A 144,179-nucleotide genomic window follows, 5' to 3' on the forward strand; every position below is an offset into this window, starting at 1 on the left:
TCTGGTCAACTGTAAATTTCCTTTAAAAGACCATGACAAAAACATGATAATTGAGCAAAGATAAATTCATTAAATTTATGAGAGAGAGATTTCTACTTTGAGATGTGCCAATAATGTCGCTAGAGGGGAAATTTAAGGTAAGAAATTTACAGGATTTGGGGACAAGACTTTGAGTAGTTTAATGCAAGTTTTTCAAGGTGGGGAACAAGTTAGATACGGGAAAGTGTGCAAGATAGTAGTCTAAGACCTGGTGGAAAAGATGAGTCCAATATCCTAAGTTTTGATGAGAGACTATTATCCTAAAAGGACAGCTCTTTTCCCGAATGAGCAAGCTGTGCTTGAATAAATAATTTGGTTGACAAAAATTTCCTACAACAGTGACATTATTTACTGGTTATCAGTCTGCTGTTTCAATGTAAGAATTTCCTGCAGTAAATTGCTGCTATGTTGACCGGTGGTCATTGTTTTCAGTCTCCATCCACGGTGGATGCTTGAGTAGCCTTAATCCAAAACTGTTTCTCTGCGAACTTCAGCTGTCCTTTCATTCACGATGATTTGTCCAATTCTCAGAGATTTCCAATTTTCTGAATCAAATTTCCCACAATATATTAGATGTCTCTTTTTGATAAACTCGGGAAAACAAATTTGGTTCTCTGGACTAGTGACCCATAAATTTTGTACAAACAGTGGACTGGGTTTTTTTAATGGTTCATAATTTGTTTCTTTGTGATATTGTAGTTATTATGAAAAGAGAGACTTCTAGGACACGTATACACATATGTGTGTGCATTTCTAGTTTATACTGAAGTGGTGCATTTTAAAATTTACTCAGTGGAGAAACTATCCACAACCCCAAAATATAAAATTTTATAACTGAATGTTTGATTTGTTTGAAATAACTTGTGTTGAAAGAAGAAAGAAAGAAAGAAAGAAAGAAAGAAAGAAAGAAAGAAAGAAAGAAAGAAAGAAAGAAAGAAAGAAAGAAAGAAAGAAAGAAAGAAAGAGAGAGAGAAAGAGAGAAAGAGAGAAAGAGAGAAAGAGAGAAAGAGAGAAAGAGAGAAAGAGAGGAAGGAAGGAAGGAAGGAAGGAAGGAAGGAAGGAAGGAAGGAAGGAAGGAAGGAAGGAAGGAAGGAAGGAAGGAAAGGAAGGAAAGGAAGGAAAGGAAGGAAGGAAGGAAGGAAGGAAGGAAGGAAGGAAGGAAGGAAGAAAGAAAGAAAGAAAGAAAGAAAGAAAGAAAGAAAGAAAGAGAAAGAAACAAAGAAAGAGAAAGAAACAAAGAAACAGAAAGAAAGAAAGAAGGAGGGAGGGAGGAAGGAAGGAAGGGAGAGGAGGAAAGGAAGGAAGGGAGAGGAGGGAAGGAAGGAAGGAAGGAAGAAAGATGCTTTTGGCTTTCACATGAGAAAGTCCATGTGCTTTTCAGATCCCAATAAGGGTTAGAGAAATAATATACACTTATGTGGCTTCTGATATACTGCTTCAGAAAAAAATGACCAAATATGTCTTCCCCTTCAATTCAAGTAATTTTCCTTTTGGATGTATGCCATTAAAAAAAAAAAAAGGTGAGTTAAAACAGAACATAGTCGAAGTCAGCATATGATGCAAGCTACCGATTTGGAAGGCATTGAGTGAAATCTAATTTTAAAATGTAAAAATAAAAGCAGGAGCCAAGGAAAGAAAGTCGTTTTCACTTCTCTATATGCCCAGCAAGTTCATGACTGTGACTTTATTGAATACTTAGTGTATCAAGCTGGCTATTTACCATAGAATATTTTGAGAGCAGCTTCAGCATCCAAAGTTACAAAGCATCCAGTAAGTATAATGTTGAGAAGGCTTGGATGCTTTGCTGAAGTTAAAGCAAAGATGTACCATGAATAGCCTTCACCCTGACTAACCAGTTCTGAAACTTCAAACCAAACATCTAATATTTAATTATAGACCTCTGACTTGTTTGTAACATATAGATAAATTAATATTCTTATAGATTTAAAAAATAAGATACTTTGGACTGGAAAAACTTTGGGAAGTCTTCTCAGATTAAAATTACTTCCATGAAATAAGCCCTTTGTTTTAGATTATCTTGGCATGTATGTATTTGGGCTAAAGCCTCTATAATATACTTACTGATGAATTATCTTAAAGTTATTTTCCGATCATTTCACACACAAATATTATCTTTCTCTAGTTAGGCTGAAACAGTTTCAAGAGATAGAATCATGTCTTCTGTTGCCCGTTTTTCCTCTACACTGAGCATTGTATGCCTATTTTTATGTCATTCCTAAAGGACCAACCTTTCCCTTAAAATCCTTAGAAAGTGAATTCATAGACTGAACTTCTATACTTTTTGAGGAACTTCTAAATTCCTCACAGCCTTACAGTTATAGAGCAATGTTAGGCATTCCCACCATAGAAAAATTATAGCAAGACAACATTGGAAATGCTGGTCTGTGAGCATGTGTCAGTGTCTACCAAAATTCCATGCAACCTGGAAAATGGAAAAAAGGAAAAAGGAAAGAGTAGTAAACTTCCATGCCTCTAAGGTATGAAACAGAAGGGGCTCTGCTTTATTCTAAGATTATGTTCATTAAGTGCTGATTTGAGCAGCTACTGTCTGTTCTGACTGGTCAATTAGCATCAGCACAATTAGTACAGTGTTTTGAATATAACCCAGGGAATGAATTATATTTTATGTACCAAAAGTTCTTTCTCCTAGGAAATGGTGGAAATATTAGAGTTTATTTTCTATTATTTTTTCTTTAATACAGTCTTAAGACAAAAAAATCCCATTAACAACCCTATGTTAGTCCTCTCTCTTCTGATGTACGAAAATAATTTTATAGACCAATAAAATCCCAAAACCTGGAAGCCATATGGAACTCCTTATTTTGCCTCCATAAGACCTTTTCTTTTTAGAACTAGTATGCTTATTTCCCTGCTTCTAAAATGTATCACATAATTCAGTCTTTGTGCTTGCATCCAGTGTCCTAAAAACTGAAGGGAAACACATTTTTGCAGAATCCTAAATGACTAGAATTTGACATAAGACTCATGCCATAGAACAAGATAAATATAAGCCCAGCTACAAAAAAATAAATCTTATGCCTGAAACTTCACACTTTATGCATATTATTTGCACACTACTTTAAAAGAGATATCAAATATTCAAAATAGTGAGAGATGTTGAAGTGTATGTTAATTTCTGCCTTCAGATATTCATGAGCATGGCTATGCTGGGATATATTTTATCAGGGAATATAAATTTTAGAGTCATGAATTCTTAACATTATCTAGCCTAACCCCATCAGATTTAGCCGTGATGCTTATATTTACTTCTCATTGCTACTATGGGAAGCACCGTGTTCTAAAAGAGCTGCCTAAAATTGAACCTGAGTCTTCATCCGTCAGCAATGTCTTGATCTCCAGTTTATCTTCATAGCTACACAGAGCGCATAGTTCTTTTTCACAAATATAAAAGCATTTAAAATATCTAGAATATTAGCAGGTTTTATTAACAGTGGTTCTTTTTGAAAATCCTCCACCAAGAATTGCAAGCTCCCCGTCCAAACGTTCTTTCTTTCGTTGTTTCCTAACCCCTCACAGTGTGGAATATACCCTTTTGGAGTTGTTTAAATTGTCTATTTTCCTGCAAAATTCCAAACCACAGACCTGCTTATTCTTCAGCTACCTATTTCTGAAAAGTAAGACTGGATCTTCTTGTTTTCTTGTCCCTTTTACTAACCCAACTACCTGTGACACATAAGACCTCTGCTAACTACCAGGAGGTAGGGGAGCTCACTCACAGGATGCTTCAAACCCTTTAGTTTTGTTTCTTTGAGTTTGCTTTTGTTTTATTTTATTTTATTTTATCCCAGCTTTATTGAGATCTATTTGACATATCATATTGTGTAAGTTTAAAGTGTACAACACATGTTGACTTGATATATTTACATAAATCCTTTAGTTTTCTCTTTTTTCCTTCAGTTATAGGTCTCCATCTTCTCCTACACCTACTGGGATATCACTCATTTTTAGATACCATGATATCTGGGAGGGAAAAGTTACAGTCATCCCTTGGTATTGTCGATGGAAAAAAAAATGCACAAAACGAGACTTGTCAGTTCAGTTTTACTTGGAGTAAAATGAAGACTATAGCCTGGGAGATAGCATCTCAGATAGTGAAGTGGGATACGTGCATTCAAGCACACATTTCTGCAGAAGGCTGATGCTAGTCTCATGGTTACTGCTAGTCACGAGAAGCAGATGTCTCCATTAATGATGTTAGTGCTTTTCTAGATATGAGGAGGTACAAGAATTTGGGCTCATAAAATCTTCTCCTGAAAATATCTAACTATCTGAAGGTCTGTTCTGACAGTTTTTTCCAGAACACAGGGAGTCTCATTCCTGATCTCCACCCTGAACTCTTTTCAGGGTGTATAGAAGGTCAGTGGCTACAGTGGTTAGTGATTTAATTCTTACAGAGGCAGATGGCAAATGCCAATTTTTAGTTGGCAGTATCTGCAGGGGATTGTTTCCAGGAACTCCCATAAGTACCAAAATCCACAGAGCTCAGGTCCCTTATATAAAATAGCATGTATCTGCACATAACCTATGCACATTCTCCAGTATACTTTAAATCACCTCTAGATTACTTATAATATCTAATATAATGTAAATAATAGGTAAACAGTCGTAAATATAAGGTAATGCTAGGTAAACAGTTGCCAGCCAGCACATGGCAACTTTATGTTTTGCTTTTTCCAACTTTCTGGAAATTTTTTCCAATATTTTTTATCCACAGTTGGTTGAAGTTGCAGATGCAAAACTTGCAGATACAGAAGGCCAACTGTGTGCTATCCTAACTAGAGAATTTGAATCTGAAGGCATGTCTTCAACAGAAGGTCTGTTCATTTGTTGACCTTATCCTTATTTCTTTACACCTTGCTTAAATAGATGGTATTAGTAGGGAAAGATGATCTGTAGATCATGGAGACATTTTCACTGACTTGCTTCTCCTTTGTCCCACTTGTGGAAATGCTCTTCATTTTGAAACCTCAGATTCTTAATATTAGTGTGACGGTTAATTTTACATGTCATCTGGACTAAGATATGGAAGCTGTTTATCCAATACCAGTCTAGATATTGCTCTGAAGGTAATTTTTAGATGCAATTAACATTTTCATCAGTAGACTCTGAGTGAAGCTTATTACTCTCCATAATGGGGTGAGCCTCATCCAATCAGTTGAAAGCCTTAAAATCAAAGACTGAGGTTTCCTGAAGAAAAAGGAATTGTTCTCAAGATCATAACATAGAAACTCTGCCTCAATTTCTAGCCAGGTAGAGAGATTAGACATGGGTATCATAAACATAGGCATAGATGTAGATATAGATATAAATACAGATATAGCTAGATACTTGGTTCTGTTTCTTTGGAGAACTTTGACAAATACAGCATGTATGCATTTTGATATCTATGCATGTACAAAGAATAGATTATTGATCAATCGATTGATAGATAGATTGATGATAGACAGAGCCTGCTGTAACGATTTGCATGGTAGAGCATTAAAAATATACAAGAAAGTATGGACCCAAAAGCACACACAATCCCTCTCCTTTCCAAGTTTCTCAACCTTTCATTTCCCTTTCCTAGATTTGCTATTATTACCAGTTGCCTATAGATCTTTTCAGAGATGGTTTCCAGATGTATAATCATGTACATGCTCTCATTTCCATATAGTAATATTCTAGGCAGTATTTTTTTACATCTTGTTTTTTCCTCTTTCATGAAGATGTTCCATGTGAGTACATATACAATGATCTCATTCGTTTTCATGATTTATTACCATAATTTTAACTGTTTCCTATTGAAAGCACAAGGAAATATATTCAATATCTTGTACTAATTTATGGTGAAAAAGAATACAAATACAAAAATGAATGTATATATGTTCATGTATGACTGAAGCATTGTGCTGTACACCAGAAATTCACACAACGTTGTAAACTAACTATACTTCAATGAAAATATATATATACAAAAAAAATACATTTAGAATGTTTCTAAACCATTGCTATATGAAAAAAAGGTGAAATCACATAATTCTAAATCCTTCCTATTTTTTTTAAGTGAAAGTAACAGTTTGTCTTCACAATATAATCCTAGCTGTTTAATGTCTGGATCAAAAATCTATGCCCTCTTATTATCATTTGTGCAATAATGCAGTGTTGACATTTATATAACAAGCATTTCTTATATGATTAATACATCCTGGTATCATTCTGATATTTAAAAGAGATTTATTACCATTTGATATTGGTGGTCCTGTATCAGTATGGAATATTTTTTGTGTTGGTTAAACAAATAGTTTGGAAATTCATAATCCCTTATATTGTCATAATTTCCAACTTGCTATTAATGGAGTAAAAAATGAAGAAAACCTTTAAAACAATAAGTGAACCATTTGGGAATGGACTATTAATGTTACCCATGAGAGGTTATTGGAAGGAAGATCGCACAAATAACCGTACTATTGTAAAGCTAAGGGACGTGCTTAGAGACTCCTACCAAGAGATAACTTGTGGATGCATCAGGAAGATGAAAATCTCAGTCTTAGTGAAAGTATTTTGAACTGTTAGACAAAGCAAATTTATATCAAAAAATGATTTTAAAAAACATAGCTTTAAAAAAATAGATTCCTTTTGTGTTTTGATTTCCATAAAATATTTAATGGAGGAGATAGACAGGTGTCTGATTTTTGTTTGTTTCAGCACTAACCATTCTCCCACATCTCTTCTCCTGTCTTCTCTTGGTAACCAGAGCTTCTGTCAATTCTTCTGCCTTTAAGAAGTTTCTTTTATTTTGTGAAGTTGTAGTGAGAGAGATCACTGTATTTGTACTGACAGGGACTATACTTCATGGCAATTTCACTTTATACGTTGTGCATTCATCCAAGATGAAATGCTGGTAGTAGTTATCAGACATTTTAGCCAACAGAATAGAACCATGAGGTGATGAAAGGTCAGAAAAGCCATGTTCCTTTGTGGATTTCTTCCTCAGTCTTTCCCTTTAATCCTCCAACAGCCCAGTTCATTTTATTTCCTAAATATCTCTCAATCCACCTGCTTCTTTTATGTCCACTCCCTTCCATACTCAGCCTGGCAGTTATCATCTCTCCTTCTCCTCACTAACTGATCTCCTTAAGTCCATACCTGCCTCCCTTCTTCTTAAAATCCTCTGGTGACACCCTTATGCCCTCAGAATAAAGACTAAACCCCTAAGTGTGATCTACAAGACTGAAAAACCTGGCCACTGACTGAGTCCTCAGCCTCGTGTGGAACTATTCTCTCTCTCCATTCTTCCAAACTTCAGGACTTTTTTTTTTTTTTTTAGCCCCTCCTGCTAGTAGAGCTTGTCAGCAAAAATGGTTAAGTAAAGACTTCCCAAAATGTTCCTTCACCATAAGGAAATAAAACTCATAAAGATTTTCAGAATTAACTTTTTCAAAGTTCTAGAAATTAACAAGATACTACAATAATCTGGGGACCATTTATTCAAGAACCATAATGAAATCCTGGCAAGAGCAACAAGCACTATGGTGATGTAGTTTGCCCTGATTGTACCCCCCACTCTCCAGCTCTGAGGTGATCTTTGGTGAAAATCTGTAGCCTGGCAGCCACTGGAGATGGCAGAGCAGGTGTGTAGCTCCTTCAAGGTCTCATTCCAGAGAGTTATTAGTAACCTGTCTGGTTGTTCCTTGGAGGAACCTCATTGCACGGCTGTCTTTATTTAACCTGACTCTGAGCTCCCAGTGTGAAAAGCCTTTGCCCCAGGGCATTGTTTTTTTTTTTTTTTTTGATTACAGATCTTTTCTTCTGTCTCATTTAAGAGACAACTCTATAAAGAAATAATGATAAATCTGTGTTGGTGGGCATGCAGTGTACAATAATGTATTGACAACAACAGCACAAAGGAAGGGAGAGGGAAGCAAGTTTCATAAGAGTTAAGTTTTTATATATAATTGAAATTAAGTTGATATTAATTATAACTAACTGCTGTAAGTTAAGATATTAACTGGACTGCCCAGAGCAACTAAGAAAATAATTATATATATATAAACACTTACTGCTTAGTGACAGATAATCCAGTTAAAAACAGGCAAATCATTTGAATAGATGTTTGTCTAAAAATTATACACACATGACTAATAAATACATGAAAATATTAACATTATTCATCATTAAGGAAATGCAAATCAAAACAATGACTTAACACTTCACACTGACTAGAAAGGCTATAATAAAAAGATCAATAAATGTTCTAAAGTATATGAAGAAATTGGAACAGTCATACATTGTTAATGGAAAGTTAAAGTGGTATAGTACACTGGAAAAAAGTTTAGCAGTTACTCAAAAATATAAGTATAGGGTTTCCATGTGACCCAATAACCCCATTCTTAGTTATATACCCCCGAAAATCGAAAACATATGTTCACACAAAAATCTGTACACAAATGTCCATAGCAGCATGATTTATAAGGACTGAAAAATGGAAATAATCCAAACGTCCATCACTTGATGAAAAGGATAAACAAAATGTGATAATTCCATACAGTAAAATATTATTTAGATTCATAAAATATTATTTATATTCATAAAAAATGAAGTATTGAAACACACATGCTACAACATGGACAAACTTTGAAAACTTTATGGCAAGTAAAAGAAGTCAGACTTACAGTCTCCATATTGTGTGATTCCATTTATAAGAAATACCCAGCAGAAGCAAATCCATTAAAACAACACAGATTAGAGGATAGGGAGTGACTGGTGATGAATATAGAGAGGGCTTGTTTCTTTAAGGGGGGATAAAGATGTTCTGGAGTTAGTGTGACAGTTGCATCATTTTCTGAGTATACTAAAACCCACTGGTTGTACACTTCGGAGGGTAAACTTTACTATAGCTCAATTAAAATTAATTTTAAAAGCACAGAGTATACTTCAGCTTCGCAGCACTTGACAGAGTTGTACTTTTATCTTTGATTTGTAACCATTTGAAAATATCTTTTCTCTTACTAGACTATAAGTTTCCTGAAAGCAGAAAGCTGGTCTGTTTTGTATTAGTCTTTTATACCCAATGTGTCACACAATGCTAAATAAATAATAGTTTTGTTAATAAATATAATTGTTCATAGTAAATAAAGCTGATATGGCCCCAAATGATGTCTGACAAATGGACCAAGGGCAAGAGGACTCTATGTTCAAGCTATTACCTATAAGAATACCTTATAGCTATAAGATTTGCTTATGCCAGTCACGTTGTAGAATGTCTTTCCATCTCTCCTCCTAATGTCAGCCTATTGACTAAGAATCAGCAATTCTCTTTTACATATAAGAGATATATTATTTAAAATCATTTCACTTGATCAAATAGAATTAAGACACAATCACAGACTTCTGAATTGGATATTATTTTCAAGAAGAAAAAAGCGAACTACGGAGTCTGAGAGTTTCTAGTAAATAATACTAATAAATATAGAGTGAATATAATAAATACAAAGGAAGCAAAATTTTATCAGGTATTTTGTATTTGGAATATTAAAATTTCTACAAATAAAAAGATGTTGCTATAACAATCAAATTACAATGTCCTGTTTAACTTTTAATAAGCATTTACTGGGTGAAAAACCTGTGCTATTTGTATTTTTAGAAAAAGCAAATGTAACATGCACATTGGCATTATTTTGTAAACTGGAAACTTATCTGTTAGTATAATTTAGGAGATCCTGATAAAATCTGAAATATTATACAAGGAGATACTTTTTTAAAATTGAAAGAGTCATCAAAAGAAAGTGGAAATATGAATCTGCCCACCACCAGGTTATGGACCAGGGGAAACTAGAGTAAAAAGGAGAAAAGAATGTCAAAAAAAGAACCAAGGCTTCTTTCTTCCCCTGAGGCTGCCTCCTTTCCTCTCTCTGCAGATTCTAGGACTATTCTGCATGCACAAATTGAGCTTCAAGAAAAGCAAAAGAACCCAAGACAGGAAAACATAGTCTAGGCACAGGAATGTGTCTGCTCCTGCAAGAGAGAGGGCTCTTACTGGTCTCCCAGAGGTCTCCATCACAAGTTTCTAGGTATTGAAAGACACCTCAAACACGGAGTTGATGCTAATTAGGACATTTCTTACATTCGCAGCTATCAAAGTAAAGGACACTCAAAAGATACAGCATTTTTCTCCACTGATGAACTTTCAGGCAATCCCAGGATAAGGGCTCATCCCTACCCTCCAATAGGTGAAGGCTAATGTAGACCCTCCCCAGAGGAACTGATGAAAGAAGATTCTGGGTTCTTGATGTTAAGAGCAGTGAGGGACTGGATTGTCAAGCCTCACGGCTTTTCTGACTTTTTAAAAATAAGTTTAAACAAAGAAGTTCAAAGAGCAATATAGCAACAATAGTGAGATGAAAAAACTATTTGACATCATTGAAAATACGCTTTTCCAGTTTCATGCAGCGAGCATCCACTTTTGTTATGATGCTTGTAGTCTGCTTTCCATAACTTTGTCAAACTTGTGCTGGAGGAAAACCATGCTTCCCAGTTCTGCATGGTCTTTTTTTTTTTTTTTTTTTTTTTTTGGCTAACTATTTTTTTTTTAACATTTTTTTATTGAGTTATAGTCATTTTACAATGTTGTGTCAAATTCCGGTGTAGAGCACAATTTTTCAGTTATACACATGCTAAAACGTTGGGAAATTCATAAACAGGTCATTTTTAGCAGTGGAAGCACACAGTTTACAGATAATAAAGAACAAGACATTCCGTGCACCCTCAGAGGCTTTGCAATCTAATAGTGACCCTAGAATAGATGCATCAAAAACTAGGCACTGACATCACTAGGAACAAGCCATGTTGGTGGAATATATCCTTAATATGATGTAATGAGAAAGGCACTTCATCTCTGTGGTCTCCCCCTGAAAAACCTGAAACCCTGGTTTGAAAACATCAGACAAATTCCAGCAGAGGGACATCCTACAAACTACCTGAGGAAGACTCTTTCAAATTGCCAAGGCCGTCAGAAACAAGAAAAGTCCGAGAAACTTTTACAGCCACGAGGAGCCTAAAGAAACCTGACAACTAAATGCCATGTGGCTTCCTGGATAGAATCCTGGAACAGAAAGGGTACATTAAGTAAAAACTAAGGTAATAAAGCATGGACTTTAGTTAATAATAATGTATTAATGTCAGTTCATTACTTCAAATGTACCATCCTAACATAAGATGTTAACAACAAGGGAAACTGGGCACAAGCTATACGGGAACTCAGTACTGTCATTAAAACTTTTCTGTAAATGTAAAACCAGTCTAAAATAAAGTTATAAACATAAGACAAAGGAACACATAAATTCCTTAAGAAAAAAAATCAAACCCATAAATCTATGTGAAGCTTTCATTCTAGGCTTGTATTAACCAGTTATTAGCTGGAGTTACTGTTACTTGAGATTCATCTTTTAAATTGGCTCTTTTTTTAGTTCTTTTCAAAGAACCACCGTACTGTCCTCTACAGTGGCTGCACCAATTTACATCCCCACCAACAGTGTATGAGGGTTATTTTTTCTCCACACCCTCCCCAGCACATAATGTTTGTAGACTTTTAAATGATGGTCATTCTGACTGGTGTGAGGTGATATCTCACTGTAGTTTTGATTTGCATTACTCTAACAATTAGTGATGTTGAGCATCTTTTCATGTGCTTGTTGACATCTGGATGCCTTCTGTGGAGAGATGGAGATGTCTCTTTAGGTCTTCTGCTTATTTTCTGATTGGGTTGCTTTTTTTGATATTAAGGTGTACGAGCTGTTTGTGTATTTTAGAAATTAATCTCTTGTCAGTCACATCATTTGCAAATATTTTCTCTCATTCTGTAAGTTGTCTTTTGGTTTTGTTGATGGTATCCTGAGCTATGCAAAAGCTTTTAGATTTAATTAGATCCCATTAGTTTATCTTTGCTGTAATTTCCATTACTCCTAGAGCTGGTTCAAAAAATATATTGCTGTGATTTATGTCCAAGAGTGTTCTGCCTATATTTTCCTGTAGGAGTTTTATAGTATCTGGTCTTACATTTAGGTCTTTAGTGCATTTTGAGTTTATTTTTATATATGGTGTTAGCGAATGTTCTAATTTCATTCTTTTACATGCAGCTGTCCAGTTTTCCCAGCACTACTTGTTGAAGAGACTGTCTTTTCTCCATTGTATATTCTTGCCTCCTTTGTCATAGATTAATTGATCATACATGCATGGGTTTATTTCTGGACTTTCTATCTTGTTCCATTGAACCATGTATCTACTCTGTGATCCAGCAATCCTACTCCTGGGCATATGTCCAGAGAAAAATATAATTCAAAAAGATATATGTACCCCAATGTTCACAGCAGCACTATTTACAATAGCCAAGACATGAAAACAACCCAAATGTCCATTAACAGATGACTTAATAAAGAAGATGTGGTATATACATACAATGGGATACTACTCAACCATAAAAAAGAGTAAAAATTATGACATTTGCAACAACATGGATGGAACTGGAGATTGTTGTTCTAAGTGAAGTAAGCCAGAAAGAGAAAGAAAAATACCATATGAGATCACTTATATGTGAAATCTAAAAACAAAGACACAAATGAACTCATCTACAAAACAGAAACAGACTCAGAGACATAGAGAATAAGTTTGTAATTACCAGGGGTTAAAGAGGATGGGAAGGGATAAAGTGGGTATTTGAAAATTGCACCTCTTGAGGAGTGATGGAAATGTTAACTATCTTGATTATGGTTGTGGTTTCATGGGTGTATACATCTATCAAAATTCATCACAATAATGGTGTTAAAAACAAAGAAACAAACAAACAAACTCTATTAACAAGCCCATTTCTTGTGAGACATATGGCATTCTCTCCAGATTTCTCAACATTTCCAGGCAGCTTAAGTGCATAGTCATTTCTAGCTGCAAGAATCTTCTTATAATGAATTACTGATCTTATTTTGTTTTCTCTCCTGTGACTATTTTTTTTTTCATTCTGCTAAGAATTTGAATATCCCTCTTACACACACATACCACTAAAAGCTGAAAGTCATAGATCTTCCTCCAACCCCACAAGTTCAACAGCTACTGGAGAGTGAGGTTTGGATAAAAATAGATTGGTTTGTGTTTGTTTAAATTCTTTCAATAGAGAAACCCCTGAGTAAATGCCCATGGCACTATATTCACAATGTTTACATATAGGTAAGCAACCCTGAAGGTACACAGAAGATCTCTTTGTGCTATCTGCATATTGAAGGTCATCAAAGCTTTATGTCAGTAAATCAGTATAACTTCAATGTCAACTTTACTTTCAAAGATCTTTAAATTGACATGAGGACCAGATAAGCATGGACACGGTCCCTTTTCTATAACACACCACCACCACCACCACCAAAACAACAACAACAACAACAATATGCAATTAAACAGGATCCTGGCAGGAGAGGAGTCCCCTCAAAAGTGTTTAATAGAAAAGATTTTAATAAAGAGACTATTTAGTTTTGAGAACCAAAAATGGAGACAACAGTAGTCAGGGGCTGGGAAAAGAAGAAAGCCAATGCCACCCTAGGCCTGAAGGGGCCAGGCAAGGAAGCAGTGATATCAGATCTAGCTGCTGTCAGTGACATCAGGGCTTTCCAGAATCCTGCGCAGAATAGGGATGGAGGAGAAGAAGCACCCTGCTCCCTCTTTTCTCCTATCAACCACTTTTCTACAAGTGCCTCCCACTGGCCAAGTCAAAATGGAAACCACAAAAATAGACTCTACATGAATCTGGGCCACAGAGCAGGAGGACAGGAGCAGAGAATGGAAAAGAACTTGACCTCACTGTAAACTACACCAAAAGCACTGGGATGCATAAATTTCGTTGAAAATTGCCAGCCTCTCTCCTTAAGACTGTATCTCATGTCTCTGCATCCATCCATCCATCCAATGTATTACATCATTATTGGGAAAATTTAGTTTTCCATTCTCTGCTTGCCACCAAGCTTCCAGTCTTTCTGTATCACCAGAAACTGGTTATTGAATATTTCTATGATGGGCCATTTTCCAGATTCTCTTCTTCTACAGTAAAGAAATAGCTGTAATTTAGAAATTTCTATCTTTCTTGCTGTACTTCAGACTCAGGGAAAAGAGTAATAAAATGGGAAATAACATACTAACATACATACATACATACATACATAAAATAGGAAATGATTATTATGCCACTCATTCCCATCCCTTCGAAGGTATAGGTGGCTGTGGATTTTAGTTCTAAATATTTGTTCCTGCATTATACTGTCTTATGGAGAAATGGAATAGAAATATGAGGAGGCAGATATCTGTGCAGATGTTCTCTAAAATTAACAATTGATGAGCCATTTTTTGGTGTTTTTAATTAAAAAAACAGATTAATGAAAAGTGAACATCCACTATACAGAATTGTCGACAAACTGAATGAGCAAAGCTTCCTGGCCCTCCCATCAAAAAGTACTTACTACTTGGTGTCCCTGTTTCAACTGAGAAAGTTCTAAAGAATGGTAGCAAGTCACATGTTATGATGTGCTTACTAGCTCCTTTTTTTCTTTACAGGAGTACTAGTTTGGGCAATGCTAACTGCTAGAACAAAGTGGAGTTTATTTCTCACTTACATAATGGTAACTGGCCCATGGATAAAATCCTTTACATGGAGAATCAGGGACCTAGAGTCTTTCCTTTTTGTGGCTATGCTATCTTTTAGGGCCTTTCTGTCTTGTGCATCTAGGTAATGGAATGAAAAATAGATCCTTTGTGATTGGAAGTGTACCTTCTTCCTAGAAGAGTTGGCATGAAAATGGTGCATATCACTTCCATGCACATTCCATTGGCTGGAACTCCATCATATGATCACATCTCACGTGAGAGATCTGGAAATGGCTGGCTTTGTGCCCAAGTAGAGGAAATAAATTTTTGTGAATAGATCTACCACTTGAGAGTCATGAGAATGAATATTTAAATATTTAACAATGTCTAAACAACCGTTTAAATTTTTGATGTTTAAAGTCAATATTGCAATGCTAACTATTACAAGATAGAGTAAGCCTTCATCTATGCATGTTAATTTAAAATCTCTATGTTTAATTAGTATAGACACTAATAATAATGTGTCTTTAAATTTTAGGGAAGCAATGGGGCAAAATATCCATATGTTACTTTACCATTTAAATCCCACAAAGAAAAGGTAGGCTATGAAGGAGTATCTACAGTTACTATAATAAGTAGAATAAAACATAAAGAAGAATACTGTTACTTCTATCCATCCAGATAGAATAGGTTATTCTCTAAGTGCCTCAGAAAACTTGAATAAAATTTTCCCTTATCAATAATGAAATATCTTCAACTGCTTAATTAGGAATAAACACGTTTCTGCTAAGGAAAAGATTGAGATTGCCAAGTGCTCTAACATTCAAGATTAGTAACTAATTAGTTCTTTTTCACACTTGCCCTGCTTCTTGTTTAAGTAAGAATCATCTGCAAGCCAACACAAAATTTAATTAAGTTCTGAGTTTTCTTTTCAGTCGTTTAATCAATTTCTACACTGATTTTCTAGGTTAGGCATTTCACTATTTGGTGATGATAGATGTCTTATTAACAAGACAACCAAAGACTTATTGTCTAGTATTGTTAATGAAATTTTACTGTGTGCTCATTCAGTCCACAACACAGTCCTACAGAATAGGTGTTATTACCCGTATTTTACAGTAAGAATATTTAGACTCAGAGAGAAGGTTATCCTGAGCAACTTGTTCAAGGTCTTACAGTTTGTAACCATACAGTTGGGACCTGAACCCATGTCCCTGGTCCGTCCCTACAATACTTATGACTACAGTTGCATTCCATCTGAAAAGGGCCATTCCTGAAAATTTAGTGGACAATAAGACAGTTTTCCCATGTTTAGTTTACCTTGTCTAATTTTTAGTGTGTATTTCTTATTGTGATGTTCAGAAATTATGTTCATTATATATGTAGTCTCATTTTCCATTTCTAATAGTTCTGTATGTTTTCCTAGCAGGGAAGCATTGGTTTTTTGGGGGTTTTTTTTCGGTTTTTTGGTTTTTTTCTTCAAAGTGGAGTGAGTGGTTGCTGACCCCTTTAATAATGAGTAAACAGTGCCATCTTCTGTCTGTGTGCTCATCAGCAGTTGATATAAAGCCTTGAAAGACTAGGTTAATGTAGATTAGTGACAGGAAGCAAGGAATGTGGAGAATTTACAATCGTGGCAATATGTACTACGTCTTTGAACACTTTCAAAGAGGCTAATTGGAAAGTCCTCCTAGGGCTGATTCACGTTAAAACCAGTTCTGTGTGATTAATTGTCTGAAACTTTGAATATCCATTCAAACAATGGCAAGAGGTTGTAATGATTTAAGGTTAACAAAGTCAATGAAATAAAATAAGCAATTCTCTTATTTATTTTACCATTTGTTTACAGATTCCCCTTTAGAGAAACATGCCTTGACCATGACAAGTGTCTTTTGTCTAAAAAGGAAAAAAAAAAAAAAGAAAGAAATGAAATACTGTGTTAAATCCTTCAGATTAAATATCAGAAATATTTTTCTCTCTGCATGTGAAGCATAGCAATCAAAGCTGAGGCATGTGGAACAATTTATATAAATGTGAAAATCTTATAGGGTTGAATATTCAGTCAAGAAAACATTTTTTTTTGCAAATTTATGTTATTTTGGAAAATACATATTTAACTTCAACATACTTTCTAATCATCCCACAAAAGAAAAAGAAAAAAGAAAAAACACAGTTAATAAGTTCTTATCAAGACTTAACATAAGTTCATTTAAATATTGCCTCTCACAATGCTTACCTTTTAAGTATCTAGACAAGGCTTAAGCATTGTAAGTAGTAGTCACCTTCAGAAACATTTATGATGCTAATCATATGAACTGCCCACATCACAACTGTTCTTCTGAGGAATTTGAAGAGATGGTGGGACCCCTAAGGAGATGTCGCTAATACTGTTGAAGTCCTCTTAGTCAGGGAGCTCCAGATAGTGGCAGGTCAACAGCATGAATGAAAGGCAGCTTGAATCCATGTCTCCGAGAAGTGTGGCTTTTGTGAGAATGCTGCTCCCTACAACCATTTTCCATATTTCAGAGACAAAGCAGGGACAGCTGCCATGTGTGGATAAAACACAATGTGTAATTGGAAAGTTTTCTGCATTGCACCAGGGAAAAGAACTGCTTGATTTTTGGCAAATAATTACTACCCATTTCTTTGTGTTCATCTGTTTTTGTCAACCTTTTACTAAAAGGATATGAAGTGAGTTTTCTTATGATATATTAGGCTAATTTTCTCTCTAGCAAAATTTGCTCCGAAGAATCTCCAAATCCCCCAAACACATTTCAATTCATTTTTATTTGTATTTTTTTGTGATGTTTGGAGAGTCTTCAGTCCAGGATAGAGATGGTTGGACTTGGGCTTTTGTGGAATTAATGAAACAACTTAATAACAAGTCTCCAAGAAGGCTGAGTATCTGAAGGTTGAAAGATATGGGAAAAACCCTTCCATCCATCTCTGAGTGTTCTGTGAGAGGATCCTTAACCTATTACTAGTGTCCTTTAATATCCCATTCTATTTCATGTTAGCCAGAGTTATCATGCTTTGATTTTATAATATTAAACATATTTTAGAAAATCACGAATTCTATATTGATTTCTCAGTCGACACAAGGAACTTACCTGCCTGGCATCTCTGTTTCTAGAGATTTACAGATGCCAATATTGCATTATTTCAGTTTGCAGGTCAGTCATTATGTAATACCATGGGCATGATGTGTTGGCATCTGAAGGGATTACACTGACCTGAAATTGCATATACATATTCATTTCCCATTTTGCAAAACTATAATTCTCTTTACAATTATTTTTCTTTTAGATGAAGTCATTCTCTAAGTACACATCATGCAAAGCATTATGGGAATCTTAACTTCATTGCCTCTCTCTGGTTGAGGTGAGCACACATCTGCTGCGGAAGAATAAAGGCAAGGACTGCATTGCTGCCAGTGGTCCAGATCTCCTCCCCCAGAGCCCAGGAGAAGGAAATGCTGCCATTTGATCATCACTCCCAGGCTGTGATGCTGAGAGATGGAAGAAACCAAGGGGACATGTGACAACATGATTGATTAATTACACCAACTTCAGCGTAAGCCACTGAGAGAAACATTAGGCTCTCAAACACACAGCAACCTTTCTACACATAAGTCAAGTTTTCTCTCTCATGAGCTCGTCTCATTCATGACATTGGTCTGTTCCAGCCACTGCTCAGGGCTTTCTCCAAATGGCAGCTCATTTATCCCTATGGCATTCCCTCTGCCTACTGTTTATTCTGTTTACATTTATTTTTCTCATTTAATCACCTTAAGGCGAGGACCCCGCTTCCAGAGAAACCAGGGGTGGTGTTGGCACAGTTCCAGCCTTTGCTGATGTTATAGCTTTATTACTTTCATTTCCCTTCTCTTCTTAACTCCACTTTCTTCTGTGGTCAAAAGAATGAGAATGAAAATTTTCCATAATTCTGTTTGTATTTTCTACTCTCTCTCTCTCTCTCTCTCTCTCAATCTCTCTGTTTTTCTTTTCTCCCACCCCCTTGCTCCATCGCTTTCTCCTCATTACATCAGTAGCTGATATACCTTTTCCTGAGTTTTCTAATTAACTAACCTCATTTCATTTCTAAGCAACCTCGCTGACCTTCCCTCTTCCTACAAAATACATTCAACCCCCAAACACATATAGTCTATTTAAATGTTGGCTCTATCAGCTCTAGGGTTATGGACTTTTTAAACTTCTAAAATAGTCCTTCTCATTGAAATCTGAGAAAAGTGCAAGATAATCATATAAACACAAAGGAAGTATCACTAACATCTAATGAGAAACAGATGAATAGACAAATGTGTCAAAAAAGATGTGACATGGTGAATCATAAGAGTATGAAATCCACAATTAAATAGTTATAATTTTCTGTACATAGTTTTGAAACCTTCTTACATATCTTTACATTGTTCTTAATTATCTCACTTTGACTATGTATTTAAGGACAAAGTTCTCTTACCTTTGAGCTGTCTTAAACTCTCTATCTCAGGGCAGTGACTCGTCTCAATCTATTCACAGTTTTCTGAGTGAGATGATGCCAGTTCTATTTACTGATTGCTTGCATACGCTAAAAGCTCTATTAGATAATAATATATACATGTAATCCTTTCAACAGCCTGTGAAGTATTAAGAAATTTCTTTATGAATAAACGAAGAGATAACTCCAATTTATAAAAGTCTAAGCAGAGAGGTCAAGCTACTTCCCCACTTTCTTGAGAAGAGAACGTGGCATGTTTGAGATTCAAGGCCATGTATATTAGCCTGACTTGCTTCATGTTCTTTATGTACCTTAATTTAATTTGAGGAAAACATGTTATCTTTTTCAATAACCATTTTCTTTAAACTCTTGCCTTTTTTTCAAAAACTAATCTAAAGGCACTTGCAGTCTTTCTACAGAAATCAGTAGTTTATATTTTCCGTTAATCCCTGCATTGACTAGGGTTTTAAAAATAATGAATTCAGAATTTATTTGGATCACATAGTCCTGATACAAATGCTGGCAGAAGAAATCGAGTGGCTCACAGAAAACATAATAATAGCCAGGTTTAACATTCACCTGTCTTTTTCCTGATTTATCATAAAATCCAATTAACTTGCTGTCTATAAATTGAATTATTATCTCATGTGTTTTTATAGCTAAGTTATTTATGTATGGATTAATTTGGTAAGGCTGCCATGACATAATACCACATTCTATGTGACTTAAATAACACAAATTTATTTTCTCCCAGTTCTGGAGGCTGAAAGTCCAAAATAAAGGTGCTGGCAGTTCTGGTTTCTCCTGAGGAAACTTCTTGGCTTTCAGATGGCTGCCTTCCTGCTGCATCTCTCTCCACACATGCCCCTAGTGTCTCTTTGTGTGTCTGAATCTCCTCTTTTTCTAAAGGCAACAGTCAGATTGGATTTGGGTCCATTCATGTGATCTCATGTAATACCAATTACCTGTTTTAAGATTCCACTTCAAATACAGTCACATCTGGAGGTAGTGGAATATGAATTGTGTAGGCACACAATTCGGCTCCTATCTACTGATATAATTGGATAATTATACCATAGAATGTTGAATTTCTATTTGTATAAAAAGAGATGTCACTGGAGTACTTGAAACAGTTCAAAGAAGGAGATAAATTTGATTTGTATCTTAAAAAGTTTGTCAAGTTTGGAGTAGACAACAGAAGATGAGTTATCTTCTCGTGTCAGGGAATATTTCAAGCACATGGTAACACAAATGGAATATGAGAGACATTGTTACTACGGCAATGAACAAAAGTGTGCAGAAGCCAGAAAGCTGGTATTAGGGATGGCAGGAAAGAGTCACTGGCAATTACATATGCATCAAATGATAAACTTAATATGTTTGGTGTCTTAGTCAAGGAGAAATGACCATTGGATTTAGCAAAAAATGTTAGCGGAATTTGGTATATGGGAAAAATATGCCCAAATGATAAAGAAAATATTTGTAAGAACTGAGAATAACCACTTCAAAAGAAAATAATGAAAGTGAAGAAAGTTGAACAATAGCAATGGCAGCAAAACCCAAAATCTATTAAGAAGGCATTACCATTAGCTCCTTAGAATACTTAAGAATTTGATGTTCAGTGAGGTGTAGGGAAGGGTGGCAGAGACAGCCTTCTAGTACAGAGTGCCAGACTTCACACCTGTTAGAATGGCTGTTATCACAAAGGCAGGAAATAACACGGGTTGGCCAGGAGGGGAGAAAAAGGGACCTTCATTAATTGGTGGGAATGTAAATTGACTCAGCCACTATGGAAAACAAAATGAAGATTCCTCAAAAAATTAAAAATAGAAATAGCATATGATCCAAAAATCCTACTTCTGGGTATTTATCCAAAGAAAATAAAAACACTAATTCAAAAGGATATATGCACCCTCGTGTTCACTGCAACATTAATTACAATAGCCAAGACATGGAAACAAAGAGTCCATCAACGGATAAAAAGATAAAGAATATATAGTACATTTATATAAAATGGAATACAATTCTGCCATAAAAAATGAAATCTCGCCATTTTTGACAACATGGATAGACCTTGAGGGTATTATGCTAAGTGAGATAAGTCAATCAGAGAAAGACAAATATCATATGATTTCACCTATACATGGACTCTAAAAAAACAAAACAAACAAAACTCGTAGGTCCAAAGAAAAGTTTGGTGGTTACCAGAGGGGAGGGGAGTGGGGGAGGTGGGCAAAATGGGTGTAGGGGGTCAGGAGGTACAGGCTTCCAGTTATAAAATAAATAAATATGTCATGGGGATGTAATGTACAGCATGGTGACTATAGTCAATAACGTTATTGTGCATATTTGAAAGTTGCTAAGAGAGTACATCTTAAAAGTTTTCATCATAAGAAAAAATATTTGTAACTTTTTATGGTGACAGATGATAACTAGATTTATAGTGGTGATCACTTAACAGTGTATACAAATATTGATCATTATGTTGCACACCTGAAACTAATATATATTATATGTCAATTACACCTCAATTAAAACAAAAAGAAAAAGAAAGGTACAATTTTTAAAAAGAGTTTCAGATATTTGTGATATAAAGCCTTTAGGTGGATGTGGGCAGGACACCAGAAATACCTCTATGGTCCTGAATTAGATCATTGACCTTCCACTCTCCTGCTCCCTGTATTTCTCTCCAACTCCAGCTCTTTTCTTTTGAGCTTATTTCTGTATTTAGGGAAAGGAAGCTCATTCATTCAGGGGTCCATCTCTAAGATATCATTGCTCTAATTTAAAGATTCCCAGCCAGTGGGAGATCCATGCTTGGTGGTGGGAGTGGGGAGAGCCTCCAATCATATAAGAAAATCCTCACATATATTTTCACACCAATCATCATTGTAGAATAAATAATTCACCTCAAGATTAAAAAAAAAGAAGAAGTTGATATTAAAAAGCAGAGTCAAGGCTCTTTCAGGGCTATGATGTTTCTTTAGATAAAATTTTCAAAAATTCGTGAAAGGTTCACAAGTCCAGAAAGAAGATGGCACTACTTCAACAGTCTTAAAATTAATATTTAAATGTATGTGTACAATTTAAATAGACTACAAAGGAGAACTGGTTTTATATTTGGAATATTGTTAAGAATTCTTTAAATAGCAAAATTTTTCAGGGAGTTTTTAGCTTTAAAATGTGAGATTAAAAACATTGCCTGATTTTTAAAAATCTGACAGTTCCCCTATAAAGATGTTTTTAGAAAAGATTTAGTGTCATAGTACAGACATGATGGACAGGGAGGATATTTTGCTATTTGGGGAAAAGAATGTGGGGTATGCTACTTCATATTTGGGGGTTTCTTTAAATTCAAGAGAAAATGTGGCAAATACAGAAGTTTTCCCCACTAACTGAGAAAGAAAATCACATTTTTTTTTTTTTTTTTTTTACAATTTTAAGTGGAACAAATCCCATCTGGGTGACAGGAATATATCTGATATTAGCAAAGAGCAATTAGAATAGTGAAAGCACTTCACAAATAGGGATACAGAAAGATGGACACTTCCTTGCAAGATTCAAAGGAGTGTGAGTTACAGAAATGAGAACTGAAAAATTGTCAGTTTCACAGGGATTTGAGCAGTTTTTTATGACTCTGAGAAAGTGTATTAAAGTTTTATGTTATAGAATTCAGGAAGCAGTTTGTTAACTCAGAGGCTCAATTGGCTATAGCTGCAGCCTTAGAAAATTTTCCCTATGGCAGTGGCAGATAAAAGAGATGCCGGCGGCCAGAAACTATGTTATAGCACAGTGAAGAGTTTATGAGCATCTAAATAGAGAATCTGGACGGAGCCAGTGGAGTGGAAGAGATGGATATGCTTGCCCTGATAAAGAAGTGTGAGAGTTACGAACGACACTCCACAATGTGGGCCAGGGAAGTGCTGGAGACAACTTTGCAATTTCTAACAGAGATGGCTAAGCACGTAATGAGGCTGTTAATTTAGGAAAGTAGGAAAGAAACAAATAAAGGGCAAGTCCGATTGCAGGACTGAGGAGAAGAGAGAGAGAGAACGTAACAAGAGTAAGAATTTGCACATCCTAGCTCAAATCCAGATGAGGCCTGTGCTCAGCACTTTCTACATCTTTTTTTTTATTTTCTGATCTTGTTGACATGGCTTATTCAATAACTCTCATCTCTATACCCAGTCTCTTGCTTCTCATTTCCAGGGAGTGAAATGTAAGGACAAAAATACACTTTTAGGTGAGGAACTGACTGTCAAATTAAATAAACGAATTTGGCTTTTGTTTTCCCTGGTGAAAAATATAAATGGAATCGTTTTGAGTATTTATTCATGATTTTGCCTTTTTCCTGCAATACTGACAGTAAGAAAGGAAAAAATACGAGGAAAATTGAAAGGACCCAGGGTATTAGTATCCTGTGGAAATAAAAATAAAACTTGGATGTTTTTCCCTACCCACCAGAAGGTTTTTATGTCGCAGGTGGATGATGGCCTGAGTGGCTTTACTATTTAATGTCATTTTAGAAGAAAAAAGGGATGAGTGACTTTAAACTGGGGTAGTCACATAAGAGGAGCTACTTAAAAAGAGAGATTTGATTATGTAAAATGAATTTTTAAAAAAGTGTTCTTCCTCCTAACAAGCTTTTTGTGCAAGTATGTCCCACTTTCTTTGGGGACTGCCTGAAATCAAACAGTGGTTTCTTGGGAACAATGAGGATTTTATTTCTCAACCAGGATCCCCTTTAAGGCTGCCTTGAGCTTTGCCTGAGGCTGTTAGGCAGAGACCTTCAGCAGAGAAGACCTGCAAAGCAAGCATGAAGTGCCCCAGTGGAATCTGCAGAAATGATTAACTTATTTAAAATATCCCTGAAAAGGAAATTTCCAGAATCTTAGAAGAGAAAAACTATCTAGCTGAAAGTAGCCTTTAATTAACTGCAAATCTCCATGATATCCTTGCTCTGAAGCAGAGTCGAAAGGGGTCATTGGAGCAGCAGGGATATTTGGCTGAACATAGCAGCCTCCTCAGAGGATGAGTTTGCCCTCCTGGCGGGGTCCTTTGTGTGGGGCCGAGGAGTCATTTTTAAAATTCCCATGGGGATGTTTTTCTCACTCACTGAGAAGAGACATTATTAGAGCCACAGAAACTGATTTTATACTGTTTATGTGGAGTCAACTCTGTTCAACAATATCCATTTGATACCCTGTGAATTGTGACTTGATGAAGCTTCTGGGGTCTTCACTTTACATGTGCAGCAATATTTTGAGCAGAGAAAAGAGAGAAAATTGGACCAGTCATCTTGCCCCATTAGGTAGTATTCAGTAGCCCCTAAAGCTGATTAACTCCCTGTCAAACTCTACTGGGAGAAAGGACTAAACTTGCCTGCATCAAAAAGGAAACACACAGAATCTGACAGATGGGATAAACAAGTTGAGTGAGACGGTAGAAAATGATTGCATTTTTCTCTACTAAAAACAATACTGGTGAATTGGCTGGTCTTGGTATGAAAACGATCATTTTTCTTCCATCTTTATTCCAGTCAGTAACCACCCTATCAACCAAAAGGCCCAGAGTTTTTGTTACAAACTTTGGTGACACCTTGACCTTCAGCTCCTCCTACTGAGATGCACAACAGTTTTTGTTTAAAAAAAATTGACTTTCTCATGATGAAAGAAAAGTGGGAAAAAAATTGCTTTTCTCACCTGAAGGAATATCAGCATAACTGTCAAGGCTTTTGTCTTATATGTGAAACTTACCACTCCATTCTGGTCAATCAGGTGTAAAAGGCTGAAAATTGTATGGCCAAGTCCTTTTAATTTATGAAAAGAATAACATTCCTTTCTTTTTGAAATGACACTTTTCCCTATGAACTAAATTTAAAATAGTATCCTTTTTTAAATTTCTACATTTATTATTCTTGCTTTTTCCTTGATTTAAAAAACTCCTATATATTGTTAAACAGTATAATATGCATATCTTTAGTAATTAAAGGACTTTGAAATACTGACATCAGAGTAGAAGTAACTTCTGCACATATGAGAGGTGTCAACAACTGTAAAGCTTGAAACAGAATATAGCTCAAGATTTTATACTGAACATTGTATTTATTGAGGTTTAGACTTTCTAAAGTAACTTGTAATGGATTAGACTTTAGTTATTAGGTATGAAAAATAGAAAAAGTCTCTGCTTACCGTTGAACTTTAAGACTAGAGAATAAAATTGTGAAATAAATGGCTTTGAGTTATAATAAATGACTGACTCCAGATTTCCAATTCAACTAAACAAGGAACTTTATCTTAAATCCTGTTAAAATATTGAGTTGGCACTTACTCCATGAAGTTCTAGTTGTGTGTTCCCACTTCAAACAAACAAACACACAAAAGTCTTTTTTAACCCTTGATCCCCCTCCCCCACCCAGCTAGCATCCTATTTCTGTAATGAATCGGGGTTCTTGGCAGAGTTTTTTTGTGTCTCTTCTTCCTGATTTTGCATTCACTCCTCAAATCATGTGAAATTGATTTCTAGTTATTCCACATCATCAAAATTGCTGCTGATGAAATTCCAATGTTTTCCATGATGTTCATTCCAATGGGGCCATTCCAGTCCTCATCCTTCTTGATCTTCAGCAGCATTTGACGAAGTTAATCCTCCTTAGGGGAAAAAAAACTCTTTCATTTTTAATTCTATAAGAAAATACCTTCTGGTTTTGCTCCTACCATTCAAAGTTTTTAACAGCCCCTATAGGAATTTGCATGTTGCTTCTATCACATCTCCGGATTCACTCTGCATCCAATATTATTCTTGCTCACTATGGTTCAGTCAAACTTGCTTCTTTCTTTTCTGGAATTCACTAAGCTCTTTCCCAACTTAGGTTATTCATAGATATATATACTAGCCTCAAAGGCACTTCACGGCACTTTCCATGTGACTAGTTCTTTATCATCTTTGAAGTTCAACTTGAATGACAGGAAAGGAAGATCTTTCCTTAATTCCAATCCAAAATTAAGTTCCATCCAATTATTACATCTACTCATAGATCTTCTTGTTATCACAGAGAAATAGAGTTTTATTCATTCCTGAATCCCTAGCACCTATCCTATTACACAGTATACTCAGGAAATATTTATTGCACAAATTAATTACAGATGGTCTCTACTTCCAAGGAGTTTTGAATCCAATAATGGATGTAGACAATAAAATACAGAATTAAAATTGATCATACTAGATGCTTTGTCAGGAAATATATAAGATTCTTTCTGACTCACACTTAGAATAAAATCCAAAGTGAAGTCTAGAAAATGAATATGAATCAGTTAAGCAAGAAGGGGTAAGTAGAAATAGTGTTTCAGGTAGATGCAAATAAATGTACAAATGGTGAATAAGGGAGCATGTAAATAACATGATCAAGCCTTGGGAGCATCACTGTTCTATGCGTAATAAAGGCTGTCACCAAAGACCGTTTATCTTTAACATTATCAGTTGTGCGGCACCATCAAGTCTTGTTTCTGTGGAGAAACACTCAGAATAGAGTAAGCAACAACCAAATATGCTTACACCTGCCCTTTTATGTCTGTGACTAAGAGAAAAATACTATAGATTTTTTCTTATAGAGTGCTTAAACATGATTTACTCACACAGTGATCAAATTATAAACACATGATGCTTCAAAACTCATTTGGAAGTCAGTTTGGATATACCCACATAAACTGCCAATAATCATATTTGACTTTGCCTAAGTACGTTTTAAATAATTTGATAAATTATTATGAATATCATATATTCAATGCAAACTGTATTAGACACAGGGTTTGGTGTAATACATTAATTATCCTATTTATGCGAACCACAAAACAGAGTGGTAGTTAATACCATCATTCCTACTTTAAGGGGCATAAGAAAGAACTTGATTAATGTGTTTAAAAACACAGAAATTATAAAAATCAGAGCCAAGATTTAGACTTGCAGTTGTCTCATTCTAAGTCTCCTAATCTCAACCACTATCTCATGGTGACCGCCATGACTCCTTTGCATACATGTATCCCAAAATCTCAATATCTGACACCAAAAATACATCAACCACTGCCCTGCAAGCAAGAGTAAGGTGTCCAGTGGTTTTGGTCATGAATTCTGGGCAGGAAGAAAGAAAGAAGGAAAAGTTAGATTCTTTGGAAATCCAGTAAACTTTGATTACCTCTATCTACTTAAAATAATTATTCTCAAGTAAATTATTCTCAGAGCCTAGGGCAAGTAGCATTAGCATCACCTAAACCCTTGTTCAAAATGTAAATTCTCAGGCTTCATCTCAGACATACAGAATCAGAAACTCTAAGAGTGCTTCAGCCAGCCCTCCGGGGGATTTAGAGGCAGACAACCATTTGAGAATGACATCTTTAGATCACTGATCTCTCAGGTCTACTAAATCGTTAAGCACAGGGCCATGACCTTCACAAGTGGGCACAGTGAGAGATTAGTAGAAATAATATTCCCTTAGACCCTCCCTTTTCATGTTTACAGGGTATCAGGAAACTAAGTATTTACAAATTGTACAGGAAGCATCATTAAAGCAGATGGTTTTTATTCATAGTTCCAAATGTCCACTATTCCCACTAGCAATCCACACTGCCAGAACTATGACTCCACTTACAGACACATGAGCATTTAGGGTGAGGAGGTTGGGGAGGGACAAGTGTAGGGCAGTAGAAATATGAAGCATGACTGCAGTGCCTCCAGGAAATTAGAAAGAGACGGTGAGGGCAGGGAAAGCCAGAACAGACAATAAGCACAAAAAAACCTGAAATTAACACTAAAATTCCTGAGTTCTAACCTCAGCACAACTATTTATCTGTGTCATTAGGAGCAATTCATTGAACTAAAGGCCTGTATGTGTAAACTGTAAAAAATACTTATATCTATCTATCTTGAAGTATTATTGTGAGAATCCAATGAGGTAATGACTACAATATAAAACTATATAAAGTTCTATGTCCATCACATTGATTTAACATAAAATATCATTACCCATATTCTACACTTATTATTGGCAACAAAAATTGCTTCCGAGTAATCCTGTCACTTTAATTAACAATAGAGTTGTTTGGATTATTTACTTCTTATGGATTTAACAGAAATTTTTTCTGCTGTAAGTGGCACAAGCCCAACTCAAATCAGCTCATACATGGTGATGTTATTGGTGCAGATTATTAAGAGGTTCAGGAAGGATCCTTGTTTCAGGTGCGAGATGAGCTGGCTCTCATCCTGTTGCTCAGTTCAAGTTGTCTCTGCTTCTGTTTTTATGTTTTCATACATCTCTGCTTCAGATAAGCTCTTCTCACAACCAGGAAAGATGACATCCCCAAATCCTCTAATTCTACCCTCCCACCTAGTGATCTAAAATGAAGATAGATAGCATTTTCCACAATTCCCAGTGGAAAAATGCAGAGGGAGATTTTCACTGGCCTGGCTAAGCTGTTATGCCCATTTGTTAAGCAATCGTTCACTCGTGGAGATGCAGAGTTATACTGGATGAGCCTGGATCTCTTTCCAATCCTGTTGCAGGGGAGAACAAGATCAAGATCTGGAGATTGACATCCCAACAGGCCCACAAGTGAGAAGTATCCCAAAGATCCAGACAAAAAGGAATGAAGAATTCAGTCTCTGCCGTTGACTATGCTTTAGTTGGAATTGCTGAAAATAACCAAATGCCAAAGTATGAAACTAACATTAATAGAATCGGAAACGGGATATGGGAAATTTAAATTGAGTAGAGCAAATGTTGGTTGATTTTGGCAGTCAGGCACTTCTATTTTTGCTATGAAGCACTGGACATCCAGAAGCACAAGGAAGAAAGAAATTGAAAAGCGGTTCTGAAAGATAACAAGAAAGAGGTAAATGCTGCCTGTATAAAGTACCGTCTCCAAATTTGGCAACAAGTGATATGTGCTTATGGCTTTCCTGAAATGGTTTGATGGTTTATAAGCTACAAAATCCAGCTTTTCTTAATTCCATCTAATGTTTCCAACCCCACAGTCCTACCTCTCCAGGACAACGCTAGCATATTCCTCAGCATATTCGAATCCTACATTGAGAAGATAAAAAAGCAGTGAAGGAAAATAAAGATCTGTATGTGAGATGACCCCAAATCTTACATTCTGCTGGATTGAAAGAATCGATACTGTTAAAAAGGTCACACTGCCCAAGGCAATCTACAGATTTAATGCAATCCCTATCAAATTACCCAGGACATATTTCACAGAACTAGAACAAATAATAATAAAATGTATATGGAACCACAAAAGACCTAGAATTGCCAAAACATTACTGAAGAAAAAGAAAGAGGCTGGAGGAATAACTCTTCCAGACTTCAGACAATACTATAGAGCTACAATAATCAAGAAAGCATGGTACTGGTACAAAAACAGACATATGGACCAACAGAACAGAATAGAGAGCCCAGAAATGAACCCACAAACTTTTGGTCAACTAATCTTCGGCAAAGGAGGCAAGAATACACAATGGAATAAAGACAGTCTCTTCAGCAAATGGTGTTGGGAAAACTGGACAGCAGCATGTAAAGCAATAAAGCTAGAACACTCCCTTACACCATACGCAAAAATAAACTCAAAATGGGTCAAAGACTTAAACATAAGACAAGATACAATAAACCTCCTAGAAGAAAACTTAGGCAAAACATTATCTCACATACATCTCAAAAATGTTCTCTTAGAGCAGTCTGTTTTCTAAACATTTTCTAAATATTATTTAACAGTTCTTTTTAAGAGATCTTTCAAACAGAATTAAACTTTTAAAAGGTCAATTTTTGTGGTACTTTCTTGGAGCATGTAAGATAAAATTAATGAGAGAACTTCAAAAAGACAGACCCCTCAATTTTTTTTTTCCTAAAGCATGTGGTAGGTAGAACTGAATTTCTCTTAAAAAATGGTTATATTTTGTTTCTTCATTGACAATTTAGTGTAGTGATTATTTCTATCAGGTTGAATGTGGATGTAACTCCAGAGAAGTTGGAGTGATAAAAGCTAGGAATTGCTATAAATGTTAAAGTATATTTTGCTCCTTACAGTACATTCATTTCTCTCTTCAGGGAACTAACCGCTTGTTTCCTTGCATTCTCAAAATGTGGTCATTTAAAACAATTATAATAATTTTGTGAGCATATTCTTCCTCATGTACTCATTAACTTAGCTGGAATTAAAATTTTAATAGATACCACTATGACCAGAGTCACACATTTTACATGTAAGTAATTAAAAGTTAGAACAAAAATAGTACACCTATTTACCACTTCATTTGCTGATTAATTAGTAGCATTTGGAATCAGGTCAGCCTACAGAACAAAGGCATACTAACTAAATTTAAAGAAAGGCTTCAGAATTTGAATTTTTCCTAGCCTCCAGGATTTGTTTCTTTGTTTTTGAAGTAGTGCTTAATGTTCAGGAAATATTCTAATTATCATTCATTACAGTTTCAATAAACAGAAGAAAAACATACTTAAAATTGTTTTAGTGGGGTTAATTTTGAATGAATTAATAAACTAAGGAATTAATAAATATATAAATTGTAATGAGTAATGAATACATAAAATAAATTCTTCCTGAAAACAAATTTTCAGACATTGACTGTGGAACTACCCATGCTTTCGTTCCCAAATGGCAAGTCATTTGGTCCTTTTCTTCCAGGCTTTTTTCCTCTCTCATCTGTGGGCCAGCTGCCATCTTTCTTAAAGAAGACTACTCATCTGTCTCTGTAATATCCCTTAGGTGACACCAGCATTTGGTAGATTGTCTTATGTGTGAATGATAAGGCATGCCCTCAAATTCTAGAAGCATCTGATTAAGAAAAGTGCTTAACCTTTCAGTGTTTACTTTAAACTCACTGAGCCAATGACTGTCCTGAGCAAGCTAACTGATCTCTGTAGTGGCTGATGAAATCAACAGGGCAGAGACCAACTCTTGATTGTCCTTACAGTAGCATATCAAAAATATAAATAATCTAAAGGGTGAATAAGATCAAATATGCTATCATGTCCAGAGCTATGTCTTCATTTTTCATTCTTCCCTGGCCAATAGACTATACAGATTGATTTAAGTTTAGTGGATCAAATGGTTTTGACCAATAGTGGTGCCAATTAATGGGTACAAGATATGTTAGGATTTATTTAATATTTATATCATCTTTATGTGATTAAATTAGAGTCAATAAAAGATAAATGGTAACAATTTTCAAGTATACACTATAACAGGGATATGCAATTGCAATATTCTTTATAATTCTTTCTAATATACAGTTAACAACACTTATCTTCCATAGTACACAAAATAAGTATCTTAGAAATATGTTGACTTTCATAATGAAGCTACACTGATATTCAATACTAGTGTGGATAATCTACAAACTAAAATATCTAAGTATACAAGTTAACTATATGTATAGATTGCTCAGGAAGATTACACTCCATGTGACCTTAGAGATAATCACCTCAATCACAGGAACAATGTGCTTGCATGGTTCATTTACTACCACACCTTTAAGTTGGGTTTATTAATACAAATTTTACTTGGGATAAAATTGGAATTCAGAAGTATTAAATAACTTGTCAGGACACATGGATAAAGTTTCACTGATTTAAACACAGGTCTGTTTTGTAGGAACTCTTATCTCATAAGACTCTACCATGTGCCACACAATTTCTTATAGGCATTCATTTCATAAAGGCCTCACTGGCATTATTAACAACAGTCTACAACACTGACTTGTTTCCTTGTGAAGATGGCTTTGGTGGACATAACTTTCTGGCCACACTACTGCAGTTTAAAGTAAGAACCTAGTTCTTCTCAAGCACGGGTAGAGTGTAGCTTCTGAATTCTTCTGTGTGGCAACTTAGCTGATACCAAAGAATGGTTCTGAACTCTACTTTATTATTTTTCTACATTTTCATAGCCAAGTATACATTTGGCAAATCCCTAAAAGGTTTTACTCTTGCTGCAAGGCAAACATTTTCCTCTTTCTAACATGAATTTTCATTACCTACTTCCAATGGACTGGAAGATTTAGAAATAAAATACTGTCCGACCCTTTGAGATAGAAAATTGAGTTAAATTTCCCCTACACAGTACCTGCTCTCTAGGGACTGCATAATTGTTCACATCTCTAAAATCTTGTTGCTGATATATACGAGTGGAAAAGAAGCCAATTCAGGAAGGAGATGGGTCAAGATGTGCAAAGGGTAAATTCCATTAAAATGGATTTACAATTCAATTATACAAGATTCAAGGTACTAGGCAAATTATTGGGGTTCTTCATAATTATTTCATTAGAGTGGAATTTCACTGAATTGAAGAAAAGGAGTTATTAGCTAGATCTTGAAAAAAGTTAAAGATCACTGTTCTAACATGATTTGACTTGTTTATAAAGCATTTCCTAAAGCCAGTTTCATCTGTCATAGCTTGTTGCAAGAAGTTTCATTTTAGCTTTTCAAGAAATGCCGAACTGCTAAATAACAAAGGGGAGCTTCATGTGTATAATTCTGCTGAGCAGAGACTGCATGTGTTTTTATTTGCAGATTCGTGAATAATAGCATTTTCTGAAAAATTACAACTCAACAAATTACTCATAACATCAAAATGTTACTTTAGTAAATAAAACACAAAGCAGTACTCAAATTATGTGTTATTCAGAACTTTCAGCTAAAAAATAGTTTTTATTTATTAGCATTTTTTCTAAAATGTATCTAAGAATTCAATTGAGAAGTGGGTAAAACTGAAAAAAGGAAAATATGAAAACAAGATTTGGATGTTACAAAGCATGCTTCACATTTACAGCTCAAGTTTGCTTTCTTCACTTAAATGACTAGTCCTCCAGTTCAGCAAAAATCAAAGGTATAGAAAAGTAGTTGAGGAAGGACTGGTAAATCCTTGAAGAAGCGATGTAGATATGTCTCTTGAGGATTTTCATCACATTATATATGGAAATACTTGACTACTAGTTGGAGCTGCGGCATAATTCTGAAATGAAGCCTTATGAGTCAACAGGAGCCTAGAGAAGGGAATCTGAAACTCTACATTCTGTTAACAGTTGAACTTTCACTCATTATGTAATTTTTTGAATGTTATTTTTTTTTTATCATTTCTTTTATTTCTTTTCTTTCATTCCTTCCACAAAGAAGAATTAGCTCTTTCTCTTCTGGTTCTTTCAGTGAAGTTAAGATCAATTCTTTCTGAACATTTATTCATTCATTCAAAGATTTTTTTTTTTAATTAAGTACCAGACCTTCTTCTGGCACTGATGACAGAACAGTGAACAAGAAAGTCAGGTCCTGTTCCCCTGGAGCTTGGCATGGAAGCCGGAAAGCAAATAATAACTTGAGTTTTAAAAATTTAATTAGATGAATGTGATAGGGATTGAAAATACATAAGAGACTTTGCTAATATGGACTCGAACCAGGAGTCATTTTGAGTTCAGTGTTAGGTAAGGTCTCCTTGGGGAAATTATATTAACTCTAATGCGTGCATTTTATAAATGATCCAAAAATATTATAGATGCAGAAAATGGCCAGTGTAAAGATCTAAGGAGGCTGGGATTGTAATACTGAATAAAAGAAAGAATTCCAATGTGGTTATAGCAGAAGGACTTGACCCCCAGTGCCCCATCTCTAGAATCAGTCATTTCTCCGAGGAGCCCTATTTCGTTTTACTGGAGTATGGAATTAGAAACCAAGATCTAGACACTGAGTGTGTTCTTTACTATGGAGATGTCATGCTTGTAGGTTCTTTCCACAAACAAAGCTAGAAAACATACGTACGTATACTAACTCATGCATACATACTTATCTATAATTATTTATGTATCTTCCCATTTATAGCTATACTAAGCTAAACCTCAATGCGTACTGATGTTTCTGACTCTAAGCCAGTACCACATGGTTTATTCTAGCCTCTTGCCCTTGCTAATCTGTAATCTCTCTTTCCAACAGTGAGAAACCTGTCATCCCCCACCTGCCATACATTTATTTATTGTTCAATCCTGGAATTCATGTACATCTGTTTCAGAATTATTAACCTGTACTTCTGTGAGAAACAGTTTTACCAACCAGTGGAGTGTTTACATACAAATCCTTTTGTCTTTAATCCTGTAATTTCCAGCCCAAATATCATGTTCCAGTGTTACTTAGGTCAGCTCCTTTACCCCTCGCCACTTTAGTGAAGATGTGTCACTCATTTGCAATATAGTTAATTATTTTAACATAGTCTACATTCCTTCCCAGTATCCCCTGATATTCTGGTTGATTCTATTTTTAATTTGCTTGCCTTAGATTTAATTTTTCTGGTGTGAAGGTCTCTAGTTTTTAGACATGCAAAATGTCAGGTATCCACTACTAGGGTACCAAACAGACTCTCTCCATCATCCCAAAATTCTCCTCTGTTTCCTCTAGTCAAGCATTACCCTCTCCCCTCGCCAAGGTTCTTGGCTTAAGCAACTGAATAAATTATAATATTATCTTTGAAATAGGGAAGGCTATGGCTTTATTCAGTTTAGAGTTATTGAGTCTGAGAGACCTTATGATATTTAGGGTCAAGAAGTTTTTTTGTACTCTGCTCCTGCCGTGATCAGTTTACTCTGAATTTCTGTAGATGTGCCCTGGATGTTTCCAAAGATATGATGTGGAAGAAGAAAATCACTGAGAGAAGGTACAAAAGTGAAGTGAAATGCACTGTATTTCTTTTCTCAGTTCAGAGAATACACTAAAACCTAGAAACAGCTATATTCAATGTCTGTAGAAAGGTAGTTGAAGACATGTATGTGTAATAAACTAAAAATATATATTGTATAACACAGGGGAATATAGCCATTATTTTGTAATAACTTTTAATGGAGCTTAATCTATAAAATATTGAATCACTATGTTATAAATCTGAAACTATATGATATTGTAAATTAACTATACTTCAATAAAAAAAATTTTAAAGAGAAATAATTTTAAAACTTACTAGTTTTGGAATCATAAGCCAAAGTCTAAACCAAGTCTGTGCAGTCTTAATTATGATTCATCATCTCTGAGTCAGTGTCTTTACCTACAAAGGACGCATCATCTTAGGCTTATCTCAATAAGCTTGTTAGGAGGATTAAAAGATAGACAAGTTTGGAATACATTTAAAAATTTTTTAAATAAGTTATATCTTTCATTATTAGTGTTTTTAAGAAATAGAAATGCAAATGTCATAGTCACTTTCAAACATCATGGTAATTTTTTTTTCAGCAAGGAAATCATATAGAGAACAATATATATTAAAAATATATATGATGTTTCAAACTTATTCTTAGAGAAAAAAAAATCTATAGCAGTTCCCAACTGAATTCTCTTGGAAGCAGTGATTTTTAAAAATTCTATCTTTTGGAAAGAAGAAAACAGCTTCAACAGTATACTTCACTAATTCTCAATTTTCTCATAAGCAACTCAGATCTTAGGATTAACGTGAACTATAAAGAAAAAGAAAATACAAATGATCTGTCTTCAAACTTTTCAAGGAAAACCATAACCCTTGATTTAATCTTCAAATTCTAACTCTTAGTATTGTTAGTATTAAGCAATACGAAAAACAACTCATGTGCTATGTGCCTAAGACTTAAATATTAATTTTGTTCACTGTCTGGCAAAGATAGAGTCAGACAGACATGCTGCATGTAGTAGTGGTGGCTGTGACTTTGTGTGAGATCAGGCCAGAGTCCAATAGTTGTTCCATGACTCTCCCTGGCACACTATGGAGTGAAGTGGTAGCAGTAACACCTTGGTAGTAGCCCAACAATAGAAAAATGATGGTCCTGCTTGAAGGCACATTTTAGATGTCATTTCACATAGAACGCACATACACTAGAGAGTGGGGAAAAACTTAGAGGGGTTTCTAGCTAAAATCTAATGAATTAGTTAGCAATCTTCCTCTTCGAATGAAAATCTCTAAATATAATTTTAGGTCACATTGTGCAAAATGTACATGGAAAATCAAAAGTGCATATGGAACAGATGCTTGAAAATGTTATTTTTTTTCCTCCAGCAGAATCTGAAAATGGAAGTCGTTATTGGAGCAATAGGCATAGTTCTTACAGTGATCAGCATGAAAATTAGTGAATGATTATTAGAAATAATCAAAGTTTGTATAAGACTGTTTCATTTTACATCTATGAAAAATAAGTACTTTTTTCTTAATCTTTCAGCTTCACACTGTGGGCTGCTAAAAGATAAATAATCTCAGAAAGTGCTATATAAACAAGTTAACAGTAAAAGTGCTTCTAAATATAAAGGGGGAAATTGTGGCAGTAAGATAATGGCGGGAGTGTGATACACTTGCCAAATTCTAAAGCAGCATCCTGATCTAAATTTAGGAGGCTGGCGGTGGATCAAATGCTGGATGGGGAGTTAAGAAAACTATCACTCTAGTCATGCATGTGTGCCAGGGTTGTGCTGGCAAGAGAAACCTGCATGCTTAACGATCATAAAGAGAAAAAGGGAGAAGAGTGTGCTGACCATTTGTCCTAATTAAACGTAATATGCTGCAAACAAGTAAACCCAAGGACATGTTTTTTCTCATTCCCAGTAATTATTGCATGACAAGGATGATCTTGGGGGACACTCTGTTATCCCCTATGGATGGAATATTTACCTCTCCTTCTCTGTAGACCAGGATGCTATAGATAGAATGTTTATGTCTCCCCAAACGTTATCTGGTAAATCCTAACACCCAAGGTGATGGTCTTAGGAAGTGTAGCCTTAGGGAAGTGATTAGCTCATGAGTGGTGCTCTTATAAATAGGATGAATGTCCTTATAAAAGATACTCCCAGAGAACTCCCTTGATCCTTCTTCCATGAGGGCACAGCAAAAGGATGGCCCTCTATAAACCAGGGAGCAGTCTCTCATCAAAGAACAAATCTGCCAGCACCTTGACCTTGACTTCCAGCGACTTCCAGTGCCTTGAAATTGGACTTCCAGCGTCCAGTACTGTGAAAAATAAATATCTGTTGTTTATCAGCCACGTAGTCTATGGTATTTTGCTACAGTAGTTTGAAGGACTGAGACATGGACTTTCCATCTGGTTAGCTTCCTTGGATACAGACCCAGGAGGACATTGTGTCATCAGTCCTGACACTGGGATGGGCTAGGATGGCGTGTCTCTGCATGACTCCAGTACTTGACCATGGCACACTGGAGAATGACTGTGATAGCCTGATACATTTCCTCCCATATTTATTCATTCATTCCCTGGAATTATTGAAAACCCCTAAATAAACTGTAAAAACCTTTACATATTACACATATGCTTATGGTTCTTAGAAATGTACATTAAATATACTTTGGTAGAAGAACTCGTATCAGGGCGTTCTGGCTGTTCCTTCAAAGCAGCTGTTTTGTAAGGCACAAGATAAGTACCCAGATTTTGTAACGTAAGAAAATAGACCAGAGATAGACCCAAGTGCATGCCTGAACTAACCATTTCACAAAAAAAGCACTTCATTTAGGAAATGAGTAACAGATAATTCAAGAAGCAGTGGTAGGACTCTTGGTTAACTCTCAACATTACTGTTGTTCAGAAAGAGTTATGGAGTCAGACTCTGTACAGTGTGCATCCTAATTTTGCAACCTACTTGCTCAGTGACTTTTGGAAGATTGTTTAAACTTGTTCTGCTTCAGTTAATTTATCTTTAAAATGAAGATAATACTACCAGCTGAGAAATTTTGAGAATTTAATGATACCATCTGTACACACTGCTTAGAAAAGCACTTGACCATAGTAAATGTCCAGAAAATGTTAAATATCATAATTATTAGAAATACTAGATCACTCCCTCACTAGAAAAATTTGTGCTAAATATAAAAGATTTTAAAACAAAAATTTTATCTTAGAGTGAGGAAGGTCTCTCTAAGGATAATTGAACAGCTGGTAACATAGAAAAAAGTTATTTTTAACTAAAGATATTTTCTTAGGGTTCTTGATATTATTACAAAAATAACATATATAAAGCTTTTAGTGGATTGTGTGAAATAGGTTAGAATCCTGTAAATGTTAGCTTTAAATGTAATTTTGGGAACTGAGAGAGACGATGAGAAACAAAGGCAATAAAAAGAAAAACAAATTAAAACCCAAGTGGTATCTTTGATAACTCATTAATGATAGTGTATCATATAAAGAATTATGAATAAGAAGGCACATATGAGGTTCTAGAATTAGAGACAAAATATACCAGTGTATAGAATATGGTCCCAAATTATAAATTTATATTTCTATGTGTAAATGTAAGTGTGTTTGTGTGTTCTTACAAGATGGAGAACACCACAGAATATATGGAGAATATTATTAAGGATTTTCTCAAAATGATAGAATGATGGGTACTATTAATGAATTCTTCCCTAATTTACAGTCTCTCTAATTTCCCACTGTATTTATTAATCATACAACCAGATAACATTTCTTGTTATAAAAAAGCAGATCACTCTGAAAACGATGACAAAATATAATCCAGTCAAGGAAAATTGTTAAGGCATTTTCTGAGATTCAAATAAACTTGTCACTGATCAGGAGCAATGCTCCAGATCTTGCCTTGCTCACAAGCTAACAAGTCAGCCTGTCACAGCATCATAGGTACAAAGAGACATGAGGTTTCTGGGTCAGAGTGAAAACAGTTGATTACACACTGCTATAGCAAGGGCCAGAGTGACATGGCGCACTGGTTTCCTGAGTTCCTATTCTTACAGGACAACACAATGGGGGTCTGGTGTTTCCTGCCCACTCACTGGGATGACTCACAGGAGAAGGACACTGATGTTAGTAAGCCTCTGATCTTATACCAGTGCTGCTGGTAAACTGACCCAACTTCCTCCCCAGAGAGAGAGAAAGACATTGCCTTTGTTACGCTGGAACTTAAATCTGCTCCAGGGAGGAGAACGTCTCCCCCTTTTCAAGGCTACTTGCTTATCCAAGCATTCTGAAAAGAAGTGAGACCCATAGAAACTTGAGATATCAAAGAACTGTCTTCCAATAAAACCATATCTCTAATTTACAAAGACATATTAAAGTGGGTCTATTTGAAGATGCAAATTCACTAAAGCATTTCATATATGGAAACTGCTATCTTGGAAGTCTGGCCATACAATGTGTGTTAATATGGACTCAGATATATGGTATTGAATTTCTGTTTAGCTCTTTTTTGACCTACTTTTCCCCTAATTTATCTGTTTATAAGAAACCCCCCAAAATGTTTCATGGTAATCAGGGTTTCAGCTCACAACTTTAGTATAATTGAAAAACTCAAATGAACGTTACGGAGTTCTTTTAAAGTAAAAGAAAAATACAGTAGAAGGCTGTTTGTGGGAATTCACGTAGACTACAAAGATAGAGCTGTTGGCCAACTTTATTCCAGACTCTGAATGTACTTATCAGTCTTCTTTACTTTATTGTCCACAGGCAGTTCATAAAGCTGAAGCGAGATGAAATAGTAAAGACAACAACATCATTGATACTCAAGTGCACAAGGTCAAACGTAACAAGGAGATCAGTTAATAAAAGTTGTGCTGTGATGTGTTGAGTGCAAAAGACTGGCTTTTGTTTTGTTTCATTGTTCACCAAAGATGAGATTTGTTTTTGTCACTCTTCATTTCAAAAATGCACACCGTAAGATAATTTTAGGTGAAAAATGATATGGATAAGAAACGTAACTATTTCTTTAACTTTTTACCTGTGACTTTTCACTCATTTAAATATACAAATTGGCTTGACCCTGCCCACCGGAAGTCAAGGAATTGCACCTTCATTTATAATCTATAGACACAAGAGTTGCCTGTGTTTTTTGTTTGTTTGCTTGTTTCCCTGATGCTGCAGGGATTAATAGATTTATTGTGGAATGTAAGCCATGGTGAAGCTAAGAAGTCAATTCACTAAGGGGGAGGTCTGAGCTTGTTTATGTGCACAAACAGGCTTCCTTATACAGGCAGATAGAGGGAGAAAAATGGTTACAGTAACTTTAGCAAAAGAACTGAGTGTCACACTAGCCAGAAGTTGATTTCAAAGGAATACAGACAGAACAGCCCAAAACTCCAGGGTCTCAGGTGGGCAGCATTTGTTCAAGCACCTGGAAGACCAGAAAACCAACTGTGGGATATCAGCCTCTCCTGGAAGCCAAGAAAGCAGAAGGGAACTGGCATTGACTTTTGAATGAAGATGACTCCTAATGTCTCCAGGAACCATGAGCCCTGTTGGTAGATACTTAAGAGTGGGTTTTTGGCAGGATTCTCACGTCCCACATTATACTCTTTTTATTTGTTTCCTGTAACCTCAATTTGAGAGCACATGCAAATGGTGACTATTAACCTCAGGTACCTAGAGAATACTGAAGGAAGACATTGTTTAGCAGAGCTTTGCCTCTACTTTCCAAGTCTTACTGGTGGAGAGCTGTCTCCTTCACCCACGTGTCTGCCATTAGGTGTTTCAGTTCAGGTACTTCTGACACGGAGCCAGCTCTAACCTCCACTGCATCTACTCTAAAATCTTCACACTTAACTTTCCAGGATGCACATTTTCTTAAATAAACCAGTCTCCTCTCAGTTTCTTCAATTCAGTCAAAACTGTGTGTTCCACTTTCCCCATATATTTTTGCTTGTTAGTGTATTTCTTGAGCAGTTTTCATATTCTTTCCTTTCTGTGAAATGTTTAAAAAAAAATACTTGGAACCACCAAATTGTAAAGGTGTATATTTTCACCTGACAGTTATACCACAATTAGGCTGTCCAGTTATGTTGGGAAAAGTGAATGGATAGTTTGTATGTGTTTTTAGAATTAATCATGGAGAAGAGTTGCTTTTTTTTTTTTTTAAGCAGTTAGTCCTTGACAACTAGTTTGATACCATCACTTATTCTGGGTGACCTGTTTCACCAGCAGGCCTGTTACTCTCCATGACTAACTGTGTAAGTGCTGATAATGGAATAAATTGCTTTTCTGCATTAAAAAAAAAATGGAGCCAGCTCTGGGTAAAATTGCAAAGACAATATTTATCTTTGGTGATCTCTCTATTTGGTGCTGAGAAGTCCCTTACACTCTGCTCTTTTTCATTATTAAAACCCATTTTGAAGAGTGCCTGCCTTTAATTGTATTCCCTTTTCAGTCACCTTCAAATAGAGTCACCAAATAACCTCAACTTCCAGTAACCTGTACAGTTGACAATAATCACTTCTGCTAGAATTAATTGCACCTAAAATAATAATTTTTCAAAAGCTCTGCTTTTTCCACTATGTGAAAATTATGGAGAATTCTTAGAGAATAGAAGTTATTTTGAGAAGTAATATTATGTATTTCAATGTCCCTGAAATCAATCATCACAAGTGCTATCTTGTTCCACCAAGAAATTAGTCCAGTGTCTTAGTGGATAAGGATCTTTCTAATTTTTTATGTTATAATATTCCTAGAAAAGAGTAGATTTTACAAACATCTGTTAATAATAATGATCATTAGATCATTCATTGACTCATCTAAGGATTCATTATCTATTACCCATGAATCCTTATACAAAACATCATAATAAACTTATTGTGTATAAGTATTTAGCTATAAAATTAGACAGAAATTGAATCACAATTAAATTAAATTAAAATTAGAGTACATCAAGAAATGTCAAATACAATGGCATATTTATTAATTTGACTGTGAAAAAATCCAAAGTAATTTTCCTTCTACCTATCTGCACAAATGGAGCACTTCATTTTTAGAAACGTCTTTACATCTATTTGAATCTGTGTGGTTGAACTTGTCAGTAACTAGTGCACTTTTATAAGTTTATTTCAAGATAGTAGTTGTTGATTTTTTAATTGTTTTTGTTGTCACTTTTAATCCTGAGGTGATTAAACATTTCACAATCTTATTTTTATTTCATCTAGTTTAGTTGCTTCAAAATTAAAGTGTACAGAGTCTAAAAATTCATGATACAACATATGAAAAAATCAGAGAATCCACAGATGTCATCAATAGGCAAGTAGTCACAGACAACTGTGACAAGGATTTTAACATTTACACAACCCCTCAAAATGTATCAGCAGAGTTTGTGTAAGAATCTCAAGGTCTTGTCACTAATCTTTTTTCTGCAGAAAAGGAGTAAATATTCAAGATTGTAGTTTTTTACTTACTTGTACTATTATAGCAACATGAGCCTTTTTAGTCTTTGTTCTCTAAACTAAAAAGAACATTCATTACATGTCCATGGCACACTAAATTACAAATTTTAATTAAAAATGACTCGTGTATAATATAGTTTTTAAAATATGTATACAGATATTTATCCAAATATATTTATATAGATTTTAAAAAAGTAAGATGAAGACTGCAAAAAAAAAAGAACATTCATTACATACACACACGCACACACACCCACACACACCCACACACAAACACACACACAATCGGGATAGGGGAGAGTTAAGCAAAGAAGATGGAGAGGAAGAACGTGGACGTACTTACTGAGTACTAACAATACTTCTGTCTTTTGTCAGATGTTTCATTCACTCCTTAAAATTGTAGCTGTCAAGTAGATACTACTATCCATATGTAACAGATGAGATGCCTGAGGGCCAGACGTAAAACTTAACACAGTCAGAGTACAGTCTCAGATTATCTGACTCCAGGAAACAACCAATTAAAGCCTGTTCTGGGAAGATATTTTCTGCTTGGGCTTCAGTTTTTCATTTTTCCCATAAATCTAAAATTAACAGGGCTAGGGTCTTGCAATTCCATTGACTCAAATCCAACTTTTTATTTGTAGCCAATTCATAGACATCCTTCCAAGTTGTTTATGTGACACATTCTCTCCATCTCTCTCTATCGGTCTTTTGCTCTCTACCTTTCTGTTTTCATACTGTCTTTGAAAATTATGTCACCACCAGGGGAATAGTGTACCAATTTATTTTGGTTAAGCGGTTACTACTTAAATACACAAATACTGCACACACACACACATTCAAAATATCATTTAAATGCTTGCTTCAGCAGCACATATACTAAAATTGGAAAGATACAGAGAAGAATAGCTTGACACTTGTGCAAGGATGACATGCAAATTGGTGAAGTGTTCCATATTTAAATAAATATAACGTATATTATTTAAGTCTGTCCTCTCCCTTCCATTCTGTGGTAAGTATATTGCAAAAATGGCCCAAATCCTTCCCCCTTTCCCTGGATCGTTTTTTGTTTTCACTTGTTTTTTGGTGCCCTGTATTTCTGACTCTGAGCTTGACATTTGCACTGTCCGCTGCCCCATTAGTAGATGTGACTCAAATAGACAATTGTGAAAAGAGCTTGTGCTTTTCCACTTTGCTCTTGTCCCTCTGACACTGGCGTGAGAAATGCCAAGACAAGCTTGCTAGAGGAGGAGAGGTTTATGACGCTCAGTCAAGTTGCTTTAGTCATTTCAGGATGGCCATCCCAGATCAGCATCAGCCACATGGCCATGAGACATGTTAGTGATCCCAGCCGAGGTCAAGGGAGCTGAAGAACAACCAGGCCAGCCAACTAACTTACAAAAATAAACCCTTAGTCTGGGTGCTTTTGAGGTTTTATGACAGTTTATGTCAATAATCTATACACTCTCCTCCTACCATGCCTAAATATAGAATCCTTTATATTTATCTAGGCCATATTTGAATTAATATGATAACTAATCTTTCATCAAACATTCCTCATCTAATTCACCCTTCCCAATATTGGAGTTTCACCTTTTCTTTTACATGATAGATAATAAGATGTCCTTGATCAAAACCTCTGATCATCATCTGTTGCCTGTCAAATCAATTTAAATTCCCTACCCTGGCATTTAAAGCCCCCTAATATCAGCTCACCGATGCCAGGATTTGTGGCATTTTCTCTACTTAGAATGCCCTCTCTTCTGTATCACCATGTCTACAAATATTCCGTATTTGTAGAATTGTCATCAGAGAGCAAGTTCTTGTCTCGTCACAAAAAGAATGCAGAAATGAGACACAAAGGTCAAGAGAGCAAAGCAAGGATTTGTTAAGGGGTAGATAGCATCTCTCAAGGGACGCTCAGGAAGACCCAGGTGGGTCACTCTCCCGAGTTTCTTTGTCATCCTGGTTATATGGGTATAAAAATGAATGGGCAGAATATTCACTGGCAGGGAGGGGTTTGGGGTCCTCTTTCCGGTCCTCTTCACCCCAGCTCCACCTTTCTGGGGGGAAGGAGGGATTTTTTGTCCTTATTTAGTCTTGACCGGGCCTCAGATATCTCATAAGTAAAATGCAGAAGATGTTAGTACGTGCTCATAATGTTGTGGTCAATAAGTTAAATATCCATCATTATTTAGAACTGTATCTGCCACTGACCATCATTATATAGATGTTATCTATTATTTGTGTTGTTTCTGTGCTGATTTTGGTATAGTTTTATTTTTCTATTTATCATGTACATTTTTCATGTGATTTAGTATTACACAAAATAACTTGCTAAGTAAAAGTTACTAAATATTCCCTTTTATGTCGATGTATTTAGTTTGTTCATCCACTTACTCATTTTAATCTAAGTTTCTCAGTGGCAGCTTGGAATCACTCAACTGTAAACAAGTCCATATGAAGTGGAAATAAAAACAGAACGCTCACCCTGATTCAAAGACCTGACTGAAAATGTTCATCGCTCTCTCTGAAGACTGCACCGAAGGATGTACTTTTTCCTTCCCACATCATCTTCAAATTGTTAATTATGTAACTAAAAGTCTTCCTGGGAACTTTCTGTGAATATAAGAGGAACTGTAGAAGAGGCTTTATCCTTTTCTCACTAAGAATACGCTTCCCAGAAGGAAAAAATTGCATCCAAATAGAGGTTATATTTTAGCTCCCTCTTTTATAACCTCTGCACGTGTCAAGGGAACTATACAACAGAGGCAGTCACTTCTCTACTACCAAGAGCAGTGATTAAAGTATAAATTGCATGAAGTTCACAAGTCATCAGAGACTTTTATGAATGATAGGGATTGATGCTGTATTTTTCATTGGGTAACCTATAGCATAGGAATAAAAAGCGTATCTATTTCCCAGGCTGAAACTTGAGCAAAATTACAGTAAAATGATTTTAGATTACTTCTAAGACAATTCTAAGAATATTTGCACATACTTTTTGGTTGTGTTGCATATATTTTCCCAGAAGTTAATTTTCTTTCTATCAGAAAAATACAATTAAATAAAATTACCTTCTCATAAACCTCCTATTTCCCATCACCTTTCCAAATTAACTAACTCCTCCTGGGCACCTAGCTATTGAATATCTCCTATAATGGAGAATAATTTAGTTGAGGCTTGTTCTTCCAGAAATTTAAATGCAATGATATCTAATAGCCATAAAATAGATGTTCAGTCTTTTTATCATTTCCAAAAAGTTTTGTGGATATGTGTATTTTTCTTTTTTCTTTAAAAACATTTTTTATCCAACAAAGTGCACAGATTCTAAGCTTTCAGCTCAGTGCATTTGCTAAGACCTAGCACATTTTGGCACTGCAGAAAGTTTCCTTGTGTCTCTTTGAGTGTCTGAGACCCATCCATGTGGTTTCATGTCTCAGTAACCTGTTGCCTTTTGTGCTGAGTGGTGCTACATTATGTGGGTTTACCACGATGTGTTTATCATGGTCTCCTGTTACAGGCATTTGATTTGTTTCCAGATTTAGACTAATACGGCTTATAGTTATTGATTATCAATGATTAATTTGTAGTGATATGTGTATGAATATGTATGTGTGTGCACTTATTTTCCTGTATGAATAGTTCTTTTTGTATCCCACCCTAAAATGTTTGCTTATCCCCATGGTCACAAATATATTCTCTTAGTTTTCTTTTACAAATTATATAACTCTAGCAATTATGCTTAGGTCTATGATCTAGGTTGAAATAAATTGTGCTTATAGAATGAATTAGAAGTTGAAAAATAATGTTTTTTTTTTCCTATATGAATATCCAGTTAATTCATTACCATTAAATTTGGTGCTGACAAAAATGTTTTAATGTCTATACAAGCTTAAAGACTTTTGGGCTTGATGGTCCTCAATTAAGTAGGTTAGTTTTCAAAATAAGTTTTCATATCTTTGGAATGGTATCATATTCCATTTATTTTTTGACAAGCTTTACTTAAAGGTAAATAATATTTAGTTGTAACGGACTGAATTGTCTTTACCAAATTCATATATTGAAGTCCTTATTCCCAGTAGCTCAGAATATGATTTTCCTTGAAAGTAGAACCTTTAAAGATGTAGCTATGTTAAAATTAAGCCCTATGAATATGGTTGGTGTCCTTAGACGAAGAGAGAGAAACACCCGCAATGTTTGTGCAGAGAGAAGAGGCCACGCGAGGACACAGCAAGAAGACAGCCATCTGTGAGCCAAGGAGAGAGGCTTCAGGAGAAACCTCATCTGCTGACAACTTGATCTTGAATGTCTAGTCTTCAGAATTATGACACAGTAAGTTTCAGTTGTTTAAGCCGGCTGATGTGTGGTATTTTTTTTAAGGCAGCCCTCATAAACTAATACAAGGTGTTAGCCAGAAGCAAATCCTCTGAATATAGGGAATAATGATCTGAGAACAATCCCTGAGGAAAACTTGTTCTTTAGACTCAAGTTCCAATGTTTGCTTCTTTTGATTGTTCATAGCACAGTTTGTGTCCAAGAATGGCTGAGATGGCTAAATTAACATTTTTTGGTGTAAGACACAATAATCAAGGCCCCACCATATTCCTCTTCTGCCCACCCACTGTGTCCTGGTCTTGTCCCCTGTCTCTCCACAGCAGACACTTAAACCCAGACATTCTGAACATTTGTATTAGGAAGTTCAACTCTCAAAAGAATATTCTCCAGAGGATTTCTGCCAATTGGCTGACTTAGGTTAGAAAAATTTTTCTATCAGTATAACTTCCTAAATTTTTCTCCTCATTCATGATAGAATAAAGGAATAAGGAGATAACAGACCAGCTCAGAATTTCTGACAACTTCAGCCTCTCTCTTCTTTCAAAGGAAAGAAAAAGTTAACTCTTTCTCCCTTCAGCATTCTTGGCATGGCAGATGCTAATGAAAGTGAAACAAAAATAGCAGAGCATTGTAAGAAATGTCAGTTTGAATTCTGTTCATGTCAAGTTAAATAATAAAAATTACCATTTCCCTGGTGAATATAAACCACGGGGGGTGGGGGACGGTGCTAGAGTCACTCAAGATCCTTTCCCTTATGGTGTCATTATCCTCAGTAATTTAATATATTCCATTAATAAAAAAAGCCTAAGAATGAAGTTAAAGCTTCAATTTAATCCTCGACTATTGAATTTTTTTGTATATTTTACTTTAACATAAAATATCCTATTTAGGGGAAATAGTATTTCCAAGGCTTCTGAAGACATCCTGAACATCAAGAAGCTCTTGAAAAGCTAATTTGGGATGAAATAGATATAAACAAAGATAGGTAAAGTGTCAATTTAATTAGACATCAATTTACAAATTAAGAGCTATGGAAAACTCAGAAGTGGTGTACAATTAAGTTTATTATTTAATATTTATTACTGAACGTTTTTCTGTGAGGTAGATCTGTAGTAGTCAGACTTTTAGCCAGATCAACTTACAAAAACATTTTGCATTGTTTGATGATGTCTCCTCTTTTATTTGTTTAATAAGTTTTCACTCCAAACCTCATCAAAAAAATACTACAGAATAGTGCTATTTTAACATTATGATTTCAGGTAAAAGCACACGTATCAGTTTACTCAACACAAAGGTTTTTATTCAGAGAATGTTTTCTGAAACAAACTTGAATTGTACAGTTGTTTAGATGAGTCCAAAACCCTTTTTGTTTTGTGTATTTCTATAAAAAAGAGAGAGATAAAGAGACAGTACATACTATGACTTTGGTCTATTGTGTACATTTGTGTTTTCCACAATTTTCCAAGGCTTCAGTGTTAAGCCTTTATTTTGTCCTAACGATGTTTTCCTGTGGTGAAGTTCTATTTTAAAATGCATTTGAATGCAAAATAACCATAAGTCCTCCAAGAGATTAAACAATGTTGCAAAGAATATAGCACAGAAAGAAGTTTGAAATAAATATATTAATTTTCCTACTTTTTATTGTATTTAGTTTCAAATTATTTATAACTTGTGTAAACTCATTTTGTTTGACATATACTTCTGTTTGTGAAAATTGTTTATATATTTGGATTAAGTTGATGTGCATCATGGGTTTTTTTCCATTGAAATTAAAGAAAAAAAAATTTTTCTCATTTAATGTTTTTTCATTTAGGGGTAGGGTCTTCAAGAATGAATTATACTGGGATTTCAAAATTGTAGAATAGATAAACAAGATTACACTGTATAGCACAGGGAAATATACACAAAATGTTATGATAACTCACAGAGAAAAAAATGTGGCAATGAGTGTGTATATGTCCATGAATGACTGAAAAATTGTGCTGAACACTGGAATTTGACACAACATTGTAAAATGATTATAAATCAATAAAAAATGTTAAAAAAAAAAAGAATGAATTAAAAGTCACTAAGAAGAAATACTGGTATTTAGTGATTCTACTTTTTAAATATCTCATACATGAGGAGAGAGGAACTCAAAACTATCTTTACTAAATAGAAGAAGCCAAAACAGTGGTATGAATATAAAATCTATGTGCTACTACATTTTCTCTGAATTGCCATAGGTGGGTGGGGCTGGAGGCATTATCTGTTTTCTAATGAAGTGGAATTCACTATCTGAACATAGAAATCCATTGTGAAATGATACCTGCATCAAATTGAAAAGCTCCAAGGCTGTGTTTCATTGCTCTACCTATTGTCTTGAGATCTCAGTAATAGACTCTTAGGGGTTTGGATTTCCCAGAATTCTTGATTGTGACAAAGTAGCACAAATAAAAACTCCCACTCAGCAAAGATGTAACTCAATCTTCTTTGCTTCTTTAGTAGTCTTCATGAATATTGTACATCTCAATTTTTAAGCTTTCACGTAACATATCAGAGTAACTGCTTTTATAAACTTTGGTTAGTGCAAAGACTCCATAGCATATTATCTTGTCCAAAGGAGCAAGTAACAGAAGTTTATGTAAAATGCTTTCTGTTACAGAAACTTAGCTTTAAGCATCCAGCTTTGTCAATTCCATAAGGGAAAGCTCTCCAACATGGTACACATTCAACTTCTTTATTTGATACTAATCTTCAACATAACAGTATTGCTGGTTTATACTAATTTCCTATTTAAGGAAGACTTTAGTTACTTCTTTGCATAGTGTGAGAGTTTACTCTTGAAAAAGAATTCCACAAATGTCACTCAGGCAAATTTCAATTTTAGAAGCCTGACAAAATATTATCACAGATTCGTACAGTAACAAATTAAATTTTCTATTGATTCTTCAAAAGCAATTAAAATAATATCCAATATTCTTCATATTTTATATACTATATAAATATATATTTATGTAAATATACATATTACATGTACTATATATTATATGTTATAGTAACCATAATTTTACTATATATAATAAAAACAAATTTACATAAATAAATTTGAGTATTTACATATTATTGTAGAAGTGAATTAAAAAAAAATACAATTCCAGATGATATTTGAATTCTACTTTTGATAAAATGATGGGAAAGCTAATATTAATTATCCTTCCTATATTTAGGACACAAAATTATCTTAAACAGAACAAGTGTTTATTTAATCCTCCCTTTTGAAACTGGAAGAAGAAAAGACCAATATTCTGATGACTTTAACAAATGTGATAAGCAATGGTGTCTAGTTTGAAGGTCACTCCTTTCATTTAATGTTTATGTCCTCAGGTCTTGTTTGTCTTACCAACAAAAGATTTTTTTCAGATTGGTGGATTTAACATCTTTATAATAACAAATATCTGGTCTTCTAGTTGACTACTTATCTATATACCTATTACATATGCACTGATTCACTCAGTTTTATTATGTAAATATTAGGATAGAAAGAGAAAATAAAAATATGCCAAAGAAAATATATCAACATATGCCTAAGTAGTTACATTAATTGAGCATTAAATTTAGTTTGGGGGCATCCTGACACGATGAAACTGGAAACATGATAAATTATCCAATTGTCATGATCTGATAAAAACCAATATATCAATTCTTCAAATGAGGTCATTTTTTTCCTTGGTGCTAAATCACCCAGTCAATTTAATGGACAATATAATATTAAATAGAATCCTTAAGTCATATTATGATGGCTTATTGAAGGGATCTATCAATGTGGAATTGAGGTCATATCAAAATGGGTTTGTTGCTAATAAATTACCCCACCGTGGGACAAAAGAGTAGTTCTTTGGTTTAAGAAACTTTATTTTGAATATATACATACGTGTGTGTGTGTGTGTGTGTGTGTGTATCTGAATTACTATGCTGTGCACCAAAAATTAATACATTGTAAAGCGACTAAACTTCAGTTTAAAAAAACCTGTTTTGCAAGCGATTATTTAAATAAAAGTAAATACATTCAGTTTTAGAAATAAAACTGGACATTTATATATAAATAAGCTTCTTCAAGGTTCAGTGAAATATATTTACAATGACATCCGCACTTTGATGTTTCATTTTTTTGTTTGCTTCTGAGGAAATTTGCAGTCTGTAATCTGTATATAACGCAATTCAACAAACATTTATGAAGCAATACATACATTTTCCAGTTACTTTGCTAGGGCCTGAGAAGCACAAGAAATCAGACACTGCTCATTTTTCGCAGTTATGAAGCTTGTGTTGGGTTGCCCTAGGTATTGACACACTGACAGTAAATGTGTCTCTGCCAAAAGCATATTTCAGTACTAAACTCACTGTGGCAGTATATTAATACAGTGGAAATTTTTAAGCATCTTTCTTTTTGCAAAGAAATCTGTAGACACCGTCTAGTAAATGCTGCTGTAGTGTATGATTCTAGTTATTTTAATTTCATTTCCAAGTAGGAAGTATAGTCACGAAAATGCAAGTTTGACTTTCCAAATGTGCCGTTTACTGAGACTTCACTTAGCTCTCCTCATTCCTGCATGATTAAAATATGCCTAAGATCTATCTGAGTGCACATTTCTAAACTCAAGTCAAACTTTCATCAATATTTTCCCAGTGTTCAGGTGCAGAGCTAGATATATCTGTCATTTCTCTGTCTCAAGAATTACTTGGCTGTTTCCGTGTATCAGCAACAGTCATCCTTAATCCCCCAAAGATAACATTGGGAAGAATGAAATAAATCGGAGACTCTAATCACTCTTTGTGAGAGTCAGGAGATCAGCTTTGATAGTGGATTATTGGATGCCACATGTTCTCATCAGAACATCACAGATTGGATTTAGCACAAAAATATATTTTTCTGATCTGTAAACAGCACCAGCTGAATCCATATTTCTTATGAATGTCCTACCACAGCACTGTGTCTTCTCTTCATCATGCAGCCAGTTGATTCTAATTCCCTTTCAGCACAAGTTCCAAGAATTTACATTTGTCACTTGGAGCTGAGCATCCTGAATCTTTACCACCATTCTGGGCACTCAGAACTCAGTTGCATTGCTGCATTTCCTAACTTAGATGCGAATAAAGTCTCTTCAAGGGGTTTTAAGCTATTTGGCTTCAGTCAACCTAGAGGTACTGCTATCAACCATATTTTGAGAGCTTACCTTAAGCCTCAGATTGGCAGCTTGAACACATAAGTTCGTTGGAGGTAATAATCTCAGTCTTTAGGGTTGGATTTTGACAACATTCCACCATTATAGCTCGGTGTAAGCAAAATGGAATTGATTAGGATTACCCATCTGTCAAACTTCATGTGTTTTTGGTGGGCTAAGGAAGAACTGCCTTCCCCCAAAATATTAACTGACCGATGTCTAGAAATGAAAATTCCACTTAGTGTTATCATGTTAGTATAATCATGCCAACTCAAATTCAAACATATCCAAATGTCAGCTGTATCAGGCCATTTAACCAGCCACATATCTGAGAAAAGTGGCTTCCATCATCTCAATGTAAATTTTAAAAAAAGTTCATTCATCTACTCACTCACTAATTCGAAAAATATTAAGCATATTAAGAAAAGTGAGTTTAAGAGGCAACTTGAAAGATGAGTTAATATGTCTTCAGTCAGAATGATGTTAGAATTGCAACCACAGAAGTTTCAGTGTTTCATCTCAAAGCCAGATACTATGCTAGTGGTCTGCTATGTGTTTAAGGATGAATCAAGCGTACTCACTATTCTCTAGAATTTCCTCCAGCACCAAAAAGGACAGGTCTCTGAAGGATAACAGTGGTGGAATAACTCCTACAACAAAAATGTGAATAAGAGGTTAATGGCGTGCACAAGAAAAAGAACTTCTGCCTTGATAGGACATGGAATATTCTTAGAAGAACTCTCACATCAACTGTCATTCATTTATTTAAAAATATATTTTCTCGGTGTATTTTTGTGTCATGCACTTTCATTTTCTTTTCTAACCTTCTTTAAAGAATGAACCTTATTTTTCTCCAGAGGAAAAGAAAAGTTATTTCCTGCAGCTCTTTGGGTAATAGTCTCTTTAATCCCTTATATCCAACCAAACACTTCCTACAGCCAAATTATGTTGAGATATAATCTCAATGCTCTAATAACCAGGAAAGGAGATGAGGACAGATCCTTGGAATGAGACATACATGTTCCTACAACAGAAGCACTCTAGAGTGGAGGGAGTGTGCTAACCCTTAATAGGGAGGGGTGGGCTACATCCACATGAACGGATGGAAACAAACTCAAAGTTGCGATATATCGCCCCTGCTAGTGCATTCCTCTCCACTGATATACCAATCCTGTTCACTGTGAGAGATTTTAACAACACTATTGTTCCCTTGTATCAGAGTCATCTGTCATCATCTAACACTAACAATGGACCTTAGATGTGAGCTAGCAAATGATTAAGCTCCTGAATTCTGCCCCTCATTTCTCTGACCATTCCTGGCACCCACAATTGCAGGTTGGGGTCCCAGGAAGCAGAATCTGAAAAGATGAACATGCAGGAACCTTATCACAGTGTGCTAGGCAACTTAGAAAAGAAAGAAAATGAGGCAGGATTGGACAGAAGGAGAAGCTGAGCTGTGATGTAGCCCACACAGAACCCTAGCCAAGCCCATGAGGAGCTCTGAAGCGATGATGACCCTTCAGCACTGCCTTCATTGTAGTTAGAGGGCTGGGTTTAATATTCCTGCATCTGTCATCACTGAATGCAGGTTATCTCTAGGAAGCGGGTGTGGCCTTGGGCAAAGCAGCTGACTCTGGGATGGGGCATTTTCTAGACAGGGCTTGTCCTCTAACAGTAGTTAGCTAGAACCTCCTGAGATGCTGAGGGACTAAGTCTTTTAGTCCTGAAGGGGAGTCTAGGTGGCACATCACAAAATCCGCTTTGGAAATTTTAGAGGCAGTACTAACCTCTAGCGCATGTGGCCACTTTTAATAAGATAGAGAATAATAGCATGCCAAAAGCTATAGATGTATGAACCTCAAGCAGTGCACACAGGTCCCTGTGGTATCCAGGGGACTCAGATTAACAGAATCCTCTAGATAAGGACCACAGGCACTCTACAAGGGAGGGTGGGTCTGTAAAGAGCTAGGATCATTACAAGAATTGCTCAGCATTAGCCCAGAAAATACCAATGCAATGGCTTCTACACTAACTACATAGAACTAGGTCAAACTTCAAAAGTTAAAGGTGCAGTCCTCCACTAGACTGCCCTTACTTCAGACCCCAGCCACAAACCTGAGAGTTCTCCAGGCCACCTTCACTTCTGACCAAATGGCTACATTGAGGGTTTTCTCTATCCTCTTGGGTTTGATAATTGCTACAATGATTCACAGAGCTCAGGAAAGTGTTATACTATTTATTACAGTTTTATTACAGCAGAGAGGATTCAAAATAGAGCCAGTCAAACACAAGACACATAGTCAAGGTCTCAAAGGACCTCAAACTCAAAGCTTCCAGTGTCCTCTCCTTGTAGAATTAGGAGATGTCACCCTCCCAGCACATGGGTATGTTATGACATGCAATATAGCATGTTGCCAACCAAGGATGCTCTTCTGAGTTTAGGTGTCCAAATTTTTTATTGGGGCTTCATTATGTAGGCATGACTGATTGTATCATTGCCCATGCAACTGAACTCAATTTCCAGCACCCTTTCCTTCCCCACAGGTTGAGTTGATACCACATGGCTCAAAGCCAGAACCCCCTAGCCACATGGTTGAATAGTCACCAGTCCCTACCCAGAGTCATTATCATTACAAACTATTTACAATCCCAGCATGACTCAACTCATGAGCATAAACACTCAGAGTCCACCATACACAAAGATACTCTACAACCTGGGGAATTTCCGAGGGTTTGGAAGCTACTTCCCAGAACTAGAGACAAAGGGCAACCAAATTCCTTATTACAGAGAAACCAGCCACTCCCTGAGCCAGTGGGACCCAGAAGACTTCATGGCTCAAAAGAATGTTTTCTTTCGTGCTCTGTAAGGACTCAGTACACTTCTTCATATAACTACTTACTACCTTGGAAGATAGGACTAAAGGGTCAGGGGTAGATTGAAAGGGGGAAGGACTGAGAAAAACTGATTCTTCACATAAAATCCTTTTATATCAGCCCTTGATTGAGAGTTCAACTCGGGATACATATTGAAAAAAATAAAAATATTGTTTTTTTTTTAATTCAAGCTTTAATGTGCCTGATACCCAGTGAGATTGAGGCTCTTAAAAGAGATTAGATCAGTCATAGGAAATAAAGAAGTTATGCTTCCTCATTCATTAGAAAGTAACATGAATGTATTTGGGATGACATTTTATATTTATTGAATATATGTCAGCCACAAATCTAGGAGCTGCAGATAACAATTAATGAACAAAATTAAGTTTTCTCTCTGACTTTTTTTTTACGTTTTAGTGTGAAACATAAACATGTGCATAAACAATTATAATAAATATGAAACTTTTGTAATAGTAATAGTAAAGGGTCCTAAAGGAGCACGAGGATGAGGCACTTAACCAAATCTTGGAAAGGGTGATCAGAAAGATTCACAGAAAAGTGAATGTAAGATGAGACTTGAAGAATGAATCAATATTCCATCAGTGAAAGCAGTCAGAATTGTAAGCAAACCACAGAGTTTTCAGTGTTTCATTTCAAAGACATTGATTATCTGTAGACTCTGATCCAAGCATGAAAGAAGGTCTGAGAGCACTTTCCAGATCATTCAGGTTTTCCTTATGTTTCCAGCCTAGACACATGACCAAATGGCCTATCCCTGCACATGATGATAGCACGATTGTAGGTCTTCCACATTATGGCACAAAATTCTTTCCTTGGATCTGTTGGTTTCAGATGTTCATCAACAATCAAGATAAAGTTTCAGAGAGTATAATACTAAATCTGTAACTAGCACAAAACAGAAAAGGATAATGAATATAGTATTTATGATAGAATCAAGATCTGACAAGATTTTAAGAGGCTTGAATTATTTAATAATGAAATAAAATAATTATCTCCTGGTCCAAAGAAACAACAATAGGAGTGGAAATACTACAAACTATAACTTAGCATTGTAAGTGGTAAAAAAAAAAAAAAAAAAAAAAAAAGGAAAGAAAGAAAATTAGACATTAAAGATTTAGTTAATTCTATACTTGATAGGAGACACAATGTGCCTGTCAAAATATCAATGCAACCTTTTGGATTTTGATAATAAAAACAGAGTATCTGTGACAAGAGAATGAAAAGCTCTTTGTTATGTTTTGTTTGTAATACTAGATTTATTTCTGGGCGCTACACTTAATTTGTACAACTTGGTTCTATCCTCCATTTTAAAGAATCAGCTACATGAATACAGCTATCACAAGGTGCAGACCATCACATGCTGGGGGATAAAGAGAGAAATCAAGAATTTTGTCAATATTGTACTCAATAAGAAATCATTAACATAATAAACATTTCCTGGGGTACTTATTGTGTAAATTACTGTACCACAGACAGCAGACACAGTCTCTTGATCTCAACAATTTCATATTCCTGACAATATATTAAATTTAGATTGATTATGGCCTGATAGAGGCAGAAATATATCAGAACAGAAAAACTATCCATGAAATACTAGGGTCAGTATTAAAGATGGCAGCTCTTTGGAGATGCAGTGGTGATTTGTAAACAACGTTAGGCCATACAAAGAGCAATTAGAAAAAATTAAAGGTTTAAGCAAGACATAGTATGCATCAACTGTAGACTCATTTCAAAGACCAAACCCCTCAAAAAAAAAAAAAGACAAACTTTGATCACTCAAAGCTTAGTTTACTGAACTTATTCCAGAAATGGAAAATTCTACCTTTATAAACTCTTAATAGTATCAAAGGGAGAGGAAAGGATAGGGCATTTATAGGTTTTATTCAGTGGACTCTAGTATTTTAATAATGTAAGACTTTCAAGGCAAGAAAAGTAATTGTGAGTTCTTGTCAGAATTCATGACATGATAATTTAGGATTAATGGACATAGCAGGGCCAGAGTCTTGTAATCAGTCTTGATGAGATGACTGTTGTCCTGATAAGCAATCTCTTTGTCTAAATGAGCATGCTTTTGTCCTGAGAAAACTATTTGCTTAGATAAGTGACCTCTGATAAGTTGTTTTGCCAAGATTTCTTGGAACAAACAATTTTTCGACTAGTTAACAGGTTTATCTCCTTGAATAAAAATTTCTTGAGCAAATAATTAACTTTTGTCAACACCGCTTGTCTCAGATGACTACTTTTGGTCATTTTCCAAGTGAAGCTAGAAGATAAATCAATACCAACTTTTGTGGTTATTCTGTAAATACTGAATAGACCCCTCATAAAATTTGGTTTAAATGTTAAAATTTATGACACCATAGATGTACCAAGAGGATTAAAAGTGTTTATTACTTGAATTGAGGTTCTGAGGAGTGCAGAATAAGCCTCTCAAGCAAGTCCCAAATGGCTTGGGAGAGCAAGAAAAGGAGAGTGGCTCAGAGTTTTATTATGGGTGACTTGAATAGACATTTCTATAAAGAAGATACAGCAAAGGTCAGCAGGTATATGAAAAGACATTCAATGCCAATAATCATCAGGGAAATGCAAATCAAAACCACAATGAGATATCACCTCACACCTATCAAGATGGCTTTTATAAAATAAACAGAAGATAAACAAGTGTTGGTAAGAACGCGGAGAAATTGAAACCCTTGCACGCTATTGATGGGAATGCAAAATGGAACAGCCACTATGAAAACAGTATAGAGGTTCCTCAAAAAATAAGAATAGGTCTACCACATGATCAGCAATCCCCTTTTTGGGTGTCTATTCAAGAACTGAAATCAGGATCTCAAAGAGATTAGCACACCCATGTTTATTGAAATATTATTTGTAATATCCAAGATATAGAAACAACCTAACTGTCCACTGATGGATGAATAGATAAAGAAAATATGATATACATATTTAATGAAATTCTATTCAATCTTAAAATAGAATTTAATTCTGCAACATGCAACAACATGGATAAACCTGGTGGACATTGCACTAAGTGAAATAAGCCAGACACAGAAAGGCAAATACTGCATGGTTTCACTTAAGTGAGATACCCCAAAATAGGCAAATTCATAGAATCAAAGATAGCAATTGTGGTTCCCAGGGGCTGGGCAGAGGGGGAAATGGGGTGATACTAATCAATGAGTATAAAATTCCATTATTCAAGATGAATAAGCTATAAAGCTCTGTCCTGCAACATTGTGCCAATAGTCAACAATACTGTATCAGGCACTTAAAAATGTGCTAAGATCTCATGTTAAGTGTTCTTACCACAATGAAATAAAATTTTAAAAATAAATTATAAAAGTCATTTTAAAAAATGGGACTTAAGCAAGGTTCTCACACATGGGCAAGGACTTGCATGGTTTGAGTTTCCCTCCAGCACCAATGGAGAGAGCACACAGGATTTCTTATCAGCTTGCCCAATGTGGAGCCAAAGGTTTAAAAGAGGTTAGCAGTCAAGTATCAAAAACTAGAGCAAGACTCCTTATTTTACTATGATCTATTTTCAGCCAAAAATATAACTTGGGGATGTTCCAAAACTTTGCAATATTTAGGCATGACTCATTGACAGTGGTCCGATACCAGGAGATAGATTTTTAGTAGCAAGTTCACTAGGGAGATCTAAAGTTAAAGAGTTTGAGATTGAACATGAACGGGGCTGTTTTGTGAGACAGTTTTGGAATATGCACCATCAGTTCCTCAGTTCTTTGCCAGAATCTAATTTTGTAAGTTTGGTTAGAAAGCTAGCAAGTGTGAATGGTCTATGTGGGTCATTTCAGTGCAGAAACAAAACTCCCATTACAGATATGTTATAACAAGCTTTAGGTTCCTGGTTTCCTGGCCTGTTGTGGTGCTGCCATCTAAAAAGCCACTTGGAAAATAAGCAGATTTATTACAAGGAACCAGTACCAAAGGGAAACTGAACGGCATCAAAATGAAAGAGTACAAACCCAAGAGTCTGTTCCATTATGCATTTTAGCCAAAATATGAGCAAAATGTGTCCAGGTGTTGGATTCATCTCAAGGAATGACTGGGGGTGGAAAAAGCATATTAAGAATAGGGATATAGAACAGATTGGTAGCTGCCTGAAGCGTGGGGTGGAGGTGGCAAAATGGGTTAAGGGGTCAAAAGGTATAAACTTCTAGGTATAAAATGCCTACCATTGGCATGTAACGTACAGCAGGTTGACTAGAGGTAGTAATACTGTACTGCATATTTGAAAGTGGCTGGGAGAGAGGGTGTTGTATGTTCCCATCAAGAGAAATTTACAATTATGTATGGTGATGGATGTTAACTGGACTTATTATGATGACCACTTTGCAATTAAAAAAAAAGCATAGGGACCTGATTATTGTCAAGAGGTATTATGAATCTGTTAAAACTCACACATATTAAACAAGCAAATGGGAAAAAAAATCTAAGAATATAAAGTCAAGGAGAAGCACATAAATCAAAGCTTAACAATCTATAGCCCTGTTTGCATTGTTCTATAAAATTTGGGCAGAAGCAGTCTACCTTGAGTTGTCTCAACTGCTTGATCAGATAGTATTATGCAGAAGCTGTCTCCTTCCTGCAGTCATCTGCTTCTGGGAGATTTCCCCCCAGTCCTCATTGTGAGGTCTCTGACTGAGACAGTGTCAGTAATTTTGAGACGACTTATGTCTATTTAATTGAGAAACATGAATCCAAGGATCTACATCCTGACATCTACCCCAGGCTCAGGATAAAACTTCTTGAATGTCTTTTCCAGGTGTCAAGTTATAAAGTTTTTTCACAGGATATTCACAGAAGTTTCTCATACCTTTTTAGTGAAATGATCACATTTTTGTCTGTATTAAGGCAGCCTCTGGGATTGGGGGGCCTAATATTCACAGAGTTCAAGAGTTTCTGAAAGTTGGCTTAAGTTTGCAAATTCCATTTGTCGTTTCTAACTTATCTGAATCTTGACAGTGACATGAGCCCTGGAGTTTTTGAATTAAATAGAATGACTTTCAAAGCTCCTTAATAACAGTTCTGGTTAAGTGAAAGCCACTGTCTTAAAAAGAGTATTGAATTCCTCAGGCAACTTTTTATTTTTTATCCCTGTAAAAGTTGAGGCTTTTACCCATCTTGATTGTAGACATATAATAACCAAAATGTATGTATAATCCTTTGCTGGAGCAATTGCTTAAAATCCATTTGGAGGTGCTCAAAGGAGCCTCAAGGGCTAGATTTAGTTCCTCTCACATCTTTGAAGTTTTGTCAGGATTATGTTGTAGGCACATAGGTCATCAACTACAGCCATTCTTGACTACATATGTTAAGTTTTTCCCGAAATATTGTTTTAAGATAAAAGCAAGTTTATATCTGATATAAAAATAATACTGTAGAGCTTTGTCCAATACAGTATTGAACCAAGCAGGACCCTGCAGAGGGGTCCCCGAAACAGACTCTTCCTGTTTCTCCCGCCTCTTGTTTATAGAAAAGTTTTAGCCTCTTTAGGCCTTCCCTGAGTTCCAAAGAGCAAATTTAATCTGAAAAATGAGAACATGCAGAAAAAAAGAAAAACAGTCAAGCAACCTTTAGTTCCTCAAAGGCTGTAGATAATGTCTTGAACCACATCCTTGAGTTGTTTCACATATGCTAAAACTCCCACCAGGTAAAGAAGTTAACGTTATGCCAACCAGCAGCACATATGACCCACTCTGGTTGGAACCAGAGGTTGATGATTGAGATTTGCGAAACATCATCCTGTTACATCACCATCAACCAATTAAAGAATTGTTCACGAGTTGATCACACAACCTGTGACCCTCTCCCTCATGTTGTCTTTAAAAATCATTCCCTAAAATCCACTGGGAGGTGGGCATGAGCTGCTGCCTGTTCTCCTTGCTTGGCCCCACGTTGGGTGCCTTGGAAAAAACGTGACAAACACAACCGATTGTCAGTAGATCACTTTTGCTGTGCTTTGTTTGAGTGAACCCAGGTTTGGTTTGGTAATAGTATGTTAGCCAGCATTATGAGACTGGGAAGAAGTAGAATCTTCTCGTGAGATGTAATATAAAATCAGTTCATGAAGCTATGATTACCCTGGGAGTTAGAAAAAGTTGTGAATAGTAAGAAGGCTGAAAAATCCTCAGGGTCTTTCATTTATATCCTAAGGAATAATGTACGTATTCCTGATTAATAAGATCATTGAAACCTAGAAAAAGAATTTTATAGACAGTTACTGTGCCAATCTGTGTGTCCAAATATGGATATATTTTTAACTTGAAAAATATGGGATTGCTGAAATATATTTATACTGACACAATTTACTTATAAACCATGAATCTAAGAAGACTGAACTTCTGCCTAAATTTGTTAATTTTCTTTTTACTGTAAATGTCTTAAACAAAAACATGGAGAATGCCAAACAAACCTAATTATTTCCATCCTTTATTTTAAAAGATAAAGAGGCAAAATTTTGTGCCTTTTACTAGCTTTTGCAGGAAATACAAAGAGAGTTTAAGATCTTATATTAAGATGAAAGATATTTTAATAATTTTATTATTTGGAATCTGGGGCCTGAATCAGGAGTTGTCAAAAGAAAAAAGTTATGAATCTATGTCACGAGTATCTAAAGGTAAGAAATAATCAATGGTAAAATTTAAAAACACATAGTAATAGCAGTGATTATTAGAAACTTTTACCTTTTTTTCAAGAATAAAAAATTTTTGCTAAAATATTTCAAGAGTATGCCGAAAATACAGAAAGTAGACAAAATAATTTGGATGATGAAATTGGAAAGATCTGAAAATAAGTTTTTCTCATCTCTATTGCCTTAGGATTAAGTATATAAAACTATTTGGGTAAGTTTACTTAATTAATGACTGTTGCTTATGCTAATCAATTTTAATTATTTTCATTATTAAAATACCAACTGTTTGAAATGAGCACCTGACTATTTTGGCAATCTTCATAATAAATTGATTTAATCCTAAGTGAAGCGATAAAATTCAGTAGTGGTCAATTTATTTTTTAATGACAAAAATTAACAAATCAACCGAATCTAGCTAGGTACTAAATAAAATACAATGTAAAAAAGAAGAAATATTGCAGCTTTTAAAGATAAAGAGTTTGAGTCATCAAAAGAGAGGAGGCTGCCTTTTGTGATCTTTTCTGACTCAGAAAACTTTAAGAATTTTTTTTTCTCATTCTTGTCTACGTCTATAAAACGCACTTTAGGCAGAGTTTCATCAGTTATATAGATTTCTACTATAAAGAGAGTAAAGAAATAAAATCTTAACTGGATTCTGAAATTCAGTGTGTGGGAATATATCTTAAAAATATTGATCATTTAAAAAGGCACTCAACTAGAATCAGCATAGTAAGGCGGTCTGTAAACAAATTCTCTCAAGCCCAGCCATGCCTTTATTGGTGCTCTGACGTCTAAACTGATGAGGACTTTCCAAAGTCCAGATCACACTCAAAGCTACTAGCCCTCTCCTTTCAGTTAGTAATCTTCAAGGCATTTTATCAATTATCCATTCAGTTATTTGGCAAACATCCTTTAAGTCCTACCTGTGCCTGTACTTTCTTATGTGTTAGGGCATGTGAAAGAATATTACACTCCTTGCCTTCAAATGCTCCATCATCTACTCTTCAGATCTGTACACTGCTTTAATGTAATATGATTAACCTGTAAGAGAGGTGGACAGAGGGGAGGGAGTGACAAGCAACTAAGCTAGTCTGAGGGTAAATAGAGGAATGGCTCCTGAACGGAGGGTTAGGACCTCAATCTTAAAGTAGGAGCTATCCAAAAAGCATTGGGAAAGGGAGTTCCCATCAATAGAAATTTGTAAAGTCACACAGGCATATGAGATAACAGGCTTAGTACTGACTTTTGGAGTATTGCATTCAATCTAATTTTCTCTCAACTAGATAGGGTTCATTGTAGGGACTAAAATGTAGATGAAGCTAAAAGTAGAAGGCAAATAAGTAGCAGATGTGTGAGGAAAGCAGAGATACAAATGCCAGAAACCACACAGGGTCTGAATTTATCAGTATTCCTGGAAAAACTGATCATTTGCTTTTTTTTTTAACATAATTATTGATATTCCAGACCATTCTTCTAAAAGGACACAAATTATCAAGTGGCTATAAAGTACTCTCTCAAAGTATTTCAAACTGAAAAGAATAGGAAACAAAGATGAATGTTCTACCTGACTGTGTCATGGTGACTTTACCAAAATCTCATTTTTCAAGTACCAAAAATATATCTGCTTTTTCACATTTAGAAATGCAAAAACAAATGCAGAAGTTACAGAAGTGCTACAATGGAGTCCTGTTGAACTTCTCAATTACTTTTGTTACGTTCAAAGCAATTACTTTTGCTGTCAGTGGGAATAAAATGTATCAATATTGAAGAGGGCAAAATAAATCAAGTGTATTCCTGGGAATTACAGCATAAGCTGCATGCAAATAACCCCATAAATTCTAGGGTCTGTCTTCACCTAATCTGGTACTGCTGATGCTTCAGTTTTAATTTGTTGAGGTGTTTATTGCTTTTGTTTTTGTTTTTTCCTGAAAGCTGAAGTAGAATCTATCAGCTTCAGCATAGAATAGCTGTGTTAATGCCTATATTTCAGAAGGGGGGTATGTGTGAATATAACTAGTATACTTAATAAAAGTATTTCCTTCTAAAAATGCAAAATGTTGATATAAAAAGTAAAGCAAATTAAACAACCATCTTTTTAAGACTAACACTTGGATGTTGGCTTCATAAATAGTCTTCGGTGTGATAATTTAATTATCTCACATAAGAGGCAACAAAATATGTGAACCTTAAAGATGTCTTGTTTCTGAAGGCAAATATTATGTAATAATCAGGTAATGGTCTGTCTGCATGTCTCTTGCCCCTGCAGTTTTGTTCTTGCTATGGCAGTTCAACAAAGTCTTATCTAGGTCCAACATCATCCATTCTTGAGGGGGAGGGTATAGCTCAGTGGTAGAGTGCATGCTTAGCATGCATGAGGTCCTGGATTCAATCCCCAGTACCTTCATTAAAAAAAAAAAAAACCTAATAATAAATAATAAATAAACCTAATTACATCTCTTCCCCAAAAAAAGAAAGATCATCTATTCTTTTAAAAAATAGTAAATAACAACACAGGTGCTAATTAGAGTAACATGCATATAATTTAAATATTCATATGATCCATAATTCTTCTAAAACAATAATTGCCTGTGGGATAGCAGAGAAAATATTTTTCTATTTCTGCACAGTTAAAGCTTTCTGAATAAATTTTACAGAAATTTGGAACATGGGCAAATTTGGGAAGATGATTTATGACTGATTTAGGTAGGGAGATAATTCCAGAGTAATTTATCTGGGGTTTTGGGGAGCTGAGACCTGGGACTATGAAGGCTTGGTATGAAGACGCTGTAAACTGGAGACAATGGTCTCATCTTTCCCCTGGAGGGATGTATATACATTCTAAATGGTTAGAGTAAGAACATCCTTCTCAAGGAGCAAAGCACCCAGGGTATTTTTTTTCCTAGGTTATTTACCTATAATACAAACCAGTATTTGTAGGATAACACCTGGATTTCATTGCTTCACCCCAGGGTTAGGAAGCTGAGGCACAGGGGAGCCACATGCTTATTTGCTGTGTGTGAGGAATGATCTTCTCTGCTCTGGAAAAACCTTGTATGTGCATTTAGGATAATATTCATGAATATGGATATTAAAATGCAATCTTACTCCTCCCTTCCATTTTCCAGGATTTAATGTTTTAGCTGTTTCTTCTTATATTGCTCTGTTTATTTCAAATACAAATTTTCACTGCTTATTTAAGTACTAATTTAGTTGGGAAAAAAGAAGTCAATCTATATCCTCAATGGTATTAATATAAGCAATTAAATGTTCACATGACTGTAGGGAAGGCTGGGGAAAAAAGTCCAGAAAACATCCAGTAAAGATCTTAGCTTAAGCATGTAAACAAGTAGGTCTTATTTGCTCATCCCAAAGCAACTGTAAATCTCAAGAGTCTCTGGTCCATTCCTATCCAAGTACCTTGTATTCGGTGTATCCAAGTACACCATTGAAGACGATTCTCTAAAAGCTCATCTGGAGGCTTCTGGAATCCCACATTGGTTCAATGTCTATCTTCAACTGACACCTGAAAATAAAGCCCTGTCCTTCTCCTTTATCCCTAAAATTTCATGAAAGTACTATTCATTGGATGAAGAACAGGGCTTTATTTATTTCTAGAAAATATAGTTCTCAGCTTCTACTTCTTAGAGAAAAAGTTAAAAGGATTGGCCATAATACCTGTTAAACTGACAAAAGACAGCCCAACTTATTGGTATTTCTTGACACATCAATTTTAAATATGATCTATTATATATTATGATATACTTTATTTTACTTCCCTTATTCTCCTTGCTGCTCCCACCTACTATTACAGTTAAGTTGTAATTTTGGTTAAATCTATATTAAATGTTTATAATAACATAACACATTAAATTTATCTACAACCAAAAAAGTAGTACATTTGTGATTATACTTCCATTTCTTAAATTTTCTCCTGGATTTGATAATTGCAATATTCTTCATTTATTTTGTTTGTTTTTTTTTTTTTTTATCTGCCACAATTTCTAAACCCATACTTAGAGCTCTTAAACAACTCTCAGTACTATTTTCACTTGATCAAATGAATTGTATAGTCTATCCGTTCCAGTATCCCCCCATTTTTCACTCCATGACATTTCTTCTCGGCTGCTACAATCTGAAATAGTTGTTCTCTTGGCCCATTGCAGAGATTTTTGTCTAGGACTGCTTCTTCCTGTTCTCCTGCGCTGAATCCTCTGTTTCCTTCTAGGTTTCTTTCTCAGTTTATTTTTTCATTTTGATGAAACACATTCTCTAATAGCTTTCTAATCAAGAGTATTGGATCTGATATATTTCTATATATTCCTTAAATCTATGTTACTAGTTTAAAAATCTGTATTAGTTTCCTAGGGCTGCCATAACAAAGTACTATAGGCTGATTGAATTAAAAGAATGTTATGTCCTTACATTTCTGGAGGCTACAAGTCCACAATCAATATGTCAGCAAGCAAATATATGCATGTATATGCATGACTAGGACATTGTGCTGTACACCAGAAATTGACACATTGTAATTGACTGCACTTCAATTGAAAAAATATATATATGATGGCAAGGTTGGTTTCATTCTGAGTCCTTTCTATTTGACCTGTAGGTGGCCATTTCCTAGTTCCTGTATCTTCACATGGCATCCCTTTTCTGTGTGTCTGTGTCCTAATCTCTTCTTATAAGGATGTCACTCATATTGAATTAGGGCCCACTCTCATGACCTTATTTAATATTAATTCTCTCTTTAAAGATCCTATCTCCAAATACAGTCACATTTTGAAGTCCTGGGGTTTAGGACTTCAATATATGAAAGAATTGGAATGAATTTGGGCCGGGGATGGGGAACACAATTCAACCCACAACAGCATCCAATCCTCAAGAAGCCCAGAGGCCAAAGGACAGGATCAGGGGAGCTGTTAACCTTTTCCTTTGGCCGTCATTCACTTCCCATATTCCAAAATTCCAAAATTTGGGGCATCTTTTGTCCCTTCTACTCTCCTATCCTCTTTGTCCTTTTGTTTTATGTCTTTTTACTTCTCTCATTATTTTACCAGAGTTTATTAATGAAGTAGAAAAAAATATGTCTGTTTAATTTCCTGTATGTATCCAGAAATTCACACCACTCTGGATACTTTGATCCAAACTGATAGAATTTTTTTTCCTATATAATGTTTTAAAATCAGAAAATAAAATAGAATCCAATGATAATTTTTTTAATAGTTGTTCAGTTTTGCTAAGTAAATGCTTTATTGTCTTCCTTGAAAAACTAAGTTTAATGGCTAGAAACGACAGAACAATATTCCAAAAAGAATTTCGAAGGCTATAAAAAACACACCAAGTGACTCAATGCTGTGACTCCATAAAAGGAGATAAAGGGAGACAAATTATCCTCAGAATTCTTAGTTCTAGGTATGAATTCTCCTTTGGTAGTCTCCTAAAAGATTGGCATATATAATTAAGTGTTTATTCATTTTCCATCTAATGAACAATATCATCAAGGAGCATTTTCCATTCATTATGACTTATTTTAGGAAATTACAGTAATACTGTCTTTATATACTCATTAGTAATAACTGATACATATAATTCTCAGGATGTGGTAGTAAGGAAACTCCAAAATTATCATCTGCTAAGAGATACCACAAATGTCTAGAAAATTGACTCTTTTAAAAATAAAAGCATAAGGACTAAATATCATTTTCTCTTCCATTCTGATCCAGAGCTATCTGTTCAATTAAGTATTTCTTACCCAAGCACTTGACATGGCTAATTTATGAATATGTGCCAATTTGGAATACAGGTCATAAAGTTTTCATTCTTTGAATGAGATTTTAAGAATCAAACAGTTGTTATTTCACAGCAGAAACCATCTCCACAAAGATTTATACTGCAGGGTCTGCACTTAATAAGAAAAACTTTTAAATATCCCAGATGACAATTCAAATCATTAACTCTTAGAAAACTTCAGGCACCATGATTTCAAATGAGTCAGGGCAACTTAGCAAAACCCATCAGAAATCTGCTAAGTAAATAATTTTATTTTGCCAACATTTTATTAGTTCAACAGATCTATTTATTTGAGAAGACCTGCAGCCCTTATAAAAGACATTTCATTTTGTCTGCTGTAGCTGACTGCCATTATGCAGCTATTAAATTGCCATTTTACTTCATTATGCATTTTATCTGATAATTATGAGTTATAGTAATAAGCAGACAGGTATAATTAAATTTGCTTTAGGGGATGTTCTGTTTCTTCTTCGTCATAAGAGTATAAGAGTAACCAAAGTCATATTTGAATGTTCAGTATAATGGTACAGATTTTTAAACCCTCAACTTATTTCTTATTTTAATATATGTAAAAATTTTATACTCCTTTTAGGTCTAAAATATTTATGCTGTCAGAAAGCATGACAAAACATTTAAGAACACTGTCAATGAGAATTTTTCAGCCCTTCAATCAAGAAGTATTTGGTTAATTTTTAAAAGTTTAACTGTAAAAATTGGATTAACTAAAAATGGGCCTGTATAATGTAGAGAAAAAGCCAAAAACATAAAGTATCAAAGTCCTTCTTGAAGTTCCATAGAGAATATAAAATGAAATGAAATTTTACCACTAGTGATATTAATATTAAGACTGAGGCTATATAATGTGCATATTAAAATGTGCTGTTGAAGATTTCTCTTTCTGTTCTCTTTGCCCACATTAAATAAGAAAAAAGTTAATATGTTAACAGTTAAAAGAAAGAAAAGAAATTGAGAACAAGTGCAGAGGGAAAAATAGTATACATTGGAAAGTTCTTGGTGTCAAATGTGCAAAAGGAAATTTGCAGCTAATAGTTTCCTTGGTGAGAGACAGGTTTTGTGGAATTCAATCTCAGCCCTATTCTGGGACAAGATGCCAGCCCTGTTGTGTGTACATTTTCTCACCTGTCAAATGAGGAATGCTTAGGGTGGCACTGAGGATTGAACAAGTATAAATATGTAAGGCAGCTCAAGCAGCACATGCAAATTAGTCAGTGTCATATAAACATTTGATATTATTTAACTCTGGTAAACTTGTACTGAATTAAAGAGAATACAAAATAGACCAGTGTAGGATCCTGGAATTCTGACATTGGCATTTAAATAAGACTTGGTTCATGGATATAACCAGGAGAAATTCATTGAGAATATTAGCCCTTCTGAATCACAAATGCAATGTTGGCATATATTTCTTCATGTATGAATATTTACATTAGTATAAATTCATATGTATCATACAGATGCACACTTCTTACACCTGTAGTAAAGACGTGTTCATGTTAAGCTATGAAAAATCAAACATTCCAATAAAACAGAATAAACAAAAGGCTTATGGATTAATACCTATTGAAAAAAATCAGAATGAAAAATTTTAGAATGTATGTCTAAGTGAATTCTATTATTACTGTATAAAAATCTACCTTTATTCTTTGTGAGTCACTACTATATATATATACACACAAACTAAAATTCATGTCATCCATAGCATAGCATCTTTTTAGTCTTTTCTACTATTGAAAGAAGTACTGAGGACTATAAATTATTTTGTGTCCAGGAAAATTATACAGTTTTTGTTTTTTGAAGCAGTCTCCAAAAAGTCATTATCAGATTCAATTGCCAGTGTTCAAGAACATAAAATCCTTAGACAAGTACAAAGAAGAGTAGGAGCAATAACTTCACAAATAAAACACTATTACCCCTGAAGAGGTTTAGTAAACGAAGAACACCTCCATCTGCCCATCAGTTATTGTTGACCGTTTGATGTGAATTTTATGAGCAATAAACCAGAAACACAGGTTCATTTGGTTCTTTCATTATACTTATTTCATATGTCAATACAGAGAGTATATAATCTAATTTTCCATTTTTATGGAACTGTTGATGAAAAATACGATGATAGATTGGAGGCAAGTAGATTACTTTTATGTCTGCTCTTTGGTGTATGAAGCATGCATTGTAATTCAGATGACTTGAGGATTCTTCCAGCTTGGTTTCCTCTTGAATATTTACATAATGCTTCTTTCACACAATGTTCTCAAAGACTATATCGTATCAGTTTTCCTTATCCAGAACAGCTGTAATCTTACCTGCTGTATTTGCAATGAACACTGAGTAATTCAGCAACTACCTGTGCTTCCTTTCTCTCATCCTTCTCTTGGACAGCCAAATAAAATTGGTCATCATGGGAAACAGCATTAGGCTAACGAGAGGTTATATGGAACTTCGTGACTTATGTGATGACTTTATAGCACAAGTTCTCAGACTTCTCAGGTAATTGCTAACAATCTATTTCAGATTTTGAATGAAACTTTGTGTAATACAAAAGTTTTATACTGAATTCAAAAATAAAAATTACTTAAATCAAATTAGAGTATCTCTTAAACAAAACTATGAAACAAATATAACAAATAGTCTAGTTAAGAGGGTTTCCACTATCACACCAACTTTGAGAAATGGAACAAAAGCTGCACTTAAGTTTAATATTATAGCTCCAGATTTTTGTATCTTTGAATAGCCTATTTTGAAAAATATTATTTGGGATAAATTGAAGCTAAATTTATGAAACATTGTTTCTTCTTGTGAAAGATGAGAAGTGTTGACTACATCTTTGCACCTCAAAAGACTAACATTGGCACAAGCATGAAGATTGCTAAAAATAAGGAATCTCAAGCTCTACCCCAAACCTAATGATCAGAATTTTTACAAGATCTAAAGATGAGTCATATGAATGTAACATTTTGAAAATTACTGGACAAGATATTTCCTAGTATTATATCATTTTGCCATTCTTTGAATTTCTGGAATGGGGAGGAGTGTAGGAAAAAGGATCTACTTCCAAGATGATGCTGAAGAAAGGGAAATCACTAAAGGTTTGCACAAAATAAATATAACCAAGTTGTACCTGGAGCCTTGGATTCAAGCACTTTAGTTAACATGTCCTTTGAGGCAACAACTGTACAATAGCACCCACATTATTTCACAGGTGAGAGAACCTTTTGGAGGGAGTTCGTTTATAAAGGAAAAGCACTGAGAGACTTTGGACACATTTATTTTCTCTATTTTATTCTTTTTTTTTAAACATCACTGATTTTTGCTCTTTTTAATTTTTCATTTTCTTCTACTTGTTTTAAGTTTAACTTGTTCCTCTTTGTCTTGCTTTCTAAGGCAAATGGCAGGATTATTGATTTTAGGTCTTTTTTTTTTTTTTTCTTTTCTAATACGGACATTAAATGCTATAGCTTTTCCTCTAAGTATAGTTTTAAATGCATCTCATATATTTGGTATGTTTTATCTTCAATTCAATTTAGAAGTGTTGAGACTTCTTTGATCCATGTGTTGTTCACAGGTATTTTTTTTTTAATCTCCAGGTATTTTGGCATATTAGATCTATCCTTAGGTCATTGATCTCTAGTTTAATTTCATTGCTACCTGAGAACATATTTTGCATGATTTCTATACTTTAAAAATTTGTTATGGAGCATTTAAGGCCAACAATGCCATTTATCGTAATGAATATTCCATGTGAACTTGAGAAAAATATGTGTTCTGATGTTGGATATCATGCTTTACAGATATTGATTAAAATCATATGAACTATATCCTACTAATTTGCTGACTGATTAATTTATAAATTACTGAAAGAGGAGTACTGATATTTGATTCTTTATATTTAAAGTGACATTTTTGTAGACAAAGTGTAATTGTGTATTTTTTTTATTAAATTCACTCTGACAATCTTCTGTCCATTTAGATTATTTATATTAAAGTGATTACTGATTTAGTTGTAAACTCTATTTTATGCCTTCTCTGGTTGTAAGTGAACATTTTATGTGATTAAATTTTCTCTCCTCTCAGAGCATATCAATTGTTACTCTTTCAAAAATTTTGTTTTGTGGTTACACTAGAGTTTGCAATATACATTTACAACTAATCTTTCCAATAACATAATACTCCTCAACATTTATTACATGTAACTTATAGCATAATATTCTCAATTCTTTACTCTTATCTCTTATAACATTAGTGTCACTCATTTTATTTATTATAATTTTATTTTATTTTTATAGTTCCTAACACTCTCTGTAAGGCTAGCATTACCCTAATACCAAAACCAGATGAAGACATTACAGAAAAGAAAGTTACAGGTGAATATCTCTCATAAATGTATGTGCAAAATTCACCTACAATAATGCATCAATATAATTATACATTGCAATAAAGTGGGATTTATCCCAGGTATTCATGGCTAGTTCAACAATCAAAACTCAACCACTATAATTCAACACATCAGTAGAATAAAGAAGAAAAATTATATATTCATGTCAATTGATACAGAAAATGCATTGATAAAAATCTATTATTAAAAACTCTTGGCAAATTAAGACTAGAAGAAATTCTTAAAATTTGATTTTAAGAATCTTTAAAAAGCTACAAATAATATCATATTTAGTATTAAGAAACTGGATGGCATAATTTTCTATGTAGAAAACGCAAAAGAGTTGACATAAATTCCTGAAATGAATAAGATTTATAGGAAATTCATAATATGCAATGTTAATATACAAAAGTCAATTGCCTTCCTAGATACAAGCAATGAACAATTAAAATTTGAAATGAAAAAATACCATTTCAATAGTACCCCCTAAAAATGAACTATTTAAGTATAAATGTATGAAAATGTGTAAGGTATATGTATGTGAATTTTTTTAAAACCTCTGGTGAAGAAATCAAAGATATAACTAAATTGAGAGACAGTCCATGTTCATGGACTGGAAATCAGATCAATGAATGTCAACTCTTAACAACTGGATCTGCAAACTCAATACAATCCAAATCAAAATCCCAAAAGATATTTTGTAGAAGTCGACAAATTTGTTCTAAAGTTTATATGAAAATGTATAAAGACCTGCAAATGTGAACACAATAGTGAAAACCAAAGTTTGAAGGCTCAGGCTACCTATCTTCAAGGCTTATTATAAGCTACAGTAATCAAGATGGCATGGTATTTGGTGAAAGAATAAGCACATGGATCAAAGGAACAGAATAAAAAGCCCAGAAATAGAGCCACACAACTACAATCGAGTGATCTTTCACAAAGGACCAAAGGTAATCCGATGGGAAAAGGGCAAAATTGTTTTCCCTTAAGGTAAGAATCACCAATTCTGATGCTGCTGTATATGTATACTGGAATTGAATAATTAAGTAAATGGATAGCAAACAGTGAAGACCAGGTTTCTCACTGCTGGAGTCGGGGATTTACATAAGAGCAAAGGGAAGAGGCTAGAATGACATGTGATAATAGATTATAGAGTTAGAGACCAGTGTAAGGCCATATTTAGCCTAATATGGACATAGGTGGTTACATATAGGAATATGTATTGATGTGCATATATACCCAGATTTGTGTACATAAATATATTTCCTTGCTTTTTCAGCTGAGAGAGCCTAGCATCAATGATGCTCTAGCAGCAGCAAGGACACCTAACGTCCAGATCATGGTTTCTAGTACCATTCTGCAGTTAAAGGAATCAGGGCTTCTGAAGAAATGGCTGGTTCAAATATTGAGGGAAGAAATATGAAAGATGAGATTGAGCATCTTGTAGTGACAGAAAGTACGAAAGTACTCAAAAAAAAAAATCTTATATTGATGGGATATATCAAAAAGACATAGGAGACAACTAAATGAACTCCTAATGGGAAAAAGTGAAAAATTTAAGGAACAAAAGAGTAAGAAAGTACCAGAATAGTAATCCAAAGTATAAAATAAATATTCATGAGCCCATACTAATATAAATAAATGATTAAATAAATAAATACATTTAAGATAAAAGCCAAAACTCCTAGGCAGAAGGATTCTGTAACAGTGTTCTCCAGAGATATTGAACCTATAGGTGATAGATTTGTAGATAGATAGGTACAGAGAGACAGACAGACAGACAGACAAACAGACACACAGACACAGGCAGGCAGACAGGTTTTAAGGAACTGGTTAGTGCAACTGCGGAGAATGGGAAGTCCATAACCTGCAGGACATAACAGAGGGTTGGAAACTCAGGCAGGATTTATATGTTGGAGTGCTGAAGCAGAATTTCTTCTATTCTGAGAAACCTCAATTTAAGGTCTTCAACTAATTGGATGAGACTCACCCACATAATGGAGAGTAATTTGCTTTACTTAAAATCAACTGACTGGAGATACTAGTGACACCTACAAGATACCTTCACAACCGTACACAGATCAGTGTTTGACCAAACAGCCAGACACGATATCCTAGCCAGAGTGATACATAAAATTAACTAACAAAAATTCCAAATTATGTGGATACCCTGCAGTCAATAAGAAGGATCATAATTCCCCACTCTGTAAGTGTGAGCTGTGTATAGATACGCCCTTTCAAACAGTAACATATGGAAAGGGGGTGTGCGAGTAATGACTGTGAAGCAAGCTGATGAACACTGCCTCATCGGGGTGATCGAGTTAACATCCAAGTGATAAATCATGCTGATAATATGAACCCTTGATACAAGGTGATGGAAACAGTACTCTATCAAGTATAAAAACAATATCATGATTGTTGTCTAAAGGGTAAGAATATAACATAAAAGAGTATCAAATATAGTACCTGTGGTTCAAGAAACAGACTTTTGCCATCTCCGACTTCCCTCTCTATCTCACGAATAAGTAGGAGGTTACGTCAGTACAGATAGCTGTAGTTCCTAAAAAATTTCTTTTGAAAGTATTTGAATATACTGGAAAAGGAGTAGCAGGACGGAAAGATGTATATAAAATATGCTCAGGTTAATGATTGATATATCAAAAGAAAACACGTGTAAAACTGTAAGAACATGTAATGTAAAAGAGTTGATAAAATATAAGGCTAATCCAAAGAAGTAAGAAGAGTGAGAGACTTACCTGAGAATAAACATCGTGGAGAGAGGGGTTGATGAAAGAGAGAAACCATAATCCACGTGGAGATGCAAAAGCCGTTAATAGCCTGAAAGACAAAAAATGACATCAAGTCATCTCCACTTAGAAACAGGTGCAAATAGGAAAAGTGCAAAGTCTTTTCATCTCTCAGTCCTTACAACTAAATGTCTGACACTGAAAAATCAGTCATAAATTTGAAATTATACCCTCATCACCTAGTCATATGCTTTATTAAATATTAAATTCTACTTTGTGATGACAAAATGAATTCCATGGATATATACAAATAAAGCTCACTATTTTTAAAAATGTAGCTCAATTATAATTATTTACTTTATCTACAAATTTATGATTAAAATGATGGGATAGAGAGACTGGACTAAGATTCTAAGCCCTAAGAAAAATTCTAATATTTGAAAGAGAAACTGTGGTATTAGTGAGCAGCTTATATAATCACTTGAATTCTGGTAATTAGATTATCTTTTTTTGTTTGTTTTTACTTAATATACAGGCATATATCAGCTTTAGACTAAAGAGAAGCCCAACATATTGTAATATTTTTTATTTTGGTTTATCATGAAATTTGTAACTTGTAATTATTTTATTCAGTACTATTATATAATGTGTGGTAGGGCTCAATAATCCAGAGACAGATGGCAGAAGTGTGCTCAAGTTAATGAACTGATTCTATTTGTTTCTTTCTTCATGTGGCGCATCCTTTGAATCTCTACTGAGACGCTCAGAAGTGAAAAGCCTACTGAGTCCAATTTGGGGAAACATCAAGGCATGAGATACAAGCATTGCTGCCTGGGATGAATTGTCTTGTTTGGGGCATTGTGAAAAAGGCTGTACTTTCTCTATGAATCCATAGGCTCTCTTAAGGATACATAACAATTTTAAATTGGAATGAGAGCAAAAACATAAAAGGCTAAAAAAAGGAACGATGCCAAACAAAAGAAAAGGCACAGTGCACATACAGAGAAGGAACATAGGAACGAAGGAAGAAAAGAAGGAAAGAAGAAAGGAAAAAAATGGAAGAAGGGAAGTAAAGTCTGATTCCATTTTTTAATGCTTATTCTTTCTCTTCTGTCTCATATATGAGAACTTTGTATAAGAAAGCCTGGGCGCTCCCTCCTTGGTGACAGTCCTAGCCCAGGTGACACTGACTCCTGCTTCACCCCCTAATCACCACAAAAATCCAAAGCCAGTCTCCTTTCTCTACTCTCTCAAGCTTCTTCTTTTTTTTTTTTTTCTTTTGATCAGTTTGGGAAGCCTTCCCTGTTTTCATAAAGCCTCATTATGTGAATAAAAACATCTTTTCATATCCTCTTGGTGAATGTGATGTTATTAGCCTTGACACTGGAACTAAATTTTAGGTGAGGATCCGCCTTGTATCTGGGAATCAACTACAAGAGAAAGGAAGGAAAGAAGATGAAGGAAATGAAGGAAAAAAGAAATCATCACCCATACAAAGAAGGGAGTCAAAGCTGATGCTTTTTAAGTGAACTTTTTCATCCCAAGCAACAGAAGAATGGTCCCAGCCGCCTTCCTTCCACAAATGTGGGAACGGGTATCAGCCCTACCCATAAGGACTGGCTGAGAAATGTTAATAACAATATGGATAAAGAACTTTGTGTGATAACACTATGGAAAGCACTTGAGTTAGAAAAACCAAACAGGCTAAAAAAGTAGACAAGTCTTCCTTATATGTAGTTGCCAAACGCTTAGGTGAGGTGAGCTTGGTGGCCTAAAGGGAACTCAATTTGAGTCTATAAAATTATCACAGACGTTGAAATTAATTAAATAAGTTTAGTATAACTACTTCAAACATAGTGTTTGCTATCTTAGCCATGCTGTGTTTTGGGTTATTCTCAGGTAATGCTTTTCGTAAGAAATTCTGCATTTAGGAATCCCATCAGTGTGTCAAATGTGTCTAACATTGTAGATAGTTGGGTTACACAGAAGTCACAATGAAATAGGGGTATGCAAAGTTGCTTGTAATTCTGCCTCAGTGTTTGCCTTTGCAGATGAGCAGATAAATCTATCTCCACAGTACCTAGCACAGGGCTTTGCCTCTTTGGTATTAAGTAAGTTCATTGAAGTAAATAAAAGTAAACTCATTTCTGTCTGTAATCCAAGTTCTGTTTGTCTAATTTGATCACTGAATGGCCACAGACCTTGACTTCATAGGTCTTGGCAGCTCTACAGTTTCATGAAACAACTCCCTTGTTCAAGTGTATTTTTATTTTAGTATGCTTAGTTTTCATCATACTCCATTTGAAAGATAGTCGTAAGAAAAACTGACACCTCTTCAAATCAGTTGTTACAAATATCTTTGCCATTTTATCTGATCACCAATTTATATAGATATATGTGATATATCTGTTTATATTTTTATTCATTAAATAAATATTGCTTAAACATGTGCCTAGTAGTGTGATAGATGCTAGAGATAAAAAGTGAACTAAGAAATAGAAATGGTCTTTCTCTTCTTGGAGCTTACAGCCCAGAAGGGTAACAAATATTGCAAAATAAGTGTATTTTTTACAGCCCACGAAAAGTGTTATAAAAGAAAAATAAGGAAGAATATACAACAAAGAAATGTGACTGACATTTGAGCTAATCTCTGAAGGCAGAGTGGGTGTCATCAGGTAAATGGAAGTGGTGTATTGAGAAACATGCAAAGATCATTCCAGGTGGGGCTGTCAAATAGTATTCTTCTTGTTACTGTAAGATACAATAAAACTAATCATACTGAAACATATTTTTTAGATAAAAAGAATACATTTTATGGGCTCAATGATTTAGTAAAAAACCACAAATTTTTCTAATATGCAGTATCTACTCCTAAACTCTGACTTAAACTTTGGAAGATTAATTTCAAGGTAAAAATGTATTTTATCATTGACTCAAAGGTCTAAAGGGAGCCTCAGAGGACCAAAGTTTGATCCCTAGATTCCTTCCAAAGGAAAAGATCAAAAACACTTAGAAACTTAAAATTTCTTATGATTGAATAACCTTCAGTCTCATTGGCAATTTAACATTGCAAATAAAAGGTAAGCCTTAATTTACTGGCTCAATATGTGTTGTTGAGAAATTAAATCATTTTCACATTTGCATAACAAAATTTATTATCTGTAATTAACTAACCTTTAGAAAATTCATTTTTAATTTCCTCCTGTCAATGTATCTGGAAAATGCCAAGTTAACAAACATTAGCTTATAAGCAACTACATTAGTGTAGAAGCTACAGCAAGCATTCAATGGATGAAGCAGTCAAGTCCTAAGTTAATTAAAGAGTTGTCATCACATTGTTCACTTGGAAACATATGGAGAAATATTTTATATCATTGCTAAGTGACAACAAAATCTTAAGATACCATTTGACATACACTAATCAGCTGAAGTAATCTATTTAATCAGTACTGTTTACTTGGAATTTCTTTAAAACACAGTGTTTCATACAAAAACAAACTAAATATTAAAATCCAATTGTCTAATTGCCTTAATGCTAATTGTTCTAATTCAGTTGTAATGTACATATATGTTGTCCCTCAGTTTCAGACGTAACAATTTTGTAGTGGTATGTCAAAAATCTTCTATGATGATATTAATTTCTTGCCTTTCTTCATTCTTGATATTAAGGAGTAGTAAAGGAGAATTAAACTGTATATTTCCCATCATGAAATTTAGTTTATTAGCTCCTTATGTAAATATAGATATATATTAATTTTTCAGATTATATGGCTATAGACTGTTAAATTTTTTCCAATAATAAAAAGTATCAAAAAATTTAACAACATAAACATTTTTTCCCTAGAATTTATCAAACTCTGCTAAATGTTCTAACTCATTACAATTCATAGAAAGAAAACCAGTGTTAGCAGGTGGCATTATGAATTTAAGTTAGTTCCAATATGCAGAAGGACAGCAGGGGGTTCTCAATATCAGTTTCCTGAATGTATGAAACCAACTACATTTTCCAAACTAGTCATTACTGTTTTGCACACAATTTTTTCCATTTCATGAAAGTGCTTTATTTCCCTCAAGTTACTAGTTTGTTCACTCTTCAGACTCTTTTACTCTGACACAAGAAATCTAAGGGATTGATAATGAAAAATTTTAAATGAAACAAAGTAAAATGGATGCCTTTTAAGACAGCTCTAAAGGGCAATTCATTTTATAATATCTCATTCTTTATATATACAGATGCATACATATGCACACAAAGTCAATAGCTAAACAACTACACATCTTACTCTTGTCAACAAAATTAAATTAAATATATAATACACTTTAAATTACATGAGATAGAAACTTTATATTACTTTTCTTAAAATCAGATTTTAATAGATTAAAATTTAATTTTCGTAATTCAAGTTGTAAAAAATGTAGAGACTACAAGCTTTTAAAGGAGTTCAATATCTTTTTATCCCTTATTTCCAATCACAAGAATTGGCAACATCAACTACTTAGATTTTGAAGCCAGAAACTCAGAATTTAGCCATCAACACTCTTATTTGTGTCCTTCAGGTATTATCTCCTTAAATTCTCTCAAATTCTCCCACCTACCTCCATCTCCATCAAGTCCTCTTTGTTCCAAGTTAACATCCTTCATGGTCAGGCTACTGCAAAACAGTTCACAACTCTTCAAGGTAATTTAAATCCATTAAGGATTAAATTGTTTCTCATTTTTATAGAAATATTTTTAAATGGCACCCTTGCTTTAATCCTATAGGTAATAAATGAGTGAGATAAAAAATTAAATCACATGTTGTAACTGAACAGGACCATATGGGGCCTTCCTGGGACAGATACACTCCCCCATTTCCTCCATCTTCCTCTTGTTTGTAGAAAAACTTTAGCCTCCGAGGGCTTCTCTGAGTTCCAAATACTAAATTTAATCAGAGAAATGAGAAAATGCAGAAACAAAGGAAAACAGTCAAGCAAGACAAAATAATAATGGTTTAGCCATTAAACAAAGTCAAGGACATTTGGTTCCTCCTCAAGGAATAATATTCTGAGCCATGTCCTTTGAGCTGTTTTGCAGATACTGAGATTCCCACCAAATAGAAGTTCACTTCATGTTGACCACGAGCATGTAGACACAGACTAATTGGAATCAGAAGGTTGATGATCTTGATTCTTGATTACCCCACCACCAACCAATCAGAAGAATGCACCTTCTCCCTCATTCTATCTTTAAAAACTGTCTCCCTAAAAACCATTAAGGAGTTTGAGTTTTTTGAGTATTAGCCACCTGCACTCCTTGTTTGGCTCCTGCAATAAACTCTGCACTTTTCTTCACCACAACCCCATGTCAGTAGATTGGTTTTACTGCATGTGGGTGAGAAGATCCCAGTTTGGTTTGATAACAATCTAACAGATTATTCAAATATGTCAAAGCAGGTTCTTCTCAAATCAACATTATAGGCTACTGTTTCATGAAATATGAATCATAGAATGGAAAAAAGAATAATATTTTCTAGCATATAATTTTTACTCTTTTAATAGCATGATTGTTGTCAAACAACTTTCATTTATCCAAGCTTATAGCAAAAGCTATAGGAAAACAATACAAATTGATAAAACTATACTTTCTAATATGAATAAAAATAATTTATCTCTGCTTTCCCTACTGATTTCTTTTTCCCACTTCCTTATTCATTTGACAAAGTAGTACTAATAAGACTAATAAAAGTCTTTTGAGCTTAACTGGTGTTATTGAGGACACAATAAAAACAACACGGAAAGCAAAAATTCATCACTAAATATCATATATCATTGAATTCCCACCTATGTCTCTCACAGAAAGTTCTGTACTCAGCCTCTCTTCCCTCGGGCACCTATTCCTCATCTTACATTGCAGCAAGTGACCATCTGTTTTCCAATCTCTTGTCTTCTCAAGGCCCAGAGACTCTAATGCCTGTCTTGGCAGCAACAAAGGGAAATTAAACATTTCCTTACATGAAACAACTACATCCAAGGATGACCCATTTAAATTTATTATGCAAAGTAATTTACCATTTCATTGCCTTGTCCATCCCATTTTCTTGGAACAAGGTTCAAACATTTCACCAGCACAAATGAAAGGGTCCATTAACATGTTTCCCTAAACTTTCAAATAACAAAAGACACTCCCACCACGCAGGAAATTCCAAGAATTTTAAGAGTTCTGTGCCAGGAATTGGAGACAATGACCAAATACACATATATTTTTATTATACTATAGATATAAAAGCATCCTTCGTGAAAATAATTCACTCCACCCAAGTTCTTTTATTGTTACGAATCTCTATTCTCTGTTTCCTTCTCTTTTTTTCTATATTTATCTTGTTTTGTAGTTATAACTATTTAAACATACAAAATCATGTCAAAATTAAAATTATGTATAACAGCTATGTGGAGGAAACATGTAAAGCCTTTAAAGGAAAAATCAATCTACAAAGTGATTAGGTTTAGAGTTCAGATTAATGTTTATTTATTGACTACCTTGTTATGATCTTAGTTCTGTAAGCAAAAGAATAAAATAGCACTCAAATGACAGTTGAGCATATAGTAAAATCAATTTAACATAAGTATTATTTAAATGTAGAGGCTAAGTTTTATCAATATTTTACATATAGGACATACCATAAGGTTTGGCATAGAATACATTTAATGAATATTGATTAAGTAAATAAATGTATTTAAACTTTTAAACATAATTTTGAATACACTTATATAATTTAGATATAGATACTGGGCTCTGTTACTGAGCTAACAATAAAGTTCCATTTCCCTGCTTGTCTTGGTGTTATGTTGGAGCCATGTGATCACATAAATTGTCCATAGAATATGAGCATCATGTCCAGACTGGCTTCTAAACGTTTTATATCCCTAGCAGCTACTTGTCCTATTGATAGCTGTTACAAGAAAAAGAAAAGAAAAGAAAAGAAAGGAAAGGAAAAGAAAAGAAAAGAAAGAAAAGAAAAGAAAAGAAAAGAAAAGAAAAGAAAAGAAAAGAGAAGAGAAGAAAAGAAAAGAAGGAAGGAAGAAAAGAAAAGAAGGAAGGAAGGAAGAAAAGAAAAAGGAAAGGAAAAGAAAGAAAAGAAAAGAAAAGAAAAGAAAAGAAAAAAAAAGAAAAGAAAAGAAAAGAAAAGAAGGAAGAAATCTGTTTTAGGAAAAGGCTGATAAAATTTTTTAAAACTCAAATGTTTTTTAAATATCTGAATGCTAAGATTATGCAAGAAATGAATCAGAATTTTTCTCTTTTAAATTAGGTTCACTGTTCCTTTGGAAAAAAGAGAACTGAAATCTATTTTCTATACAAGGAAGGGATAGCCTGGGATTTCAAAATGTAGAATAGATAAACAAAATTATACTGTATAGCACAGGGAAATACATACAAGATCTTATGGTAGCTCACAGAGAAAACAATGTGGCAATGAATTATATATATATGTTCATGTATAACTGAAAAATTGTGCTTACATTGAAATTTGACACAACATTGTAAAATGATTATAAATCAATTTAAAAAGTTAAAAAAAAAGATATTACAAATACTGAATTGTAACAATCATTGAATATCTCCTTTGGTTTCTCTTCTCCAAGTTAATCATGACTTTTTTCTTCATCACCTACCTGTGGATTTACTTAAGAAATTTCCCCTGAGGTGATGTTGAAATGGCCAGGATTATCTGATGGGCTGTCCATATTCAGTAACATCATTCTTTAGAAAATATTTTAACATATACGTATTTTAAAAAGATGCAAGAATTAAAGTGTAAAACCTCAAATATATTATTCATTTGTTAGGTATTTTTCCAATATAAATAACCTGTTTTTTACTGTAGCATTTAATTTTGTTCATAATTATCAGGAGGAAAATATTTACTAGGAAGGAATAATTTATAGAAATAACTCTCCCCATAAAATGTATTCTTTAAAAATCTTATTTTAAGTAAGATTTCAAAAGTAAAAATAAAGACAGATAACCAAGTCACTGAAAAAGGCCCTTATTTGACAACTGGAGGAAGAAAAATACTTATTATTTCCAAAAAGAATGTATGTTTTGGTTTGAAAATGTTTTCTGAAAACATCAAGTAAATCTCCATCTCTATTAAAAGAGGAAATGATAAAGTTTACATGTCCATGTAAAACTCAATCACAGTTTTTCCTATAAACAATACACTATAGGCAGGAATAAGCAAGAAATCAGTTTCAATCAGACAGAAAAATTCTATTTTGACTATGATGAACAAATATGGTAGTATTTAACTAATTCGCTAGTGATTCTTTACAACATCTAACATACCCATATACACTGAGCACTTAACCAAAATACTCTATTGGTTGTAAGTGTCACTACTTACAGATATTTACAGCTATCTAATATAGTTTCATGATGATTAGATGTGAGAAATTTTATTCTTTAAACACAGACTATCTTTATATGTGTGTGAATTATTTCCTATTTATTTATTCTTGGATTTACTTAGTTTATACGACAGAGTTGATTTGCAGTATTTTTCTTGACACTAAATTAAATCTGCCCAGCTGAAAAAGAATCAGGGAGAACAGCTACAGCTAATGAATAGTTAACGCTGTTTACCATGCAATTATCTTGCCTGAAATAACAGGATTATGTACAGCAGTCGATAGGATAATTTATCAGATATTATCCCTCTTTTCAAAGGTTTCATCTTAAATCATGCAAAATACATTTTGACAGCATCTTTAAGCTTCTAATTAACTTACAAAGAACTTTTGAAATATCTCCCTTCACATGTCATTTTTCCATATTTTCTCCTAATTGCTATCAGCTTTTTTCTAGTTAAAAACGCAGTGGTACTACCTTTTACTTTTTGTGGAGATTACTTGTGCAGGGAGATTAAGTTAGGTCTGCAAATGGGGCATGGCAAAACAGACTTCGCATGGTTTATTCAACCCCGGATACTCAAGATTTTATATGCAGAGACTTGACTGAGACGTTACCCATTAATAATAGTCACGAGTATAAGTTTATTGTTCATATTTATTGAGTGATTACTATGGACCAGACTCTGTTTTAGCACTTCACTATTTATTAGTTAATTACCAATTATCTGACAACAAATAGGATTTGGGGATTGATCTAATCTAGTTAAACACTGGCTTTAAGAAAACTAGATAAAATTGACAATCTGACAGTAACTCTTGATACTTGGGGGGAAAAGCATGACCACTTTAAAGGAAGATTGAACCGTTTATGACACCAATCCAGATATTCACACTGGAAGCGAAGGGGCAGCTATTGTGTCCTCCAATTCCGAGAATTTATTTTCCATATTAATGTTTCAGCATTTCTTTTAGATCAGACCCCTAAAATAACATTGTAGGATTCTCAGTGATTTTAATTAAATTGTGCAAAATGTGATTTCTCCTTTTTCTGTAGATTTTATTCATGTCCTATTTGTAACAAAATAATGCACATTCAAAACACGTTTAAGGTGCAGGGTTTTGTCCTGAACAATTTAGTGCAGATTTGCTTACCCAGCAAACTCTCTCATCTCTTTTGCTTCCAGCAGTTAAGATTTTGTTAATGCCTTAAGCCAACTCAATTTTTCATCCCTGTTCTTATGCAGGCTGAGGACAATAGAACGAAGAAGCACCAGCACATCAGCAAACTATGTACATTCAAAGAAAATGTATGTTTGTGTATCTTATATGAATAAAAGCTCATAGTTCTGATGAGCACTACTCAGAAGCAAGCTGAACTCTCAGATTTGTTTGAATCTCCAGGGGAACAGAATATTTTCTTTTATATTTAAGCTCAGTAATGACTCACCAAACACAATTTTGAAACTTCAGTGAAAGGTTTTCTTTGTATTTTCTAAAATTATGACGATTTTTTCCTGTACTAGAAAAGACAGAAGAAAAGTGTCACTGTTAAAATCTAAATTATTGATCCAAAATATTGAGCCTAGAATTCTAAGTAATTAAAAGAGCCACTATAAATGGCACATATATGTTTAATAACTTAATAACCTTACAAGATACATTCATTCTTCTAAAATTACTTTAGTCCATTTATTTCCATAAACTTTCATGGTTGTAATCTCCTTCTCCTTTCAAAAGTCTAGTAAGACTTCAATTTTCCTTCACAGTTGTTAGTCATTCTTCTCAAGAAGAAAAATGATTTGGGAAATGATGTGGAATAGGATTCCCCTGCTGCTTTCAATCCAGAAGATGCTATGGGGTGGAACCTGCCTGGGGGTCCCTGCTGATCCTTAATGTTCCATCAGCATTGCCAAAGAGTCACCCTAACCAGCAGTTTTATCTATTTCTCTCTCCAAGTAAAAAAATACAATTATTGTCTCTGGGTGAGACTTTCATAGATTAATAAAACTGTACCTCAAGACCTTCTAAGGATTATGATTAAGAAATTCATTCACTCATTCATTCATTAGTTCTTATATTTGCACATATGTACAAGTATAAATTCACTTATCATGCACTCTATCAGAATTTATGTTAAGATGATAATTTTTTAATTACACACCGAAAATGTGATCTCAGCTAATGTGATTGGAAAAGGTCATATTACAATTGGAATGGAGATGGATGTATCAAAGACCCACACAAAACTCAATACATCTTATATATCATAAATCTTACTTTCAGTACTTTTAGTATTTGAGAATAATGCAACCTTCAGAATATCTGTGTTTCTTTCAATTGGTAGTGCATATTAACATAATTTAAAAGACTACAATATAAGAGTTATAGGTCAGCATATTTATTAAATTTTGCTGAGATATTTACTTTTAATTTCTAATAATTTTAGCAAGTGTGTAATAAAGATATTTTTCTCCATTTCCTCTTCCCTTAATTTCCAGTTCTTTCAGACTCCACTTATCACCAATGTTCCCAGTGTTATCTGAAAAATATGTGTTCATTTCAAATTATATATGTGTGTGTATATACATATACATTATGTAGATTGTTATGTAGAACAACTTAAACTAATACAATATTGTATGCCAATTGTATTGTATCTCAATAAATATACAAATCACTAAAAATATCAGATACACTAAATTGACTTATCAATGCCAATGTACTTTGCTTTGCAGAAATATTTCCATTTAAAAAAGAGATTCCTACTGGAAGACTATCAGATTCCACAACACCTTTTGAGGGACAATATTTTAGAGGATGGACAAACTACAAAATAAGCCATAAGAAACTGTAACTCTCAACCATATCAAGGCTAATTGTGACACTAATGTAAGCAAGGCATTGCATAAAGGTGAAAAAGGTGACTGAATGCATGGGGCTATATGGAGAACACTGAGTCAGTATTTGTGGAATAAGTAGAATAGATCTCTACTTCCACTCTCATTCTCGCTCTTTAAATTGACCTGTAGATTAGGCTCCTCTCTTCCTGTTGTGAGTTCTCATCAATGTCACACAGCATAAAACAAATAAAAATGTCCTAAAAGAGCTGATCCTCCCAACTCACCAGAACAGAGTATTTTCAAGGTTATCTCTTATGAGTTGATCAGATAATCACATAGAGCAATTACAAAAAAAAAAAAATTGCTAACATAGAGTTAAAATGTTCTAAGAACAAAAGAGAGAAAAACAGAGATCACCATGGGGGTAGCATCACTCAATACTATGCTGTCTGCTAATAGGAGAAAGAAATACCAACCGAAACAACTCAGATCTTAGCCCTATGCTAATAAAGAAAAATGACACAAGTCATAGTGTTAATTGGCACCTCCTTGGTAGAAAGAAACTATCAAAGATGTAAAGAGGAAATAGCTCGATCTTCAACCTTTTTATCCCATTGTATATATGACCACAGGTCTTTTATACCTCCTGTCTAGAGAATTCCCTACTCCCTTGAAGCATAATTAAAAAATCAAAAATGTGCTTCTTGTGGTATACAAAACAATTTCCAGCTAAAAAACTTTAAAGAACAATTACCAAATACATGTATAAGTCATCCCTCAGCAATTGTGAAGGGAGTAAATCTTAAAACCAGACTGAGATGAGGTACAAGATTACAATTGGTATTCGAAATAAAGTTGCCTTTCCCTTTCCCTTCCTTTTTTTTTGTTTTCTGAACAAATTCAGAGCCTGGGTTATGAGTGACATGACTGCCTGAGAAACACCAGCCAACCTGGAATGACTGCTCACACTGCTGAGTTTGTTTGCAAATAAAATAAAAGCAAGAAGAAAAACAGAGACATAATTACGAAAGACACTAGAATATGGAAAAGAGATTAAGCCTTATTAAAATATCATTCCTAGGCGTCAGCAGCAGTTCTATAATTAATAATATAACAGTCGACTGCACTAAGCCTCATAACAGAAATTAAATTTTCATTTATGAACAGAAATAATGAGGTAACATAAAAAGATTGGGCTTGAGTTTTTCTGCTACTGAAGATTAATAATTGCCTAAGGTCTCTATTCAGAATTAAGACCCACATTTGGTTGTAGGGAAAGATAATTCACGGGGTGTGCAAACACTCTTTAACCCTGGACTGCACTCATGACAAGAGTGGGATAATTTCCATTTCACCATCCCTGGAGTCAGACTATGTCCATTCTTGCCTATTTCACTCTATGCAATAGATAAAAGTAAATGTGCCCTTTTGAGAGAAAGAAAAAAATGCAATATACATGGACAAAAAACTTATAGGTTGCTTTTCAGAAAGGAGCCCTTGGCATATAAAAATTCAGTTCAGGGTTCTTCCAGCAATTGATGAGTGTCTTTAATATCTGTAAGGAGATTTAGTTTCCATGGAAAAATGACAGCAGAGAATAAACAAGATGTGTGCAATTTCTTTGGGAAACAATCTGAACACTGCTATACAGTTTCACCCTTGTTTTGTTTGCCAGGGGTTTTTAATTTGTGGTATAGTGTTTAAATCCTGTATATATAAACTAGACATATTTAGCCTACGATTTACTCAGCTTAGCATATCCATGAACAAAAAAAGTTAAGAAAAAATCATTAAAAAGTGTTTTTATTTATAGATACAGTGCTCATTTTATTTACCCTCTCTTTTGAGAATAGAAATTGTATAATTGTCCCGAATTTTCATTTTTAACTCACCAAATATCACTCGGTATGATTCTCCTGTAGACTTGGTTTTCAGGTTAATTTTTTTTTTAATTAGATACCTCAGCAAGATCAAAGAGCAGAGAGAGAGTTGATATCTATTTAATCCCAAAGATGCATCAGCCACTTTCAATGTGTACATCATTGCATCCTCAAATACCCCTATGTGTTGGATGTTTCTATCTCTTTTTTTATGAAGGGAGAAAGTCAGTCTAAAGGAAGTCTGCTTAAATCCAGAGCATTACATTCTTTCCACTTGACTTTTTGATGCAGTTAATCTTTAATGTTCCTAAATGGTTTCAAAAATGTAATCTTATTTTTACCTAGAAAGATAGATATAGAAACACATGCACACACTCACACATGTATACACACACAGTAACTGGAGACCCTAGGTTACTGGAGAATATATGGCAAAAGATTGTATTCCAGTTGTTACGGTTTACTATAATCTTGACTGAGACAAAATGATGGTGTTGTATCAGCCAGCACTTCTCACTCCTAAACTCTGATCAAAAAAAACTTTTCCCCAGGTGCTTTTAAGTGAATAATTATGGCCCTTCTCGTCACTCACTCTAGAGACACGGAGATTTTTATTTTATCCATTCTGTCAAGCATAGGCTCACCTCTCATTCATCCAACATCTGTCTTCAAAAATCTGTTGAATGCTGTTTCATTTTCTTCATCCTAGTAGGCTTGTGCTTAAAAAACAAAACAAAACAAAAAAACACTTCCTCTACTCTCATTTTAATAACGTCTGAAAAGGGAACAGAGCCAAGTACATGAATTTAAGCCATCGAGTTTCACTTCCCCTACTCACTCTTCTACTTATTCTACTTAACTGTTGTTCCTCTGAATATTTACCTGCCAAGGTCACCAACAAATTCCATGCTGCTAAATCCGTTATCTGCACTTCTATTCTCATGCAGCTTGTTTTTTCATTCAATACAGTTGATTACTGTCTTTTTTCTTGAAACATGCTTATTTCTAGCTTTACTGGCATCACTCAGTCCCAGCTCTTCTTTTACGTGTTCAGCTGTCTTTCTGCCTTTCCCTGTTGGCTCCACAATGAGGAAAATCAACAGACACAACAATCAGAAAGGTCTTCAGATAACCGAACAATTCAAGAGTGATTCATTATGTTTAAAATAATGAAAGATACAGCAGTAAAGAATAACATAAGAAAAGACAAAGAAAATGTGTAAATAAAGTTAGCATATGTGGTAAATGAAAAGCAGGGTATGTTTACTTAGAGCTATGCAACATCTGAATCAGTGAAATGTTTACTAATTTTTTTTGCTCATCATTGTTTCATGTATTTTAACCCTCATTCTGAAACACATTCCTCAGTAGTTCTTTCACCAAATCTCTTAGTGACAGCTTTTATTCTTTGTTCATTTGAAAATGTCTTTCTTTCACACATACTCAAAAATGATAGTTTAGCTAGAAATAAAATTATAAGCTCAGTATTTTGAATATTTAGTCTACAAGTTTCTACTGTTACTTTTAAGAAATCTGATGTCAGCTTTAATTGGTTTCTTTCCTAAGTAATATGCCTTTGTTTTCTATTGTAGATTAGAAAATATTACCATTTTATATTATTATTAAGTTATTCCCTTTGTCTTTGGTAACAAAAAAATTGATAAAATGTTACAATTCATAAAAAGTTTTAAAATATGAAAAGCTTTTGTATCATTTGTGGATGATTCATCACCAAATCCTTTCCATTTGTTCATCCTCTTAAGGAAAGAATTTGCAAGAGTTGAAAATGCTGTCAGAGTCCCAGTCAATGAAGCTATAATTTAAAGCAAAGATACACCACTGAGATAGTGGCAGGTAAAGTATTGCAGGCATGTATTTAATAAGAAGTCAGCAAATGAGAGGTCTCACTCCAAAATATTTGTTGAGTGTCCACTATTTGCCAAACATTCTCAAGTACATAAATGAAAATGATAATGCCCATACTTCTGTGAACCTTTTGTTCTCTGATCTACAGGAGTGGAGCGACAATAAACAGAAGCATATAAATATGTAACAAGTTCTGTGATCATAAGTTAGTGCTATGTAGGAAAATCAAGAAGGGCAAGAAAGATGGAATTGGACAGAGGGACCGACAAATTCAAAAGCCATGAGGGGCTATATTTGTAGCATGTTTGGGGAATGGCGTGGAGACCAGTGTGGTTGGAACAGAAAAGGGATGGAGGGAGCGGCAGGAGAGGAGACAAGGTCAGGAGTTTGGTAGGGCGACGGAGATTGCAGAATGGACAGAGACAGCGGTGGAATAGATCATGCAGCCCTTTCCTTGTAGTCTTATACTCAGAAGGAAACCATGAGTAAGTTTGAACAGAGAGAAGTGACATGATTATATATGTATTAAAAGATAGATCTGGCTTCTGCGTGTAAATAGATCATAAGAGTAAATAATAGAGTCAGGGAAGGAGGAGAGGCATTGTGAGCTAATGTGTCTGTGGTGACCCTGGTGACTTGCTATAGAAACCACAATTCCATATATGTCTATTGCTGTAGGTGAGCTTTCTCAAACTTTACTGCCAAAGTTGGGGTTGCCACAATGGCACAGTAAAGCAAAGACTGAGGATTGGAGAGCTGACAGCTACATCTGATCAGAACTGGGAAGCTATCGCATAGAAGGATCTGGAAACCACCATACAATGTATGGCAAGCAGATTTAGCCTCACTCTAGGGACAGCAGGTTTTCCCAGGTGTGACTACAGGGGTCTATCAAAGAATATTTTCTCCAAATATCTTGTACTTTGGCTTTTAAACTTTCAAAATTAGTCATTTGTACGATTCACACTAAGTTAAATTTCTAAACATTTAAAAAGTGGAAAAAGAGACAAAGGAAGTGAATTTTAATTTCATTTAATTTTAAATAACTAAGGTTAAAATTTAAAACTGTATGCTCACCAAACACACACTCACACACACACACAATAATGGAGGTATGTCAAAAGGACTCCCAATGACCAAAGTTGGAAAAATGTGAGCAATAAAATAATGTAACGAATTATAACCCAAAGCATAAAACAAATAGCCATAAATCCATACAGATATAAATAATAGAATGAATAAATAAACAAATAAAAAAACAAACAAACAAACAAATAAATAAATAGTGAGTAAGAAAAAATTGTCCTTGAAGAGCTCCAAATAGCAGGTTGATATTTCACCATGAAGGAGGAGCAGCCTAACGCCCTACATCTGAAGTGTGCATTGTCCACAGTGACTTTCTTCCAAAGAGTATAGTATGGAAAGGGGAAAAAAGAATAACTTTACAACAGGGAAACCTGACAAACACCACCTGAGCCAGGTGACTAAGGGCAACAGCAACAGTGATAAGTCACATTGCTGTTATAACAACGATGATAGTATAACATCAGTAGTGTTCATAGTATGAGACATGTAGATGGTACAGGTGATACCTTTGATATGATGTGATGGAGAATGACATTTTACCCCTTGTGGTCTTCCTCTCAAAAAAACCCAGATCCCAATATAATTATGAGAAAAAATTTTTTTAAAAATACCAGTTGAAGTACATTCTACAAAATACCTGATCAATAATACTCAGAAGTATGAAGATCATCAAAAACAAGAAAAGTCTGAGAAAATGTTACAGCCAAAATGTGCCTAAGTAGACCTGGTGACTAAATGAAACATGGTACCCGGGATGGGCTTCTGGACCAGTAAAGGACATTTAATAAAAACTAAGGGAATCTGAATAAAATAGGGGCTCTGGTTAATAATAATGTACAAAGATTGGTTCATTAATCATGAATAGCTTATTAATGTAAGATTGAGTCCTTAATCACTAATTAGCTTATTAATGTAAGATATAAATAATGAGAAAATCTGGGTGTGGGGTATATAGAAGTTTGCTGTTCAACTTCTCTGTAAATCTAAATCTTTTCAAAATAAAAAAGTTTATTTAGAAAAAAACTGTTTAATGCCGAGGCCTGGTCTCCTAAACTGAGAGGGATCTGCTTCTTTTACTGGCAGCTGGGATGCTGTTTTTAACAGTCTCTTCACTGGGTCTGATGATCAGTCAAGGTTGAAAATGACTCTGAAAAAAGGTACGTCTTTGTCTTTGAATGATGTGAACATTATTTGTATTGAAGTTGAAGTTATTAATATTTACACTTTCAGTACAAAACTTTTTAAAAACTTAGTGAAATATTTTAGTAGTCTTGGAACAACTTGGGTAGTGAATCTTTTTCCAGCTATAAATTTTATGAAATCTAAACACAGATCTGGTATTCTGATGAAAATTTAGCATCCTAATTGAAGTATTCAGTATGTATAAGCATGCCAGATTTTAAAGGCTCTGTATGAAAAATTACGTAAAAATTATCACATTAAGAAGTTTTTTTGTGTTGAAATGATATTTTGGATATTGTGTCAAAACTTATTATCAAAATTAATTTCATCTGTTCCTTTTTCACTTTTTAAGTATAACCTTTAGAAAATTTTAAATTACATATTTGGCTTACTTTATATTTCTAGTGGCCAGTGTTGGTCTAAACCACTATTCTGTATGAGCTTTCCATTTCCACATTAAATGTGACTGATAAAAAAATGTTACAGTCCCTACAGAATCACAAATACAAAATCCCTCCAGTTCCTTTCTCCTCTCAGGCACCAGTAGAAGGGGAGCAAATCTAACATACGTTTTAGAACTAGATCTGTACAGTTTTGAACTTTACTAGCATTTGGAATCACCCAGCACAAAGAAAAGAGCCTGCCCTGGGCTTTGGAGAAACCCAAGCAATGATCTGACTGTTTGTCCAGCTACCTCAACTGTGTGACCTTTTGCAGGCTGACAATTTCTCTCATCTTCATCTTCCTCAACTGTTAAGTCAGAGTAGTAAGTAATATTACCTGTCTTGCATTATTGTGTAAAATACAAATAACACAAATAAAATAACTGGTGCTTTGTAGACAAACAATGATAACTCTTTTAACAAGGTTAAGTGTCCATCCTTCATATATTACTTTTGAAGTAAAACCGATGCCATTGGAGAGCCAGGTATTTTAATCCTTAATTTTGTTCCTTGATGATTGCGTAGAAGTTCTCATGTACACTCTCCCTCAAGAGAACCTACAAAGTAGTCGGAAAGGTCTTGGCTCTCTTCCCTGGAATGGATGGAAAAGGGTAGCCAACCTGAATAAAAACTGCCTTTATAGCTCTCTCAGTTCCTTTCATTTGTGATAGACCACATGGAAAACAACATCGAACCACTGAAATCCCTAAGTGATGGCTACACAGATGACTCTCAGTGACTCTTTGTATTACAAATACAGTGTAACAATAACTATATCAATGATTCAATATTTTTAGTTGTTGAATAAAAGCAGAATCAAGCTCCAAGAGAAGTGAATTTCTTGGCAACTAGGGTCTATATTATCACACTCAAAATTAAATACCAATTTCCCCACAAGCCAATCACACATTAGGGAGACCATCACTGTTATAAATGATGCAACAGAGATAGAAAAGTGCTTCTGAGGGGGTTCTAAAAGCTTTGTTCAAAATTAAAGTTTAAAATTACTTGAATTTTAAGCAGGGTAATATAGACTTGGGGTATAACACAGTATTTCCAAAGTTCTGATTACACACAAATGTTGATACCCAAATATTTGACTTGGGAAATAGAAGAGCAAAGGGAAGTTCTGTAGCTGCTTTTATTTAAATCTGCCATTTTCATCTCACATTATGCTACTTGACTTCCATCATTTGCATATATTTCTACTTTAAAATTTAAAAGGAGCAGCAATAGTCTCTTTTTAGGATTAGCATCAACTTTTGCATGGGTTTATGAAGAAGATGTGTTCCTCTTGTTAAGAAAGAATATATTACGTATTGCTAGCTTAGTACTTGACCAGGGAAAAAAATATAAATCAAGGACCAGTGCATAAAATGTTACATGTATGACCTTAAGACAGCACGTCGATGTGTGGAATGAGGATGTGGAGTAAATAATCATTGGTAAAACTGAGCACTTTGGTATGTTTTAAACTTCTTTTTCTAACAGTATTTTTCTATAAGCCTTTAAAAAACCTTGAAAGTTTTGGCTATGGCTGCATTATAATGTCAAGAATGGGAATTTATAAAGACATTTAATTTATTTTCACTAGAAGAAATTAAACTTTAATTATTAACCAGAGGGGTTTAGTTTGACATTTCTGTCAAACATATATAATTGCTCCCCAATAGAATCAAATCTAATCTCCAATGTTTAAATTATAAGATTCACTTTGGCTTTATTATTAGCTTTTGCTTTCACTATTATTCACTTTGACTTTCTGCTATGTCTCCTCTCCATGTAATGAAATTCTGATTTTTTTAAAGGAATACCATACATATTTGCAAATTTCATTATCAAAACACTCTTTTTGATATACATATTTAACCAGTCTTTTATAATTTCTCAATTATAACAATGAAGCAGATTACAATCACGCATCTCCCAGTTTGCCCAACCATGAAAGTGCTTGTTATTTTCGTTGCTTGCAGAAAGCAGACTTTTCACTGTTTTGGCAAATAAGATACAGAGGCTATCAACTGAACACCAGAATGGGCCATAAATTTTTTTCTGTTAAATCGAGCTCCATTACTATCCTGAGAATACATATATAATGTAGATTAGATATATTTTTCAAAATATGATACCAATTTCAATACATTTGCTTTCCTTTAATAAAAAAATATATATATATATGGCAGATGCACTGAGTTCAACATGCAGCTGATAGAGATTACAGATCAGGTTTCAATTCAAGGTGCCCTTAGGGTCAGTTTGTTTCACAGAGGCAGATTAATCTAGCCAGTGTGTGGCAAGCCTAAATAAAATGGAACTTTTTAATCTTTGATCAAGAAATCTTCACTGGCTCCATCTGGCAGTAGCCATGTAAAGAAAATAATCCTAAGAACAGCAATGATTATGGAATTTAATCCACATGAATAGCAAAATTAGATAACTCAGGATGAAAAAAAATCGAATTTAGTCCTTAAACATTTGGTTTAAAGTATTTGATCAAAGTAGCTGGAGAACTTGCCAACTGTGTCTTAACCACTGGAAAATTCAGTTGCATGGTGTTGAACCATCAAATTCATTGTTCCTATGGGCAGAACAATAGAGAGTTACTTGGAGGTTAAATTTCCTGTGTTAACAAGTTAATTCAGATAATTTGGATAATTTCCAACCTTCCCATTCTGATTTGGTGGATCAAAACTAAATTACTCTGAGTTGTTTCACATTCGGTTGGCAGGAAAATTAACTAAAAAGAAGTGGTCGTGGCCATGCCAGTACCCCAAATACCACTCATCATGCTCCAGACCACTTTAACCAGCAGATTTTCATCAATCCAGAACCAACTTCCCCTGGTAACAAGTTAATTGCTGGATAACACTAAACCCAAGGCCTTACAACAAACACCTTCTGTTCTAACCACCCATGCTATCTTGGAACTTAATCAAACTGTGAAGTGATGGGAACCACAGTTCCTTAACACATCACTACTTCCTGACACATCCCACTAATTCAATGACACTTTCACTGGAAGTGCAAAAATCAATAAACAGATGCATCAATTAAATAGAGTCAGGAGACCAGAAGGGGGAGCTCTTGAGCCCTGTCACAATACCGGAGTCAACAGAAAGAAGGGCGCCTTCTCTTCCCGTCAGGGACTCTGCCAAGGAAAAGCCATGGACCCTTTCTTTACCATAGTCTTCCTAACCCCCTTTCCCTCTGTATAAGAGTTATTCCCTTGCTGTGTAGGGACTTGCACACGGTTGCAAACCCCTCACTGCAATTCTCTGCTGATCCCGAATGAACTTTCCTTTTTTTTTTTCCTGGAGAGATAACTGACAGTCTGTTTCTTTTAGGTCAACAGAAGTGATTACTTCTAACAGTTCCAATGCCCTGAGATTGCAGGGACATGGAAGTGTTATCAATAATCTACATAAAACTGGAACCACAATTTCCCCACCCTGGGGATTTGCTCTTAAAAGCTCTGTATTATGTCTCCTTTATACTTCCAGGAATGGTGAGGGATGACATTAAGATAAAACTCCTGCTAAGACTTTGTATAACTAAAGATGATCATCAATAAAATACAGTTCTTTGGTTTGGTGAAACATTGTAACTAGTCATCAATTTTTAACAATGAGTGCCTTTAGAGCTTTTTTGTAAAAAAAAAAAAAAAAAAAGAAAGGAGATGGAAAAATGCTATTACTTTCAGACTAAGAATATCTCGAGATTTGAAGAAATATTAAACAAAAAATAATTATCTTCCTTAGTCTGCAGTTAAATCATGCTGACTCCTATTAATGTTACTGTTCCTTAAAAAGTGTGTGTGTGTATGTGTGTGTGCATCATATGTGTGTGCACATGTACACCACTGACATGTGTACTCTTCCCTTGGACTACCAAAACAGTTATATTTTTTATGTTTTACATCCTGTTTCAGGTCTTATCTCCCCAAATGGAAATTGCCTCTGTTATCCCTAAGCCTTCAATCAAGTGTACCATGCAACCAGAATCCTATGTTAATAAAATTCTGGACAATTAAGTGATAAGGATGTGAAAAGGAGTTTTGAAGCAAAGGTACCAGTGGCAGCATCTTGTCAAGTGAACCTAGTCTCAGAGCCGAAGGCAGTCGTCCGCTTAAAGACGGTTGCAGGCAGAGCAGAGAGCAGTAAGAAGACGACTTAGGGGCTGCACCTGAGATGGACCACATCGTGGAATGAGGCCTTGGAGGCTCATACCGTGGACTGTACAGGGACAGACAGCAACCTATCAGGAAGACTGAGAGGTTATAAATTGGATAGGAAGAGCAGTGCCCTGAGGAAAAAGCAGATAATTTGACTTCTCTCTGATCGCATGCTTGCTTGTTGATTGCATCATTGGGGGCTGATACTGTAGTTTTATTTCCTTACATAGAGTCTGGCTCCTAGATTTAGCCACTTTGAAGACTCTCAAGTGGAGAAATTAGGAAACATGACTATAGGTGTCTGTGCTGTTTGACTGTGCGCCCTCTCCACTTCCTTAACAATACTCACCATGAGGTATTGCCCAAAGCCTAGCTGCTTCAAAGTGCGCCCAGTGTATTGAGACTAGGAGGTTCTGAGGGGAAATTAAATTGCCCTTTCTTTATATGCTCCTTCACTTTTTTCTTAACTTATCAGATAATGTGTTAGCAAAGCGCTCCAGTAATGGAATATCAATATTCATTTGTTAATATCACTGAGAGGCTGTCAATGAACCCAGGCAGCACGGAATGATTTGTTTATAGGATGCTCATTGCCTAATCTGACTTATAAATATGAGTGAATATTTAATCAATTAGGTTTATTTGATTTATGAGCCATTTAAAAGTTTGCCTTGGGAAATAAAATGCAGAATAAATAACAGTTCCGAGATTAGGAATTTTCCAAATAAAACTCACTGGGTGAGTTTATTCCACAAAGATGAACATGGATTTAATAAAAGCAATAAAGTATTCCATTTCTAAGAGCAAATTGTTTTCCATATGATGAATTTTATAATGTAGAAGAGTTAATTAACTATGCTACCTTTAGTAAAGGTATTTGCATTTTGTCATTTTTTTTTTTGTCCAGTGGGAAGGTGACAATCACCACTGCATTTTCTAATTAATGCACTACACACATGGCATAAAATGCAATGAACGTGTGTTCTGTGAGACATTTATGAGACTGATCTAATTTGCCACTTGCATACCAATTAAATGCATTTCAATACTCCCAGGATAATTACAGCAGAAGTATACAACGTTTTTCAATACATTTCTGGCCTTAATGAAAATAACAGAATGCTTCAAAGAGGCACAACAAAACCCTTGGATGAAAACAGAACCAGAAGCTTAAGGAGGAAGGGAAGGAACCAGAGTAGGAACCAGAGGAAGAGAGTAGGTATGACTAAGGGACTCATCCATAGACCCAAAAAATATTTGGAGGATGAATCTGAGATATTTGCGTGAAACCAAGACTATGGAAAGGAGCTAAACAGATTCCAGGAAGGTAGCAGGGCTCCAGCTCTGGTAGACATAAAACTCCAATAACCCCTGGAAGAAAAAAAGCTGCAGTTTCAGCTCTCAAATTTGTCAAGTTTAAGTTAAATTTCAAAATACACATTATATGTTTGTCATATCTATAAATCTGACATTTTATATATATAAAAAACCAAGGGGTGGGGTTTGGAGAGCTTCTAAGTTAGAAAACACGTGCAGATTTGGGGAAGGTTTTGCTCTGGGACAGGGTATGGAAGCTCTGAGCCCCATCTCACTTACCTTTGCCAGGTGCGTCTCTCCCATCTGGCTGTTCTAAGTTATCTCCTTTTATGATAAACCTGTGATCCAGCAGGTAAATCTGTGTGTTCTCTGTACTGCTTTAGCAAATTAATCAAGTCCAAGGAAGGAGCCCTTAGAATCTCTAGCCCATACGCAGTAGGGCAGAAGCGCAGGTGATAACTTGGGTGACTGGTATCTGAATTTGGTGAAGGACTGAGCCCTTGACCTGTGGGCTCTGATGCTATATCTGGGTAAGTTGTGTCTGAATTTAGTTGAATTGTAGGACATCCAGCTGGTGTCACAGAGAATTTTTTGGATGGCTGGGAGCCCCCTCCCAAGTTGGAATTGAGTGATGAATTTTATGTACATTTTGATTTAAGGCAACTTCCATAAAATTTCAAATGGGATTTTTTTTTTAAGAAAATCAACATGCTGAATATCAAAACTGATATGTTACAGAAAATTTCAGGAATAACCAAAATATCTCTGTAGAGGAACTATATTAGGTATTTACCCTTATTGAATTCATTCTATTATAAAACCATATTATTTAACACAGGGTCATTTGGTGTAGGTATTTTTATTTATTTATTTATTTTTACAATGAAGCAATGAAACAAATCTGGAGCCAGAAACAGACATAGAAATAAGTAGAAGATTTAACATTTTTACTTGTTCTTCCTATTCTTTGAAAAGTTTCTCTCACTTACTTCCTTCAGGTCTTTACTTAAATGTCACTTCCCAGTAAAGACTCTTCCCTGGATGCCCTATTAAAATTTTAATCCCCCCAAACCTACCTTCAATTCTTGTGGAAAATATAAAATATTAAGATTCTTTCAGGTATAGCTTACAGTGACTACCAAGAGCTTAATTAAGCAATTTATTTGAAGAGTAGTCGTAACATTTACATGATGCAGGCAAAGTGGAACAACCAGGCCCAGCAGCAATAGTTTGTAAACTTTTCATTTAGAGTAACAATTAATCTACCTTAGTTCATTCATCTCAGGTTCTATTTCAGATGCTCCAGTTTATTTGTATCTGTCCCTTTTATTTCCAAGCCTGTGCACAGCTTGTAATCTCACCTCCCAGAAGAAATGATCCCTCTTCCCCCTCAATTCACCCAAATCTGATCCCTTTCCCCAACCATCCACTTCAGAGGGCGCTCCTTTCATACCAGCCCTTGATTATCCCCACATCTACACCACGTCTGGGAGGGAAACAGCTCTTTCCCCAGCCTCACTGCAGGCTCCCCGTGTCTCCTCCTTACACTCTCTTCCCACTTGAAATGGTTGATGGCTTCTGTTCTGCTTAGTTCCTGCCTTCCTGTTGTGCACTTGGACTCTACCTTATCCGGTTTATTAATCCTTTGGAAACCTAGTCTTCCTGCCTGGTTGATTTAGCTTCTCCGCTAGTCACCATTTCTCCAGTTCCTCAACACCAGCCCCTCATATCCACACCTCGTTTATTCATTATTTAACTAACACATGTGTAATTGGCACAAAATAGTCAATCAATAATTGCCTGTTGAATGAATGAATGAATGAATGCTTCATCTTCCAAATGTACAGGCTGGGGGTGGGGAGTATAGCTCAGTGGTGGAGTGAATGCCTTGCATGCACGAGGTCCTATGTTCAACCCCCAGTCCCTCCGATAAATAAATAACCTAATTATAACCCCCTCAAAAAAAAGTACAGGATGATGGTCAGGAACCAATTTGCTGTGTAATTTTCTCTGCACCTAGCATAGTGCTTAGCATGTAAGAAATACTACTATAGATTATTGGCTAAATAAATATATGAATTCTGTTTATATGGTTGTATGAATGTATCTGTTAGTGTGAGACCGAGTATGCGAGAGGAACAAAGACATAAAAACAAGAAGAGTTACTTGTTCACCCTCAGAAAAGTTAATCCAACATTCAAAGAGAAGCTATTTCCTAAATGATTAAATGTTAACAGACTACAATTCAACTTTTTGTTTCCTACGATACTTCAATGAAAAAAAAAAAAACAGTATTAAGCTTATAAAAGTTAAGATTTATATTCAACTTCTGAAGACTGGTCGCCTTTGAATCTGGTTTATTTCCTATTTCCTTTCCTTTTTTCAAAATGTATATTTGAGAATAACATCTCCTGTGAACTTACGGTTGTGATCTTGTTTATATTGTCTGAAAGTCAAACTTCTACATAATCGAGCATTATATTTAAATATTTGTTTTATTTTCTGTATCAATGACAAACATTACTGTAGGAGAAAGCTACCTTCAGATAAATCAGTGAAGTGTTCCCAGAAGAGGATAAGGAGACAGGACACGACACAAATGACCTTTCAGGGCTCTTCATCTCTAAGTTTGGACAGGTGAGTCGAGGTGTCTCAGCACCCTCCATCAAAGCGGTGGCAGGCATGACTGCTCCTCTCCAAGTCAGACAACACGCAGCTCTCCCAGAAGTGCCCCCACTAGGCCACCTGTCCACAGGTAGCTCACCTGACCAGACAGCTGTTTCTTGTCAGCATTAGATGGCCCCTGGAAGGAGTGCTGGGCCTTTCTTTCCTCACGTTCCTCTCTCTGATGATACTGAACTCAAGTATGGCAAAGCCCACGCTGTTGCTCGCAGACCTGACCCTAGGCAGAAAGTTCCCGGATCGACCTGTGTTGCCCAGGTAGTAATGGTGGCCTGTGATGGAGCTGAGAGGACGTGAGAGTGAGACAAGCACTGTGATTGTCCCTCGTTAGTCACCGGATGGCTTTGGCACGACTATAAACCTTGTACCTTCACAATGTCTGGCACAGAGCAGGCACTCAGATGTTTCTGTTGAATGAATGAATAAAAGTGTTCATGAGGTAGAATTCTGAGGAAGAATAAGATGGATATAGCAATTGTCTACGGCCAGTATTAGCAGGAAAAGGAGATAATTAAGCAGTTAGTACTATTTACCCAGCACTGCTGGGTGGTGAACGATGGGGCATGATTACTCTGCTAAACTCCAACAAGAAAACACGAATAGCTTCTATTCTGGCATAAACTTTGTATTACTTTCTGGTTGGTTAGTCAAATGCCCTACATCTCTTTTCTTAACATCTTATTGAACACATTGTGTTTTTCACATTTAATAGTGTCAAGACTTTTCACAGTAGGGTTTACATTTGATTTCGCCACACAATAGACAATTCCTAAGGCAACCTCTAATTCCAATCCATTAGGCTAATGGATTGCAGCTGCTGTGAGCAGTGGGCGTGTCATCTTTTGAAAATGAAGTCTAGTAATACACAAACTATAAAAATAAATAAACTGAGAAAAAGACTACATCTAGCTGAGATAGAGAGTTATTTTCTTTGTTTCTCTATATAAGCCTAGTAAATAGGCAGAGTTAACAGAACTTTTAGAAATATATATGAATACATAAGGATAATGGCATTATAAAATATTGAAAAAAGTTACAAGAGTGTTAGATTTCTGGAGGGAAGTCTTGGTTAATCGATACACTTTATTTCCTTTCTTTCAATTTCTATTTTAAAAAACTCATTATTATTGCATGCTTTCACTTATTTATTACACCATTTATCATTATAGATTTTTTTTCAAGGGGTATTAATCGACTATATTCTTGAGGCTTTCTTAGTATAAGAAATTGTTTATGGGGAAAGCAGACCTGCCATGAAAGAAAGTGAAGCGTCACCGAAGGGAGTTGGTATTTTTAATTTCTCTGAGTCATTTCTGTGAATTGTGGAAAAGCAAATATGTCCTCTTAAATCAATTTCATGGAGTTAAAAAGGAAATTTTATGTTCTCATAACACACCTGGCTTCTCTGCTCAGAACACTGAAAGTCTCTCCCTTGGGAGAAGACTGAGAAGGAAATGTGAAACACAAAACCCACATGGTCTAGCTTAATAATGAACAATTCCATTATTTTTGCTTTATTCTTGTCATCTGCATTAGAACATGAACTCCTTCAAATAAATACAGATAAATGCACCATATACTGAATCACCATCTCTAATAGGCTTAGAACAAGACTTTCATGTGAACACAAATCACGTAAATCTGAACTTAAACTACACCATTCCAAGTACTTCACCTGGTTTTCAGTGAGCCTAGTTTTCATTTCTCACATTTTCTTCCTCTATGTGAATTTCCCCTCCCTCTTTTCTCTTTTCAGTTAGCACGTTTTTTGTAAACTTAAACTCAAGGGTCCAGGGACTGGTGCAGAGTATGGAATCAATTGGTAAATTAACTTTAAATTTTACTTCTGGATTATCTTTTTGAGGCATATCAAAGTCTACCCAGCCTATAATAAGCTCTTTTTTAAAGAGTGCTTGTAAGATACAGACTACAACACTCAGCAGAGATCCGATCCACCCATTTTAACACCCTGGATGAAAAGTTACAGATCTATATTATGTACAGCCACATGCATTCCCACTTTAATTGAAAAAAACAGGTGCCTGAGAAAAAAAGCTAGAATTTAAGATGCTTTTACATTTCTAAAAACTTTTGCAATTTCCTTTATTAACACTCTTCCCAAACATTTAAAATGTGCTGTGCCAATTAAGGGACCCACAGAGGTAAGACTTTTCAATGTGAAATATTTTGTGTACATAAATTTTTTACTTAACATTATGTTCTAAGAGAAATTTGTGATCAAAAGATAGCATCTGACTCAAAAATAAACACTTTTAAAGTTAAAGTTTTTTTAACCTCACAGCCTGTGGCTGTAACAATTTATGTGAAACTCTTAAAACAATCTGGTCTTCTCCAAACATATCCATCCATTACACTGAGGGAGGACAGCACCTTCTAGTGGAATCTATAAATAAATGTCTTTCTCAGGCATGTAGCTTAGATAATGTAACATTCCAAAATGCCTTTGTTCCCCAATGCTCTGCCAATAAGATGCTCCCTGCTGTTAAAAGTTTTCATGCTTCCCCACCTCTTTTCATAACTTATCAGGCAGACTTGGCATGAAGGTGACAACTTAAGTTAAAAATCTGTCAAAACAAAGAATAGCTAACAGGCATCTCTAAGGCTGATGTAAAAATGGAACACATGCCAACTGGAAGGAAATGTACACTATATAGATGCTTGTTCAGGAAATAGGTACATCTGTGCTTGCTGAATTGAACACGTATTTCTCTGCAACAGTTCAGTTGCCAGATATAGGGCAAGGTACTTTGGATCCAGAGGTGAAGACACAGGACCTGCCCTAAAGGACATAAGGACAGGCATAGCTACCATTATTGTGTTCTCCACATCCCCATCATTCTTCCAAATACTTTCATGTATTAACTAATACTAACTTAATCTTCATGACGAAACTAGGCAATAGGTAGGTTTTTATATGCATCTTATAGATGAGAAAACCGCGGTACAGAAAGTTAAAGGAATGTGCCCCACGTCACACAGATACTAACAATGAAGCTAGGTTTCAACCCAAGACAGTCCAATCTAAAGTCTCCACTTCATCTGCTTCCCCATGCTGCCTCTTTCACAATGTTGTTAAAGAGACATGCATCTAAATGTGCAATTTCAATATGGTGATACAAGGGTTTCCATTGTGAAAAAGAAAATTTGTAGTTTGGGTGCAGATGAGTGAACACAGAATGGAGTGCTCTGAGAAAGTCCTCTTGTAGATAGGGATGCTTGAGCAAAGGCTTGAAGAAGATGGGATTCATTCATTCACAGGTGGACCACGAGAGCACAGTCATCCCAGGCAAACAGAAGAGTATCTGCCATCGTGTTGAATATTTTGTACACCCCAACATGCCCTAAATGAACTGAACTTGAGATTTCATTCATTTCAGAAAAAGTAGTAACAGGATGTTTTTAAGCATCATCATCACTGTTTATTCTGCACTGAGCTGAATGATGAATTATTCCTCAAGTATTAGAGTGACAATTGAAATTTGTCTCTCAGTAACTTTCATAACCAGGAATCCCCCAAAATCAAAGAACAAAATTATAACCAAGGAAAAAGCCTTCTATTTGGCTGTGCACGCCTGTGTGTGTCGGATTTCTGGGCATCATCTTGTCATAAGTATTGGCTCTCCTCAGGCACAAACTACACCCACCCAAGCCAGGAAGGGCCAGGTTGGCAAAGCAGAAGGTGTTCCTCTCTGTTAATAAGCAGAAACTAAAATTATTCAGCTCTGCTCGCTGCTCGTGTCCTGTCCTCCGAGTAAATACCTAAGAACAGAACTGCAGTTGAACACAGTCACTTCTCTAAGAGCTAGCCCTCGCCTAGCGTGGATCCTACATTAATTCTCTGCCAAATTAAGATGCTAGACGTCTTACCTAGTTCTTTCTGGCACATACCTCTGAAGCTCGATCCCTTAAAGATCAAGTAAAAGAAAACTCAGATATGAACATCATCAGACAATACAGAATCTAAGCAATTATGTGCTTGCTGCAGGTATACAGGCGTACTGATGTAATCCATTTCTAAAGCAACTTGATGCCCTGTTAAACTTGAAAGTGTGCATAGTTTATCCAGTTACTTCACTTAGAGCTGTAAAGCCTACGGAAGTTTTCAAGAGCTTGGGCATAAGAACACCTTCACAAAGAATTTTATCATAGCATTGTGATAAAATAATCAAAAAGCCCATTAATATAGGAATGGATGAATAAAATGTGGTACATTTATGTGATGAAATAATGTACATTTTACATAAAACAGAGAAAAATAAAACAAATCTATATGCGTTGACATAGACAGATATCTTAGTTATGCTGAGCAAAAAGTCTGCCCTCAGGCTGAGAGCATTTATGTAAATTAAAAAGCAAAGCTAACTACTGTTTATGGACATATAGGTCTTATATACACATATGTGTCTTAAATCTATCTTATATATACATATCTATCTTAAATTTTCTTATAATTGGGTGAAATATGAGGATGGATACCAAACTCGAAATAATGTTTCCTTCTGGGGAAGGAGAGGAAAATTACACTGGGACGGAAACAAAGAAAACTTAACATGTTATCTATAATATTTTATTTCATATTAAAGTATTCTAAAGCAAATGTTACCACGTATGGACACTGATTGTGATGAGTTCACGGGTATGAAGTATCTCATATAACTGTCTTTCTCTTTAAAATTAAAAAGGAGAGCAGCTCAGCCTAGTTTGAGGATAATGTTGGAGCTCTGGAGAGGAAGGCTTGTGTCACTGCTGTCCTCAGTGTCATCTTGCCATTTTTATTCCTTTGGTACTCACATTCAACTGTCCTGTATTTATCATTAATTCTGCATTGACTGGCCCAATGCTTCTCTTTGTTGTTGTCTTTTTTTTTTTTTTTTAATAGCACCTGAAAGCATTCTGAATGGACACAAATATAAACAATTAGCCAGGAAAAAAATGAGGTTGTTTCGTTTGCTTTTTAATCTCCTTAAATGCTGCCCTTAGCCTTAGCCTGAAGGTTGATTTTTCATCAATCAATCTCTTTAGGATAACTGCCCTATGTGCTTTCCACCCAATAAATTTCCCTCACTCTAAAACATTGAACCCTACTTTATTTTGAAATAACTCAACTAAAACAACATGGTAAAAAGGCTCTAGTTGAGTAGTCACGGCTTAATTCTTGGTGGTTAACCCTACAGAACCCAGGTATAGCGGATTTGTACTTACTGACTCTGAGTGAAGCATAGAGAATAGATGAAATAAAAAGAAGACAAAAAGGGAAGAAAAACTCAATCATTTAATGCTGACTTTTTCAATTTCCTATTTGGTGGTCTACTTTAGACCCTGAATAAGCTAGATCTCCCTAGATGGTGATACTCGCAGTCCCTATTGCAGAATAAGCCAGCAGCAGCTTGAAGATCAGAGGAGTAAGCACATTAAGGCCTGAGCAGAGCTGGCTTTGGACATTCCAAAATCATTGCATAGATCTACTCATCCGTACGCATGTTCATATTGCTCCATGGGATAATATATCATTAACTCAGTTTGAGTTCTGGAAAATAAATTCCACCAACTTCAATGTTTAGCAGATTTCCCTAAATTGTCCCCAGAGTTAGCACTTTTATAATTTCACTTACTTCCAAAATAATAACATATAGTGAGAAAGGCAGGTATGATTATTACTGTACCCACTTTATGTTTGAGGAAACCAATGCTAATAAAATTAGGTGATTTTGCAACGTACATATATCTGATAGGCAACCCTATGGATTCGGTTTAAGACTTCTTCTTCTTCCAGTTTGCTATGATGAGCTTGTTGGGGAATCAGTATTTCAAAGAATGGTAGCATTAACAGCAGTAGTAGTGTTAGCTGTTGTAGGAGTCTTGTTATCCATTTATCTGAAACATGACTATAAAGCGAATGTGACGAATACTCCATCTGAGGACATCCCCCAGCTCTTTTGTGTCCCACAGATACAATGCTGCAGAAAACAGCCAACCACCATCATTGTTCCTTGGCTGCCTTCTCCAGGAAGTATCACATAAATAAGGCATTTATTTTGACCATAGTATCGGGTAGTTTATTATTTTGTGGCTGAAAGATAGACTGCTGAAAAGGACATTCAAAATGGTAATTGTGACCTTTACTAAGAGAGCAATGGTCTTATAAAGAAGCCAGGTGGTGGCTTTTTACCATTCAGACAGATGACAGACCTACAGTGAAGTTATTGTTCTGTCCTGTTAAAAAAAATCAGCTAAAGTGATCTATGCTCATTTTTCTGCCTGATTTGTGCTTTGTGTACAATTAAGTATTAAAAGACTGTTTGTCCATTGGGTAAAATTTGGTACTGTGTGTATTGATTTCCTTTGAAGTCACTGCAGTTGTCCAAGCCATTCCAAGTTTTTATAGCACAGTAATGTCCATTTAAAGTGACCAAAAGGGAGTGAGGATCCCAGGCAAATATAGTTTTAAAAGTTTATACCAACAGCATAATAAACTTTTCCTTTAGCAGAGTTCTCTAAAATTGCCCTTCTATGTATACACTGCAGGCACCCTAAGTGCTGTAACAGTGATATTAATTTCCCTAGGACATTCAGCCTGTTTTCCTGGACTTTTATTGTTGACCATGTTGCTAAATATTCAGTTGTAGGAGTCTTCGCATGAGATCATCCAATTTTACTATTTGAAGTGGCTCATTACAACCTCTTTTGTTCGCTTTTGCCTGTGTACCCTGCAGTTATAGTCTGAGAAAAGACAGATAAATGGATGCAATCGCGATTCATGGCTCACATATTTTAATTATTTGGATTGTAAGTTACAGCTGCTCATACCAATTGACAGAAATAGACAAGCTCAGTGCTCCTAAAGGAAACTCAAATGTCAAGAGGAATTCAAAACTCGTACTTTCACTAATTCCACAATGAGCAGGTCTCTTTCCAATTCTGAGCTTCTAAACCCGAGTAAATGCTGCATCTCCCTGATTCCTCCCAGCCTGGGGGTGAGCCATGGTGGTAGAGGTCCTGGAAAGAGGTTGGCACGTGGTCATGAACAGCCTGTGTGGGGGACAGTATAATCCCAGTTCATTTGGCAGAAGGGAGTGCGAGTGATACTGTGGCCAAATGTCCTTTTAAGGGGCCATGATCATCTTAGAGTATCTTGAGCTTTTCCTGCTTATCTCAGAAGAAACTTAGATTTCTAGGAGTATTAGAAAATATTTCTTTTTAACATTTCTTAGCACTGATCTCTTTTTCCCCTCTGAGATTTTAATATCTAGCTACATTCGTTTGATTAAGAGACCCTGGTTCCATCTCTTGTTTCTCCTAAGGGAATGGCCAGTACATTATTTTTTCATTAAGTGGCCACTATGTAGATTTGCTTCACTCATGCACAAAAAGTATAATTCAGGTTAAAGTTTTTCCTCTGTATCCACCTCCCGCCCCATTTCCTATCTCTTTAACATTTATTTTATCCACTGGGGAAAGGATTAAGATCAGCTATAACCTGATGGAATGTCTCTATTACCACTCTACTATCAGAGTTCACTCAAATTTAAATTATTAAACCTTCAAATTAGGATCCCCTGTTCTATCCTCAGCTGCATTTTAAATATTCAAAACTATCTTTCATAAGTTAAATTTTTTCATGAAATGAACACAGGATTCTGCCTCAACCGTGCTTTATTCTTAATTAAATTCATGTTTGGGTGATAAAAGAAAGCAAAGTGAGTCTTACATTGTGCTCTGTTTATCCTGTTTTATCTTACTACTAAATTCACCCTGCCTCACTTCGCCAGAGGTTAACATACTGCTCTTTCAAGGAGATTCATAATGAAATTCTAGAACATCCCGATTAGTAATGAGGTTGTGGTTAAGATTCAAAAACAGTATTCCCATAGGGGAAGTCTGTCTTCATTTTAAAAACGGAGCACTATGAGACAAGATAGGCACACGTCTTTGAAAAAATACCTGTCAAAGCTTTTCTGGCAGAACCTTCCCCTGCTGTGTCTTTACTGAGCCTTTCAAGCATCATATCCATGTCTGATGTATTTGCAGGTATTAACGAGAAAGCACATGCTGTCCAAAGGAGTCAAGTATTTTTAGGAAGTCTTGAGCTAATCAATTCACCAGATAGAGGCATCGCATTTCCAAAACAGCTTAATATGAGATGGAATATACTAGAAAGTAGTACTGAAATATGTGTGCACACACACAAAAAGTTTATTAGATGTTTTTAAAATAAGCTTGATGCATGAAATAAGCTTTTATAAAAGAGCACCATTTGTGTAAACTAACAAAACACTTGCTTTCAAAGCAAGATGCTAGAATCTGCTTTAAACCTACACACAGTATATTTAGTCAGATGATAATCTATTTAGAAGGTTTGGTTCTTGAACCTATTTGTGACTATAAAGGCAGGATGTTTTTAAGATGCCCTCAAAAAAGGAAAGAAAATAAATACCCAAACCATTTTTAAAGATGTCAAATTATAGGTAAATGTGGTGAATTCTGTGCAAAGTTAACTAATGAACTGCATTGTGCTTGCAAAAAATTTCCAATATCAATCAAATTTAATACCATTCACTTTCCCCCTAAGTAAACATTCCCACTGGGATAGTATCAGGACCTCAATCTATCTCTCTGTTCTGATGCATAAACGAGGGAGGGAATTCCACTGAAGGGAGTAATCACACCCCAGCGCCCTCTAAAGGACCGATTGTCAAGACTTCTGAAATAACTCAAAAACTTACATTGTTGCTTCTTTTTGAAAAGCTCAATAGCTGAATTTTAAGCCTTCCCTCTATCCCTAGCAGAGCTGAGGAATTTGTAACTATGGCAAATTTGATTCAACAAACATTTAGATACCAGCTTGGTACTATGGGGACACTAAGATGACAAGACGCAAAGTAGCTCACCAGCTAGGATTGGAGAAAGACTCATTTGTATGTAGCTGAGACACAGAACAGGAATCAGACCATAGTTGTTAAAAGTATCAACTCTTGAGTCATATCTAGGGTTCGACTTTGGTCTCATAACTGCCGGAGTTTCTCATGACTGCCAAACTTTGCATAAATTACTGTTCTAGGCTTCAGTTCCCTTTTCTGTCCATGTGAGAAACTGCAAACTGCATGTAAAGCAGTTACTGTCATCCATGAAACAAGTAACAAATGGAGGAAGATAGAAGCTATTCTCAAGTGATGGGGAGGTACACTCAGAATGAAAGGGTCTAGTGCAAAAGGAAAGCCATTTGCCTTTCCCAACTCTCACTCTTATTTCAAACCAGATTCAAACTCCAGAGTCATCTCCAAACTAAAAACTTCCAGCAAAATAAGTTTATAACTTATAAATTGTTGTCAGCATCACCACACTGAAAAATTTTCCCTTGACGAAGGTCATCCCCTGGAGAGAGGCTTTCTATTTTGGGAGCTGCATTTATTAGATTCTGCTATCAGGAATCCCTCCCCTCCAAACATCTAAATTACATCAGCTATAATCTGATTATCCTGAATTTACTTCCATGGCACCAAAACCCATGTTCCATCATTGGGGCTTGTATCACTGCCATGACAAATACCTTTGAAAATAATAATAATGTTCCTCTGGACTTAGCAACTCTGTTCTAACAGCTTTTGGTTAATGACCCAACAGGAAATTCATTCATTTTAAATACATCCATAAAAATACATTAACCACCTTGGCAAATCTTTCAAATAATTGGCCCTTATTTTGAAAGCACAACACACAGGGGAAAATTTAGTGTCATTTAACCTCTATGAACAACCCTGAGAATATCTTGAGTCTGTCTTCCATAACATCTAATTTTATTGAGATTTATGTAAAACCTAAGCAATGTATAACAAATCCTGGGACAACTCATTAAATATTGTCCTCTACTCTCCTGGTCAATGTTAAGGAACACACAAAATTTGCGAGTGTTAAGAATCCAATTAGGATAATGCAAGACTAATGAATTTATTATATGTTTTTAAAATCATCTTCAAAACCTCTTTCTCCAGACTGGCATTATCCTTTTCATGTCACACAATATAGACCGAAGGTCTTAGAAGCAGTCAGTGACAGACCTAGAACCCAGGACGATTCCAATTCTTTCAGTCTTTGCACTCCTTCTTGATCTTTCTCAGAGTCAGGAAAAAGTAGGAAATTTAAGAAAAGTTTAAGATTCACAGAAAGAGGAAAAAGCCTCAGCACCCAACCTCACCTCACCTTCAACTTACACTCATTCAGTGCCCTCTCATCTAACACTTATATATGCCCACCCCCATAATGTGAGGGAAAAAAAAAAAAAACAAAAAACAAAAAACATTGCCCTTGCAACTACTATAGTAACCATAGCCATCATTGTTTGTATACATGGGAGCCAAAAATGTACTTCTAATAAATTCAGCGAATTGCAGAATAATATGTACTGTATGATCTCAATTTTGAAAAAAATAAAAAGTTTGTGCGTATTTGTGCACATGTGGGAAAAGTATTTAAAGGATTTTTAACTGTAGTTTCCACAGAGGAATGAAATTTGGGATTTGGGGAGATCTTAATTTTTTATTTTCTACAATTCAAGCATAAGCTGATTTTCAAGGAATACATATCACTTTTTTGTAATAAAAGGAAATTCATTGAAAATAATAGTGTAAAAATCAGGATAGTGGCCACTTTGGGGGGCATGAGAGACCAGAGTAATATTTGAGAAAGGTCATGAGGAGATCCTGTGTGGGTGAGGCCAATATTTTATTTTTTGATGAGTAGCAGTTACCTGGTTACCACCCTATAATATTTCTTTGTATTTCACGCCTTTCTTTTGTACCATTTTGGTATATTTGATTTTACTATAAAACTACTTAAAAAGAAGTCATCAAAACTAATTACTGACATAACCAGGTAAATTATAATTCTTGATTTTACCTTTATCCCCCAGTGTAATTATTAATACTTCTGCATTGCACCGTCAAAAATATCCCAGTTTGGACAATAAATTACAAAGTCCTCTACAAATAATCTACTAGCATTGTGGTATTTTTAAAGTTGAAAAAACTCTTGGAAGTCAGCTTGAGTCCACTCGTTCCCAAAATGGCACCCAGAGAGCATTTTTTAATATGTGGTAAGGTTTTTGATTTGCCCCAATGCCTGGAAGAACTACTATTTAACCAAGGTGCTTGTCTTTCTACGACGTGTGGCACAGAAATGCACAATGAAGAATGATCTCACTCTAGTATTAAAGATGAAAAACCTGAGATCCCAAGTGTTAAGTCAATGCTCTTAAGAGCAGGTTCTCAGTAAGTAGCAGATCCCATGACTAAAACCTAGGATTCTTTCCCCACCTATCAATCTTCTTATATAGCCGACAAAAAGGCTGCTCTTTCCAGCTTCTTTCCTTCTTCCTTCCTTCCTTCTTTCCTTCCGTCCATCTGTCCTTCCTTCTTCTGTCCATCCTTCCTTCCTTCCATCCTTCCCTTTTCTCTTCATTCTTTTCTTCCTTTCTCACTTGACTTTACATTTTCTTTACCTACAAAACACTGACAATGCCATTCAATTCTTACTTATAGATGGCAGAAAATCCAATTTGGTATTAGAAAGCAGAGAACAGCTTATTATCCAACATATTAAGGGATTTGGTGGGGTGGGGGGGGATGTAAATCACTCTGAAAGACAAATTACAAATTAAAGACATAAAATCTCACCTCTTCTAACCTTTCCCTTCCCCCTCTTCAAGTTTTCCTCCCTCACCACCCTGCCAAGTTCAATTGCTTATTGCCAGAATACATGGTACAACATCTGTGGTGGCTTCCACTGAGATTTACCTATCTATGTGTTTATTAAAATAGCAACTGATTTGGCTCAATAAAATGTTTCTTATCCTAATAAAGCTCTTCAGAGTTTTGCAAATTTGCATTTAATACTCTTTAGTGTCATGACAGCATTAATCATCTGTGCCTAAAGAGCAATTTTTTAAAAACAATGCACTTTCTATTTAATGGAAGTAGTTTCATAACCTTCCATTTTCATGTGACTAGGCTCTTAATTTACCTTAAATGGAGACACTGACTTAGGCTGAATGAATCTGAGACTTCTTATAAGCTTATAGGCTAGTGGCCTTCCCTGGACTTCCCAGTCGTGAAATGTAACATACGTATGTTGGCTCACACCTATAGAATGAGCCTTCAGCACTTCCTTAAGAATAAATGCTTTAATTTGCTTGAAGTCTTCTCATTACTAATGGGACTGAGTTCTCATTACTAATGGGACTGAGGTGGAAAGAGAGAAAAGAGAAGTGGTGGTGGGACAGTAAATGCAGTAAGTTGGCACAAAGCAGATAGTGGGTGCCAAATGTGGAAAGATCTTTCAGCTGAGATGCTGAGATCCATGGGAAACCCAGATTCACTGATGCGGATCCATTGCTGAAAATTATGCTCAGATGAATTGTGGAAGGAAATGAACATGTATCATGATGACTTTCTGGTCCCCTTCTTCTCACTCCTTTTTTCTCTCTAGCTGCTCTTAGATTCTCTCTCTCTTTCTCTCTCTCTCGTGTCTCATGCTCTTGTTTTTATTTGGACAGGAACAAATGAAAAGAAGAGAAAAGTGGAAAGTGGTTTTAAACTCAGATTTCAGATAACCACTAAAAACAACAGTATGGAAGGCATTGCACAGTCAGCAGACTATCTGAGAATAAGCTGATAAACAAGAGACTAGGGGGTAGAATCCAGGAAACTCACAGGTGACAAAGTTAATTTTTTTTCATCAAGTTATAGTCAAAAATCAAATCCAGAAACATCTTGTATTTTTTTCTAGCATCTGAACATAATCTGATGGGAGAATAATTTTTTAAGTTTTTCATCTAGTTTAAGAGTCCATTAAGATGAAATTGATAAGGGAAAGATGGAAGAGTGTGGGGAACAGAAAAAGAGGAACACCATCCAACTCATTCTCTGGAGCTATTGTAAGTTTGACACCAAGTCTAGACAAGACCTATAACAGAAGGAATCAGAGAGGAACCTCATGTAGATTAGACAAAGGCAGAGAGGGCTTGCAAATCAGTAAGAAAAAAATAAACTATGTTTCAGTAATGTTTCTGGCTCTTCATACAAACAAAGATAAAATTAAATTCCCAAATCCCACAGATAAGAACATATATAAGGAATGACCTTTTTAGAATGTTTTCTTTGGAGATTTACAAATGCTGTATGAATGTTATTTTTACCCAATAAGCTGGCTTTCACATCATTTTCTTACATTTTAAATATCAGGAAAGCACAGAGAAAATTATCATTTGAAGTAAGAAAGAACATAAGTCTATGGTATAATCAGTGATGTGTTTCTTTTTAAAGTGGCTATAAGAAAGTCTATGGTATCTAATTTGCCCATATATCCGTTTCAGAACATTTGTTTTCTTTGCCCGATCTCTTATCACTTATTTTAAAGAAGTAATCATTTTTTGAATAAATTTTTTTGAAAAAAATGCTGGTAGGTCTGATTTTTAATTACCCATTAATACAGAATAATTCATTTCTTATAAAGAAGAAAACTGTAAACATTCACTCTGATGAACAACTTCATCTCAGGTTCTTAATCCATTTCTGCACACTGAATACTAGCATTGTCCCTCAGAGCAGAAAAATAATAATTTCCACTGAAACAAAGTTACCTCAGTTTGGACGAATATGTTTTTCCAGAAAGCAAGGCAACCGCAGTTCCCTAATTAACTACAAAATGACCATGAAAGTTACATTTTAAAAAAAAGAAGAAGAATGTAGAAGTTTAGCTTTTTATTTCCATTTCTGCACTAGCTCTGTTCTTTGAAATTTCAAGGCTTGCTTGTATATGTATTTTACAAAAAAATGGAAATAATACCAACCTACTTCACAGAACCTAATAATAAATATGTGAGTAAAATAGTACATAAAACATGTGAAAATGTGGAAATAGGTGGATGCATGTATGGTTACATATAAGCATAAGAAGATCAGAAAATGCATGAATGACCTTCATCTACACTGAATTACCTCACCTGTGATGGAAATAAGATGAAGATTAAGGGTCATACAAAATCCAAACCAAAGTCTGAACTTGAGCTTTTTTTTTTGCACACACTTACGTGAGGAGAGCCTGTTGTGTGGCTGGGACACAGCAATGGGCTACAAAAGAGAATTCATTGCTGTTAACTCATTGCTGTAATTCCATGTGATCAATACATTCAATATGGGAGCAGAGATGGGAGTTAAACTTAGAAAAAAGATTGTGTTTGATCTCTTCAGGGGAAGTGACTGAAACAGATAGGCAGGGTGTCCTGGCCCAGCCAAGCAGACCAGAGTCCAGGGTTAGGAGTCTAGTCTTAGCGGAGAACCACACAGGAATACAATGGAATTCTAAGCAGAAGACATGTAGAAGTTAAGTAAGGTGGCCTTTACCAACAAAATGAAGATTCAAATTTATCGAACTTGAAGGTTTCCTTGGCTCTTAGAAGCAAAGATAATCACATCTATGGCAGGAGAATTAAATTAAGATTTACTTGCAATCTTGGCTTTTGAGCTGGTGGTCTGACTAGGAGAATCATTTATAAGGTTTGTGTTCCAAGATAACTAAACTATTTCAAGAGTGGAGGGTGAGAGAATAGTCATATTTCCCAGGTCTTGGAGGAGTTCCTGGGATCTGCCACCAAGTGAGGGTCCTTGTCTTTGCTCAAGAGCGAGCCAAAGTAAGGCAAAAGCAGGTTTATTTAGAGAGACACACATTCCACAGGCACAACGCAGTCTGTCCCAGAGGTGCGAGTGGCCCCAGGGTGTGGGGGTAGTTAGTTTTAATGGGCTGGGTAGTTTCATAGCTACTGAGTGGGAGGAATAATCTAACGATTTGGGGGAAGGGGTGGGGATTTCTAGGAATTGAGCCCCTGCTCACATTCTGGCCCTTTACGGTCAGCCTGGGAACTGTCATGGGACCTGTGGGTCTATCATTTACCATGCTCATGTACTACGATGAGCTTATAGTGAGGCTCAAGCTCTACCAGAAGTCAAATCTTCCACCATCTTGAACTTAGTTGGTTCTAACCAGTTCTTGTTGCATCCTCAATGGCTATGTCATTCTTTTAATGGATATGCCCTGCCCTCTTCCTTCCTGTCTCAAAACTATTGCATGGTGTTTTTCCCAAGTGGTCGGGAGTTGATTGCCCTGAAAGGGATGTAAACTACAAACATTAAGCTGAAGAGAAAAGAATAGATTCAAAACTTGGAAATAAATCCAAGGATCTTAATGCTTATTAAAACATCAGGAGTGAAATGAGAAGGTTGTGAAGAAGCAAGTGGAGGGGACTTGAAGCCTTGACTGCCTTCTCCTAGAGAAGGATTTATGGCTGCATCAGTTTCAGCCATACTTAATTGCTTGCATACGCACTTGTTTGCTTGATGTCATCAGATTGCTTTAATTTAATTACTCATTCAAGAAATATTTATTATTACATTCATTTTTTATTACTACAAGTCTTTCTGCAGTTACAATACTGCTGAATTACGTGGAAAATGAAAATGATGAGAAAGTTTCGTCCTTGTCCTGTTAATTGCTTTTAACTTGGCTCAATATGGAATAAACCTTGTTCATATCTGTGTGCCTAGGTTCCTAGAATGAACACTAACGTGATTAAATGGTATCCAGTCTTAACATAGTTGGAGATTAGCAGGGAAGGGAAAATAAGCCACATGGAAATATAATACAAGCCATTATCATCCACAAAATTAATTTTAGAAGTTTGTTATTAAGTTGAACCAGTAAATTACTTTATGGCCATCTTTTGGATTTTAATGGCAATGTAACTCTTCAGCCAGATAGAAAATACTCAATAACTGAACTGCAATTTTCAAGGCTAAATCCAGAAATTAGTTCACCTAGAGAGCAACACAGAAATAATGACTCTCTGATTTCTTTGGAGGCAGGGAAGTAATAACAATTTTGTCTACAAGGTAGAAGCAAGCAAATGAGAAATTCCAGAGTAAAAGTATAAGCAGCTATTAACCAGATGTTCTATACTGACATACTACTTACACATTTTTCTCCCTAGATTCTTTTTTCTTTTAAAATTCCAAACTGTAAGGAACAGTCATGTGTGAATTGGATAGAAACATAAAATATACCAATGTCAATTATAAAAATCTCACTAGTTTTACATGTCAGTACTCATCTCACCTGCAGAACTTACACCTCTGGGGTTGTCCCTGTAAAAGTCCAGAAGAGACTGCAAACATCTCCTGCATGAATGACACAAGAAAGTCTTTCTGTTGTTTGAAATTCTTTGTCCATGATTTCTGTTTCTTCTCTGCCCACATCTCTCTCAGCTGTGTCCTTTGGAAATGAGTAGTTTTGGTAACTTTCTTTCTTAAAGAATCATATACATCCTATTCTTACCCAAAGGGTTTCTGCTGAGATAAGATGTTTCTGGGATGCACACAGCTGCACAGACACAGAAACAGACATGCAGGTGCACACACACACACACACACACACACACACACCCCTACTTTGGTTAGCAAAAATTGTTATTCTTTAGCAAGTTCATCACTGTCTCTTTGGTGGCTGGAATTAGACAAGGAACTATCTCTGTTAAAAACTCACTCAAGAGTTCATTGTTTTGTTTTGTTTTGTTTTGTTTTGTTTTGTTTTGTTTTGTTTTGTTTTAATAGAGGTACTGGCGGTTGAACACAGGACCTCATGCATGCTAAGCGTGTATTCTACCACGGAGCCATCCCCCCCATCCCCTAGAGTTCATTTTTCACAGCACTCACTCCACTCTGCTGTCTTGGCCTTCAGATTAACTGTTCTGTTTCTCTGTGTACTTCTCTCTTAAATGTTGAGTTCAAAGATTCAGAAAACTAAAACAAAGGAAGAGTTCTATAAGAAATATCCAAACGTTTAGTATTTTACCCTCCAGCTGACTTAAAAGATTTTTTTTTCCTCAAAAGTACATATTATCAGATTAATTCTTTTGTTCCATGTTTGGATGAATGAAAGTCTTCATTCAATAAAGACTGTTATTCTGTTAAAACCAACAGCAGGCATGCAAAATTCCATGGCAATATTAGAAAAATATTTCCTGCAGGATCAGAAAAGAGTCATCCTGTGCAGCATTTTACTGAGTTTGAGTCTCTCCAGTTGAAGTTTAGATATTTTCAATGTTTCCCGATCAATTCACAGCTTTTGTGTCAGTGGGTAGAAAGTGGCTCTGGGCCCAGTTGTGTGAGTTCAACATTCTAAGCTATTGATGCCTTTTCCAGCGGACTGTGTTTCTCTGAAAGAATCAAAAAAGGATGGTGTCAATAAAAAATTAATCAGTCGATCTAAGAAAGAAATGGAAAATTTTATTCAAGCTAAATTGAGGATTATAACCCAGGAGAATCTCAGAAAGCTCCAGCAACTGTTAGAAGTCAAAGCACAGTTATTTAAGCTTTTTGAGAAGCAGGGCTGTATATTAAATGACCTATAATTGACAGTTTACACAATCTGGATCTAAGCATTACTGTGGCCCCTTACAAGAGCAAGAAGGAATATTGTCCTTAAGGAATTGTCTTGTTGATGCTAGGAGAACGTTGCTGATGGAATAGGTATTTCTGCCAGTGGAGGAGGTTTGGTCGATGCGTAACGCAGATACACAATGCTCAGTAGAGAGGACAGAGGTTGCCAAAGGGTAAAGAAAATTTTTCATGTTTGAATTTTTCCTATCTTTCCATAAAACATGAATACGTTTCACAAAGGCAAACAGAAAGTACACTTTTGACTTAAGCATCATAAAAGCAGATTCTATCTCAGTTTCCATTTCACTTTTAATTATGACTAAATAAGGTGATACAAAATTTTGATTAGTGAAAACCTTGACCTCTTGTCATAGCAGGTGAAAACACATCCTTCCCTTAGAATCAAATTACATGACTGTGTTATCTGAAAAAGGAACGCTCTCATAAAGGAATTTTTCTAATTTGCCTATCTGAATAGGGCATCAGTTTGTCTAATTGAGTACTACATTGTTAGTCTTGGTAAAACTAGATTTTTTTCTTGGTATCAGATTGTTTTCCAAATCCAAATGGTCAATACTAAATAATCCTATACCACTTAAGGAACCGATTTGTTTATAAAACTTGCAACCAATTGATTTTAGCAGGCCTGCTTCAAGGCACCATTATCCATGTTCAATGTGTTAAGCAGGACATACTGTACCTGCCAAGGTTATAGCTGCTGGTCCTTGACCACAGTTTCCACATAAGGGTTAGGCCTGGCTTTTGCTTTAGCATCTGTGGCATGGGTTGCATCTGTCCTATCCGACCAGTGAATGAGCCACTGGAAAGCACCTGGCCCAAAGACATGCACGGCCAAAAATGTTCACTCCCAAAAAGATGTGTCCACATCCTAATCCCTGGAACCTCTGAATGGGACCTTATTTTGAAATCAGGTCTTTACAGGTATAATTAAAAATCTCGAGATGAGATCATTCAAATGGATCCTGAATTCTATGACAGGAGTCCCTCATAAGAGACAAGAGAGAAGGCATAGACCCAGAGGAGAACATCATGTGAAGACAGAGGCCAAGACTAGCAGGATGCAGCCACAAGCCAAGGACCATCAGGAGCCACCAGAAAGTGGAAGAGGCAAGGAAGAATTCTTTTCTAGAATTTTTGGAGGGACCACAGCCCTGCCAACACCTTGATTTTGAAGTCCTGGCTTTCAGAACTGTAAGATAGTAAATCTCTGTTGTTTCAAGCCTCCAATTTTATAGAACTTTGTTTACAGGAGCCCTAGGAAACCAATATAAAAATGCAGTCTGGAAAGTGGCTAAGAAGGTGGGCCTCACTCAGCCTATCGGGGACATTGGTGATTACATTGTCCCACCAGGTCTTTCTCTGAGAGTCTGGAAATAAAATACAGAAATGAATCAAGATGCTCATAACTGGAGGAAAACTGAGAAGGAGCACAAAGAGAAGAAAAGACAGAGAGAGGAGCTGTGTCAGGTTCATGGAGAAACAAAAGGAAGGGTGGGGTGAGATGAAGAAAACAGCTGAGTCAGGGCACCCTACCCCTCCCAGCTTACTGTGATAAAAAAAACCTTAAGTTACTGCAATTCCCATTTCTAGGCATAAACTCCCACAACTAGAGCAACCTCTGCTGTTTGTAACCAAAAAGTTTTTATTAACACAAACACTCTGAAAAAGCAATACGGGTTTGCTGTGGTCAAGTTTAACAGCGGAGCTAACTAGACTTAAACATATCCAGTCATAATCAGCCCTGCTTTGTTCTCTAGAGCAGGACTATGATGCATCAAACTAGCAACTGCCAGGTTCAAGAGCATACGTAAAGCTGCATAGAATTTCCTACAGCTACAGGTGTGCCAAGGTGGGGTAGCCGGTCATCCTCGTGAGACTACCAGTCAGTTAGCCCAGCCCCACAAGAGCCCATGAACAGGACCTCCAGCAGGTTATAGTGTTCAAAGAATATCTCCTTATCAGAAGTCATCCCCTCTCAAAAAATTTAAAATTAAATTATCAGCTTTGCCCAGGAAATTGTATTTCAAAACATAATCCAGTACTATTCACCCAATCATTTCAGTTTTTCAAGATCAATTTTAATTCAAATTTAATGACCAGTAGAATTGACTCATTAGCTAACCATCGTTTTACTAAATTACTTTTATAGTATGCTTGTTCTCAAAAAAAAAAAAAAAAGTAAGAAAATTTAAAAAAAAGAAAGGCCACATGAAGAATTCTTTAGAATAAGTTAAAATTGTTTATTATTTTTCCCTACAGATAAAGGCCAAGATAAAGTAATATCTAACAGAATTTAGTAGCAAAACAAATTTCCCCTTTGTTGGAGAAAGGTCATGCTTACTCTTAAAAAATCATGAAAATTATGTTTTTAGCCTTTTTTTTTTTTCCATTTTATCTTGGTTATCAGGAAGCCTGGATTCCAGTGCAATAATTACACTCACTGTTCGAGTGCACTTCAAAAGGGCAGTTCTTCAAGGGGACATAGTGTTTATGAACACAGATTTTAGGATCTGTCATCATTGCATTTCAATCCTGACTCTGCCTTCTAATAGCTGTGTGACCTTGGGAATGTCACTTACTCTCTCTGAGCCTCTGTTGCCCATCTATGAAATGGAGATAATACATATGAAATACTCAGAAATGGACCTGACACTAGCATCTCCTCACCACATTTATGTCTCTATTTTTGCCTTAATACCTTTATTCTGGATACTTTTTTTATTCTTTTTGTGAAGAAGTAAAATATGAATATAAATATTAAACATAGGAAGGGAATACTTGATTTTTAAAAACAGAGCCTGAAAAGTTTAGATACGTGGGTTAATAGATGCAACTGTAGAGCCAAAATGACCATGTGCTGAATTTCTGAGCTTTCTCTATATTCCTCCTTTTAAAAATATGTCTATTCATGGTTAGGTAAGTTAGAGCAAATGCAGACAAAACGTGGCATCTGGGACCACCAAGCAATGCCTGTTCAAAAAGGTGAAACCTTTGGCAATTTCTCCTTATTGACAGAGATAGGAATTAATCTTAACAGTCAGTCACAGGGGGGCTATTTTCACTGTGCCCTAAAGTATCAGTCCGCTTCCCTTTGCTCCAGCATAAATCTCATTCTTGGAGAGAACTGCAGCATGGTTTCTCCAAATAGAGGAAGCACTGATTCAAAAGATAGAGCAAAATTTGAACGATGTAGAAATGAACTGCTAAAGAAAATACAGTCATGCATTAAGGCTTCGTAAATCTAAATAATGATGCATTTTGAGTCAGATTTGCAACATCCAGCAGGCATAAATATGTGTGAATTACTGAAGAAAAGTCCTAGCCAAAAAAAAAAAAATTCAGGAGGCAGTCAATAGAAATATTTACGATATAAGAACAGACTTCTACTCTAAAATGCAACCCTACATCAAATCATATTGGAACTAGGGAAAGGTTTGGGAAACTTTTAAAGCTTCATTTTTAGCTCTCTTGCTAATTTCTTTAATTCAATATAGTGTCAAGAGACAAAGATTCCGTTATGTTAACACCTCTTCTAAAAAACTTCTAGCTCAAGAAGAAAATAGAGTTGAAGAATTTAAAAATGCATCATGTCAAAGTCTTCAAATTCAGAAGCTATAGGCATGCAAATCTTTGTATGCCAGGTAATTATCTCAGTTATTAGCTGTTTTGTCAATCAACTATACCTGTCAAGTACTTGGTTTCATTGTCCTATCAAAATCTTTACTAAGGGTTTGTTGCATTGATTGATACAGAAAGGTTATTATCAATACTTATAAGTTTACAAATATGAAGAGTAATTGATCTATAACCCACAAAATTAAGCTTGTATCCCAAGATGTCCTAAGCAAGGACCACAGATTCTGAGTTCTGTCTTTAATCCTATCAACAGATTTTCATCATGTCTGGTATCTTATAGATCAAAATAAAATGGCACAAATTCTGTCCAGTTGCATTGGTTGTGGCCTTTTTCCGTATGTTAGTCATCACAACTGAGGTCAGAGTGGTAAAGAATCTTGCCTTTGATTCTTCTTCCATTTGATTCAAAGTAAAAATTAAATATTCCACTGACAATACTCAATTATTAATGCAAATTGTATTTATTCCATGTCTAATATATATTAAGTTCTTATAAATTTTACCTCATAAACAATGACTCCTCCATAACAATCCCCACATGGTTGTGAATTTGGATAGAGAAACAGTAAATTGGTTATTACAGAAAGTTTACTGAGTTTTGTAACAATCAAGAGTTTCTCTAATCATAGAAAAAAATCCCAAAGATGTCACAATCCCCAGAATCTGTGAATGCATTACCTTACAAGGACTTTACAGATGTAACTAGGTTAAGGATCTTGAGATGGGAAGATGATTTTGGATTAGCTAGGTGGGCCCAATTTAATCACAAGAGTCCATAAAACAGGGAGAGAGTGCAGTTAATTGAAAAACCCTAAAGGGGTAGGCAGAGAGAGAAACTGGAAGACGTTCAACTGTTGACTTTGAAGATGGAGACTGGGGCTGCAGCCAAAGAATGCAGGTGGCCTCTACGCTAGATTAGGCAAGGAAATAAATTCTCCCCTAGACCTTCCAGAGGAAATGAGGCTCTGACAAATACTTGATGTTAGCCCAGTAAGACCCATTTCGAACTTTTGCCTTCCAGAACTGTAAGAGAAAAAAACTGTTGCTTTAATCCATTGAGTTTATAATATTTCCTCACAGCACCTACAGGAACCTAATGCACTCAGTTATTTCAAATGTTCTGTATTTTAATTCATATTTGTGCATGGAGTTCATGCAGGTGTAACAAAGACAGTATACAAATAAGAGAAGACCCTAATTAGACCCCATGGGGTAAAAACTGCTCTTTACCTGTTCTTCCAAACTTAAGTAGCAAAATCTTGTGTAGTGATCTCTTTTTGGCCCAACTAGAGACTTCTTAAAGTACTTAAAAATTCTTTTATAAGGACTTCATAAAGCAACTGGTATTGGTTAAGAATTATTTGAACTGTGATATAAAAGTATTTACTAAATAAGTGAGTTATTAAAATTGCAGATAAATTGATTATATTTTATTATGCAATTTTCATGGTTCATGCCTTCCTCACTAAGAAATTTGTAAAATCATTCATTCATCATGGTTAAGGGAAATGTGTTAAGTGCTCTCTGAATGGAGTTGGCTTCATTTTTTTCTTGGTTCTGCGATACCCACAGTCCTCTTGAATTTTGAGCTTCCCTGTATCAGTATGAAATGTTAATCCATGCATAATTCTGCCTATCTGTCTAAATTTCATTCAAAATTCAGAATCTTAAATCCAGGATTCTTTTTACTAACAACTATACTTATTCTGATTTTCCATCAACTCCAATTTCATTCAACAAGTATCTACTGAATGTCTTTTGAGTGTCATCTTTTGTTCAGGGTACAAAAATGGCAAAAATTCCTGTTTTTTGGAGTTTACCTCTAGTGGGTCTTGAGCAAATATGTGAAGCAATAAATTCTCTTTCAGTGGAAGTAAGGTCATCGTAAGTATGGATCTATTGCAACCATGTCCAAAAACCAGAGAATGTTTTCTTCTTTCTCACTGATGGAAAGAGAAGGTGTGTGGGTGGTAGGAAGTAAGGAAAGTGAGACAGAAAGGAACATTAGAGAGGGAGTATTCAGTGGCCCTACTGACTGGGAACACACACAACTTTCCATGTGAAGTGCTTTTTCAAAAAATCTTCACCCATTAATAAAACTTTCAATGATGATTTCCTCCAGTGCCCAGGTGAGAATCTCCCGTGGTCCAGAAGTATCTGGACTTGCTGCTGAATGGGTCCATGTCTGTATATCCATCATCCACAGTGTCTTCACCATGGATGAGGAAGATGAGCCAGTGAGAGCTGTCATGGCTTAGACCTTGCACACTGCAACCTGTGGGTTCTTGGCTAAGAAACTAATCAAGAGTCATGATACTACAAGCCTTAGCGATGGATAAGAGGCAGTGAAGCCCAGCTGTCAGAATACACCCTGGGCTCCCAAATGCCTTTAGGGAAGATTTTTCACCTCTTTGGGCTTCTCTTTCAACATATGTTGACTAAGAATTTTAATTTGATAAATTTTATATTCCTTTCAAGCTCTAACATTCTATGATTCTATTCAAGTTACATATTAAGATACGTAAATCCAGAGCCTCTGAAGTTTATCCCTGTATGTAACATGTTTAATAATGTATGAATTGTGTATCAATTCACAATCCCACTTTCTCTCCTGAAGAACATGGGACGTAAAAATCTTTGGAAAACTACTTTCTTTCAAAATACTGCTACCCTAAACACATAGGCACTGCCAACTATGTTTACATTCTTAAATCGTGTGTCTGTGTAAATAGATTCCATATGGCTTAATCTCTTAAGAAATATGGTTTCTTACATCACATTTGTGAAAGGGCAATATAAGAATTCCTTTACTTGATCTGAGATAATATTTCAGTATTTTTTTCTTTCCAGATTATAAAGGATTCTACCTTATTTTTACGGGATAATTGAGGATAACCCTCAATTAACTCAAAATCCTCAATGTGCTATATCATTTCACCCCTTTTATGAGATTTCTCTCTCAAACACACACACGTGCACACACATGCATACATGCACACAAACGTGCATATCAAAATCTGATTAAAAACTAAGCAAAACACTTCCACAAAATTCCAGGAATCAGCACACATTTAGCTTCAGCTAAATTTTCAGATGGTGAAAATCCATCTAAATATAATCCATCTCCATAGAAGATTCTCAACACTAAAATGAAAAAAATCAAATTCTTTATGTGCCAAACCCATTAGGTTACAAAAGCGAACTGAAATTCTCTATGGTTTCCTTCAGATAAAATCAAAACCATAAAAAGTGTTTTATGACTAATCAGAAAACTCAATGACATAACATACGAATTTCTAAACACTCCAGCACAAAGTGAAATATACAAATGCATTTAAGTTTGTGTATTAATATTAAATTACATGTAAATTACATTTTAAAATAAAAATGAGGTATTTGTTCAAAAGCACAAAACTTTCAGCAATAAGAAGCCAAAACCATCGTAGCTGAATCACCCACTGACATATTATTAAATCAAGGGCACTTTTCTATATATAATTGAATATTGTCAAGATCAAGTGATTTTTTTCAAAGTTCAGCTGAGAATGATTTTGAATAACTTGTTACAGGCCCTCATGAAGCACCATAGAATATTCCATGAGGTATTCAGCATTTGGACACAATCATGAATATATTAACTGTCACATTTTCATGATCTCCTTAAAAATATTTTCCAAACACCTTGAGAGGTCTCAAAGGAACCATTTGAAGAAAGCCACATTCCAAGATACAGCTCTGTGAATGTGTGTACAGTTATTCTGAGACAAAGTGACCCTCAGCCATTGAAAAGAGAGATTTGCCTGAGCAATGCCCAGTGGTAGGTTCTCACATTATTTTCAATCAGCAATTTTTCTTGAAGCACTGTCACTGGAAAGCCTATGAAGCACAGCCCCTTTGATAGATTCTGTCCTGAAGATAAAGAACAGTTATTTCTCCAGGCAGAACATGCTAAAGGAGAATTGTGTGTATCCACAGCAAATCTGGGCTGGGAGGAAGTATTGTTGCAATGACTCAACATTAGTGCGAAGTTAATGCAAACACGAAAGACTTATTTGTTCAAACAGGAAATAAATAACTAAGTGTGATGTTATATTCTACTAAAACACAATAAAAACTAAAACGTTGCCATCCTGAGAGTATTTTCATTAAATAAATAAGATGAATTCTATGTATCAGGAACACTTAAACATATTTTATCAACCATTTAACCCTATTCGTTTTCTCACTGTGGAAGCAAATAAAATACCATTGTTTACCCCAAAAGTTGCTACAGGTTATCTATGAGTCAAGTAATCCAATTTTCAAAAAAGTGAATCAGTGTCTCTTTAAAATCCAAAAAATTTAGGACTTGCTAAGCTGCACATTCAGGTTGATGAGGAATATGACGTCTTCAGAAAGAATGACAAGCATTTTGATACCAGAGGCTTGTCATAAATTTAAAGAGCATCTCACTTAGAACTCCTAGATCAGATCCAGGACCAGAAGATGAGTTCTCAGCAATACATGCTAATTAACTGGTTAGTTGATATTTCTAAAGGAAGTTCTCAAGAAGATTTTTCAAAAATCCTTAGACTGCAAAAAATTTGGAAACCTATGTCCATCCCCTAAGTCCCATCCATCCTTAGATGTTCCTATTGCAAAATTAGTTGCTTCTTTTAACAGGCAATCTCTAAAATATGTTACAATAGTATGAAACATGAAAATGCAGACGTAAGAAATCTGCTGATGGTAAGATTTATGTGACTCTATATTAAAGGATGATGCTACAACAGACTATATACTGAGGGGGTGTTACTGAGTCCAAACTCGTTCTGCTCGCTGCACGACAGGCCAATAAATCGGGAAACGAGGTGTTGGGGCAAGGAATAGCGACTTTATTCGGAAAGCCAGCAGACTGAGAGGATGGCAGACTCATGTCTTGGAGAACCATCCTACTCAAATCAGAATACAGGCTCCTTTTATACAAAAACAAAAAACAGGGGTGGGGGGAGCAGCGTAGTTGGTTGTTGCAAACTGCTTGGTGTAGGAATTCTTTGTTCCTGCAGCCATCCACGTGGGCCAGCTCATGGTGCTCCTGCAAAACCTCCAACAAAACAAACGTTATTCTCTCTTCTGCAACTTGTTATCTTTACGTGAGTGCAGAGCTAGCAAGACTGAGCCTAGGAAACAGGGCACAGTGGTTAAAACTAAAGGAATGATCAAATATGGAGTCAGATTTGTTCTTTGCTATTGCAGGGGTGGCTACTTAACCAAACACATCAGTAGTTGCCAGCAATGTGTGTAGGGCAACAACCCTTGTTTTAGTTTCTAGCAGCTTTGCTTTGTTGCAGAAGGTATAGTTATCCCTTTAAATTTTGCAGTTGAAAAGGACAATACTGTGGGAGTGACAAGCCTCGTCTGTCTTCTCGAGTGGAAATTGGAAGTTGTTTTGGGGACAGGCTCCCCCTTAACACCAGAAGGGACCACCTAGGTAGGCACAATTAGTCAGCTGCTTGTAATGGACGTAGTCATTATTCATGCGGAGGTCTTAAACCACTGCTAGGTAAAAGTGTTGTCAGCTCCTGAGTTTGCTAGTGTCGGCCCTGGACAACATAACATGTCACGTGGGTGGCATGGGTAGTGACTGAAGGAAGAGATGCTTCCACAAGCAGTAATTCAGGGACAGAATAAAGGGACAAATAAAATAGGATTTGTTTGGGAATAGAAAGTTTTCATTAATTTATCTGAGTCTGGGGGTTGAAGCCTAGACTCCAAGAATGGCAAAATGGTTGAAAGAGGCTCCTGAGAAAGGTGATCATGGTACAGGTGGAAAGGAAAAGAGGGGCAAGGGGCACCCAGAAGAAATCAGGAATCCTGTAAAGGAGAATGGGTACCCCCAAGGAGCAGTGATAACTGTTAACATTTGTTCTTACTTATGTTTTTAATATTTTGCTTTGCAACCCCATTCAACTCTTCTGGGTTTCTTTCTGAATGCTACTTGGCAGGTTTAGCTTCCTTGGCTTTTTGTTTTGAAGAATGGTGTCTCTGAGCACGTTACCAGGGAGGATGGAGGTTGCGACCCTGCATGTGATATAGTGTATGGAGGATAATTTCCTAGACAGTAGATTATGAGAGGACAAATCCTGGTCACCAGAGTGCTCAGAACAGGAATCTCAAGCAAGAGATGACAAGCAGCCACTTAGGAAGGATTTGTTGGGCATTTAAGGATCCCTGAACTATCCAAACTTACCAAGGACAGGATCCCACAAAGGCAAGGATTTACTGCCATCAGCAGGAAGGTGGCTCAGGCTGTGTTATGTGATGGCTGCGTTAAAAAAGGAAAGGTGATCCCTGAAGACATGAGAATTTGGGAGCATTCGGGTTCCATCCTAGAAAGATGTTAACATTAGACAGGAAGAGTGAAACTCAGGCAACCATTTATCCCCAGAGCTCTCCCAAGATTGGGGGTATTTCCCAGATACACAAGCATCACAGATTTCTCTATTCTTGTTGAGATTACTTTACTAAAGAGCTATTAAGACTATTCACTTAATATGTAGTTCATTTTATTTACTGACCAACATGCTAATCCAAAATACTATTGTTTATTTGGATTAAAAAGATTATGAATGGAGAAAAACTTTTCAAGCCAACTACCAATTTAAGGCTTTTGGATTGTACTTGATCTTGAGTTTTCATCATGTTGTACACTTTTTCTTTTCTCTCTTTTTATTTTTATTTTCTGTGAGATCATATCGAAGTTAACAAAAGACTTCATTTGAACTCCCATTGAAAGTGACTGGAAGCTCAGAAAACATCCTCAGACAGATAAGAAATTTCCTTTGCCTTATGCAGAGACATAACTGTATGTCATTTGTGTTTTTTTTATTGTTATGGGCTTTTTTCTTTATTCCCCTTTTACCCTGTGATACTGTCAGTTCTGCTTCAGATTCCAAATCCCGTTTTTCTTGACATTTTCAGCGGCTCATGCTTCCCTGCAACAGGCAAGGAACCTGAAGGAAACTGAGAATGTGGGAACAATAGGAACCTGGGAATAAGCCATTGATACCAAATCATGTTTTTATATACCAATGCAGCAATAAAGCAGCATCATTCCAGGAAGGCAGGTTGTTACTTCTATTCAGTCTCAAAGAGTGTTAAGTCACCTGAGAGAATAACTTATCTTTAATGAAAAAACATACAACACAATGCTTTTGTTTGGTTTGGTTTACAAATTTCCTTCTCCAGTAAATCATTAATTAGATGTTAATAAAATGTTTAAAAACTTTCAACATGACCTGCTAGTTAAGAAGACAATCATCATGAAATATACATATAACGGTGCATTTTTATATGGTTTCATTGAATAGTTTGATAACCTGGCCAACACAAAATTTGAAAGTTATTTCTGTATCACTGCTTAATTCCTTCATCTGCTCTTCATGTAGTAAGGAAATTTAACACACTTTCTTATTCTGTAAGGAAATAGCAGAATAAATCTGTTTAAAATATCTATATTTTTAAGTTTGGACTCCGCATTTATTTCCTTTTGCTTCAAAATGCTTATATTTTAAATTCTTTAAGGATAGCAATGAGAAAGAAGCAATTTTACATCAATAGACTCTACGCTTTGTTTGCTTAACGTTGATTTAAAAATTCACAGCAAATGCAAAAGAACAAAAATTTTGGCACTCATGGGTAATAGAAAGTTGGTATTTGTACCGGATGTGATTTGCTGTCTCTGTAAGTCTTTCCCTCATGCTTTCTTGCCTAGCAGAGCAGCAGTGTGGATCAAATGACCACTTCTGCCTTCTACTGGGCCATGTCCTTATGGAAGTTAGTCTATCCTCAGCCTGACCAATCCTATCTTAGAAGTTCCACTGTCCTTGAGAATAATTTATCTAAAAATTGATGTGTGATTTTTTTTCCTATTGAAATAAGTCATTTTGGGGAGCTGTTTGATTTAGAAAAAAAAAGGGATGTTTGATAAGAATTCTTTTTCCTGCCCCTGCATAAGACTCTAAGGGGCGGTAAAGGCTGGAGCTGTGGCAGCCAAATTATGACCATGAGGGAACAAGCTTGCCATTAAAACTGGAGTTCTGAGGACAGCTGAGCCTTTGGTAATACTGTCAAGCAGTTGAACTAACCAGCCCTGCAATTGTTCTTTTCAGGGTTTCATGTTCTATAAGATAATAAACTCCAGTTAAGCTATGTTAGACTTTCTGTTATTTGAAATGAACATCCTTATGGAAACTTATATACATATACATGTATATGTACATAGAAACATATATAAATACAAATAAGTGAAAAAATATAATATTTATGTATATACAAAATATACATATGTATATACAGTATATATTTCTCATGATTTCAAAGAAGCCATATCTGGTTATGAACTGTATTCCTCCACTTCAAACTGCAATTAGAACAATTTACTGGAGTGTGAAGCAAAGGTATCAAACTCGAATGTGCAGACAAATTTACTTTCTAACTTAAAGTTAAGCTCAACAACATATTTGTTGACCAACTCCCTCTCAGTGAACTGGAATATTCTGCAGACCACATTGAACTTCAGGTCACACAGCTCAGAGTAAATGTTGACTGCACTGAAATACAACAATCTAGCCCCTATATAATTTGTAATGTCCTTTTGTTTCTGTTATCGTTGTAGTAGTTTTTATTTCTAAGTACAACATATTTCAAAAGTGTTCTTTTCTTTCTGGAGTGTTTTCAGTGCAGTTTCATATGTCTACTGAAAATCAGGTGTGGAGGAAAAAAAATTGGCCGAATTCAGAATTTTCCTGAAGGTATACATTAAATGATTAATTTGAAATCATATTTACTAGATTCAAATACATATTTCATATGTTTTAATAGCTTAGCATCATCTTTTTAAATTTTGGGGGCATTTCAGACTGAAATGAAAACTTCAGAAGTGTTATTGATCTTTTCATATCACATCACAATCACATGGATTGTGGACCAGAAAAACGACTGGCAATCAAGTGCCAGTTTAGAGTAATCTGAGAAAATAAAGTTTGGTCAAAGTCTGCAAATGGAGAGAATCAGAATTCCCAAGGAGGGCTCTTAGACATAACACCCTTGGACTGCAATTCCAGAAGCCATTACACTTATAGATGTGGCCCGACCCAAATGAGCACTCTTAGGAGGGTCACCTCCATAGACTGTAGCTCTGCCAATCCTTGCTTTTAGTGACAGAGTGTTGCATTCCCTCACAGATTAAAACAAAATTTTTTCCAAGAACCCAAGAAGATCATATGCCTCAGGTACGCTCTACTGTCTCATTTTTTGTAGACTAATAAATAATTCCTATGAGCCTCCTAACTTTCCATGGACCCAAAATGTTCTTGTTTCTTAAGATGAACTTAGAAAGAGCTGCCTCGCCAGCTACTGAAGTTGCCAGATTTCAGGTTTCACATAGTGTTCAGAAGTCAACTAACAGTTGGTCCTCAAGAATCCAGTGTTTACAAAACAGTGATACAAAACAATCAAATTTGTATGATTCTCTGACTAAATGTGACATGTTTACTTTGATTAATACCGCCCCTGCATGTTAAAAGGTTTATCACACTCAGAGTGTTTGACTTTTTGTAGAGTTCATTCATTCACTCATTCATAGATCAACAATATTTATTGACTTTTCCATGTGCCAGAAACCAGTAGTATACTAGTAGATAGGAAAGATATATGATCTCTGCCCTCAAAGTTTACTGTCCACTGAAAGTGATAAGAATTCACATCCATGTAAAGTCTATTACTGGTTTATAGCATGCACTGGTCTAAGCTCTTTACATAAAGCTTCTGCTTTATCCTTTCAAACAATTTCTGTATTATAATTATTGTCAATCATATGTTATAAATGAAAAAAAAGGCAAAAAAGCTTACAAACCTTAGATAACCCAGACAGATTCACCAAGCCAATAAAGCACAGAATTAAAACTTGAATTCATTTTACCACAACGTCCGTGTTTTTCAGCAAAAACAATGGCTCTGATTATACGATCATTCATTCAGCAAATATTGAGCATCAACTAAATACCAGACATTTTAATGGAAACTGGGAAAAGAGAAGAGGAGAAGACAAAGTCGTTGCTCCTACAAAGCCAACTTTCTCATAGAAAAGACAGACCATTGAACAAGTGAACCAGTAAATAATTTAATACAAAGCAGAAATAAGTGCTGTAAAGTGCATCAGGCGAGACGAGTGCATAGAGGGGAAGGGAATGGTTGACAGGAAAGTCCTCTGTGAGGAGGCGACACAGGAGAAGAGACATGAACGATCTAAAGGAGCAATCTACACAAAGACTGGGGAGAAGCAATTCAATGTCCAGAAGAAGGAAGAGCCAACACAAAGACCCTGAGATGGGAGCAAGTTTATTGTGCTTAAGGAGCACCAAGAACAGGGGTAGGCAAACAATGTTCCTCAGGCCAAATCTAGCCCAGGTCGGTTTTGTAGAGTCCATGAATTAAGAATAGATTTTATGGTTTAAGATGCTGCAATTGGAGTCTTAAAACTAAATGGCCAGTGAAAGGAAAGAAACCATGAGAGTCTTTCATGAAGAAAAAGTGCCAAATGCTTCTTGGAAAATAGGGGATATGATCATTCTTAAACTTTAAAACATTGTCTTTTTTATTCATTATTATTTTTTCATCATGATGCTGTTTTTCTTCTTCCTAATAAAGAAGATCTTAAATCAACTTTTTAAAAATATTACACTTTAGTGAGCATAAACTACTCAGCCAGGCCAGAAAATATTACTCTATGATTTCAGGAGATTCAGAAATTTGTCTTTTACCTAACTATACAGAGAACAAAAAAATAAATACATACGTAGAGTATGTCTAGGTTTCCATTCAACAATCAAATCACCTCTTGATTAAAGGACATTGTTTAGAAAACATAGTAAGGAAAAAAATGACTCAATTTGCTGTGCAGATGCAACAGCCTGGAGACATGCGCATTGCATAGCTAGCACATTTTTACTCGTACTTTGCCAAGAATCCAAAAACTAAAGAAGTAATTAAAGACATGGAATCCATGAATAGGCCCCTCTGCTATTTACAGCCCTTATTGGTCCATAACCTCAGTGAAGGTCACTATCACTCCTAAGGGGTCCTGGTTAATGTGCTATTGGGTAAGGAACTAAGGAGACTGTAAAATAAATAATCTATGATTTAATGGAATTTGAAGAATTTACCAACTCTGTATTTTGTAGCGGAGTTTAAAAACATAAGATCTTTTATCCCCTTGTTGTAACTTTGAGTTTTATGGAGAAAAATATATTAATTTGTGGGGCTTTGCTTCATTTGGATCTGAAAATTTATTCAGTTTTCAAGATCATTTAAATCACTAACTGTAACTTTCAAGTGGCTTGCCATGTTCATTGGTATTTTCTCCGCATTAAATGGTTTCTATCATTTATAAATATTTAAAGGAAGAAAAACAGCTAACTTTCATGGTTGCTTTATAGCCAAGAGAATGAACTATGTAATATTTAATGGTTCATTGTGCTACAAATACTGCCTGATAGAAACTCCTCTCTTCAGTGTGTTTCACTCAGTCTGTGGCAATTATAAAATTGTATCAGATAAACGTTAGATTAGTTAAAAATAGTCTCTTGTAAAACAACTGTCATGCAAATGATTTTCTAGAAAAATCAAAGGTGTACTATTATTATTAAACAAAATAGAAAAACATCGCTTAAATCAAGATAAATTCCACTTATTGTTTCTACCCATCACAGGAAAGGATGTATATTCAATGGAGATCTCTGTTCTCTTCAGATCTGCATTTATTATTGTCTAGAACCTTCTGATACATAGAGTGGAACTCAGCTTTCCACACTGATTGATTCAATTCTAAGAGGCAAACTCCGTACTAGGTGTTGGGTAATTAGAAACAAAAATTTCAGTTCCTGCCCTGGAAGAATTTACATTCCAGTAGGGAAAACACACAAGCAAGCAGGGTCACCTAACCCGGAACAGAAGCTCACACAATACGTCCCAAAGAAGGAGGTTTGGAGCTGGTCCACTCATCTCAAGGGCTGAAGTAAACAGAAATAACTGCTCTTTATTGAGACTACTGAAATGCCAGGCACACAGACACCTTGCTGAGTGTTCTACACACATGAGTACTAATCCACAAGCCAGCTTTTGGTTTATGCATATGAGGTCCTAGAGGAATAAAATATTTCATGTTTCACTCAAGGTTATATATATATGGAATCATACATTCAGATTCAACAGCCCTTTAAAACATCATCCCACTCATGTCTGCTTGGTTTAAAAACCACTCTCTCCACTAAAGCACAATGTCCCCCATTGCTGTTTCAGTTTATTTCTTTCAACAAAAACAATGTAAAAAGATACAGCATAATTTAAACATCTGTCTAAGAGTTTAAATCTCTTGTCTTTTTCAGGATAACTATTAGTCTTTCATAAAAGCCTTTCTCCATCTATATTCTGACCATAATAAATACTCAAACACCCCGTGTAGGCAACATTTACAAAATAAGGAGGATTAATTTCAAAAGCAGGGTGTATTATAATTAATCTTTAGACTAGAAATATCTCTCTCTGATTTTAATTCTCCATAATTCTATCAAGACAACTACTTTGACAATTTCTCATTCTCTGATGAAGTTAAGTAGCTTCATCTTGAGGGCAAATTGTGGATTCATGTCACTCACAATCAGGCCTGTGTCTTGGGTAGTCTGGGGCAATTGTGTAACCCTCCAGTAGATCACCCTGGGCCCCTAGCTTGCAGGATATTGGGGACAGAGGGCATTGTAAGTTCTGTCTCCTCCATGAATATCACTAAAGTTCAATTATGAAATTTTCATCTTTTATAATACTCTGTGGGGCATTTCAAAGCTGTGACCATGCAGATCTACACATAACACATTGATTTTCCAGACTGTGCCTTATGCCAATTCAGTTCTCTCAGCTTCTGTATAGATCTCCAGGAACAAAGCAGATCACAGATGTTCAAAGCTTGAGAATCCTCCTATTTTATGAAGATTCAAAGAAGAGATTTCATTTTATTTATTTTTGTATCCTTAAAGGGTGATATAAAGTGTGACACTTGGTAGATAATCAGTAACTGTCCATTTAGTGGAAATTGATGAAATAGCTCAATTTTTATCATCCAATTACAGTGGCCCCTACAGAAAGATTCAGAGCGAACAGACCTCCTGGAATTCTAATATGCTGACAACATCCTCTCTTTCCTAGAAATCCATGGATGTGAACAACAATGCTGTAAGCTAAAGTTATCAAGAATAATAAAAAGCAATAATAACCTATTATATGTCAGGTATCTAATAACTCATGCAATCTTTATGATAGCACAATAGCGAATATGATCAGTATAGAGAAGAAGGAATGTAGCCCAAGGCAGTTATGTAAACTTGCTCAAGGTCCTACAGTGACAAAATGTGGGATCAGAATTTGAATTCAACATCCTGGTTTGAAAATCCAAGGTGAGGTGAATTGGGAAATTTTAAAAAACTTTCCCAAACATAGAGGGGTCACAAGTAGAGAGTGTCTCCTTCCATTACTCCAGGAGGATTTTTGGACAAACCAAAACTGGAGAATTAGTGGTATTATATAGTTGTAGAAATAGTTTTAAGCCATTGAATATCAACTCTTCACTAATAAAATGTTGATGCTATCATTAAATAATGCCATATCTTTTGAAAGATTAATGTTTTTTCAGAAATGTAACCATATATAATAATTTAATATATTTTATATTTGATATATTAGATATGAAATATATCATTGAAAGAATGATGCTGAAGCCCAGCCTTGAAGTCCAAATGCCTACTGATCTATAGTCTGTTATAAACTACATGTAAAAGACCAACAGCTGAATCATTCACAAAATACACAACATAGTCCTTTGACTGCAGGCATCTTTACAATCAATTCAGCCAACGTGGAAAGACTCATCAATCAATCAGCCAGACAGTTAATCAAAACACACACTGGAAGGTCTATCAAGTCAAGGTTCTGAAAGGAATTTAACTTTGATTATTTGAACACTAAAGATGCCTGGATTTTAAGAGTTGAGTTGCTTCCAAATAGAAGATGGAGTTATCTTTTTTTTCTGTGAAATAGATTGTCCCAACTTATTCAAAATGGGGTCAGCCAATCAATCAACTTTCTGAAAAAGCAATTTGTTCTAAATGTTTACAAATAACCAAGTTTAAAAGGGAGACAGTGCAATAACAGTGTTCAGTTTGTTCTTTTAAAGTTTCTACAGAAATGTGTTACATGTAGAGAGATGAGAACTTTCAGTGACTCCAAACCACTAAAGAGCAATTATATATTAAGGAAGAAATAAGATGAGGCAAAATTTTACTGGCCAATTTGACTTCGCCTCCTGTGATAAGCACAAATTCAAGCAGCAAAATGTGTGCTTCTATCTGAAGTTTCAAACTTTTGAGTATCTCTTTCCTAGAGCAATCTCCAAAGCTTGACTACAAGCTATAGAGTTGGAACAACAACAAAAAAAAATCGACTTCATCATCTCTTACAAACTCACATCAGATAAATCTTTTTTTTATAACAAAGATCTTTGTTTTCAATTAGTCACTGAGACCACAGACATTTATAAATACCTGTGTAAATAGCTCTAAACTCCATTGCCTGTCACTTCTAATAAGGACAATTTGCATTCCTAATATCAGCTGAATAAGTATGCCCAAACTGTAGGATATTCAGAAATTAGAGATTGAGATTGCACAAAATTTTTAAAAGGTAATTAATGTGAAAAACAAAATATAAGCATTGCAAAACAATTCAATTTCATTATTTAAAAAACGTTTGGATAACTTACTTTTTGCAGCTTAATTACATTAACCTGTGACAGATTCCAATTTATTTCTCAAAATAATCTTGCAAAGCTAGCTTAGGAATCAATCAAAAAAGGAAAGAAACTGGAACTTAGGCTGTATGTGGGTAAATCTTCTCACCCCCACATTCTTTTTTTTTTCTGAATTTTCACCATCCAGTTTTACTACAGCATTAATTTTATGCATGGAATAGGTTGCATTTTCCAAAATCCTAGGGATCATCACTCTCTGCAGAGAGAACAGGAAATTGCCTAATTGTTCGACTCTGACTCAGGCTTTGGGGACGAATATCTGGGCCGTGGGCTTTCCCTCAGGTTATCTCTCTTCTTATCTTCTTTCCTGTTTCACAGAGTGAAAAATAGAATGAAAGAAACAATAAGATATATTGTGTATACACACTATATATGTATATAGTGTGTGTGTGTGTGTGTGTGTACACAGAATAGTAAACAAAGTCACTGAGGATCAGGCTTGTTTCTCGGTCTAAAACCAATGGAATAAAAAGACCATGTCTAGAGCCCCAAGCTTCAGAGGGAAGATATTGAGTTTCAGTCTTGGTGTGGAGCTCACTGAGGACTGATGAGTGGCCTCTTGAGGGAAAGACTGAGGCAAAATAGCCTTCCTCCACACCTCATGCCTCCAAGAGAAGAGGAACCTATAATCAAGCAACAGTGTACTCATCTATCCCTGTCAGCCGGTGCAGACACCCACCCCTCCCCCGGACTAGATCCATTCACCTCTGCCCTCCTGGTAGCACCAAAAGGAGTTTCCCAGGCATCTCTAGCTCCCTTCCCATCAGGAGTGAGCCCCTCTCTCATTGGTTCCTGTCCGGAGTGAGCCTTTCTCTCATTGATTCCTCAATCTGCCGCAGTTTCCTGACTTTGGAGAAGTTAATTACCCTCTCTGTGCCTCAGGGTCACCAACAGCAGAATAAGAATAATAATACCACCAACTTCATAGACAATATAATACCTGTAAAGCTTTTCAAATAATACCATCGTATGAAAAATTATAATACATGTTAGGTTTTGATACTTTAGCGTTTTACCCTTTCCAAAGCACCGTACATGCATTATTAATCTGATTATCACAGCCACACTGTAACAAGTCAATGAGGTGAGTATCTGCCCCATTGGCCGTAAAGAAAATGACTCAGTTTAGCTGACTGATGTGCCCAAGTTATGATAACTATCAAAGGGCAGAACCAAGACTGGGCCCAGGTCTACTTACATTTGGTCTAATGCTCTTTCTACATATTATACCAACTGAGTTCATTGAAACATTCCTGGAGTTGCCTTGAAAAGTCTGTGAGACTCCCCACATTTCACCCTCCTGATTCTAGGATGTTGGAGTGCCAGGAAGAGAAGAGGTTTGTTTCTCCAGTAGCTGGTTGTGGATTGTTTATATTATGCTGTTGCTGCTGCTAATGTTGACAATAAATATTAGTAACTGGTATTACCTGTCACTTAAGGAAAATCAATCATTCCCAGGATTGCATAAGCAGATGGTTATCCTTCATGGTACTAAATTTTGAGATAGTCTTTCACACAGCAAGAAGAAACAACCTTCATTATCTTCAGTGGCCTTTCTAATCTTATAATATTCTGGGAAGTAACTAGATATTTATTTTAAGAAAAAATGAATAACACGGAGCCCAGCCCAGGCTAACATGAGGTGGAAAATGTGAACATGGGCATGTGGAGGCTGAAAGGAACCTGAGTGAGTGTTTCTACCAGGCAGAAAGCATAGGGATTGCTCTGGATGTTGAAAAGGACAAGTTTATCCAGATCTCCGCGAGACACCTGCTCTTTTGCAGGCCGGACACTTCCTCTGGAGAACAGTCTAAGGGGAACTCTCACTTGGCAGCTCATTGAATCCACTCATAGGAGAAGCAAAATTAGGGATGTGGTTGAAAGCGTGATCTCTAGCATCAGAAGTCTGGGTTCTCTGCCTGGCTTCACCATTTACCAGCTGTGAAATCTTGGCCAAGTTACTTAAATTCTCTGCCTCTGAGAGAAATAAAATGGAGCTGCTATCTCATATGAATAATAAATAAGTGAAACTATGCAGCAGTTCACTTGGAAATGTGCCTGCCACTTAATAATGTTCAGAAAGTGCTGGCTATTAATATTAATGCAGATTTTCCAGCAGCTGTTGTAGGACCTGCCTGCTCTGCCACTGAGCAACTTGACTCAGCCTTTCAGCCTCACACCCACAGGCCCACTAGATCCTAAGCTTGTTAAGGACCAATAATCCTTCAGTTACAGAACTCAGCCTACTCACCAGTGCCGTATATTTAGCCTGTCCTCATTTGTCTCCCAAACTCCTCACTCCTTTATTCTTTGTTTCCAAACATACTAAGACAAATATGTACATATAAAACTATATCCCCCCCTCCATCCTTTCTTCCCACATTCAGTTCTCTATGGGACTCCATTCTACTCCTTAACAAACATCATCACTTTCCTGAGCCAATACCCAATCCCTATTAGTGCCCTGTTGATGGTGTCCTCTGGGGCTGCCACGTAATAATGAATGAATGAACCTTTTTCCTCCATTTTTTTCTTAAATATCCATTTATTTTCTTACTTTTCCAAATGGCTGCCTTACGCACATTCCTCACCCTCAACCTTCTTCTGCTGTTTCTTTCAATCAGATCGTGAAACTTCTCAAGTCTGCATACCCTAAAAATACTCCCTCACGTCTATTACCTTCTGTAGTTAATGTTAGACCATCACATTTCTCAAAAGTGTGGTCTACACTCTTGCCTCCACTTCTTCACCTACAAATACCTTTCCATCTGACTTCTATTTTTAATATTTTGGATGCCTCCTTTCAAACACACAAAGTATGAGGCTGTTGATGGGGAAGGGGGCATAGGGTGTGTGTGTGTGTGTGTGTGTGTGTATGTGTGTGTGTGTTCATACCTTCATGTGTTTTCTTATTCCTCAGCCTCCTAGGTCTTTGTAACATCTGATGTTGTGGCCTCTACATTAACGTTGAGATGTTGTTTGTGCTCTGTGACACTGAACTTTTCTCTCTCTTTCTGCCTTTCTTACTCAGACTCAAAATGAAGAGATTGCCTTCAATTGGCTCATTTTCTTGTTTAAATGATTTATTCTTTTGCTGCTACCTCCATTATCATTTTAGGTTATCATTTGTAACTGGCTCGATTTATCTATAGCTTTTGTTCCTAATCATTCAGTGTTTAATGCGATTCAGAGATGCCTTCTGTTTGTCTCGTTTGTCACTCCCTCCAGCCTCCTCCTGATGATGTTTGACCCACATGTAGTTATTGAATCACATTGTTCTTCTTGACTTGGTCTGAGGCTCCTCTGGGACACACGACCCAGAACTGTCATAACTCCCATCCCAAATTCTTTTCCCCCACTTTATTAACGTATAATTGACCAAAAAAAACTATATATTTAAAGTGCTCAATGAGATGATTTAATATATGTATACATTGTGAAATATTTACTGTAATCAAGTTAATTAACATACCTAGCACATTTCACAGGGGAGGTGAAAAGTCTTAAGCTGTACTGTCTTAGCAAATTTCAAGGATAAAACACCAAATTCTGTCACCTCACATCCAGAATCCTGACTCTGGGGCCCCAAAGAATGCTTCTTACAGGTTTTTTTTTAAATTTTATTGAATTATAGTCAGTTTACAATGTTGTGTCAATTTCCAGTGCAGAGCACAATTTTTCAGTTATATATGAACATACACATATTCATTGTCACATTCTTTTTCACTGTGAGCTACGACAAGATCTTGTATATATTTCCCTGTGCTTCTTACAGGTTTTTGATAACACACCTGGAGAACTGGTATATCTGGTATGACTGCTAAAATACACCATATCCTACGTTCTATGGAATCATGGGTATTGCATTTTAATACATGTGAACTTATAAATGATTATGTAAATTGTCCATTTAGCCTTTTACTGATATAATAGAAAAATATATATATTAATATATATTTACTATGTATTGACTGTAGAATTCTTGTAGAAACACAAAATCTCATTGCAATTTTAATGAGAGAGAAGCTATTGAGTCCAATTTTACAAAAGAAGAAGACTTTCCTGAGGTTCTACTCTTTGTTAATTTTCTGAGACTTGCCTCTGTTTCATGTAACTCAGTGTCTTGGTCTCACTTTTAAACACAGTGACTCTTTTTAAAATAAATATCATGAAATAAATATCATAAGGTTTCTCAAGGAGGCTTTTTATTACATTTTGAAAGGATATGTTTCTTTCATGTAAAGATAGAATCGACATTTTAATATTCCAAGGAGAACTGCAGTCGATGTATGTATATTTACTCTGTACGCCCCTTTTTTAAAGTCATGTTTTTTGAGGTACAATTTAGATACTATAAACAGCACCTGGCCTTAAGGAGGAACAGCTGGGTGAATTTTGACAAATGTATATACCTATGTGATCACCATCATCAGGACATAGGACATGCCCATCCCGTCCAAAAGTCCCCATGTACTCCTGCTCCATTTTAATTTAATCAACAAATTTGTAGAAAACAGAGGAAGAAAAGAATGGGAGGAAACTTACTCATTGTGAAAGGAAGTTGAGTCAGCATACAATAACAAAATCATCTACAAAATTGTATCAAGCGTCCACTTTGAGCCATCCTCTGCAGCCAAAGAAAAAAGTAACAAGTGAGCATAAAGTTTACCTGAGTACCTTAGCAGTCAAGGGAAAGAGGAAAATATCATTGTCTAACTGTAGAAAAGACACCAACTCCATGTGAAAAATAGCTTTTAAGCCCCTCCCCTTTTGTTTTCTGAGTGGCATTAGTCACAGGGAACAACGTAATAAATGATATGGTCAAGAGCAATTTTAATTTAAATTCAGGCATATGGCTTTTTCATAAACAGGTTTTGTTAAAATACCAAATTTTAAGACACAATTTTGGGAACCGTGAAGCAGGAGCATAAAGGGAATGTCCAGTTATGCAGCCTAGCTATCAAGCTTCATGGGGATATGACTTAAGACAAGGAGAAAGCTTCATCTTTGGACCATTTCTTTTAAATGATGCATCACCCCAGTTGTCGGTGTAATAGAAGTGAGTCACACACAACTTAGGATCCAAGCTGCCAGGTGTGTGAACAGGACTTTCCCCGGCCTCTATGGAGGTGGGCAGTGGGAGTATCTGAAAGGAGAGACTTTTCTCAGAAAGCAGCTGTATATGTGCTCACACACGGAGCTGCTTCCCAGGATCAGAAACAACTTGCTGCCCTACAAAACTTAGAAGAGATGCTTCTGACCTTCACAAGACTGATGCCATTTTGAAGAGGAATAAATGTGTCTCTGTGAGCCCTGGAGTGGATGCCCACAAGTCAGTGGCAGATGTTTGGTTCATTAAAGGAGGCTGGATACCTCATGGTCAAATCCAATTGCTTTGGCTTCCAGGGCATCTGCATTATTAGCAGTAGCCATCCATGGCCAGACGGTCCCATGTGTTCATTAAGTCTGGGGCCATAACTAAACTGTGCTGTGGCTAAAAATGTCAGCCACTTTATATACTTCCTTATATCCTTGAAAAATTTTCCAGTTTACTCTGAGAAAACCTGGTTAGCTGTTAGAAAGATACTATCTGATTAATGACACCAGTGAACTACAACTAGTAGAATTTCTTTGAAAATAGCCACTGAACCTGATGCTGAGAGAAGCATTCATGGATGGTAAAGGAGGGAACCACTTGTTCAAAAGCATCTATGTCTAAATACCTTGAAAAATATCTCTTGCAACCCCAGTGTTTGTCAGTCACCAGGAAAGAAATCAGACAACTTTTTTTTTAATTGGCTTACTGTTTTCATGTGTAATAAATGCAAACGTTAAAACTGGCACAAATAATTTCTCCAGTTATGGAGTCTTTTCAAGAAAAGAAGTAGCAAAATGGACAGTACCTCTGGCAATAATATTCTTTTCACTTTTCCAAGTTAGAATGTTTGCAAGAGAAATAATGTTTTGTGTTTCAACACTCATGTTCTTAAAGTTGGACTCTGATTAGATCAGAAAAGGAATCAGATTTGCAAGTTATTTCCAGTTCTGCAATCTGGTTGCTTAAGAGTCTATGAATAAACAAATTTGTGGCTCTACCTAAAACAGTAACTAAACCCTCGATATATTATGCTATTAAAACTGCAGTATGGTGGATAAACTCTCATCCTTAGAATCAGACATTGAAATTCATAATTAAATAATTTTCTCTAGTAGCAATATGGTTATAATTACAATCACATTAATAATACATGATTAACAGAAAAAGATTGTTCCCTAGCAGTGACCTCTACTTTGCGTTGGATGGAAATTTTTAGATCATTAAAATAATCCATTATTTAGATGAATAACATCAGAAATTCAAATTGTAGAAAAATATTGTACTTTAAACTATCCATTTTTCCAACAACTAGAGGTTAGTAAATTTTGATATATCTATTGTACAACATTATAAAATTAAAAATTACTGTCACAATATACACAAGTATTGAGTGACTTGATCAGTTTATTCTTTCTTTTTAAATTAAAAAAAATTCAAACCTCAGCTAAATAACAGCTAATTCTGGGGAAACTGATATTTTTCTTTTCTTTTTTCTTTATGTTCAAACTCTACTAAACTAAAGATGTATTATTAATATAGTCAAAATTCTCAAATATACATATATGTAAGACTGGGACATTGTGCTGTATACCAGAAATTGACACATTGTAATTGACTGTGCTTCAACAGCAAAAAAAAAATAAAAATAAAAATAATTCAACCTATCAGTATAAAGTCAAAGTTAAACACTGTATTTTGTAAATACAGGTTTATTCCAGCTTCCAAATTATTCATCATATATTTCCTTTCAGAAATGGTCCCTACATCTTTTAACATGGAGATTACAATTTATCCACGACTGAACATCCCGGGTCATGAAGAAGGGTGCCCAGCTCAGGAGCACACAGCTGCATAAATCTAGTGTGTCCTCTGCTTAAAATCTTGTGCAACCACAGAACTGCATCTACTCGAAGGGAGGTATGTGTGTTTGGGTAGGGAGAGGAGAGTTCTAATTTGCTCAAAGAAGCAACACATGTTAGCAGGGGTCTTAAGAACAAATGAGTTTTCTGCATGAAGTGATATTTTCTTTCTCAGCAACTTAAAACAATTTCTGAAATTTAGAAGCCCTTTCTGGACCAGAATTTCTCATTCTGGGAGTCAGGAGGAAGACTACAAGTGAAGAAAGTGGCTGTGGATATGAGTTTCAGGTTATTTGGCCACTGGATACGATGCTTGGTGTGTATGACTGAAGGCATCAGATGGAGCAAAGAAATATATTTTTGAGTGACTTAGCCCACTTCACAGTCAAGATTAACCTGTGTGTTTTACTGGCAGAACCAAACTTGAGGAGACAGAGAGGGGAACTCCAACAAAATAGGACAATCGGGAATGGGAGACATCAGCAAAGATGTAAAAGAAACAGTCACCTAAAATCATACATGTGTATAAAGCCTTAAAAAGTAGTTTTAATTAAACTTTGTGTTTACATAAAGATGATGGAAGGAATAAATCTCTTTTGAAAGAACCCTACCTGCCATGTTGAAAAATGTTTCTTCATATTGGCTAGCTTAAAGTATAGAAAATAATACATTCATTTGATGGCATATTTCAGAATATTTACCTTTTCCAGATAATGACAGCAAATATTCAGAAAGAACATTGTAAAATCCATTAGACAAAATCTGAAATATAGAGGAGAATTTTTAGAAATGAATAAAGTCAAACCATTTTTTCCTTCCTGGAACACTTCAGCTGACTTTGGGAAGATGTAGCTTCATAATTCATGTAAAAATTGTTATGAAATATTTGCCTTTATTCCCCAATGTGAAAAATAGAGAGATTGCCAAAGGTTATCTATTTGTTTTAACAT

General features: G+C 35.4%; 1 long non-coding RNA gene and 1 other non-coding gene across 2 annotated transcripts; one reads left to right on the forward strand and one right to left on the reverse strand.

The window, feature by feature from the left end:
- Nucleotides 1-25,317: 25,317 nt before the first annotated feature.
- LOC135318970 (uncharacterized) lies at nucleotides 25,318-88,317 on the reverse strand. The gene is made up of 4 exons (XR_010377457.1): nucleotides 88,113-88,317; nucleotides 74,370-74,451; nucleotides 52,459-52,527; nucleotides 25,318-25,823 (listed from the first exon to the last, which is right to left on the reverse strand). It is a non-coding gene; the product is annotated as an uncharacterized LOC135318970 (long non-coding RNA).
- LOC116155878 (U6 spliceosomal RNA) lies at nucleotides 43,195-43,297 on the forward strand. The gene has a single exon (XR_004139782.1). It is a non-coding gene; the product is annotated as a U6 spliceosomal RNA (small nuclear RNA).
- Nucleotides 88,318-144,179: the final 55,862 nt, after the last annotated feature.

This window comes from Camelus dromedarius, chromosome 2 (genome assembly GCF_036321535.1).
Source record: "Camelus dromedarius isolate mCamDro1 chromosome 2, mCamDro1.pat, whole genome shotgun sequence".
Lineage (NCBI taxonomy): Eukaryota > Metazoa > Chordata > Mammalia > Artiodactyla > Camelidae > Camelus > Camelus dromedarius.